This window comes from Camelus bactrianus, chromosome 11, assembly GCF_048773025.1.
Source record: "Camelus bactrianus isolate YW-2024 breed Bactrian camel chromosome 11, ASM4877302v1, whole genome shotgun sequence".
NCBI lineage: Eukaryota > Metazoa > Chordata > Mammalia > Artiodactyla > Camelidae > Camelus > Camelus bactrianus.
Window position 1 is genome coordinate 16,603,966 of NC_133549.1, and position 121,896 is coordinate 16,725,861.

At 58.4% G+C, this 121,896-nt stretch overlaps 1 protein-coding gene and 1 non-coding gene across 8 annotated transcripts; both read left to right on the forward strand.

The window, feature by feature from the left end:
• Positions 1-29,544: 29,544 nt before the first annotated feature.
• CFAP46 (cilia and flagella associated protein 46) lies at positions 29,545-121,222 on the forward strand. Of its 7 annotated transcripts, none has more exons than XM_074373332.1 (62): positions 29,545-29,749; positions 32,239-32,550; positions 33,395-33,454; positions 33,668-34,602; positions 35,238-35,362; positions 35,518-35,649; positions 36,266-36,330; positions 38,145-38,309; positions 39,277-39,400; positions 39,867-39,961; positions 43,555-43,665; positions 46,512-46,611; positions 52,397-52,495; positions 54,015-54,205; positions 59,356-59,584; positions 59,672-59,792; positions 61,076-61,199; positions 61,316-61,446; positions 61,874-62,001; positions 63,043-63,176; positions 63,771-63,983; positions 64,522-64,687; positions 65,491-65,640; positions 66,510-66,614; positions 67,304-67,470; positions 71,997-72,128; positions 72,458-72,620; positions 77,514-77,598; positions 78,818-78,956; positions 79,187-79,370; positions 81,736-81,895; positions 82,065-82,267; positions 82,967-83,185; positions 83,778-83,927; positions 87,983-88,131; positions 88,845-88,943; positions 89,581-89,713; positions 90,368-90,514; positions 92,132-92,332; positions 92,419-92,525; positions 93,576-93,752; positions 94,752-94,890; positions 99,528-99,710; positions 100,377-100,565; positions 102,088-102,222; positions 102,291-102,470; positions 102,883-103,053; positions 107,391-107,488; positions 107,917-107,993; positions 108,663-108,844; positions 109,279-109,403; positions 110,140-110,219; positions 111,280-111,441; positions 116,254-116,324; positions 116,427-116,487; positions 116,558-116,593; positions 117,004-117,106; positions 117,781-117,893; positions 118,931-119,012; positions 119,623-119,759; positions 119,841-119,921; positions 120,664-121,222. In XM_074373332.1, the coding sequence occupies exons 4-62, from the start codon at positions 34,554-34,556 to the stop codon at positions 120,786-120,788; spliced, it is 7,902 nt and encodes a 2,633-aa protein (XP_074229433.1). In that variant the 5' UTR covers positions 29,545-29,749; positions 32,239-32,550; positions 33,395-33,454; positions 33,668-34,553; the 3' UTR covers positions 120,789-121,222. The 7 variants fall into 7 exon arrangements, 6 of the variants coding, with proteins under 6 accessions (XP_074229433.1, XP_074229437.1, XP_074229435.1 ...); XM_074373334.1 differs by having other exon boundaries at positions 29,546-29,749; positions 108,714-108,844; XM_074373333.1 differs by lacking the exon at positions 29,545-29,749 and having other exon boundaries at positions 31,900-32,550.
• TRNAV-GAC (transfer RNA valine (anticodon GAC)) lies at positions 39,031-39,103 on the forward strand. The gene has a single exon. It is a non-coding gene; the product is annotated as a tRNA-Val (tRNA).
• Positions 121,223-121,896: the final 674 nt, after the last annotated feature.

A 121,896-nucleotide genomic window follows, 5' to 3' on the forward strand; every position in this document is an offset into this window, starting at 1 on the left:
GAGTTGAGCGGGCGGCGCTGAAACCCCCAGGACAGCTGCACACGGGGCTGACAGCGCCTGGGCTCGAGTGGACAGGTCCCAAGAACGACACAACCCTGGGCCTGACCAAGAAGAGAGGGACACCCAGACAGAACACAGCCTGCAAAGGGGCTGAGTCAGCGGCACGAAGACTCCCCCAGAGCAAGGCCCAGGCCTAGGGGGCAGCGCTGGCGACCCTGCCAGGCCGGCAAAGGGTCGGGAAACCAGAGCGACAGACAGGAAGCCAGCAAGGACGCAAGGCATGCCGCTGCCGTCCACCCGGGCCCGGGCGGGGACACACGCTCCTTTCAGGGGCTCCCAGAACATTCACGAGGCCGCGAGCTCTGTGTCACACAGCACCTCATTAGATCCGCGACGTGCAGGGTGCTCTTCAGTCACAGCGATGCCAAATCCGGGGTGAATAACAGAAAAGCTGCGGAAACCACGCGAGCATTTGGACGCTGTATAGCACACTTCTGAAACCTACGGGCCAAAGAAGAAATCAGGAATAAAATCAGGAAATTCTTGGAACTGAATGAAAGTTAAAGCCAATATGTCAAACTTTGTGCAATGCCGCTGCACTGGACCTGGATGCACGCTTGCCAGGAAATGCTGATCAGACGAGAAAAGCGTCTCAAACCAGTGAGCTCGGTTCCACCGTGAGACACAAGACGCGAATTATGTCCTAAGCAGCAGCAGCAGTAGACAGTAAAGGCCGCAGCAGAACTCAGCGAGGCGGAGAGCAGAAAGCCATAGAGGAATCACCAGGGCCAGAGCCTGGCCCTCCGAGCAAGGCCGAAGCACCGGCCAGCCGCCTGCTGGCTCCTCGGGGGGAAGAGGGCAGGGGATAGAACACGCAGGACCAGGAACGAGAGCGGTACTTCAAACGAGAGAGAACACTGAAAGTCAGACCTCACCACAACTGGACGGTCAGCTCTGTGACGGACTCGGCTGCAAGGATGCAAAGCGGGCCGGCAGGCGGAGGTGTCTGGGCAGGGCCGGCACCGGAGCCGACAGGAGCTCACCACCCAGTGGGAGGGCCACGCACACACGCTTGTCGCTGTCCTCCTTGCCCCGGCCAGACCCTCCCTCCCGGCCGCCCGGAGTGAGAGAGGGGTGGGTAGCTCCCCGACCCCGCTCATCCGTCACCTGCACAGCCTCGCCCAGGGCAGGGCCACGCCGACCCCCACGTGGGGGCAGGGCTGGCACTCCCAGCATTCTTAAGGCAGATTTACTTCCCGTGACACCGGCTTCCTTTCCCCAGGGTCACAGAGGCAGCTCAGTGAAGGTGACCACATCCCCCGCCTCCTTGGAGCTGCTCGGTGCCCGGCATTCATTCGTTTCCAAACCTCGTCTCCTGCGCAGTTTTTATCTGGCTCTAGTTAAATGTGCCTTTTGTTTATTGCATCTAGCTTGGCGACTTAATTAAAACATACCTTGGTGAACAACAGCTTTTCGAGTGGGATGCGAATCGTTGGATGGAAGATTCGGCATAAAGCATCCGAATCGTTCCCTGACTTGTTAGCTGCAGAAGCGCTGCGAGGTGGCCTGGCCCAGCTGGCCACCCGAAGGCTGAACGGAGGCGCACGGGGCTCAGAAGCAGGACAGAGCCCAGAGCCAGTCTCGTGGCCGAGGGCGAGTCTCTCGTCCCACGCGGGGCCCTTCCTGCCTCTCGGTGGCTCACCTACTTGGGACGGACGTTTTCTGAAGCTGAGAAGTTTGAGAGCCGCTGGCCCGCTCCTTCTGTGACCCCGAGACGCAAAGAACAGACGTTGCCTTACAGGCACGGAGACTGGACCACTGAGGGCCACACAGCTTCTCCAGAGCTGGTGATGGGCCTGTGACTGCTGTCACTTGTGACTTGTCGCTGTGTCTGCTCGGCCTGGGTGCTTGTGTCCCCAGATCCGTATGGTGAAGCCTCACCCAGAGTGAAGGTGTCCGAGGAGGGCCTGTGGGGGGCGACCAGGCCTGATGAGAGGCGAGGGTGGTCCCAAAGGTGCCCCCAGGGCCCCTCTCAGAAGAGACCCCAGAGGGCCATGGGCCGTGTGAGCACGCGGCCGGGAGGAGGGCCTCGGAGGGAGCCCACCTTGTCGGCACCGCGACCTCAGGTGTCCTCCTGCAGCCTCTGGAATCTTCCTCTGGATCCTTAAACACTTCACAGAGCTTCACTCACAGAGGCTGTGCTGCCTGTCACCTGGACCGTGGGGTCCCTGGGGCTGGCCTGCCTGAAAGTCTTCATTTCAAGACCCAGCAGCAGGCAGGCCTCGTTCCGATGGCACCCACACCCCTGGTCACCCTGCAGGAAGGACCAGCAGAGGGTGTGTCCCTCCCTACCATACCTGGCACCCTGTCCGGATCCTCCCCTGCCCGATATCGCCGACATCCAGGACTGTGTGCCAGCCTGAAGGTCACCTGTCCACAGGGACTGAGGCTATAGGGTCTCCCAGGGCCCCAAAAGCCTCTGAAGACTCCCCAGGGGCTGGAGCCCAGGCCTCCTGCAGCCTCAGCCATCCTCACCCACAGGCACGTGGCCCAGGCAGTGCCCCCCAGACCCTCAAGGTCAGAGCACCAGGCTGAGGCTTCACCCGCCTGGGGGTCTGCTGTGTCCACTCAGCTCCCCCAGGGAGCACCGGCCTCTGGACAGAGTTGGCTGGGGGCTGGCTCAACCTGCCTGGCAGCCTGGACTGGACGAGCAGCCCCGTCCACTGGCCCAGGCTCTGGGCTCAGAGGACCCTGTACAGCCTTGGCCAGTGGACACTCCTTCCAGGACACGGGGATTCAGGACCTCACTGTCCATACCTGCAGCCAGTGCCTGCCGTGAGGTGGGCCTCTCTGTGTGCCCCGGGTGTGGGGTCACCCAGAGGGTGCCCCGGACCACCCTGATGTCTCCTCCCCACCCCCATGGCCCTCTGCACCCCTCCCCCCATGTTCCCATCTGGAGCTCAGGGTGAGGTCTCAGCCACGTGGTGTCCTGAAGACCTCAGGTCAGACACGTGGCCACCAGCTCCTCAAGCACCAGCTTCCCTGTGGGTGAGTGTGGGTCTTGTGCACGCAGAACCCAAGTTGAGAGGACTCAGTCCCACCCCATGCTGACCCGTCCTGGCCCTCAGACACCTGGTGATGGCCGGGGAGCCGGGACACAGTTCCTCTGACAGATGACCAGCGCCCTGGCTTTCCACCCTGGCCTGATTCCCCTCCCCCATCACAGGCTCACAACCGGCCAGTTTAGAGGCCGGTCCCCAGAGGCCACCGGCTCGCCCTGCAGAGGCCCATGGCGGAGCCGAGGGCTTGCAGCAGCGCGCGGGAGCAGCCGGCAGATGCCCAGGCGTGGGAGCTCATGGTGCCAGCCCAGCCGGGCCCAGCCGGGACTGACCCACGGGCTTGGTTCCGGTCTCCTGGGTCAAAGGCGACCTGTGCTGACACTGCTGTTCTTCCACCTTGGCCATCGGGCCTCAGGCTCCACGCCAGCCTCGCGAGGTCCCCAGAACAGGGACGGGGATCTGCATCAGGGCAAGTCCCCTGGGACCCTCCCTCCGCCCGTCTGAGCCCCATGCACAGCCAGGACACTCCCTTGAGAGCCTCACTGCCTCTCGGTAACAGAGTCGGGCCGCACAAGGAGCCAGCGTGGCGTCCAGAAGGAGAAACAATCTGTGTCGGGATCCCAGACTCCGGACAGATGGAAACACTGCCCTCGGGGCCCGCGTCCCGGCCACAACCAGGGAAAGCGGGATCCTGGGGTCCGACCCCTTGGTTCCCTTGGGGACAAAAATGCAGAAAAAGCCCGTCTGGCAAGGAGGGAACATGCGCAATCCTATTTCTTTGAAACTGTCATCATCTAAGACCCTGTAGCAGCCGGGTCTGGCTGGAGGCAGGCGGTGGGTGGTCCCACAGCCTCCGTTCCCTGCGCTTCCCTCCCGCCAGCCCCCAGAGAACTTCTGCTGCAAGGATGACAGCCCTCCCCAAGACACATGGGTTTATTTTTATGCCCAAAAGGCTCTGAAAGAGGAGGTTTTATTATTTTGAGGATCTCACCTAATTGTGTTCATCTCAGCTGTAACACTTGTTCAGGTTTTTAATTTAAAAAACCGTGCAAGCCATTTATTTCATAAATACAAAACCACTCAAGCCCAAGATGTATTTAAATGAAAAAGCAACAGCTTTTCTGATTTACCTCATAATCCAGCACAACTTAGAAAGTTTTCAAATGGTGTGAGTTTTCACATCAAAGGACATTTGATAAACAGCTCACACAGGCCGCCCAGCGCGGAGCCCCGCGTGCTTGTTTTGAATATAAGGTGACGTGTGACTGGACTATGTCTGCTGCGAATTTAGAAGCCGTGTGCTTTGTTCAGACACCTGAGCACCTGCCGCCACTCTCCACTGAAAGAGAGAGATTTTCTCAGAAAGTTCAACCTAGAAACGCCACATGACCCAGCAGTTCCACTCCTGGGTACACACCCCAAGAACCAGAGACAGGAGTTCAAGCAAAACCCGGACAAGTGCCCGCAGTGGCCCGAAGGCAGGGACAGCCCACACGTCCATCCACAGAAGGAACAGGTAGAGGAGCATGTCCACACCCCAGCGGACCAGCATCGGCCCTGAAAACAGGGGGACGCGCCGGCACGAGGCACGACACAGCCGGACGGTGAAAGCCGGCGCTCTGTGAGCGAGGCCGGGCCAGAGGCCACGTGCCACACGACTCCGCTCAAATGAACCGGGCAGGAAAGGTAAGTCCAGGCAGACCGAAAGCGGGTTAGTGTTGCCAGGGGCTGGGGGAGGGGCGGGGTGATGGGCGCTGCCTCTCGGGGGTCGCAGGGTCCTGGAAGCAGAGAGCGTGTCCACGTGCTGAACGCCCGAGCTGCGCACCTCGAGGTGGATTCTGGAAATCTCCACCCTCCGCCAGCGGCCACACTCTTCTGATCACTGACAGGGCCTCCTGCAGAGGCTGTGAGTCAGAGTCTGAAAGGCGCTCTGTGGAACCGCTGGACGTAGCGTCAGACTTCAAACGAGTTTTTCGGAAAAGAAAACTGTCACGTGCGAGAGGGAGCAAGTGCAGAGGCCAGACCCCCGATCTGAAGGGGGGCCTGCACCAGGCGGCTGCGTCAGCGATGCCTCGGTCTCACAAGGCCGAGGGGCGCCCGGCTCAACCGCTGACCATGCAGAAAGCCGCGAGTCCCTCAGCTGGGCTCGTGGCCCTGAGCTGCTGCGTCTCCCCAGACGGCACTTCAGACATGCGATTCCCCACACTCCTGCCTTGAGGCCACAGCCCCTGCCGGACACGGAATGGACTGGCCTCCGAGGCCCCGAGGGCAGCGGCCTCTGTGCAGCGAGCGTGGGGCGTGAAGCCTCAGGGGAAGGATGTCACCCTGGCACTGCAGAGATGGGGACACCAGGGACCAAGGCCATGAGACGGGGGCCAGCAGCAGGACAGGACCCAGCACTGTCCCTCCTACCACCTGCCACCGCTCAACTACCCACCTGCCACCACTTAACTACCCATTTACCACCACTCGACTACCCATCTATCACCCCTTAACTACTCACCTGCCACCACTCAACTACCAGCCCACACCCCTTAACTACCCCTCACTGTGAGCAGGGGTAGCGTCACCCAGGCCCTGGAACCGACGGCCTGGACAGCGGCAGGAAAACCCTGTCAAGGCCTCCCGCACCTGCCCTGCTGCCCTAAACCCAGAGAACCTGGGCCAGAGAGGCTGGTGTCCGGTTTGCTCCCATTTGCCCCCTGCAGCCACTGAGCCCAGCGAGTGCACAGCGGCGTTGGGTCCCAGGACCCTCCCCTGGGAAGTCCACCCCTACTGAGGGCCCCGGCCTGAGACAGCGGGAAAGGCTCTTCCCGGGCCCGGGGCTCCGAGCTTCCCCGACTCGAGCAGACGGCTGGCATCTGAGGACCACGGAGCTGCCCCCTGGGGGCCACGCCTGGCTCTTCAGCACCAGCCCTCATCATGCCCTCCCCGCTTGTCCCACTCAGGTTTGAGGCCCGGGGTCTGGAGCAGACGAGGAGCTGCAGCCGTCAGTCTCTGGGGTGGGGGCTCATGGAGGGAGAGCAGGAACTGCGAGGCAGACACGCCGGGCCCGCTCCTCCGGCCCTGGCGCCCGCCGCTCACACTCCTCCATCCAGTCTTCACTGTCAGGACTCAGGCGCCGTGTTTACTTTCAGTCCTTAACATAACCTCTGCGACAAAGTATTTGGGCTCCCCAGAACATGCAGGATTTTGGGATACTGACAGCTGAGCGGCTTTGACAAGCACACAGTTTTCCTGTTTAAGCTTCAGTGTGACACGTTAACTCCATGGTGGCGTTTGGCTGAACAAATGACTGGCATTCCCTTTGTGCAAACGACAGATTAGAAAACTCTGCGGTGTTAATTGTGACACAGAGGGCCCTAGGCCGGGCCTTCTGTGCGAGGAGCGGGCCTCGCGCTCCACTCACGGCTGACCCTGCTGCGAAACACAGGGGCCCCGACTCTCACTTCAGCTGTGGACCCAGGGCCCCTGCCCGGGTGGACGTCCTCACGGGCTGGGCTGGCTCGGACCCCAGCCTCGGATGGGGTCCCTTCCCTGCCAGCCTGGGGGCTCTGGTCTCTGCGGTGCCCGCAGCGCCCTCTGCCCTCATCGCTGAGCCCCGGGCAGCCTGTGCAGGGGCCACGCAGGGAACCCCCACTGGACTCCCGGCAGCGAGTAGGCCCCCACCCCAAGGCCCGTGGCAGAAAGGACTATTTGTCGAGTATCAAAGAGGCTGTTAGGGTCGCACGCGGAGTCACCTCATCTTCTGGAATGCTGAAATCCACTTTTGGCCACAGAGCTAGCAATGCGGTGCAGGGCTTGGAATGAATATTAACACTAATTAACCCAAGTTGGCTGGGGAAATGGGGGTTATTGCCCTCAGTCTGGTCCCCGAAAGCAGCACAATTTGTCCCAATGTCACCGAGAACGTCCTCCCCACACGCAGGCTTCTCCCCTGAGAGCTCTGGGCGGGGCCTTTCACCCAGGGCCCTCAGACCAGGTGAAGTTGGAAGGACCAAAGGCTAGGGACAGCTGAGGACAGCTGAGAGGGCCGGGGGGGGGACAGACGTGACCACCAGGGCTGGATGGGCCAGCCTCCTTGGCAGAACGCAGCTGCGCAGGACGAGACAGCAGCAGGAGGACCGGGGACCACGGAAGGAGAGCCCACGCCCGGCTCCTTCTCACAGCCGCTTGCACCAAGAAGATGGTCAGCTGGGTCTCCCAGGTCCAGGGCTTGTTGGGAGGCTGGGCTGGCCAGGTAGGGGTGGGCACCCCAGCTCAGGACGGGCCCGAGGCCCAAGGACACTTACAAACCGAGTTCTGTGGGCGCAGACACACCATTGGCTGAGCAGCTGATGCAGTTACTGATCACGTAGCTAAGACACCACAGAATTAGTTCAGCAGCGTTTACACCGGCTTTCATCCCCCAGAGTGGCCGCGGGCCAGAGCGTGCTCCCACCCACTGTCCAAGGAGCCGCCACGTTCCAGACAGATGTCCGGGGACACGGAGCACACGGGATATCCTGCGGGCACCAGCACCAGCACCTCGGAGGGGCAAGGGGCTCCCGGATGGGTTGGAAGTGGGCGAGCTGCTCGTGGGAACGAAAGCGCGATTCCACGTGTCTGCCCTTCTCCTCAGACCTCTGCAAACGAAGACAGGTTTGACAGTAAAAACTATGTTTCTTCTTTTTACTTCCACTGAGTTCTCAGCACCAAAACACCAGTCTCTTTTCAGGAAGAACCCCTGCTGTTCACTGTCAGGGAGACGAGGTTGCGCGGGCAGGGTCAGGGAGGCTCGGTCCGTGGGGTGAGGAATCGTGCGAGAGGCACTGAGGACACTCAGGGATTGCTGGGGTCACACCTGGGATGAGGGGCTGTTCCCGTCTGTCTGCTCCCACCCAGAGATTAGAAGCAGGGAAATGGAGTTGTTAGGTCTGCCTCAAGTGCCTCATTCACAGAAGGAGACGAGCCTCTGGTCTTCAAGAGCATGTGGGGGACCCTGGGCGCCATCCCCCCCTCCATGCCCCTCCCAGCTGGCGTGTCTGCAGGGGCCGGGGCCCCGGAGGGTCACTCTCATCCAGCCGGGGTCGTCCCAGGAGCAGAGCCAGCACAGCTCAGAGAGGCAGGAGAATCGCTGCCCCGACCTGGGCCGGACGCCCCTCACAGTCGTGGACGTTGTGAACACTGGATGAGCCCCTCCCGCCCGGCCAGCTCCACGTGGGCTGAGCCCACGCCTGTGCTCGGAGCTCAGCCTGCTGTGGCCTCACGCCTGGGGCCAGCCGGCCACTGCCCAGGGATGCGGATCCTCTAGGCAAGAAGTACTGGCCACGGCCGCACGGGCCACCCTGCGGCCGATCCTCCCTGGTGACCAGAGGCACGGCTTACCTCTTGGATCTGAATCCCCTTGGGTGAGTCTTGGTTGCATTTCCTCCCATGGTCACTGGCGACCTGCAGAAGGCTTCTTGGCATCAGTGTCAGTGTTCAATGTCTAATAACAAAGAAGCAGGAAGTGCCCTCCTGTGTCCAGGGTGCCAGCCTTCCAGGCACTTCCCTGCACTTTGGAATCTGTCCTGTTGCTGGATCAGAAGACGGGCCCTGATGTGACCCTGGAGGAGGGGGAAGCAAGCTCTAGCCCACGACAAACGGAAGTCACGCCAGGCCAGAGGCGCCCAGGTCCCTGTGGGAGCCCGTCCTCCTGGTAAATGGGACACCCTTCCTTGCACCGAGGCACACGTGCCCTAGACAGCCTGGCGCGTCCCTCGTGAGGGTGGCAGGGGTCCAGCCAGGGAGGCCTCTACAGAGCCGCAGACAGACAGCAGGGTGTCTCGTGACAGGGGACTCTAAGCTGAGCAGAAGCCACCTCTTTCCTCTGGCCTCATCCTGCCCGTGACGGAGAAGCTCCATGTTGACCAGGGAAGACCCCCCTCCCATCCCTCCCACAGCCGCCAGGGCCTCGCCTGGGGACCCGTTCCAGGCCAGCCGCGTCCTGTGGCCGCCAGTTGCCAGGAGCCCATCACAAGCTGCTTCTGGACAAAGGAAATGCGTCCTGAGATTTCTAGGTCACTGCAGGGAGTGTTCCAGGCTATTTTCAACTAACTTGCTGGCACTTTTTATAGAAGGGACAGAGGTCGACTCTCTCTTCTCGCCCCATGCTTTCTGCCACTAATGGTGAAATCTGTCTTCGAAAATCTAAGAAAAAAAGGCCCCAACTCAGTAATAAAGCTTTGGTAAATTATGTATTTATACTTTCTGGGTTGGAATTCTTTTCAGAAGCTGACAGGTTGGGTTTTTTAGGATCTACACAGTGACCTTCCCCCAGTTGTCCTCATTCATGGGACAGGCCAGGCTCCCACGTGGTCCTGGACCCAGAGCTCTCCTCCCTGCCCCCACCAGGAACACCGCCCGGGGGGCAGAAGCTTCCCCGCCGTGAACACCCGGAGTCCTTCCCGGAAGCTTCTCACCTTCAGTCACCGGGCTCCCGGCTCTCAGAGCCGCAGGTGCTGCTCGTGCGAAGGGCAGCGGGGACCCGGCCGAAGCCCAGTGCCTGCGGCGAGGTGCCCCCTGCGCCTCACCTGCACCATCACCCTCAAGATCCCATCAGACGGCGGGTGAAACCGAGGCCTGGGAAGATTAAGTCAAAATAGCTCCACTCAGAGCCAGGAGCCAAGGCGGGACACTGCAAACCGAGGCCGGCGCCTTCGCCCCCTTGGTCCAGGAGGGCTATCAGCTGACACAACTCAGCCCCCGCCCTCTGCACAGGGGCTGCACACTGACCCGGAGCCCTCACCTGCCGCGGCAGGCTCCGAGCTGCAGGCGGAGCAGGGCTCCCCAGGGCCGGAGGGTCAGGATGGTGCAGAAACGGGGAGGGACCAGCGGGGAGCGGGCGGAGCGAGGCCCCCACCCCGCCACCCCCAGGAAGGGCAGACCACGCTGGTCTCAGGGAACACAGGCATCTGCCCCGGCTGCATGGGGTCCCTCAGCTCGGCCACAGCAGGGACCAGGGCCTGACCCCAAGACCAGGGATCTCAGGGTTGACAACAACCAGCCCCAGATAGCCATGGCCCAGCCAGGACCAGGGGCCTCAGCAGGGGTCCTTGTCTGGACACAAATCATAACAGGGCTGGGGGCCCAACAGACGCCAAGGGAGGCTCAGGGGCCACACCCCAGCAGAAGGTGTGTCCCCAGAGGCACTGAGACAGGAGGGAAGGGGCCGGGCACAAGCACTGGAGGAACGACACAGCACTGAGGACGCGACACACTGGTTACAACCAAGATGGCGGAAGGGTTGACGTCCGGGGACCTTGACCCCGTGGCACACCCACAGGCGCCATGACAGTTCCTAGGCTGACCACGAGCAGTCACAAAGTGGGCAGTGGCCCAGTTCCTGGAATGCCCGCCCCTCCCCAAAATAGTTAGACTCATGCTCCCGCTCACTGGCATGTGAAGTGACCGAGCCCGTGAGAACTGGTCACCGTGCACCTCCCGCCCTGTGGGCACCCGGGGCCTGGGGCTGTCCCCCCTGGCAGCTGGGCTGCGCAGGCGGCCCTGGGGCCCCAGTCAGGGAGGGCCCAGGTGCGTTAGCTCTCACGGGCCCTGGGGGCTGCGGATGCGTGTGCTGAGCGGGGGGCTTTTTCCTGGGAGCAGGTGCCACGTCCTGTCCCAAGCCTGGCTGAGAGGCTCAGAGGAGACCCTGCGTGACCTCCGACCTCTCTTCCTCCCACTTGCCCCCCCAGGAAGCCTGAGCCCTGGAGCCCAGAGACTCTACCACCGCTGGCCCGGGCCCGTCACACCCCGACGTGCTCTCCCCACGGCTGGGGAAGGGGGAGGGGATCCCGCACGGGGAGGAAATTTCCGGTTTGCAGTGTCCGGCTTTCCACCTGCAGGGCGTCCAGCAGCAGCCTCCCCTCATGGACTCTGCAGCTTCGACACCCGCCCACAATAATGAACCTGCTTTCTTCTAATTCTTCCTCCCTGCAGACATGAGATGAATTCACATGCAGAATGAAATATTCATGCAAAGCTTTTTATTGGGCTGGGAACCAGCAAGATGGAGAATGAAAATGTGCCTAAGGCCCCGCTGAGGCGAAGGCGCCCTGAGGCTGTGGGACCCATTGGAGGGTCTACACCTGGTGTGAGCCAGCCCACTGGGGCGTGCGGGGTGGCTGGCCCCTGGCGAGGGGACGGGGACCCAGCGTCAGGACACACAGCACATCTCACCCAACCCCGTGTGTCCTGTGGGCCTCCTGAGGCCTCCATGGCCCCAGGCTGACATCCCAGGAACCTGAGTTCCTCCCTGTCTCTGCAATGCTTGCCCCCTTTGGAACCAGACACCTGACTGAGCCTGAAAGACCAGGAGCCCAGAGCAGGTCCAGCAGACGGCCCCTTGGGCAGTCGTCCTAAAGGTCCTGCTGGTCACAACAGGGAAGAGCCAGACTGACCTCTCGCCCCCAAAGGGGTCCAGGAGCTCTCACTGCATGTGGCCTTCTCACTGCCTGGCCCCGCCAGGTGACCCGTCTGACCGCAGCAGGTTGGGCTGCACTCCTGCAGCCCGAGGAACGGGCTGACAGCTGCCCCTCCATGTGTCCTGGTCCCCCCAGGGGCGCAATCAGCCAGCAGAAGGCATGGCCGAGGAACCAGGTGCCCCACCCAGGCTGCAGGCGGGACCAGCGTACACTCCAAGCACTGTGCCTCCCCTCCTCCGGGCTGGACCCAGATGGCAATTGAAAGGGGCCGGGACCCCCCCAACACACACACACAAGACGGGGCTTGGTCACTACCAACACTGTGGATCCCCGACTCCAGCCTGGCCCACGCCCCCAGGCCCCCGCCTCCCAAAGGCTCACATTATCCGAGCAGTCGAAATCACCCAACTTGAATAACAGCAAGAAAAAGGAATTTTATTTATTTTTTAAACATTTTTTATTGATTTATAATCATTTACAATGTTGTGTCAAATTCCAGTGTAGAGCACAATTTTTCAGTTATACATGAACATATATATATTCATTGTCACATTTTTCTCTCTGTGAGCTACCATAAGATCTTGTATCTATTTCCCTGTGCTACACAGTATAATCTTGTTTACCTATTCTACAATTTTGAAATCCCGTCTATCCCTTCCCACCCCCCTGCCCCCTTGGTAACCACAAGTTTATATTCTATGCTTATGAGTCTGTTTCTGTTTTGTATTTATGTTCTTTTTTTTTTAATTCCACATATGAGCGATCTCATATGGTATTTTTCTTTCTCTTTCTGGCTCACTTCGCTTAGAATGACATTCTCCAGGAGCATCCATGTTGCTGCAAATGGTTTTATGTTGTCAGTTTTTATGGCTGAGTAGTATTCCATTGTATAAATATACCACCTCTTCTTTATCCAGTCATCTGTTGATGGACGTTTAGGCTGTCTCCATGTCTTGGCTATTGTAAATAGTGCTGCTATGAACATTGGGATGCAGGTGTCTTTTTGAAGTAGCGTTCCTTCTGGATACAAGCCCAGGAGCGGGATTCCTGGGTCATATGGTAAGTCTATTCCTAGTCTTTTGAGGACCCTCCATACTGTTTTCCACAGTGGCTGCACCAAGCTGCGTAAGAAAAAGGAGTTTTAGAGATGAACAGAGAGTAACAATATCAAGTGTCCTAACGCAGGTACTGGAGCCCAGAAGTCGAGGAGAAAGAGGTCGGGGCAGAAGAAGTTTTAAGAAATAATGGCCAGCATTTGCCTGCATTTGGTGAGAAACATAAATTCACAGACCCAAGAAGCATAACAAATCCAAAGCAAAGGAAACACAAGGAAGCCACGCGCAGCTGCGCTGGGAGCTCTTCAGAGGGCTTCTTAAAGCAGCGGAGTAAAACGTCGGTTCTTTAAAAAGAATGACACAGTCTCGCCACATCCCCGTGAGGCCGACTGGGGGAGGAACATAAATTACAGCTTCAGCTGCGGGAGAGGAGGCCACCCGACCCTTGTTGTTAAAAGGCACATCCGGGAATACGACAGGCAACTTACGCCAATAAATTTCATAACCAAGATGAAACAGACAAACTCCTTGAGAAACACAATTTACCAAAACTGTCCTAGAAGAAACCAGAAAACCTGGACGCCGCCCCAAATCGAGGGCGTTCTGCAGAAGAGCTGACTTGGGCTCTGCAGCAATTTTCAGGTTAAGAAACACAAAGATGGGCTTTAAGAAAACCATTGGAGGTTAAAGGAGAAAGAAAATTCAGGGAGCTTGACTTCATATGAGTCTTTCATCGAGCACCGAACACTTCCGAACCAAACCGGCCCCTTGGCCATCACGTCACCCTCCTTGGGCCTTCTCTGTGCTGAGCGGAGAGTGTGACCCGTTAGTCAGCGTTGTTCCTTCTCCCGTCTGAAGGTCGACCCTCCCTTGCTGAGCCAGCGGCCACCGAAGGCGCCTGAGAGTTTCGAGGGGGTGCGGCGCATGAGAGGCCGGGAGCACGGCCGTGGGAGGGCGACGCCCAGGCCACCTGCCCCACGTTAACCAGCGACTGCAATCACTCCGCCAAGTCCTTAAACTAACTGGTTAAATGATAATCAGGTTTGGGTTTGACTTTTCCAAGCCAGTCTGCATTTTTCTGGATAACATGTGACCGACCAGACTTTGATTTCTCCCGAGCTCTCTGCATACGTTCGACGTGAGGGAGTGACGCCTGCTCTTCCCTGCTCGCCTGGCGCGTCGTCTGTCTGAGGCTAAGCCGCCAGGACAGGCTGGCTGAAGAGTGTGCAGCCCTGGCTGTGACTGCAGAGATCTTGCTGGGGGCGGGTTCCCTCCGAGGAGGTTCAAGGACAGGTTCTCCCTGATGCCTTTTCCAGTAAGGTGTCTCCAGGTTCTCATACATGGGGCACCTCGTCTTCTGTTGGAAGCAGATGTGCGGAAAGCTACTTGGACCTGATGGAAATAAGCCTTTGAATTTTGCATTAGGGCCTTGCAGACTGAACGGTGCAGTGATCACACAGGACAAGGCAGACCTGAGTGTCTCGCTCAGGATGCAGAGATGCAGATGGGCCCTGGTTAGTGAGGCCAGACTCTGGCATCAGCAATCGGGTGCGTGCGTAGAGGCACACCTATGGGAACAAAAGAAAAACAAATGTTCATGACTAGAGCAAATTACAAACCCCATTTCCGAGCGTGGCGAGCAGCCAGTGGAGGGAGCTCCTGGGTTTGAGCGCAAAGCATCTTTACTTATTTATTTTAACACCCTTATTGTGGTGTGGTTCCTGTGCGGCAAACTACACGCATTTCAGATGTGCCATTGGGTGAACTTTGATAGCTGTGCGCATCCATAGAGCCAGCACCACAATCAGGACAGCTAGCATTTCCATCACTACCCAAGAGGGGCAATTTTCGAACTCTGAATTTATCCCTTCCCACCCTCTCCCCCCTGGCAATCATAAGTTTGTTTCTACGTCTGTGAGTCTGTGTCTGTTTCGAGATGAGTTCATTTGTGCCCTTTCTTTTAGTTTCCACGTGTGAGTGACCTCATATGGTGTTTTTCTTCCTCTTTCTGGCTCACTTCCCTTAGAATGACGACCTCCAGGGCCATCCATGTTGTTGCATCAGAGCATCTTCGGAGGGAGGAGGACGCGGCTTCAATCCACCAGGGTCTCCCGGTCTGCGATTTGGGCAGTGTTGGTGGTGTCATCGGGCATCCTGGCGACGGCTCTGAGTGGCCGGCACAGAGCAGGTGCTAAGGTCATCGGTCCATGAGCTGCTGTGTGACTTCTTCAAAGTTTGCATCACCCGGTCTGGCTTCAGCTTGTGAAAAGGGGCGGTTTTCGTTCTTAGTGAGTCCAAGTTGGAAAGGTGGGAGGGAAACTGGGACTAGGCAACCGCCCAGGACCAGAGGGTTGGAACTACAGCCCCACCCCCAGACCTCGGGAAGGGGAGAGGACCGCTCACCAACGGCCAACGGTTTCACCAACCACACCTGCAATGAAACCTCTATAAAAACCCAAAGGTCAGAGCCTGGAGCACTTCTGGGCTGGTGAACCACAGAGATTCGGGGAGAGTGGCGCCTGGAGAGGTGGGGGCCCGTCCCCACATCTCTTCCACCTGGCTGTCCTGGAGTCACATCCAAAGATGGCAGTGATCTCGTGAGTGAATGTTCCTCTGAGTTCTGTGAGCAGCTGTAGGAAATCAGTCCAGCCCAGGGAGGGGTCGTGGGAGCCCCCGATCTACAGCCAGTTGGTCAGAAGCCCAGGTGACAACTTGGACTTGGGACTGGCACCTGGAGGAGGGGCGGTGTTGGGGGCAGTCCTGCAGGACTGAGCCATGAACCTGAGGGATCTGACGCGTCCTCAGGCAGGTGGTGTCAGAACCCGGCTGAGCTGCAGGACACCCAGCAGGGCTGCCTGGTGATGGGGTGGGCGCCCCCCACCCCAACAACACTGGATCCTTGCAGGTCAGGGTCCCTTTTACTAAAATCGTGAGATAAACCTGGAGTAAGCCCTCAGCAACTCTAAAGCCCCCTCCTCCGGCGTGGGATCACCATGCAGTTGATTAAATGGTGTCCCTCAACATGTGTCCAAGTTGTGGCCCCTGGTCCCCATGAGTGTGACTGTATCTGGAAACAGGGTCTTTGCAGGTGCAATTCAGGGTCTGGAGATGAGATCACCCTGGATTTAGTGTGACCGGAAATCCAGCTCCCGGTGTCCTCACGAGAGGCAGGAGAGAGAGATTTGAGACAGAGACACGGGACATCAGGTGACAACGGGGCAGACTGCAGTCATGTGGTCACATGCCAAGGATGCCTGGGCCACCGGGAGCTGGAAGAGGCAGGAGGGGGCCCCCTGAGCCTCAGAGGGAGCAGAACATGGTTGCTCTCTGCCCCGAGGACACTTCTGGTGTTTGAGCCACTCCGTTTGTGCTGATTTGTGCTGCAGCCCGGGAGACCCATGCAGGGGCCCCGGCCCCCTGGCCCCCCGGCACCTCTCCCTCCTCCTGACCGCGGCTTTGGGGATGCTCTCAGAGAAGGGGCCCCAGGGCCACATCCTTCCAGAGGCAACTTCTCTCCTGGAAGTAAGGACCCTGGACACTCCACTGGCTGGGACAGTCTGGTGGACGGACGGCGGGAAGGCGGACTGGCCGACTCAGCAGGACGAGGTATCCGCCGTGCAGTGGAGAAGCAAACAGGGCTCTGAGCCACTCGGCAGAGTTACCTGAACAAAATCGACGTACGCAATCGAACAACAAAAAGCTCATACAGTTTTCATTTTCAGTCAATGTGCATTTATAAACACTTCATTCAGCTTCCACTTTGGGAGGGAGGCCATTTAAATTTTAATTTCAGTCGCTCAAAATAGAGGGCTGCTGCCCTGGCTGCCTTTTTTCTTGGAAAAGACGGGAAGCTCCGGGCCAGGAGAGCAGCCGCTTGCTTAATAAATAATGAAACGCAGGGCAAACTACTCATGCTTCACTTTCCAGACTTCCATGAATATTTCAGCAAATAATGGTGACGGGGCCGCCGGGGCCGGGCCGCCCTCTTCCCTGACCCTCTCCGTGTCACCTTTTTAAAAGTAAGACAGACGCCGGTTTCTCCCTCCAGTTCACTGAAGAAAGACGTGGATCTTGGCGGCGGCCCTGCTGGCTGTGTGGTGCGGCTCACACGTGGTCGTCCTCAGAATCGGGCAGAGGGCGCGGGGCTGGGGTCGGCGCCCAGCGGCCTTCCCTGGGGCCCCGGGCACAGGCGTCTGGCCAGGGTCTGGGTTTGCGCAGAAACGTTGACATCTGGGGTCGGCCGCGTCATGACCGTGGGCGCCTCATTCTTGCCCCAGCCTTGGGAGTTTAATTAAAGCCAAGCTCAGACCAGGCACCCCCGACTTCCCAGGACGTTTGCTGACATCGCTGACTGGTGACACCGCCTCCCACCTCCGCGCAGCTTAGACACCAAAGGCCCCTGGCAGGGGCAGGTCTGACTAGCACAGGTGAGGGTTGGCACGTTGGAGGGCCAGGCAGGTGTGCGCCAGCACGGGTGAGGCCACCGGCCACAGACAGTCTTTTCAAAATAGCGTTGATGTTCCGGAGCGGCCAGAGCGAGCAGGCGACAGCAGCCCCCCCCACCGGCCTCCCCGGGCGGCCCTCCCACCGTCCAGGAGAGCAGAGCACCTGCCCGCAGGGGGCTGACGCCCGGGCCCCCTCACTTGACCAGGCCGCAGGCAGGGCCGGGCTGCGCAGGGAGGCGGGCAGGGACAGGAGCCGGGCAGGGAGGCAGGGGCCAGGGCGGGCGGCCCCCCGAGCCGCAGGACTGTCGCTGACTCCGAGTCACGAAACCAACGGGTTAAGATGCAGTCTGGTTCTCTGGGCCGCCGCTCCGCCTGGGCGGGGGGTGGTTTCCCCACTGACTCGAGGGGTCAGAGGGAGCTGAGCCCTGTATCTGTGCTACGTACGCACTGAAGGGCTCCCCGGTTGTCCACGTGTATTTTCAGCTGTTTACGGGGAGACTTATCATCAGAAGCTTGCGTGTTGCACTTAATAACCTCTCCTTGATGGTCATTCTTAGCTGTTACCCAGACCAAGAACTTTTATAAATCTCTTGCTTTCTTCAGGAATTTTTGGCCTCATTTTATTTCCTATTTAGCTTGCTGATTCCTCTCGAACTATTTTGGTGTGAGAGGCGAGCAGGTGCCTGGGAGACGCCCGCGTCCTGAGGTGTGTGTGTGGGGGGTCCTCGCTGGCAGACACGGGGTCTGCCCTGAGGCGTCCGTGCCCGAGAGCAGCCTGCCACGTCCTGCCCGCCACACGCCGCACAGCTGCTCCAGCCACCAAGGAGAGGAGGCACCGGAGGGTCAGAGCGGAGTCACTGGGTTTCAGGCGTCCAGGTGGGGGCTGGGTGGACCTCGTGGATGTGGCTTTAGACACGTTCCCGCATCACCGAGAACTTGATTTTCTGAACTGTGCCAAACCAGCCGTTCTCAAAACAGCACCGCCAGCAGCTGCCACCTGCAGCCTCACAGTCTCAAGGCCCCCCTGCAACTGGGCAACCCCTTGGGACCCCCCAACCAGTCCTCGCCTCACAAGCACCTTCCTTCCTGCCAGCACCAGTCCTCAGTCCTGACAGAGCGCGCGGGTAGCTCTGCGGCTTTCGCCTTTTCAAGCCCCATCTTGACGTCTGGAGAACTGGCCTCAAGTGCTTTCTGAGTCTGTGTCTCCCGGGCTGCAGTCCTCATTTGGCCCAAATAACGCTTTTCTTTTCCTGTTACGGGTGGTTGTGGATTATTTGCATCCACAGAGCGTCCAGCTTCCCCGTGCTCTCACTCGCTGTCACTGCCTGCGGCCGCCACGTGGCGCTCTAGCCCGCTGTTTAATTATTAAGCCCTGTTTCCAGTGGTTTTCAGCCTGGTTCCAGGCACTCGGGCCGGCCACTGATCCTTGCTGCCCCGCCGGCGGTTCTCATTCCCCTGCCTTGATGAAACGTCTGTTTTCTGGTGGGACTGGTCCAACCCTGGTTTGCTACAGAGCTTTAAAAATTCATGTGCAGCTGATGCTTGAACAACACGCATTTGAACCTCAAGGGTCCACGTAAGTGGAGATTTTTCAGGGGACGTAGGACCTCCATTTTCATTCCACAGCTCTTTAACCAAGTGTGGGGAAAGTCTGTGATGGATTAGGATCAAAACACGTGGAATCAAAAGAATTAGGGTTGAGTCCTGACCGCTCGCGAGTCACGGATCGACCCCTTTGCTCCTGAGGCAGAGAGCAGGGCGAGGATTTCCTACTTCGAGGGCCACGGGTGCCCCTGACCTCTGAGCTGTCAAGGGTCAACCATACCTCTGTTTCTCAAAACAAGACTGAGAATGAGCTCGGCCAGTTCTTACACACACACCCCTCCCTTTGGGGTTATTACTGAGTCACCTGTAGCATCGAACCTAGATCTGTCGGTCAGCTTAGGGAGACAACGTCTTTGTAAAACTGAGTCTCTCCATCCAAGAGTATGCTAGTCCTTCTTGTTTTTCTGGCTTCTTGTCCACCTTTCAGCAAAGTCTGAAGTTTCCTTCAGGAGCATCTTGCCTATTTCCTGTTAGGGCTACTCCTGGGCATTTAATCTGCACGATTGTTGTCACTGTGGTCCCTGTAAATGCGGTCGTTGCCCCGGTTTCCTCCTAACTGGCCACTGCTTTTGTAGGAAGTCAATACAATAGTTTTGTTGTTTCAATAATTCTGCAGCTGCCCTTCTGGTACCCTCTCATTTGGAATGGTGTCTCTGGAGTGTCCAGGTCACAACCACACCACCCTGAAAGAACACCTCTGATTCCTTTCTTGCATCAAACTACATCAGAGTGATAGAGAACCTTTGTCCCGTTCTGACTTAATGGCTGTAACATGCCCTGTTTAGCAGGATCTTGGGAGATGCTCATGTCTTCCTAATGTATTTAGGGCTTTTAACCAAGAATGGATGCCGGATTTTACCAGATGTCTTCCCCACACCCGTGGAAATGGTCATGTGTTTCCTGTCGGAGCTTGTGACCTGCTGACTTAGGGGAGCAGGCTTCCCGGCGCGAACCCGTCGTCGAGTTCCTAGGACGATTCCACCTGCTCTCGACAGAGAGTCCTTCCTTACGGCACTACACTCTGCTGGCTAGTGTTTTGTTAGTTTAAGGTTTTCACGTTGACACTCACAAGCAAGACTGGTTTGTGGCTCCCACGTTTGTGTCACCTTTGTCAAAACCGAGCACCCGCGTTGTTCTGCCTTCACAAACGCCCTCGGTTGGGCTCCTGGGGACAGCGCAGGGACTGTTCACACAGCAGTAACTACTCACTGTGTTTAAAGGGCTTCATCTCTTGTAATGCCGAGTCCTCCCACCCAAGAACGTGGCAGTGCCCTGTCTTCTTTCCCGTCTTCTGCAAGCAGCATCCGAGCTCCCTTTTCCTGGAAGACTGCACGTTGTCCCGGTGACGTCTTCTGCTCTAATTTTCAGGGGTGGCAGCTCTTCAACAACGTTCACTGTTTCTCCTACGGTAACTGGTCCATCGAGAGGTTTTATCTCTTCTGGAGGGGGCTCTCATACTTCACATTTTCCTACAAAAGCACCCATGAAAGCAAAGCACTCGCTCAGGATTTAAAATTTTTAATCTCTGTGAGGTTTCTTCTTTATCACTTGTTATCTTGTGTACTCGGCTTCCTCATTTTTTTCTTACTTAGCGACAGGCTAACCAGGTGTTGGATTTAGTTATTTGTGCTTCGGTTCTTCTGTTTTCCAATTATTTTCTGTTATTATCTTTTAAATTCCTTCCTTGTGCTTTTCTTAGGTTAGTGTCAGTCGCTTCTAAAACGGGAGTTGCGTGGTGTAATATTACGTCTGGTTTATAATGAGATTATACACTTACTTTTCCTCCCAGCACCATGGCCGCAGTGATATACACTCCTTCCTCTCCGGGTCTTGTGAGGTACGCTGTTCCATGAACCTAAGTCCCGATTTCTTCTTGGATCGAGAGCCACGTGAGGCACAGACACTTCTTTCCAGGTAGCACGGCTAACTTCTAGCCGTGCTTCCGTTTTGTCCGGTGCTCACACTGCTGCTCCCGTCCCTACTTTGGGGGCTCTGCTGAGGGGTGTTGGTGACCTCGCTCATGATCAATAATTGAATGTTCCAGGGAATTTTCAGCAGGAGATAGATATATTTATCTCTCAATTGGAGGGCTTATTAATAAATGAAATCCGACATTTGTCCACTTGATCCATCCTTCACCGAGGCAGAATTAAAGTATTAATATTTTTCTACTTTTTTGGATTGATGCTTCTTGAACTTGGTGTTCGCCTTGTCTGACCCCAGGGCAGCCTCTGTCCCTCCGTCTCCTGCATCTCCTTTTAGGCCTTGGCTTCATCTTGGATGTTCGACCTTCCTGGCTCACTTAACCGCGTGTCTCTTCTAAGAGCAAATAACCAGGTTTGCTTTGGGCCCCAGTCGAGTCTTTTTCACTCAGTTTGCACTCTTTCCTCTTCGTGATATTAAATCAGTCACATTATAATTTACCTTCTGCTTTATTTTGCTTCTATTTTATATTTATATGTATTTTTTGTCTTTTTCTTTCTGCAGATCACCTGCGACTTCTCTGCTTTGGTTTGTTACATGTTCCTTCTGTGGAGGCTGCGCCTCTGTGGCAAGGTCTTCCCTGTGGTCTCTGTGTCACTGCAGTGTCACGGGAAGTATTCACTCGAAACCCCCAGCCCTCCTGTCCACCTGCCAATTTCATTGATTTGTCTGTACATTTAAATATTCTCCTATTTTTACTATCCGACGTATCAATTTTAGATGATCTTTTAAAGCTGTTTTCTGCCTTCTCTCCCCCTCCTTCCCCTCACAAGTATTGTCACTGAAATGATTTCTCTCTTCTCTCATTAACACTCACCCTGACCTGCCACCTAAGGCTCCACCGCGCCTGGGGTGCGATCCCCCGCCTCTGGTGATGCGGTCTGTCTTCTCCGCTTGTCTTCAGGAAGGGCTCTCGGGGACCATGTTTCCTGGGTTCCTGCAGGTTTGCTGGAAGGTAATTGGGCTGAATATAACATTCTCGGCTCAAAAAGTCTGGGTAGGGTTGCCAGATAGAATATAAGATGCCCCATTAATTTTGAATTTTAGGCAACAACAAATACTATTTTTTACTATATATATATGAGCCGTGCAATATTTGGTCAGTGCAGTATTTTATGGGACACATTTACACTAAAAATTAATTTTTTATTTACAATTCAAGTTTAACTGGATTTGTTTTTTGTATGTTTGTTTTTTGCTAAGTCTGCCCACCCCAGTTCTGGGTAAAGATGGAGGACTGGAAACACAAGCATCCCCTCACCCCTTACGCCTGCTCAGGCGACACCGAGGGCTGGTAACAGCAGAGCCCCATGAGGACAGAGCACGGGGGGAAGGCGAGGTGGTGGTCAGGCCAGATGCGAGCGCTGAAGTCTCTCCAGGAGGGACTCAGGGCTCCGCACCCCTCCCGGCCCAGCCAGATGGCCTGTTCTCAGGACAAGCCTGCAGGCACCTGGCCAACCAGGGGCTCCACGGTGGCCGCAGAGTCCTGCGCCCTCCCGGGCCTCACTGCACCTACAGCACGAGGCCCCAGCCTGTGGCCACACGGCTCCTAGTTTTGTGCAAGGCCTTCTGGTCCTGGTGTCTGGGGGTCAGGTGTGCTCCTTGCCTGGGAGCCAGGGCCACCTGGTCACCTGCATGTGACTCGTTGGTCGGGCTGTACACAGCTGTGCTGACCTGTAGCACGGAGGCTGACTGGGTCCCAGTGACAGGACAGGCACTGCCTGTCCTGGCTTCAGGGACACCAGGCAGCCCCGTGGACCCGAGGGCGCTGGTCCTTCCTGCCGGTCCTTCTCCTCCCACGATGAACCCTGACCCAGAAGTGACGGGGACAAGGCTGACATCCAGGAGCGGCTCCAGCTCCCAACGTTCGCAGGGCCTGGGCCCGTCCAGCGCCCCTTGACGAGACGGTGCTGGCCCCTCCGCCACACGGCACTTCTGTCCTCAAAGGGGGACACGGGACGGGGCTGAGCAGGGCCTGGGTCAGCTGGGCAGGAGGTTGCCCCCAAGTCACTTCCTGCAGATGTGCGTCCCAGGGGCCGTGCCTCTGGACGGGGACAGACACCGAGAGGCATCCCAAGGGAGGGAATCCAGGCCTCCACTCTGGACCCAGCCCCACCCCCTGGCCCTGGCACTGGCCCTGGCCGAGCCGCAACCCTGGCCAGTTCCTGGGCAGGACCAGGGGCCGGAACCATCAAACAGGAGCCCAACTCCAGAAAAATTGCATAACTGAAAATGATGGGCGGCCTGGTGCCCATGGGGCAGTGGAGTCAGGCCTCTGCCCTCCCCGTCGCCAGGCAGGGCCAGCGGGTGACGAGGGAGTGCTGCTGCGTCCGGTCTTCCACTTCACCCAGTGCCGGGGCGACCGACTCGGTGGCTCAAAGACATATCCAGGCCCTCGCGGGGGTCAGCCAGTCAGCCAACAGCCGGCGAAGACCAGGAACCCAGCAGTCTGACATCCGACCTGCCAACTTTGCTTGAGTCCAGAAGGGGGTCTGCGGTCCTGCGGGAACACCCTCTGACCCCCAGCCCTGGTGAGTCCTTTGTCGGTCGTGGACCTGGCACAGGCCCTGATCTGCAGGACACCAGTCGTCACACAGAGGCAGGGCCCCGGTCCTGGGTCTTTAACATGCTGTGGTTCTAAACGTGGTCAGGCTTTACACTAAGTCCAGGCAGGGGTCAGCCGTGCGGCTGCAGGGATGTCCAACGTCCAGCCCAGAGAAGACCCCCACCAGCACTGCCAGCCAGAAGGGTGGCATGGGCCTCCCGGAGGAGGCGGCTGGCCAGTCACCCCTGCACTGCGGGCGGAGCCTCTGGCCCAGGTGGTCACTGGGCCTTTGATGCTCAAGGAGAGAAATGTGTCCGCAGGGGGAAAAACTAGTCCCCAGAATGGAACAGAATGACCCCAGACTCCCACAAAGCAGACACAGAGCTGGGCCAGAGCCCCAGCTGCACAGCAGACACAAGCTTAACCCGGATGGAGTCGCCGGCGCCCGGCCCCCCAGCAGGCCAGCAAACGGCCTGGAAGCACACTGCTCCCCGGGCCACACTGCTGGTCTGAGCCCAGGGCTGCCCGGGCGCCTCCTCCAGGGCGGGCTGCTGGGCCCTGCGTCTCACAGCCACTGCGCCTTTCTGGTCAGTGGTCAGGACCAAGCTCCAGGGGACAGGGCTTGGTCAGTTGCCCCAATGTCCACTAGAGAAGGAGCAGCACCGAGGACCAGGCTCGGCCAGAAGCAGAGGGAATGCGGCCGGGTCACGGCACAGGAAGTCCAGGAGCCAGGCTCCAGGGGCGGCGGTGTGAGGGCACGCCAACGGGAGCCCAGGGCTCTGCACCTGAGGGGGGGATCTCAGGCGGGACCCTCAGAAACTCTGAGAGCCCAAACTTACCACAGAGGACAGCTGGATCCCACCTGACAACGGAACTCTGACCCACAGCCTGCAGCCATGGGGCCACCCCCACCAGGACACGGCCAGCAACTGTCTCTCTTCCAACTCAGGATCCACCGGAGAAGGTCATGACGCATCCCTAACCAGCCTCGAGGACCCCGCCTCCCGGAGGGGGGACCCCGAGCTCTCTTCCCACTAGGAAGCCCCTACTCCCTGGCCTGCCTTTGGGTCTCTGCCAGGCCCACGAAGCAGGTGGCCGTGCTGCAGCGCGCCCTGGGGAGCCAGCCTCCGCTGTGCCCATGGGGTGACGCCCACACCGGGGGGCAGAGAAGGGAGGCAGCCACGCCCGCACAGCTCCCGCACTGGGACCGCCCGTGCCCCTGGCCGGTGCTGAGGGAGGCCAGTCTCTCCCCACCCCCGGCCACCCTCAGGGGTGCAAGCGGCCACACGACGTCAGCGGTGTGAGCACGATCGGCCAGAGAAACAGGCGGGGAGCCTCACTGCGCCCGCTCTCTGAGCCTGGCCTTGTCCCCTGAACCCCATCTCCAGGGCGCCAGCCCCTTCCCTCTGACTGACGTCCAGTGGGTTGGGGAGTGCCCAAGGGCTGGGGTCTGCGAGGGCCCACAGACCTGCTGCTTCGCCATCTTGTCGGAGATCTTTTTAAAAAGGGAGGGAAGGGAGGGAGGGAGGGAAGAAGTGAGGGAGGGAGAAAGGGAGGGAGGGAGGGACGGAGGAAGCACAGTGAAATCCCTAAACCACCTGGTAACTGAATCGAGGGAAACAACAAATCAAAGGAAAAGCCAGCGTCCAGAATGGCTGCTGCAAAGGGGAGTCTAACCACGGGCCCGGGGAGCTGGCCCGCAGACTGTTTGGCACAATCCTGTGCTAATGATCTGAAACCCTGGACGCAACAGGCAGTTCTCGGGGAAACCAAGGTGACCTTGAACAGACACCTCACAAGATCAAAGCGTGTGAAAAGTGCCCGAGAGCGTTAGTCATTAAGGAAGTGCAAATTCAAATCACAAAATGCCATTTCACCCCAGGAGGACGGCTGAAATAAAAGACGGACGGGTGACACCAAATCTGACCAAATACCTGGGGCAACTGGAACATTCTGCGCTGTTGGTGGAAACGTCGAACGGTGCAGCCTTTTGTAAGATGGCTTGCAGTTTTCATGACACGAGCGAACACCCACGCCGTGACTCACATTCCACAGCTCAGCGTTTGCCCACAAGAAACGACAGCAAACATCCAAGGAAGAGGCGCACGCGGATCACGGTGACCTTGTTCATGACGCCCAGACCAACACCCCCAAGCCCCTGGACAGGGGGATGCTGCCCATCTCAGGTGCAAGCACACAGAGGACCACGCGGCTGCGTGCGCGAGATGCTGTCACCACAGGTGACCTCGTGGACGAGACCCAGGAACATAACGCTGAGGGAGAAAGAGCCAGATGGCTGATGGAGTCTGGAACCAGGCAAACGTGGGGCTGGACAGTGCAGTGGTGCTGTCCTGGGGGAGGATGGGATCTGCTGGGAAGGGACATCAGGGGCCTCGTGGGGGTGGGGTTACAGGGCTGTGTGCGCTTGTCAGAACCCACCTGAACGTGACGCTTGGAGCCTGCGCGTTTGACTGCAGGTAAATTGAACCACGAAGACACAAATCCCTGAGGGACAGCAAAGCCGTGATCCTCGTATCAGACCAGGCCAGACTCCAGGCAAAAGCCATGAGCAAAGGGATGGAGGTGAGCGCCCACAGCACGGACGGAACGGCCGCCGACACCCACGTGCCCCGTGGCGTGGGACCGGGGCGCTGAGAGCAGGGGAGCCTGAGGCCGGCAGGGAGGACCAGGCAGAGGCGCCCTCGCGGGCACGCCGTCCTCACAGCACACACACAGGCCTGAGCAGGCGGTCGGCACAGGTCTGACCCACACGTGTCAGGTGCTTCCCAAGCGCCCAGAACACAGTCACGAGAACTGGCCGCACATCCAGGCCCAAAGGCACCTCAGTAGATCCCAGAGCAGGTGCAGCCGGGCAGTGCTCTGTGCTCACAAGGCGACGCCACGCAAAGGTAAAACACCACCAGGAAACACAAAGCCTTCGAACCTCCGTACGAAACCACTGCGCCGAAGAGGGAAGAAGGGCTCTCCTTGCAGAGTTCTAGAAAGGGTGGCGGGGGCGGGGGCCCGCCACCCAGGGAGACACACGGGAAGCTGGAGATTAGGCGGCGGGAAGGCTGTGATTTCAGGGTCCGGCCGGCGCCCTCGTGGGCCCCACACGGGGCAGAGCTTGGGGGGCTCCTCTCGTGACCCTGGGAAGTCAGAGGTCACCTTGTGGAAAGGCAGAGAAGTGACCCAAGGCTGTGCCTGCATTGCCCCCGAGACACACACCAGGTTGGCTCTGACGCGGGGTGTTACTTCACTGACCCCTCCCCACTGACGGGGTCCCAGGTCCTCCCACCTCTGAGCCACGGCTTCCTCGTCAGTGGGGTGAAGGGCACTTTGCCGCACAGCTACCCACCCACAGCTATTTGTGTAAAAACACGTTTGAACATTTTGAGAATTAAACTTTTACACTACACATCTGCAACTAAAAGAATATTTGATGAAAATTCAGTCTTGTTTACTTGCAATAACAAGAAAAGACGAAAATAACAAACAAGCATCTAATTGAAGAAGAGCAACTTCAGGCAAGTTAAGCAGACAGAAGGGCAAGGAAAGAACTAAAGAAAAGAGGAAGGATTTAGAAAACAGAGAATGATAGAATCAATAAATAAATCCAAAAGCTGATTCTTTAAAAAAAAGGAAAACAACAAAATTTTTTAAAAACTAGTAAGTTGGCCAATCCAGTCAGGAAAACAAGAGAGATACAGAAACAGGAAGTAAGAAGAAAAGAGGCTTATCTGGAAAACGAAGGTAAAAGGCTGCTTTGCTCAGCTCCACCCATATTACAATTTGGATGAAACAAGGCTCTTCTACGAAAAACTTCATTATGCGACCGTTCGCTGCAGGAGCCCTCGGCGGCCCTCGCCCACCCTCGCGGACCACGCGGCCGGCCTGCGTGTGGGCACATGGCGGCCCAGGTGCTGCGCCGGCCGCAGGCAGGGCGCGCCAGGGCCTCCGGCTCCAGGTGGGCCCAGGTGGGTCTGGAAACCGACGGGGCGGGCGAGGTGCCAGGCCCTGCAGTGATGCCCCGCTGCGCAGCCGGCACACCCTAGCTGGGCGGGCGGGCGGGCGTCTGGCCTTCTCTCCCGGCTCCTCCTCACTCAGCAGGCTGTTTGGAGGGAGGGGAAGGAGAATTTCAGGGGGAAAACGCATGGCTCCCCACAACTTCCAACTTGATTCCTGGGCAAAACAAGCAAAGTGCAGGCTGGGCCCGACACAAACTGTCTTTGCCAAATGAAACAACATCCAGCAAAAAATAACTGTGTTTTCCACCCTTAATACTAAGGCTGCCATAGAACTGGGAATGCGAGTTTTCATATTTAATGCCCTAGGATTTAAAGTCTCTTACTGCACAATGTTGGCGAGATGCTTCCTTCGTGGGAATAAATATTTTATAACTTCTGTGTGCACGGTGCCACTGCCTTTCTGGATTAACAGAGACACGTTTGGGAGCCATCTGTGAGAGCTAAGAGTGGGCTGACCGGACACGGACTTGAGCTTCTCTTCAAGACGATGCAGATTCTGGACCCTGAGGGAAAGTGCAGTCCAGGTCCCACAACGATACCCGGGCAGAACACCTCTCATCACACACATACGTGTGTCCATGCTTCATCACACGCTGGGTGCTACATCTCACCTAAGAAAGCTCGGACACTCGTCAGACACTGGGCAGAGAACGTGTCAGACATCTGCCCCTCCCTCCCACTGCTTGTTTCTCTGCGTTTCCCTCTTGACCTTCAAAGCTAATGCCCTGGTGAGGACAGTGGTTGGGAGCGTCCCAGGAAACACAAAGCAGCTGTGTATTTAACAAGAGAGAAGTCTACTTCCTTCTCACATGAGGCCACCCAGGACCGAGCAGCTGCCCACACAAGGGGACCCAGGCTCCTTCATCCCAGCACAGAGGTTTCCTCCTCACAGCACAAAATGGCTGCTCAAGCTCCAGTCTTCATAGCCACTCTTCCACCAGCAGAGAAAAGGAAGGACTAAAGAAGGGGCTGCTCTTCCTTTGAGAACACTCCCCTAAGGCTGTTTTACAGTGACCAGAACTGTGTCACTTGGTCACACTGGCTACGACGGGGGTGGGAACTGGGGAAGTCTTGTACCTGCCAAAAATTGGGGTCTGTTCCTGAGGAAGCAGAGGAGAAGAGAGTAAGAAAAGATCACCCTAAAGCCTGGGAGGCAAGGTGAAGGAGAGATGCTTCTGCCGCCCCTCAGCTACCGACCTTAAAACCGCCCACACCAACAGCCTGCAGGGAAGCCTCAAGCCAAACAACATGCAGGGTGGAAACACAGCCCCACCCCTTAGCAGACTTCCTGAGCCACGAAGGCCTCTAGACAGGACCTACCCACCAGAGGCCCAGGACCAAACTTCACGCAGCAGTGGGCAGGCACTGGCTCCTCCTGCCAGGAACCCTGCATAAGCCTCTAGTCCAGCCTCATCCACCAGGGGCAGGTACCAGAAATAAGAAAACACCAGCCCACAAACACAGGCCAGACTGCATTAGGACCTGCTGGACCCTGGCCCTTGGGTGACAAGAGAGGAGTGCACTGCTGGGACACACAGGACGTCTCCCAGAGAGGGCCACCTCTCCAAGGTCGAGAAATGTAACTGACCTACCTAAAAATACAAATAGAAAGACAGGCAATATGAGGCCAAGGCACAAGATAAAGTCCCAGAAGAAGAGATAAGTGATGAGGAGATAGGCAGTTTATCTGAGAAAGAGTTTAAAGTAATATTGTCAAAGATGTTCAGAGAACTCAAGAGGACTATAGGTGCACAGAGTGAAGTTTTTAGCAAAGAGTTGGAAAAGGTAAAGAACACCCAAACAGAGTTGAAGAATAAAATCACTGAAATGAATAACACACTAGAAGGAACCAAGAACAGACTAAGTGAGGCAGGAGGAGGGATCAGATGAGTGGAAATCACTGCTGCAGAACAGAAAAAAGAAAGAAAAGAAACACGGATCGTTTAAGAGAACGCTGAGATATGAGGCGCACTAATATTCACATTATAGGGGTCCCAGAAAGAGAAGAGACAAGGGACCTGAGAAAATTTTTGGAGAGATAATCACTGAAAACGTCCCCAACATGGGAAAGGAAAGTCATCCAAGTCCAGGAAGCACAGAGTTCCACACAGGACCAACCCAGAGAGGAGCACACCAAGGTACACAGCCATCAAACTGACAACAATTAAGGATAAGGAGAAAATACTAAAATTAAAGAGAAAAGCAACAAATAACACACAAGGGAATTCCCGTAGGTTATCAGCTGATTTTTCAGCAGAACCGCTACAGGCCAGAAGGGGGTGGCAAGATATACTTCAAGTGATGAAAGGGAAAAACCTCCAGCCAAGAACACTCTGTCCCGCAAGGCTACTGGAGGGAGGAATCAAAAGCTTCACAGATAAACAAAAGCTAAACTATTTCAGCTCCACCAAGCCAGCTTTACAACAAATGTTAAAGGACCTTCTCTAGTCCTCAAACCATAAGAAAAGAACAAAAAGAAAAGAAAAAAAGAGAGAGACCTACAAAAGATTGCTTCGGCTGTTGGGGGTCTTTTGTGGTTCCTTATAAATTCTGGAATTGTTTGCTCTAGTTCTGTGAGGAATGTCGTGAGTATTTTGACGGGTTGTGTTGGGTCTGTGGATTGCTTTGGGGTGTGTGGCCGTTGTGATAGTGTTGATTCTTCCAGTCCAAGAGCACAAGAAATCTTTCCATTTCTTTCTGTCATTTCGGTTTTCAGAGTACAGGTAACCTCCTTGGTTAAGTTTATTTCTAGGCATTTTGTTTTTTTGATATAATGGAAATGTTTATGCCAGTTACAAAATTCTGGTTTTTGAAGTGAAAAAAAGTGAATGAAGGGCTGCAAATGGCAAAATATCCTTCCTTCTTATGGGTGAGCTCTATTCCATTACGTGTATATATGCTGCATCTCCATTATCTACTGCACCATTGATGCACACTTGGGGTGCTTCCATGTCTTGGCAATTATAAATAATGTTGCTGTTAATAGCAGGGTGTATGTATTTTCTGAATTAATTTTTAGTTTGTGGTTGGCTTTATTCCTTTGATAACTAGGTAAGTTTAAAAAGCTAAACCTCTAAACGTTCTTAGAAACAATGAACAGTACATATATGCAAATTTAAAAATATATGTGCAGTAAAAAAAAAAGATCTATCAAGCCATGAAAGACATGGAAGAGACTTAAAAGACACATTCCTAAACGAAAGGAGCCAGTCTGAAAAGGCTACAAACTGCACAATTCCAACCAAATGGCATTCTAGAAAAGGCACAGCTACAGGAACAATAAAAAGATTGTGGTTTCCAGGGGTTCGGGGGGGGGGAGGGAGGATGAACAGATGGAGCACGGGGATTTTTAGGGCGATGAAATTATTCTGTGTGATGCTGTAGTGGTGGCTGCATGTCAGTGTGCATTTGTCAAAGCCCACAGAACGCACAACATCTAGCGTGAACCCGCATTTAAACTGTGGACTGTGTTTGACAGTGATGTGTCCGTGTTGGTTCATCGATTGTACCACAGGCGCCACCCTGATGAGGGAGGCTGAGGGTAGGGGGGTATGTACTTGTGGGTGGGGAGGGCTATGGGCGAACTCTCTATTTTCTGCTCAATTCTGCTGTGAACCTGAAACTGCTCTAAAAAATAGAATCTATTAATAAAATAAATTAATTAATTAAAAGTTAAACCAAAAAAAAAAAAGAAAACTGCCCACGGGGCTCTCCTGCTCTCAGTCTGACCTACTGGGCTCTTCTGGCCACGCCCCCGAGCCCCCCAGCCCCCCCCACCACCACCTGGTGCTGTCTCACAGCTGTCCTGCCCTTGGGGCCCCTGGCTCAGTGCTCCTCATCACATCATGGGGGCCCGGCATGGCCCAGGGCAATGCAACGCCTGCTTTCTCCCTGCCCACCAGCTCTCCCTCCCGGTGACCTCCATGTCCAGTGTGCGGGCACTCTGCCCGAATCCTGCACTGACCTTACCCTGTTCCTTCAGCCTCCCACCCACAGGGGCCCCCAGGGGACCTTCTCTTATCCTGGACACAAGCAGCAGCGGCCTGCGGGAGCCTCTTTGGGACAGGGGTGCCACTCAGGGGTCGGTCACAGACCCCAACCCCAGGGCCTTGGCTCTGCCCACAGAGTCTCCTGTCACCCACTCCCCTCCTACACCCAATTCCCCGGAGACCACCTGGTCTCCCTCAGCTTCCTGGGCAAAGCGCCCGCCCCTGACCTCTGGTCCCCGTCCACCTGCGTGGCGCAGGACCCCCTGCTCTCTGAGTGGGAGCTCACGTCAGCCTATGGCTCCCGGCTGACCATTCAGTCTGGCTTGGCTGTCAGTGCAGTGAAAGATGCTTCCACTTTAAACGCCCACTTCACTGGGTTCTGAAAAATGTATACGCATGACCACGTGCCTGACACTCCAGTCAAGCCTGGACCTTGTCCATCACCTCTTCCGCGTGAGCTCCCGCCCCCCAGTGGCTGTCCTAGAATTGCCTGGAAACAGGGTCCCACGGGCGGCCTTTACACCTGGTTTTTTTGCTCACCGACGCTCCGAGCCACCCATCCTGGCGTCGTGTGGCTGGTTCACACTGCTTCGCTGCTGAGTCGTGGCCGTTGGGACCCAGCCACGCCTGTCCACTGCTGGGTGCCTGGGCTGCTTTCACTTGGGGCTGTTCAGAATAAAGCCGCTGAGAACACCCCCACACGAGTGCTTCTTCCTGCAACCTGGACGCGTGGCCTTTGTTGGACTATTTGCAACTGGTTGGCAGCTTGACTTTTCATTTTCTTAACAACAGCTTTCAAAGAGCAGAGGTTTCACTTTGACAAGGATAGCTTCATTTCTTCCCCCTTTATGCCACTTTTTATTCCCCACCCAAGAAAATTCCGTCTGCTCCAAGCTTCTGTCTGCTTGTCTGTCCAGTGAAATATTTTGTGACTCAAGAAGCTGCACATATTTAAATTTTACTTTTTAAGTCTACCATCCATCTCTGGTTAGTTCTGCACATGGTGTGACTGGGGCTCCAGGTTCTTCACTGTCCAGCTGTTCTGATATCACCTATTGAAAAGACTTTCCTTTTCTCCTTTGAAGTGATGCGTCTGTCAAAATCAGTGGACTGTACCCACGTGGACCCGGCTCTGAACTCTCTTCTGCCCGACTGGTCTGTTCATCCGTCTCTCACCACCGCCGCGCTGTCTGAAATTCTGCAGCAGTACAGCACGTCTCAACATCCAGCAGCGCGCGTCCTCCAACTTTGTTCTGCTTCCTTGAGATTATCTTGGCCGTTCTAGGCCCTTTGTGTTTCCATACAAATTTTAGAATTGGCCATTGATTTCCAGAAAAGTGCCGACTGAGGTTGCACGGAGTGGAAAGATGAAGCTGGGGAGAAAGGCCGTGTCACAGGTGAGTTCTAGTTTGTGGGCTCGGCACACCTTTCCCTTCACGTGGGTCTTCTGTCGTTTCTGCAGCGAAGTTTCGTAGTGTTCAGTGCAGCAGCACTGACACATCTTTTGTCAAACTCATCCCAAAGTAGTTTGGTTCTGATGCTATTTTAAATGGTGTGTCTCCGCCCTTCTCTGTGGCTGCCAGTATGAACCGACACAATTGATTTTCATGTGTTGATGTATCCCGCTCCTTGCTAAATTCACTTACTAGTAGTTGCAGAATTTTTGTAGACGCCACAGGGTTTGTTTTTACGAACAGGATCATTCCGTTTGCAAATAAAGACGCATCAGCATGAAAAGTGCTTGTCTCATACCTTTAAAAAGCCCCTCCCAGATACCAAAGACCTTAGGTTATTTACAACCCCCAACCCCCCACCCCCGCCAGTCTCTCTCCTCCCAATTAAGAGCCAGACTTCTTGAGTAACAGATCCAAGTCTTTCTCCCCACCTCCTCTCCCTCCCTCCCTCCCTCCACCTCCTCCAGCACCACCCCCACCCCCTGCCACTTAGAGAAGGTTACTCCTGAGTCACGATGCCTCCATGCCTCCCTGTGATTAGCCGACAGCGGTTTCTCAGTGCGCCCTCGCTGCCATCTGGGCCGCACCTGACCTGCTGCTGGTGCCTCTCTCCCCTTCCAAAGGCCCTTCCCTGGGCTTCTGGACGCAGCCCTGCACAGCTGCCGGCGGCCGTCTCCCCCATCCCCCTTCTGTCTCCCCAGCACTCTCCCTTCTGCCCTTGGCTCGGGTCTCAGAGGCTGTCTCTCCCCACACCCACACACCATCACTTCTGCACACCTGTTCACAGGCCTGCACCTCCAGCCCGGACCTTCTCTCTCATCTCAGACGCCGCCTACAAACATTAGCTGTAAGTACCGCAGGGCCCCGCGTGTCCCAGACAGGATGCCCGGTGTTCTCCTGAGCCCTCCACCGTGGTCCTCTCCCGGAGTTCCCATGTGGGTCACAGCCCAGCTATCCCTGTGGGTGTGGAGACCCTGTGCCACTCACCCCCTGGCCCTCCCTGGCCCCACACCCATCACCCAGACCCGCTCTCCCTTCCTGCCCTCACCATGTGAGCCAGCCGGTGGCCTCCCTGCTCGCTGACCCTGCGATGCTCGGCACCCTCAGCCTCTCCAAGCCAGTCTTCACCTGGTACCCACAGAACTGCTCAGACTCACCCACACCCACCGTTTAAAGCAGTAGGAAGGGGAACGCCTGCCTGCCCCCCAGCCGCAGCGCTCTGCCCCAGCTGACCCCTCCGGCCTTGGCAGACGTCTCTCTCTCCAGTCCTCTCCCCTACTTCTCTGTGCAGCCCCTCCCTTCTCTTTCGGACCTCAGTCCACCCGTCCTGCCCTTGGAGCCCTCTCCCCAACACCCCAGCTCGGGACCAGCCCCTGTACAAGCTGCCAGGCTCCCTGTGCTTCCCCCGGCGGCACCGCAGGCACACAGTGCTGTGTTTGTGTGACGTCCTCTCCCCGCGGGGGCGGCCCGGCCACGCCGCTGCCGGTCCCGCCCTGCTCGGCCCCGGCCAACGGCAGGGGGCGAATAGCGCGTGCAGGATAAATGAATGAGAGAGCCAAGGAACGCAGGACCGCTTCCTGGGAGACTGCGAGGGGCATCAGCCGAGGGCCAGGGCTGGCATGCGGGGGCATCCTGGACCCGCAGGGACCCAGGACCAGAGCTCAGTGCAGAACCCGGGGCAGCTCCGGTGTGCAGCCTCGTCGGGGGGTGGGCGGGGCGGGGGGCGGGGCAGAGGCCGCGCCGCCCGCCTGGTGGGCGTCCCCGCCCCATAGCCTCTCCGCGCGGAGGGCGCGCGGTGGGGCCCTTGGGGCGTTCGCCTCCCGACAAGTCTGGGCCCGCCGCCGACCCGTAGGGCCGGTCCGCGTCCTTCTCCGTCGCTAGGCAACCGCTGGTCCCAACGCCTGAAGGCCAACGGACGGTGGGCAGCGGGGACCTTGGACGGCGCCATGGACCTGGTCATCACGCAGGAGCTGGCCCGCGCCGAGAGCCAGCAGGGTGGGCGGAGGAGGCCGGGGACCGCCCGCCCCCCGCCCCTGGGGACCCCCGAGCCGGGCCACGACCCCAGCCCCTGGGGAGGCCCGGACCGGCCGTGACCCTCCCCCTCCACCCCCCCAGGCCCCGGGACCTCCGCTACCCTGTCCTCTAGGCCCGCGCACGTCCTGACCAGAGGAGGGCCCGAGCTGTCGGACCGTGATCCTGGGGAGGCCTTCAGACCCGCCAGGACCCCTCTGCCCCCTGCTGACCCCTGCCTGGCCTGATCCAGTGGCCCCTTGAAGCCAGCACTTCCTGGGTTTGCCTGACCAGGGCACACCAAGGCGCCTTTCTAAGAAGGCTTTTGTCATTCTAAACTGCTCCTCAAGAATTATTCACCTCCCACTTCTTCTAGAGCTTGACCCCAGTGCCCCGCAGGGCTGCAGGGTCCGCAGGGCTGTGCTGGGAGGCACCTTGGCCCTGGCTTCCCCGACCCCCGAAGGCCGGCGGGTGCTGGTGCTGGGCCACAGAAGAGGGCACAGCCGTGGGTGGGCCTGCCTGACCCCAGCCCCTCCTGGGCCCTTCTGATGTCCCGCTGTTGCCCAGTGGCACAGTGGGTGCTTTTTCTGACCAGATCTCCCTGGGTCTTGTCCTGACAGATGCCGCCTCCCTGAAGAGGGCTTATCAGTTGATTAAGTCCGCCAACCTGGGGAAATCAGAGTTTGACCCCACAGAAAGCTTCAGCCCCGACCTGTTTGTTTTGTGTGCTGAGCAGGCCCTGAAGGTAGTTGACTCCAGGGCCCTGGGAGTTCTTGGTTTACCCTAGAAGCAGAGGGTGGAGAGGGGTGGGGTGGTCCACGGCTGGGCGGTCGTCCCTGGGCGTGTGGGAAGGCAGGTGTCTCTCCGAGCCTCTCGGGTGGGCACTGTGCTCTCCTACAGATGGGGCAGCGGGAGGTGAGCGAGGACTGTGTCCAGATGTACTTCAAGGTGAAGGGGCCGGTCACCCAGTTTCTGGGCCGAGCGCACCTGTGCAGGGCCCAGCTGTGTGCCCCCACGTCCACCGAGAACATGGTGAGAGAGGCGCGCGCCCTTGTCCCGGCGGGCTGGTCCCCACGCTATGGTCCCGGTGGGCTCTGCCTTGTCTGGATGCCCCTCATTTGTCTGTCTGTCTCCCGACGGCTCCGTGTGCACAGCCTTGACTCTCTCGGAGGGGACGCAGGACCTTCGCTTGCTCACTGTCCTGAAGCGAATATCGAACTGACCTACTGTATTTTTCCCTGAAGTTGCTTTGCTTCTCCTCAAAATTTCACATCTTGTGCCACAGCTCTCAAAATGTCACCCAACTTTGAGATCGCGTCAGGCTAGACGAGACAAGACGTTTTCGTCGGGCGTCAGGCGCCCAGATTAGCTTTCAGTGAAGCGAGAGTCGCAGCGTCTCCCATCTGCGCTGCCCCCTGAGTGCGGGGGCCTGGCTGCATCCTTCTGACACCTGACCCTGGCATCCTAGTGCCCCGGACAAGCCTGCGGCCAGGAAGAGAGGCAGGCTCCTGGTCTCCACTCCCACTGCTCACACGCGGGGCCCGGGCCAGTCTTCAGGGCCACCTAACGTTCCCGAAAGTGACCATGAGCAGTGATTGGCATTTCAGTGGCAAATCTGATTCAACTGTGTGTTTTTATGTTGCCTTAGGAGGAATTTGAAAATTGCGTGACTCAGTACATGAAGGCGATCAACTTCGCAAAAGGAGAACCGAGGTAGGCGTAATGGAGTCGGCTGCTTCTGACTGACCGTGTGAAAGGTTTAGACCCAGAATTTACCACATGGCTCTGCCCATTTAGACGGTGGGGTTTCCTAGTCCTGTTGTGTGTGTGTGTGTGTGTGTGTGTGTGTGTGTGTGTGTTTTGAGTTATAGTCAGTTTACAATGTTGTGTCAGTTTTTGGTGTACAGCACAATGCTTCAGTCATACATGAATATACATATGTTCAGTCTCATATTCTTTTTCACTGTGAGCTACTACGAGATGTTGAGTACATTTCCCTGAGCTGTTGTTTGTGTTTTGACGCATTTATGGTTGTACACTGGTGTCTCTCACAACACATCCAACTGGGTTGTGCACACACCGTCCTTCAGCTGTGTCCTCTCTGTTAAAAGATTTCTGTGATCTGCAGGTGACCACTGTCTGCTTCCTCTGTGGGAGCCTCTCCTTTGACCACCCTCTGGGCCTCTCCAGGGGCTTGGTATCTGGGCCCCCTCCCTGTGCTGCAGCCCCCACCCCTGGCAGATCGCCGGGCCCAAGGCCTTCTGTCTGTGCAGGTGACCCCCCTGAAACTCCAGCACAGCGATCTACTTACTTACTGCTTCATCAGAAATAAATACTATTGGAAGTGATAAGTTTGCATACAAATTGGTGTTGATACAACCTATTTAGATGGGACACAACATTTAAAGGAGATTTATGTATAAACCCTAGGTTCATTCATTTGTTCTCCCAACACCCACTGTGATGGCCACCTCTGGTCGCCCCTGTCGTAGGTGCTGGGGATACAGAGCCCAGCCCACGTCCCTCCCTCAGCGGAGATGTCTGGATGGCAAGGATCAGCCTCGAGCAGAGGTTCTCAGGACACTGGGTGTTTCAGGGACACGGTCCCTGGAGCCCTGGAACATGAGTGGCAGGCACCCTTGGGGAGGAGCCTGGCCAATGCTGCACTCCAGGGGTCTTGGGACACCTGCAGACTGCCCGATGGGGGACCAGGGACCCCGGGGGCTGGCGGCAGATCAGAGGGGCTCTGAATAAAGCCCACAGAGGAGCTTGCAGCCTGTCTTTCCGCTGGGGCCCTGGGTCCTGCCTCCTCCCTGGGGAACAGCACTCATTAGCAGCACTCCTCTGTCAGATGCAGCACCCCACATGCCTGGGGCCCTGCAAGGGAGTTTGTTCCCTCCAGGGAGGCCCCTGTGAGTCCCTTACTCAGATTCTTCTGGTGGCTCCCTGCAGCTCTCAGGAGAAAGCCCGGCTTCTCAGGGTGCCCCTGCTCCCTCCCCAGCCCTCCCCCCATCACTTTGCACTTCATTTGCAGGCGCAGGGACCCTGCACAAACCTCTTTCCCCCTGAACTGCTCTCCTGGGGATTCCCAGTCACCTTGCAGGACTCAACAGGATGTCACCTCCTCCAGGAAGCCTTCCTTGATTTCCCCTGCACCTGCCCATTCTTGCCTATCGCATTGGAGCTGAAGTAGGCCTTGCTCATTGGCGTGCTTTTACGGGGAGCTGATCACTTTGTGGAATGACTGAATAGTGACAGTCTCTCTAGTCTGGACCCGGGAGCCTATGGCCTGGTCGTCATGTCTGGGGCTGAACTGGTGCCACCAACCCCAGCGGGGCAGGGTGCCGGGCTGCACTGGGAAGGGCTCTGCATCCCCCCTGCATCTGCACCTGGCCCCAAGGGCTGGAGCGTCGTGGGTGGGGCTGCTGCCATCTGCTGGGTGCAGAGGACCCCAGGTTCCCCTAGGAAGGGGCCCGGGACGGGCTGGCTTCTGAGCGAGTCTCGGGTGTCCTCCTCTCGTGCCGTAGGTATTACTTCCTGGTGTACAACGCATCGGTCCTCTACTGGCAGATGGTGAGGCCGTTTCTCAAGCCTGGGTATCATCACCATCTGATCCCCAGCCTGTCCCAGATTGTAAATGTGTTGAATCAGACTGAGGAGGAAGACAAGGACTGGCGGGCCGAGCTGATGCTGTGAGTCCCCGCGCCCCTTGCGGTCGCTGACCCACCCTCCCTGCTCCCCTGGGCTCGCGCCTTGCTTTTTGCTCTGGGCTTGGAATCAGGCTGTGTGCATCTTGTGCACAGATGTCTCTAAACTCTGCAGATGACATCACGGCACCCCCACGAGACAGGCCTTGGCACAGGACACACTTCTAATCAGAACATGGTGGGGATCCTGTGTTGTAGTCCTGGTTCTTGGTTTTGAAAATTTCATTAAATTGTCGAAGTCATAGACATTTTAGCAGCAGGTGTACGGCTTGGCCAGAAGGCGGGCATGTCCAGGTGGCCCAACTTCAGGCCTCACCCCAGGGACGGCCTGACCTGTGCAGCCACAGCGAGTGGTGGCAGCAGGGGTCCCCATGCCAGTGCGCTGATCAAAAGGCACCGGTCAGGCTTGCCCCATGTTTGGGCAGCGCTGTGTGTGGCCGGTAACCCCATGAACGCTGTGACGGGGACCTAGAACCTGCAGGCTTTCCTTACCTGCTTTCTGGCCACCTGGGAGACTTGAACAGAAAATAAGTAATATGATCTTTCTTTACAAGGTCGTTGTTTAATGTACTCGGTGAAGACCGTGCAGCCAGCCCCTTTCCCTTCTCTGGCAGGAGTGTGTCTCCCCCGGTCGCCACCTGCCTGACCCTGTGAGCCGATCCCTGCTGAAGATTCTAAAACATAAAAATAATGAAACTATGGAGGAGGAGGGTGGAGCTCAGTGGTGGAGCGCATGCTTGACATGCACGAGGTCCTGGGTTCAATCCCCAGCACCTCCATTAAAAAAGTAGTTAAATAAATAAACCTAATTACCCCCCCAAAAAAACCTAAAAATAAAAAAACTAAAAAATATCAAAACTTAAAAAAAAAGTATAATAACCTGGTTATTAGACATTTGCAGCAGAAGGTGATTTCATCAGGGTGGAATATGCACCATTTTTATATTATCCAGGGAGCTTCTGGAATGTTATCTAGAAGCTGGAAAAAAGGAGGAGGCCGCGAAGTTTTGTGCCGCAGCAGCGCCATTCATAAAGGTGAACGTGCCGCACAGATACTGCCAGATGTTCGCCCTCATGGTGAGTTGGAGTGCGGAATAGTGTAGGAAGAAAGAAGCCGTAAACTGCCATTGTTCAGAAAACTGTATGAACACAGCCGAGACCATCCACTGCGGGACAGAGAAACACGCACAGATGCGGACGTGCGTGAACGCATCCAAACCGAATCTTTTTCCTTGTTGTGACTCTCAATGTTCCCTTTTTAACAGCATCAAATTAAAAAAAGGAAGCAGATGATTTATAAAATAATCACAACAGCGTGTATGGAGAGCATTCATCATCTAGTAATTTTATGTTTAGGAAATCAACTAAGATTATATATGAAAAACTAAATGTGAAGCATAATCAATGAGAAGAAACTTGTTATTACAAGCGCTATTTCTAAAGGAGGAATATTTGTAAAATAGTAGCCAAAAAGTATCCAGTCTCTACCTAATTATTTGCTTAAATTAAATCTGAATTAATATTCTTTTCCATCTTACTCAAGGTCCGACATGAATTAATGGATGAACTTTGGTTACAGCAAGAAAAGAGGACGTCCGTCAGCCTGTCCGTCACTTTCCACATTAATATGCTAAAAGCGTGAGTGGCCCGGGAGGGGCGGGAGTTAGGTTACAGGTGCTGACTGAGTCTCCGTGTCCCCGGCGCCCTCTCCCGGTGCCCTGGTCATGGCCAGGCTGGCGCGGGCAATGGGTGCGTGTGCCGCCGCCGGGGGAGGCTGCGGGGTGGACTCGGCCGGCCCCCCTTTATAAGAAGCTCCAGGGAGACCGCCAACCAGGGAGCGCAGTTTCGAAGCCAGTGCGGAAAGTGGCTGCTAGGAGGGGAGAGACGGCCCTGCCAGACGCGGCATGGGATGTGACCACGAGATTAAGGGAAAAGAGAGTCATTTGTGGGTAAAACCCTGACAGGACGGGGTAAGAGTGAGCGGGAGAGAGGATTATACATAAGCAAAGACCAGCTGCAGCGGCAACAGGGAATTAGAATGGTGGAGATCCCGGTGTGTGTGAGGAGAAGCTGGTGTGTGCGTGAGGAGACCCCGGTGTGTGTGTGTGTGAGGAGACCCAGGTGTGTGTGTGAGGAGACCAGGTGTGTGTGTGAGGAGACCCCAGTGTGTGTGTGTGAGGAGACCCAGGTGTGTGTGTGTGTGAGGAGACCCAGGTGTGTGTGTGTGTGAGGAGACCCAGGTGTGTGTGTGTGAGGAGACCAGGTGTGTGTGTGAGGAGACCCCAGTGTGTGTGTGTGAGGAGACCCAGGTGTGTGTGTGTGAGGAGACCCAGGTCTGTGTGCGTGAGGAGACCCAGGTGTGTGTGTGAGGAGACCCAGGTGTGTGTGCGTGAAGAGACCCCGGTGTGTGTGTGTGAGGAGACCCAGGTGTGTGTGTGTGAGGAGACCAGGTGTGTGTGTGAGGAGACCCAGGTGTGTGTGTGTGTGAGGAGACCCAGGTGTGTGTGTGAGGAGACCAGGTGTGTGTGTGAGGAGACCCCAGTGTGTGTGTGTGAGGAGACCCCAGTGTGTGTGTGTGAGGAGACCCAGGTGTGTGTGTGAGGAGACCCAGGTGTGTGTGTGTGTGAGGAGACCCAGGTGTGTGTGTGAGGAGGCCAGGTGTGTGTGTGAGGAGACCCCAGTGTGTGTGTGTGAGGAGACCAGGTGTGTGTGTGAGGAGACCCAGGTGTGTGTGTGTGAGGAGACCCAGGTGTGTGTGTGAGGAGACCAGGTGTGTGTGTGAGGAGACCCAGGTGTGTGTGTGTGTGAGGACACCCAGGTGTGTGTGTGAGGAGACCAGGTGTGTGTGTGAGGAGACCCCAGTGTGTGTGTGTGAGGAGACCCAGGTGTGTGTGTGAGGAGACCAGGTGTGTGTGTGAGGAGACCCAGGTGTGTGTGTGTGTGAGGAGACCCAGGTGTGTGTGTGAGGAGACCCCGGTGTGTGTGTGAGGAGACCCCAGTGTGTGTGTGTGAGGAGACCCAGGTGTGTGTGTGTGAGGAGACCCCGGTGTGTGTGTGAGGAGACCCCGGTGTGTGTGTGTGTGAGGAGGCCAGGTGTGTGTGTGAGGAGACCCCAGTGTGTGTGTGTGAGGAGAGCCCGGTGTGTGTGTGTGTGAGGAGAGCCCGGTGTGTGTGTGTGTGAGGAGACCCAGGTGTGTGTGTGAGGAGACCAGGTGTGTGTGTGAGGAGACCCAGGTGTGTGTGTGTGTGAGGAGACCCAGGTGTGTGTGTGAGGAGACCAGGTGTGTGTGTGAGGAGACCCCAGTGTGTGTGTGTGAGGAGACCCAGGTGTGTGTGTGTGAGGAGACCCCGGTGTGTGTGTGAGGAGACCCCGGTGTGTGTGTGTGTGAGGAGACCCCGGTGTGTGTGTGTGAGGAGACCCCAGTGTGTGTGTGTGAGGAGAGCCCGGTGTGTGTGTGTGTGAGGAGAGCCCGGTGTGTGTGTGTGTGAGGAGACCCCGGTGTGTGTGTGTGAGGAGACCCCGGTATGTGTGTGTGTGAGGAGACCCCGGTGTGTGTGTGTGTGTGAGGAGACCCCGGTGTGTGTGTGTGAGGAGACCCCGGTGTGTGTGTGTGTGAGGAGACCCCGGTGTGTGTGTGTGAGGAGACCCAGGTGTGTGTGTGAGGAGACCAGGTGTGTGTGTGAGGAGACCCCAGTGTGTGTGTGTGAGGAGACCCCGGTGTGTGTGTGTGAGGAGACCCCGGTGTGTGTGTGTGTGAGGAGACCCCGGTGTGTGTGTGTGTGAGGACACCCAGGTGTGTGTGTGAGGAGACCAGGTGTGTGTGTGAGGAGACCCCAGTGTGTGTGTGTGAGGAGACCCAGGTGTGTGTGTGAGGAGACCAGGTGTGTGTGTGAGGAGAGCCCGGTGTGTGTGTGTGTGAGGACACCCAGGTGTGTGTGTGAGGAGACCAGGTGTGTGTGTGAGGAGACCCAGGTGTGTGTGTGTGTGAGGAGACCCAGGTGTGTGTGTGAGGAGACCAGGTGTGTGTGTGAGGAGACCCCAGTGTGTGTGTGTGAGGAGACCCAGGTGTGTGTGTGTGAGGAGACCCCGGTGTGTGTGTGTGAGGAGACCCCGGTGTGTGTGTGTGTGAGGAGACCCCGGTGTGTGTGTGTGTGAGGAGACCCCGGTGTGTGTGTGTGAGGAGAGCCCGGTGTGTGTGTGTGTGAGGAGAGCCCGGTGTGTGTGTGTGTGAGGAGACCCCGGTGTGTGTGTGTGTGAGGAGACCCCAGTGTGTGTGTGTGAGGAGACCCCGGTGTGTGTGTGTGTGAGGAGACCCCGGTGTGTGTGTGAGGAGACCCCAGTGTGTGTGTGTGAGGAGACCCCGGTGTGTGTGTGAGGAGACCAGGTGTGTGTGTGTGAGGAGACCCCGGTGTGTGTGTGTGTGAGGAGACCCCGGTGTGTGTGTGTGTGAGGAGACCCCGGTGTGTGTGTGTGTGAGGAGAGCCCGGTGTGTGTGTGTGTGAGGAGAGCCCGGTGTGTGTGTGTGTGAGGAGACCCCGGTGTGTGTGTGTGAGGAGACCCCGGTGTGTGTGTGTGTGAGGAGACCCCGGTGTGTGTGTGTGAGGAGACCCCGGTGTGTGTGTGTGAGGAGACCCCGGTGTGTGTGTGTGTGAGGAGACCCCAGTGTGTGTGTGTGAGGAGACCCCGGTGTGTGTGTGTGTGAGGAGACCCCGGTGTGTGTGTGTGAGGAGACCCAGGTGTGTGTGTGAGGAGACCAGGTGTGTGTGTGAGGAGACCCCAGTGTGTGTGTGTGAGGAGACCCCGGTGTGTGTGTGTGAGGAGACCCCGGTGTGTGTGTGTGTGAGGAGACCCCGGTGTGTGTGTGTGTGAGGAGACCCCGGTGTGTGTGTGATTGGGGCGGGAAGCTCCCCATAGGGAGACCGGAGCCTGTCTGGGGGCATCCGGGAGACGGGAAGGGCCCCGCCTCCCTTCCAGGTGGCTCTGGGTGTGGGACTGCTGGCCCAGGGACTGGTGCTCCTCTTTAGTGGCTGGGAGGAACGCGGCTGGCCTGGCTGAGGGAGCAGGGCAGGTGTGAGAAGGCATGTGGGAGAAGGGAGAAGAGGAGGGAGGAGGCACTTATTTCAGGCCTTCTGTTCAGAGCACACAGGTTCAGAGGCTTCCTTTTAGGATAGTTTGACTACGTCTGACAGGACTTTCTGGTTACGTCTGAGTAAACTAACTTATATCCTAGGAAACTGGAGAACAATGACCTACCTGAAGACAGCGCCACAATTCTGAGGGAGGCCTGTGCACGTTTACGTTGTTACAACCACCAGCGCTCTCCTTCGGTCAAAGAGGAAAAGTAAGTGTTCACGGTTTTCCAGTTTCATATTGTGTAATCAGTGCGCAAAATCTGGTAACTACAGGAGAATGCGACAGTGAATTAAGCAGCAGCCACAGTCACCCAGCCGAGGGGCGGCCGTCGTGGGGGTTTTGGTGTGTTTCCCTCTGGTCACTTTTGTGCTGAGGTTTGCACTGTCTGCAGCCCGTGGGAGGTCGGCTTCACGCCACACTCTGAGAAGTCAGATTTGACTTCTAACCACGAGCGCTTTTCTAGTTATTACGACATCTTACTGCTTTCGGGATAGATGCGTTTCCGCAGGTGTGAGAACAAACGTTCCCTGAGCGCTCAGTTTTCGGTTCTCTGCATCCCTGAATCCTCTGTCCTGGGTCAGATTCCCAGGCGCTGGTGGCTGAGCCAGAGGCACCAGAAAGATCCAGAATGTTCACCCCCACAAGGTGGCGGCTTTGCTTCCCAGCCAGCAGCTGTTTCTCCCTTTCTCATGAGCATTTATTCAAGAGAATGGAAGAAAAACCTGTTGCTGTGGTGGCTGAAATGGCCGCACTGCTTTGGTCTCATCTGCGAGCCTCCATCGCCAGTGAGCGTGCTGTTCAGCCCTGCCTGGAGCTGCTGAACCGCCTCCCTGGGACCTTGTTCCTCTGAGTTTGCAATGATTTCCTCATCGGCTTCTCCGCGCTCCTAACGAATGGAGCACCTCTGCCCTTTGCCTGTAACAATTGTTCTGGATATTTTTTCAGTTTGTCATTTGATAGTTGATTTGGGGGTATTGTGGGCTGGATTTGGTCCCCCAAAAGACGTGCTCAGCCTAACCCCCTGGTGCCTGTGAGCGTGGCCTTACTTGGAAACAGGGCCTGTGCCGATGCAGGTGTAACTAGTTAATGCAGTCAGACGAGATTCGGGGGGGCCCCTCTCCAGCGACTTCTGTCCTTAAAGGAAGGTGGGAATCTGGAACACAGAAACTCGCGGGGATGAAGACCACGTGGCGATGGAGGCAGAGACTGGAGGGCATAGCTGCCTGGCAGGGACTCAGGGACGCCGGCCACACCGGAAGCTGTATGAGACAGGCGTGTCCTCCTCTCCGCGCAGCCCTGCCCGCCCTGATTCAGGCTCCTGGCCTCTAGATCTGTCATTTGAGCCACCCGGTTTGCGGTCACTTGTCACAGCGGCCCCAGGACACCTGCACAGGGCGCGTGTTAATGATCTTCGCTGCGTGGGGGGTTTCCACAGACGGAGTGGCTTAAAGCAGCACGTGTCGATTATGTCGCTGTGTCCCTGGGGCAGGAATCTGGCACGGCGGCCACCAAGGTGTCACGGGCTGTGGTCTCTCCGAGGCTGGGCCAGGGTGGTATCAGCTTGCTTTCCCAAGCCCACAAGGCACTGGCTCGGGGGAGTCAGAGCTGTTTGTGGACCAATCAGGGGGGTGGCCTCCTGTTGGGTAGAGTGAGTCAGCAGAGGGGAGGCGTGGCATGGACTGTGACACCAGGACGCAAGGTCACGGGACTTGAGGTGGTGACAGGGATATGTGAAGACCTCTCACGTTTGACTGTCACGTCACCTGGGGTTCCTCCACGCGGATTTCGTGGACCAGGGGTTGCACGTATACATATTTTTTAAATGACTTTCATCATTTTTTTCTCCTTTCAAATGTAACATGTACTTATTGTAGAAAGTTTGAAAAATGACATCAACATGTATTTTCAAAATTATTATCACAGTTTTTAACCTGCTTTTTCCACAAACACTGTGGACGTCTTCCTGCATCATGAAATATCGTACAACTAGGCTCCTAACAGGGTTTCCAGGTGGTGGGGGAGGGGGGTCACGGGTGGGTCGCAGCACTCCGGGTGCAGGACGCGCACAGACGGCGGGTGTGGGCAGGTGTGCTGTCCTGGGCGGAGCCTCAGTTCTGCCTTCAGAGTCTCTGACCTGTTCTAACTGAGAGCAGGCCGCGCGAGCCTCCATCTCCAGCAGCCCCTGCTGGGGTTCCAGAAGTGACTCTGGGGACCGACCTGTGTGGCCTGAGCCAGCTAAGCACACAGCAGGCCGCCTGCCCCGCCGCCTCATTCTGCCAGAGTCCTCCGCCTGCAGGTGATGTGGAATGTTTTTTCGCAGTTTTGTTTCCTTCCATTAATTTCCCAGTCATTTCTTTTGCGGAGTTTTTAAACAACTCAGTCACCCAGAGGGGGCGGGGCAGGACTACATGCCTAAGAGGAGCTGACAACATGCGGTCAGTGCGGTTCTGCCCCAGTGAGACCAGACCCCCACCTGGGAAAGGGCAGGGAGGCGACAGCTTGCCCCCTGGAGAGGCTGGCGTGTCCGGGGCCACTGTTGGCGCTTCTGGGTCTGCCCACCCTGCGCAGAATGGCCTCCTCCAGATCGTCAGCGTGCCCAGGCTGAGGAGCCCGGTCAGCCTCCCATCAGGGCCTTGGGTTCTGTGGTTCTGTGTTAAGCCCTGGAGTCCGGTGGTTTGTGCTCCGACTCTGTTCTTCTGCAAAGTTCCTTTGGCGTCACGGGCCCTCTTACTTCTGAACGGGTGTTGGTGTCAGACTGTTGATTCCACTAAGGCCCGGCTGGTGACCGCGGTTGTCGTGGGGAAGGAGGCGCCGGTGTCGGGTCGCGAGATGCAGGGCTGGTCCCTCCATGCCGCTTCGGCTCCTGGCACCCACCCCTGCCCCTGCACCAGCCCGAGGTTGGGGCTTCCCCGCAGATCTGTGTCAGCTGGGGGTGGGGGGCGGCCTGGGGGCTCCTGCCTCTGCCCGAGGGGCGGCTGGACGCTTTTTCTGACCACAGGGAGATGCTTCTTATCACACCGTTGACCCAATGCTGTTTCGTTTCTTTGTTTCCAGAATTCTTTTGCTTTTTGAATTAGCTCATCTTTCCCTGATCTTGAAATGTGAGGAGGTCGCGTCTCACTGCCTCTCAGACTTGAAGAAAATGGACAGCAAAGTAAGTGGTCAGTGACTGTGGAGGCGCCTCGCCTGCTCGCTGCGGCCTGGGCCGAGGGGCAGGGCGCGGGGAGCCCTCACCGCGGGCCTGGCCCGTGCTGCTGCTGCTGGTAGCGCCCCTCCCCGCCTTTGCCCCTGCGGGGAGCTCACGGGCAGGATTCCTCGGGAATCCTCACTTCTAAGGTTTTCGGCACACGTTACAGTGCTGCCCTCCAAAGGAGACTTTGTATTCCCACCCAGAGTCTCCAGGAGCGCGTGCTTCGGTTTGGCTGTTAATCTAAGAGACTGAAAGGTTCTTCCGGAGAGCGCAGGCTGAGCGAGCGCGCGTGCGCGTTCGGGACGCGGGACACGGCGTGGGACGGACGCCGTGACCGGGGGGGCAGGCGGCGCGTTCGCCGCCCCTGCCGCTCCGGGGCCCACAGCGCGGCCCCGCGCAGCCGGCGGTGGTGGGGGGAGCGGCTGGCCGGGCCGTGGGCGGGCTGCTCCGGCAGGCTCTGGGCCCGGGCAGCCCTGCCCCGGGGAGCGGACGGCGCGCACGGGCTGGGGAGCGCTTCACGGAGCCCTTCCCCGCTTCCGGTTCCCTGGCCCCGCGGCCCAGACTTGCATGGGAGTCCCAGCTGCCTCCGCCGCTGCCCAGCTGAGCGATGGCCCTCGGGGCCCAGTTTTCCCTCTAAAAACCGCAGCGGTGATGAGACCTCCTCCCCTGGTCGCTGTAGGAGACGCAGCTTTGCGTGTTGCCTGGTGACCCCCCATCGCTGCCGCCTGCGGCCCCCCGAAGGAGGCTCGCGCAGAGGCCTGGGGCTCCCACCAGCCTGGTGTTAAGGACACCCCCCCCCCCCGGCTCTTCAGCACGCGGGTCCCTGCCCAGCCTCCGGCCCCAGCTCAGATGTCATCTCCCCTGGGGCCACCCGCAGGAAGTGACCTCCTACGGCTGGTGTCACGTCGCCCTGGCCTCGCCGCCCGCCCTGGTGTCATGGTCTGGCGCTGGGACAGCCTGCCTTTGGTGTCTGTGGAAGCAGCTAGCTCCAGTTGTTTTTCACTGAAGCTTTTTAAACTCGGATGCAGAGAGTTTGGTGAGCTGCACCTCTGAGCTCACCTCCCTCGCTGGGCCATCCTGATCCAGTCAGTGTTTATCGGTCTTAGATTCTGGAAACATTCTGCGCACACTTGGAGAGGACGGTTTTGGTTTTTGAGCGAAGGCTTCTGCTTGCATTCATTAAGTGGCACTTCCGTGTAGCTTGGCTCAGGTTTTACCTCCTCACTCAGTTTTGTGTCGCTCTGTTGGTTTCTGTGAGAAGTGCTCCCAGTCTCTCTCTACAGGCGTGGCTGTCCCAGGTCTTACTCCGCACATCTGCCATTTCTTCCCGTGCCTTGCTTCTTCTGGGTGTGGAATTGTTCCTGGTGAAATGGTATCTTCCTGGCCAGTTGCTAGTTAATGACCACGTCTTGACCCCCTTTATGGCCACGTCTTGACCCTCTTTCTTTACGGCTGATAATGTTGTTCTGCTTGTTTACTGTTGGTTCTCCAAGGAGAGACCCGTCTGGTCTGTCACTGTCATGGCCCCACTGCCTGGCACGGTGGCTGGCCCTGACGGGGTGCTCAGCAAGTATGTGTTGAACAGAATGGGCACGTTAAGGTCATCACAGTCCCTTCAAAGGGGCTGTGCCCAGGGGTTCAGGGTTTGCCAGCTGTCTCCTTGTCGAGTGTCCCTGCCTGATGGCCACATGGCGGGGAAGTCCAAGGGCCAGTCGCTCCCAGTGGATCAGTGTGGAGAGACATCAGCCCAGAAGGAAGAGGCGTAATCAGGAAAAAAATGACCGTGAGGCAGAGTTAGGTTTCCAACACTGACTTGGTAATATCTGGAATGTTGAACAAAAATAAAATAAAACAAAAGCAAACATGTAGTGATATATGCTCGTTCAGAAATAAGTGGCCCTTTTCTCAAAGGGGGGGTAATGTGAAAGTGGCACAGCGAGAAGGTAAACGGACGTCTGCTTCTGGCCGAGGGGGAGTAGGAGGGACCACGTTCACCCTCAGCCTGGCATGACTGGAAAACAAGCAAAATGCATGAAACGATACTTTTCAAGACACTGAGCAACAGATAGTGATGGAAAGTGAAAATCGAGAAATAGGGAGCAAGTCGGGTGCGAGCACCCAGCTTACTGCTGGGAGAGCATGCGGACTCAGCAGACAGGAGGGCACGGGGGGCCTGCTGCTCTGCCTGAACTCGGGGCAGAGCTGGGAGCCGGGCATGCAGGGCAGCCGCAGCTCACAGGGAGCTGAACTGCACCACGTGAGCAGAACCACCTGGACGAACACGAGGGACAACCTTCAGAGGTCGCACGGGGCTGAGATGGTCCCTGGATGGAATTTAAAGAAGAGCAGGCCTAGACCCTGCCCTTGTGTCCTCTTGGCATACACCTGTGTCACACTCTACATCCCACTGTGCCAGCCGGCGCCCAGGATCCCACAGCTGCTGTTGCTCTGCAAGCGCCCACACCCAGCTCCTCGGCCCTGCGGCTGCTCCATCACTGCCTGCGCTTCAGATGCCAGTGCTCAGGTGCCCGCAGGCTTGCTTGACGCCAGGAGAGATCCCCACGGCCGTGACATACCTGTGGGAGAGAGTGATCACGAGGCCCAGCAGCCTTCGTCTGGACCAGAGGTCCCAGCAGACCTTGCTACCACTACAGAAACCAGCCTTGGGTGTTGAGGAGCCCCACGATCTCTGCTAATGAAGACCTCCACTGATAGAGCTGAATGGAGGCTGACCCCGAACCCCTCCCTAGGGCCACAGCTGCCACACCCCACCCAGCTGGCACCCTGGCACCCACCCACAGGGGAAGGTCTTCCCCACTGAAACCAGACTGGAAGAGGTGGCTGCTTCATCAGATACACAGACATCAGCACAAGAAACACAAAAACTCGAGGAAACATGACACCACCAAAGGAGCACAAGTTTTAGTAAGCTACTCCAAAGGAATGGAGATCTTGCCAAAGAATTCCACGTAATTGCTTTAAGGAAGCTCAGTGAGCTACAAGATAACACAGATACACAGCTCTATGAAATCAGGAAACCAAACGTGAACAGAATGAGAAAGCTAACAGAGAAATAAATAATAAAAAAGAACCAAGTAGAAATTCTGGGGGTGAAGAATACAGTGAATAAAATGAAAAATGCAACAGAGCCTCAGTAGCCAACTTGACCAAGCAGAAGAAGGGATGCGTCTGGGAAGACTAACATCCATGTGCAGATGGATGAAACTGCACCCCTCCTCTGCACTACTCACAGACGTTGACTTGCAGTGGATTAAGACTCTAAGACCCGAAACCGCAAAACTCCTAGAAGAATACATAGGGGAAAATCTTACTGACAGTGGTCTGGGCAATGATTTCTTGAATATAACAACAAAAGCAAAAACAAACAAGTAGGACTACACCAAACTAGAAAGCTTCTGCCCAGCCAAGGAGACACTCACTGCTGCGAAAGGCAGTGGTGTTCATCCATGAGAAAGAGGGACACTCTGCTCTTGGCAACAACATGAATGAATATGGAAAGCATTATGCTCAGTGAAAGAAGCCAGAGAGAGAAACAGAGCAGAACAGTGGTGGCCGCCAGGGCCAGAGGGCGCAGGGAGTGGGGAGAGGTTGATCAGAAGTCATAAACTTTTGGTTTTAAGATGAGTAGGTTCTGAGGAGCTAATGTACAGTTTGGTGACTATGGTTAATAGCACTGGGTCATGTACTTGAAATTTGGTAAGACAGCAGATCTTAAACATTCTCACCAGAAGGAAGAAGCAGGCACAATGTGGGGTGATGGATGTATTAATGTGTTTGATTACGGGAACCGTTTCACGATGTGTATACTTTACACATTTAAACTTCAAATATACACTTTTTTGTCAATTATACCTCAATTAAAAGTTTTACATAAATACAAAGCAGAGTAGACATTTCAGAAAAAAATCAGCCATTTACAAACTCCAAAATTAGACAACGGAGAAACACTAGGAGTATACAGAGCTTCAGTGAGCTTGGGACAGCTTCAAGCAGACTAATATACGTGTCATTGGAGTCCCTGAAGGAGAGAGGAGAAAGGAGGGAGCAGAAAAAATATTTTAGGAAATAATGTCTCAAGGGAGCTCAGTGGTAGAGAGTATGTTTAGCGTACACAAGGTCCTGGGCTCAATCCCCAGTGGCTGCATGAGAAATAATAAATGTATAACTTAAAAAAAGGAAAAAATGTTTAAAAAAAAGAAAGAATGGCTCAAAATTCTAAATTTGGTGATCTTTAGAGGAGGGAGATTACATTACTGAGGAATAAAGAATGACAGCAGACTTTTTGTTGAAAACCATACAAACCAAAAGACATAAGATCAACATTCTTAAAATACTAATATTAAAAAACTGTCAACTTAGAAATATGCAGAGAAGATACCTTTCAAAAGCAGAGGCAAAATAAGTATTTATTAAAATGTACAAAATCTGAAAGAGTCTGACTCTACGAGAAACTCTAATGGGAGCCCTTCTGGCAGGAGGGGATGATGAGCAGATGGAACTCTGAGGCACACAGCGTGGTGCGGAGCGCCGGGGAGGGGCCGCGTAAGCGAACAGACTGAAAATCTGTAAATCCCTTGAAAGATGGCTGGTTATTTAAAGCAAAGATAATAACACGGATCAAAAGACTCAATATTATTAACATGCCAGTTTTCTCCAGACTGAACAATGGATTCGACGCGATCCCCATCAAAACCCCAGCAGGAATGTTTCAGAAATTGGCAAAATGAACATAAAATTTATATGGAAATGCAAAGGATCTAGAACAGCTAAAAGCAACTTTGAAAAAGCCGAACGACGTCAGAAGACGTGCACAACCTGAGCTGAGGGCCTGAAGGAAAGACCTTGGGGTTAGGACAGGGTGAAGGGTCGCAGGGGCCGAGGGGATGGAAGACAGTCCAGAAACAGACCTGCAAACATAGGGCCACTCTGTCTGTGATGGGTGCAGAGGCATTCAGTGAATGACAGAGCATCTTGTGAACGATGGTTCCAGACAGTGCAACAGCCACATGCAAAAAATGAACATTGGCCTGAACCTCACACCATAGACAGAAATGAACTCAAAATGTATCAGAGACCAAAGCGTTAGAGCTAAGACTATACAACTTCTGGGGGGAAAACGTCAAGAGGAGAAGCGTGAAAGAAATCCCTGCGACCTGTCGTCTCACAGCCACACGCCTGGTCGCGGCTCACCAAAGACCAACCATCCCAGACCCGGGCGGGGACCAGGGGGATGGGCACCCCACGCAGAGGGACGGAAACCACGGCCCCTGGGGAAAATGGACCAGCAGCTTCGTGAGAAGTCAAGCACAGCTCCCCCAGCGCCCACCCCTGCCCCAGACAGCAAGCCCCAGGCCCCCGCTACTCCGCGCCCACCGCCTCCAGCAGGGCCCCTGGCCTGACCCTGGCAGGGATGAAGGAACAGAAAGTCTTTGCCAAAATTCTTAACAGAACATTTATCTGAAGTTGGTCTAATTACTTAAAAATTCAATGTCCAGTGAAATTATCTTTCCCCTACTCCTCAAAAAGATTTTTAAAAATTGTTTTTAGCTCTCTCATTTAAATCTTTGCATCTTCTGGAAACATTTAAGTTTTTCATGTGTATTTGTATTGTATGTGTTGCTGAATCTCTGGCACGTTGATTATATTTGAAAGCAGTCTTTGAAGCTGACGCATGTGCATGGTTGCTTTCATTAAAACTCTGCACCTTCACGCCCGCTGTGTTCCGCAGGACCCTGGGAAGCTGATTGAAATGGAGTGTCTGGAGTATGAAATACAAGCCTTAAGACTTGAAAATAAAATTAAAGTCTACGCCCGAGAGGCTGTGGAGGTAAGTCCTTGAGCAGGAGCCACGGCAGACGCCGAGCTGCTGTGTGGGCACCCGGGAAGTTGGGAGAGTTGGGTCGGTGCCCAGTTTGAGGTTAGGGGGACAGGATGGGCCACGACCAGCCTCCTGGGCCACAGTTTCCCACAGTGACCGCGGCCTCTCTGGTGGGACCTCCAGGCCGGCTGCCGTCCGCCTCCACAGCACCGAGCCAGGTCCCCCGGGGCTCCCAGGGTGTGGGGCTGGGATGAGACGGTTCTCTGGCCAAGCCCTCCAGCAGCCTCCGCAGAGCTGCCCCCGCCCCCGCCCAGCACGCTGATAACAGCTGCCCTGGTGAACACTGAGCCCCCACCAGGGCTCTCTGGCACCCTGACTCGTGTCCCGGAAGTCAGAAGTCGCCTCTGCTGTAGCGCCCGGCTGTCCGCCTCTCTGGGCTTGGGAACCTCAGGGGCTCCGGGGAAGTGGTGAGGGCTTCACGAGGGATGGGGGCAGGTGAGGATCAGAGCGGGTGGAGAAGGGGACCTCCTAGGGATGTGGGGGGAGGCAGGTCCTGAGGACCCCTGGGAGTGTTACCCCCTTGGTGCCATTTGGAAAGCACAGACTTCCGGAGGCCCACTGGTAGGTGGAGAGGACAGCTGTCTTTCTGACGAGGCCGCGCACAGCAGCCTTGTGGACGGGATGGCAGAGCGGCAGACGCGAGCTCAGCACCGCCCCGTGTCTGTGTGATGCCGCCAGGTCTGGACCAGCCGCCACTGCCAGGGAGTCCAGCCATCATTTTAGACTGTTCTTTAATGAGAATTCTGCCATTGAAAAAAGGAGCCATGAGACACCGATACAGAGTAAAGGCAGCTAGCGTTGCTTTGGGGCCAAGGCGGGCAGCCCTGGGTCAGTCCTGGCCCCTAGCAGCCCTGCAGCTTGGCTGCCCTGCCCCATGTCGCCCCCTGGCCTGGGGGAGCCGGGCAGCATCTGCGCCGTCCACTCTGCCGGGAGACAAGCAGCGGGGCTCTGTCCCCCACCTCAGGGCTCTGTCGGCAGAGTTGGGCCCCCGGCATCCCTGCGGGGCCCTGACCACCTGCAGGCGCGGGGTCGTGAGCGCAACCAGAGCTGCCCCTGTGGCTCAGGAGCAGCGCGAGGGGAGGCCCCGTGGGCTCTGAGGGAGCGGAGCTGATGATGCCGTGCCACAGGCCCTGATGCCGCCCGCGCCCGTCTGCAGCCTGGAGACACTCTCTGGGTGGTAAACGCACCGGGGCCTGGCTCCATAAACATACAGGACTGAGAAACCAGCAGACTGGGTCAGGCCAGTTCCCAGGAGAGACACTCCCATAGAGGTGCAGAGCCTGTCCTCAGCCTGTGAAGGAAGTGTCTTGGGAAGAAGCAGCCCCTCCTGGAAAAGGTCACTCAGGCCGTTTCCACAGACAGACCCAGACTGTCCCCTCAGGCTTCCAAGGCTGGAGGTCAGCCCCGGCTGCTGGGCTCAGGAGGAGTGCATCCTCCGAGTCACACAGGGTTGATGTCCTCTGTGCAGAGACAGCTGAACATCATACAGAGACTAGACGTCGCACTCCAGCAAGCCATCCGCCTGGGCGACCCCCAGGTCATCCAAGTAGTGTGCGCCACCCAGTGGAACACCTGTCTCCCTCTGCTGCAGCACAACCTGCGGCACCACCTGCGGAAGCCGCTGACCAACATTGCGGAGATCCTGGAAAAGGTGGACAGGTAGCTGGTCCTCAGGATAGTGGGCAGGAGAGGGCCAGGTCAGGGCAAAACCAGCTCATTTTCCCAAAGTGATACAAGTCTTCACCAACATCTGCACTGATGCCTACGCCTACACCTATGCCTGAACCTACATCTACACTACACCTACATCTACACCAATATCTACACTACGCCTACGTCTATGCCTGAACCTACGTCTACACTACGCCTACATCTACACCAATATCTACACTACACCTACACCTACGCCTGAACCTACACCTGCACCAACATCTACACCTACACCTACACTATACCTACATCTACGCCTGAACCTACGTCTACACTACGCCTACATCTACACCAATATCTACACTACACCTACGTCTACGCCTGAACCTACACCTGCACCATCTACACCTACATCTACGCCTGAACCTCCATCTACACCAACATCTACACCGAATCTTCACTTACACCTACACTTATACCTGAACCTACACCTGCACCAACATCTACACCTGAACCTACACCTACACCAAATCTACATCTACACCTACATTTACACCTGAACCTATGCCTACATCAAATCTACACCTACACGGACATCTAAACCAACACCTCACGCTACACCTGCACCTGTCCATAATTCTCCATCCACACCTGCACCTGCGTCTTTGCTTGTACCTGCACCTGCACCTGTGTCTGCTGCCACGTGCCGTCCCCACTGCCCTGTGCTGGGCTGGCTGTGGCAAAGGCGGGAACAGTAAAGGGGGGGGGCGCATCCTCAGCACTGTTTACTTCCTGTGGGGCACTTGGGGGTCTCATCTGTGAAGAGTTGCACCTCTCTTCAAAGCTGGGATTTTTACCCCTCTTAAAAATAGCCCCTCCTCCTGGAACCCCACTGGGATGTGTGGGGGGTGTGAGGGAGCCCCGGCAACGCCCCTGGCCTCATGGCCCCCTCCCCCTTCACCCCGGGCACGTGCACGACGCTGCTCCTGACGCGTTTCCTCCAGGTGCTCTAGTTCGCCTCTCCTCAGCCTGTGTTTTTTAATTTTAATAACTTCCTCTTTCAAAAATATCCTTTTAGTTTATCTTCATATTTGCCCGATTCTTTAAAAATAGTGTCTTCTAGTTGCCCGTTTTTCTCTGACAGTTCTTTTTCTAATTAACTTTACTGAGCTATCATTGCATACAGTAGAACATACACATCTTGAATGTCCCTTTGCTGTGTTGCTTTTAAATTGTGGGTGGGTGTTGGCTGCTGTTAAAATGACCTGGGCGTTTTCTCGTTCGTTCTTTAACGTGGTGAACTATGCGGGTTGGTTTTCGGGTGGCGAACCAGCTTTGCGTTCTCCCCACGGTCCTGACACAGGCCCTTTGTGTGTTGCCAGGTTTGATCTCCTGGTTTGTTAAAGATGCTCACACGTACGCGCACGAGGACAGTGGCCTGTGGTTTTCTTCTTCTGTTGTGCTCCTGCCGGGTTTTGACATTAAGGTCGTGCTGACTTCATTAACTGAACTGGGAAGGTGGGAAGTACTCTTCCTCCTTTGCCTTCTGGAGGAGTTTGTGTAATACTGATATTCCCTTTCTTCAGTGTTCGCTAGAACCCAGTGGAACTGTCTGGGCCCGGGGACTATGCTGTGTGGCTGTTCCTGTGGGAGGATTCTGGGGCTGAAACGCCCTCTGTGGAGTGAAGGCCAAGGACCTCCTCTGCGGTTGAAGGCACCATCCTTCCTTTTGAAGGGATCTTGGCAGGTCACGCCACGCCCCTCGCGTCTGCTTATCCTGTGGCTCAGGTCTTCTGAGTCCTAGTTCCCCGTCTGCTTGTTCCAACAGTGGCTGAGAGAAGGGTGTGAACTCCAGCTCTGACCGTGGGCTTGTTTCCGCTCCCACAGCTCTCGGCTTTCCCATCAGAAACACCTGGGATCACTGCCTGCTGGGCCCTCCCTGTCTCCAGTGACGGCTTGTCCCAGGGCCCCTGTGTTTGTTGCTGAAACAGCCCCTCCATCCCCTGCTGCTGCTTTCTCTGCCCTTTCAGTTCTCACCCTCCATGGGTCTTGCACTTTACAGTGTGGAACACAGCCTTTCAGAGCATGTCCTGTCTCAGCATACAGCTCAGACTTGCTTTTTTAATCAGTGTGATAGTCTCTGCCTTTCATTTGGAGAGTTTAGTCCCTTTGCATTTGGAATTCTGACCTTGTCTCCAGTCTCACTGATTGTTTCCAGCTGTCCCTTCTGTTCTGCTACTGCCGTCTCCTGCTTCCCTGAGGTTAACTGGACTTTTCAGTTTCCTCTGTCGGCTGGCGTGTCCACCACACTCTTGGGGCGGCGTGGGAGGGAGCAGCTCTCGGGCTGGCAGTGCACGTGCCCCTTAGCAAAGCCTGTGTGAGGCGGTGCTTCCTGCTCCGCCCGCCCGGCACAGTGTGGTGTGGTTGTCTTGTTTTTACTTCTGTCTGTGTTGTTACAAACCTCACCCTACAGTGCTATTACTTTGCTTTAGCAGCCAGTGGAGTTTTTAAAGAAAATTAGGGAGAAAAACAGCAGTCCCCTGTGTTTGCCCCCTTCTTTCCAGTGCCACAGGCTGTTCTTTGTTCTCCTTGGACCCGAGCTTCCACCTGCTGCTGTTTCTGCCGCAAGAACGTCCTTCGTGTTTTCCTGTGATGCACAAACGCAGTGATGAGTTCTTTTAGGGTTTGTTGCTCTGAAAAGGACCTTACCTCCTGCTCATCTCTGAAGGGTGTTTTCACCAGTTGCTGGACTCTGGGTTTGCAGATGTCTTTTCTTCACACACTTGGACGAGGTTGCTTCCTTTCCTCCCGGCCTTCGTGGTGTCTGAGAGGCAGCTGAGCGATGGACCACACGTGCTTCCCCAGTGTGCAGTATCTTCTCCTCACTCCTGTTTCTCAAATTTTGACTATGGTTTTCCATGGAGCTTTTTTTTTTTTTTTAATCCTGCTTGGGGTTTGCTGAGGTACTCAGGTATGCAAGATGATATTTTCATCAAATTTTGGAAATTATTGGTTATTATTTCTTTAAAGGAATTTCTGCCTCATTCTTGCTCTTTTTTTATGTTAGAACATTGACTGTTGTCCCACAAGTCCCTAAGGCTCTGTTCATTTTTTAAAAATCTTTTTGAGTTTGTTCCTGTGATGGGATAATTTCTGTTGGCCTGTTTTCAGGTTCATGGACCCTTGTTTCCTACCGTCCGTCTCCAGTCTGCTGTTGAGCTCAGCCAGGAGCCTTTTCATTTCAGTCATTACAGCTTTGAGCTCTGGTGTGTCCGTATTTTCCTTACTGAGGTTCCCTGTCTGTTCTCTCGTTAGCAATATTCCTTCAATTTTTTGGAACATATTTATTCTTACAATATCTGCATTAAAGGGTTTACCTGTGAAGCCAGCATCGGGCCCACCTTGCGTCCTAACTGGGGGTCACATTTTCCTGTTTGCTTGTGTGTCTAATAGTGTTTATTGTGAACGGAACATCAGCTGGTGACCTGTGCAGCCCACGGGCTCTGTCTGTTCCTAGGGGAGCACTGTCTGTGCTCTCATCGGCACTTCAGTTACTGGCTGAGAAGCGGCTTGTCTTTCGGGGGTGTATGTGTCTCTGGAAGGTCATGCTCTTCCCCTGCCTGTCTGAGCAGGACTCAGCCTCTTCCCTGCACCCCCGCCGTCTCAGCAGACCCCGACTGCAGGTTTTCTCTGGGTGGGTCTGGAGCAGCAGGTGGCCCTTACTTCTGGGAAGACACCTGTGTGGTCTTGGCTGGACGCGCAGGATGTCAGGGAGGGCACCCAGCTCTCTTCTCTTGAGGGGCAGGCCTGCAGCAGCTGGTCTGACACCCGGTTCCACTTCCCCAGCCTGGAGCAGCCTTCAGGGGCCCTGCCAGCTGTGCCACAGGCGGCATCTCCAGGCAGGGCCAGCAAGCACGGGCTTGTTCCTAGGTTTCCTTCTCCAGGGGCGCACTGGCTGCCTCGTGTGTTTGGTCCAGCATCATGGGGATTACGCGTGACAGGGACTCGATACACTGGAAGCAGAAGTAACCGAAAATGGCTCACTTCTAAGTCCTTCCCAGCTGGTCCCATTCATCCTGCTTTGGCGGGATGGATTCTCTCGTTTGATCTACTCTGCTTACTCACTGTCACTGTGGCGGCCCCTCCAGCCAGCGGTGTTTGCCCAGTGTTCTCAACGCAGGCCATTCCGCTGTGTAGACCTCTGTCTGTCTAGGGTTGGCTTGCCTCCCATCATGGATTCAGGGTCAGGCTGCCCAGACCACACGATTCAGTGCTGGGCGGCTCCCATTTTATTGGCTTCCTCTGTCCCTGCCCCAGGCCAGAGAAAGTGGCCTGATCCTGGCTACAGCCTGGACTTCAGGCAGGGCCCGTGGAACCTGGTTCCCTGGTGGGAGTGCGGACCTCAGCCTTGGCAGCGCCCAGGGCCCCTTGGTGGGCATCGCTGGTGCTCTCTCCTGCCCACGCCTCCTGCTCCCTCGAGCAGGAAGCACCAGCCTCTGGGCGCCGCAGTCTGCCTGCCTCCTTGTCCCTGAACTTACAGGCTTATAATGTCATGCTTACGCCTCCGTCTTGGCCGAGACTCAGCTTGTGAGTCCTTAAATCTTTTATTTGACCAAATTTGTTGGACTTGCTGGTGTCTGTGTCCAGGGCTCAGGGTGCTGCTGGTGAAAGGGCAGACGGTCTTAGGCACGCACGTCTCCGGCCCCGCCCACCCATGGGGCCAGCAGAGGTGGCGGCGCCAGCCCATGGGGTGTGGAGGCCCTTCTGTGCAGGGGTGTGTGCCCCGGCCCATGAGACAGAGTGCGGGGCAGAGCAGAGAGAGCCCCACCTGTGGCCAGGCCTAGGCTGCAGGTTGTACTGAACTCACTTGTCAGCAATGCCAAGAATCTCCTGGAGGAGCGCCAGGCGAGGCACCGCCTGCCCCGTGCTCACCGAGCCCCCACCTCGTGCTGGTGCAGGTCTCTCTCGCTTCCCAGCCCCAGAGCACCAGCTGGGCTCTGAGGCCTCTTGTGGTCACTGCGGCTCCCTCTCTTGTCCCCTGTGGACCCTCCCGCTAAGGAGGGCAGGACCTGAAGGTGGCTGGACAGCTCGGTGCCGGGGTCCCCTGCGTGTGCCAGGGGTCCTGTTGGGCGCGGTGCCCTGACCTGTGCGGCCCCCAGCCTCGTGGTGACGCTTCGCTGCCATGTACACATGGAGGTGGCGCGCATCGAGGAGGATGAGGACCGGCTGGAGCCCGCCATGGCACACCTGCGGAAGGCCCTGCTCCTGGACAGCCTGGGCCACCACCAGGATGAGCTCCTCATGGCTCTCAACCGCCTGCACCTCTGCACCACGCTGTACCAGATCCCCGAGCGTGCTGAGGACAAGGCCACCATGGCCATCGAGCAGGTGCCAGCCCTGGGACCCCCGAGCCTCGGTGCCTGTGGGAGGCAGGTCGGGAATGCACCCCATGCAACACCCCGCTCTCCCTCGCAGGCCAAGAAGGCTATGCCCAAGGACAGCGTGCGGAAGAAGCGGGCTCTCCTGGTGAAGGCAGGCCTGGCCCTGGCCCCTGACGCCTTCCAGACTGTGCTGGACAGTGAGAACACGACCAAAGGTGGGAGCGCCCGCCCACACTACGCAGAGCAGACCACCCTCCGCTGCGGGCCAGACCCCTCCCCTGGCCTCCGCCCACACGGGCCCTGATGTGTGCTGGCCGGCCTCCGGAAGGCGGGGAGGGGTCTCCTCTCCCCGCCCTGTGTGACAGAGCCCCTCACACGGGGGTCACATGGCAGGATTCCCCATCGCACAGTCTGCGGCCAGCGTCTGAGACCACAGTGTCAGTAGGGCCGGTCTCCCAGGCCTACACCCAGCCATCTGTCCCCTGTGCCTGCTTTCCTGTGTCCAGTTTCCCCTTGGAGGACACCCACTGTAATATATCAGAGCCACCCTAATGACCTCATTGTAATTTGACTTTCCCTGTAAGACCCCATCTCCAAACCAGGTCACATTCTGAGGTTCTGGGGGTTAGGGCTTCCTCTCTTTTGGGGGCATGCTTCACCCCACTCCACTGTCCCGGGCATGAGGACAGGGCCCCTGGGCTTCTCTGCGTTACCCCACGTGTATGGACTCCTCACAGACAGCAGCTTTGCACCGTCTTCTCAGGGCCCCGCCTGAGATCACCCCACACAGGCAGCTTTGGGCCCAGGTGACCCCAGCCGTCCACCGGCAAGAGCAGCCAGAGGGAGCCCAAGGTCTCCATCTTGTGGACCTGGGACTGGGGGGAGAGGGGTCCCACCCCACAGTGGGAAGGAGATGGCTCTGGGACGTGACTCTCGGTGGGTGAGTGACTGTCTGTGGCTGTTGTGTGTCGCCAAGCCTGGGCCTCGGCGGTGCCGCCCTGTGCTTCCCTCTGGTCCTGACGGTGTGCGGGGCCGGGGCCTGTGGGCAGTTACCCTGGACACACTGAGCTTTTTTAGCGCATTTCCTTCAGCGAGGGGTCAGCCGGAGGACCTCGCCGGGCCTGGGGCTTCACGGCAGCCCCATGAGTCGGCTCCTGGAGGTGGAGGGCAGTGGGCCCAGGCCTGGGTCCCAGGGCCGCTGTGCTGGCCGCCCAGCGGGGGTGGGGGGGTGCGGCTGCGCTCTGGACAGGAGCGCGTCTGCCCGGAGAGGAGCCGCACGGCTACCGGAGCACTGCCCTGCGGGCGGGGGCAGCAGGTGTTGGACGGGGCTGGCCTGCTGGGTGGGGATGGGGTCCGTCTGTCCCAGTGTCAGTCCCCACAAAGTTAGTGCTCCCATCAAGAGACGAGGCACGTCTGGGACCCTGTGTGGTGTCCCAAGCTGGGGTTTCGGGAACCCTCCCCGACATGCCGTGTCAGGGCCCACGCCTCCTCCCCTCAGTCTCCATCGGGAAGAACAGGGGCCGATTCACCTACCTGTTCGCGAAGGCACGGCACCACTCCCTCAGCGTGGACAAGGCCACTGGGCACCTCCGGCGCCTGGGGAGCGAGAGCGCCAAGGAGAGGTGAGCGGGTGGGCGGGGCGCCTGGACCCAGGCTGGGGTGTCTGTCCGTCTCCAGGCCACTCCTCACAGAGGCTGGGTGTCCCAGATGGTTCTGACTGTGCTGCGCATCTGTGCAGAATTCAGATCTGGGCCGAGCTCACCAAGGTGGCCCGGAAGCAAGGGGTGTGGGACGTGTGCCGGGCGGCCAGCCGCTTCTGCCTGCTGTATGACAGTGCCAAGGCGAAGAAGCCGGCACGGGTGAGGAAAGGTGAGCCCCCCACCCGCGGAGAGCAAGGGGGCCCCGGGCAGAGGGCGGGGAGGGGGCGGGCGGCCGGCTCCCCCTTCAGCAACAGGTCTCGGGGGGAGTCCAGCATTCAGGTCCCTGGAAGTGATGGTCTCGTGGACGGTGAGGGCCCGGGGACGTGCCAGGGGTCCCAGAAGGCCCCGGGCAGTGGGTATCGTAGATGTGGCAGGGCCAGACTGCAAGGGCAAACCAAGAACCGAGTCATCGGGGATCAGCTGGAGACTGGCCGTGGCCAAGCTGGCTCTGGGGACACCCTGCCACCCTGCAGGGCCCAGCCTGCTTGGGGAGGTCTCCTCCAGCCCCTCCTGAGCAAAACACACCTCCCAGAGATGCCCACCCCCCACCCCCGGCTGGGGAGGGGCTCGGGCTCTGAGGCCCCGCCATCTCCTAGGGAAGAAGAGGAGGGGCAGAGCCGGCTCCAGGCAGGACTCCGAGGGTGCGTCGGATGCCCCCCTGCAGAGGCAGGTGTCCCCCAGCCTGCTGCGCGTGTTCGCAGAGGTGGGCTTCATCAGCGCAGAGGTGCGTTCCCGCACGTCCCTCAGTCCTCCGAGGTCGCTGGCGTCCATACCGCCCTGGCGTGGACCCGCTGAGGCCGTTCGTCCTCTTACTCCGCAGGCTGTCGATTAGGGACGCTTTCCTGGGTTCTTGGGAGATCTTCTGGGAGAAAAACAGACATCAGAAACGTATTGTGTTGTGTGTTGATATAAATTATCTTTGGAAACAGTTTCTGAGCTGTGACTCCAGTCACAGAGGTGCCGCAGGCTGGTGGTTACCAGGGTTGGGGTGTGGTTTGCGCGGGAATAGACTTCACAGCACTTCAGACCAGGCGTGTTTCTGATCTAATCCCCTGGGAGCCAGCTGAAGGCTTCTGGGGACCAGCCCCTCCCAGGGCCTTGGCCGGGGGTCCTGGCTGCCTCCCACAGGGAGCTGGTTCCCCGCAGGGGGCACGCGGAGACCTGGGGCCTGAGCTCCCAGCCGCGGCACCTGGCGTGGAGGTGGCCTTGGTGACATTTTGTAACCTCGGGGTTCTTGGAGCCACTTCAGGTTGTTTCCTTTGGGGGTTGGCGGGTCACAGTGGTTCAGTAAGGATCTGCTGAATGCCTCTCAGGTGCCAGGCCTGTGCTGTGAGTGGGGCCAGGGGACCGCAGAGCAGAGCCCTGAGCTCAGGGAGCCAGCAGCTGGGAACGGAGCCAGTGTCAACCCCGGGGGCAGGCAAGGCCACCCGCCACCTCTCCTTGGTCCATCAGCCTGTGACCAGTGGTCTCAGCAGAGCAGTGCTTCAGTGCTCCCCATGAAGCGACCAGGGCCCGGCACGTGGCTGGACACTTGCTTGTGTTGAGATGACGTTTGTGTCCCAGGTGGTAGCCTGGGCTGAGCTCCTGAGAAGAGCCCTTCTCTCTGGGACGTGGCATTTCTGGGAAAAATGACCCTTCTCCCGGGTGTGTTGGGGAAGGAGCAGGTGTCATCTGTAGGGAAGGTGCTTGGGTGCATCGCAGGGCCTCCCCGCCTGGTGTTGGTCCATGCTCCCTGTGACCTTTCTGCCACTCACCTCCCTTGCAGGCCACCGTCCACCTGCTGCAGGCAGAAGGCGTGCAGCTGAATGGCCGCCCCAGGCCCCCTGAGGGCCTGAGCCAGCACCCGATGGGCTACACGCCCGAGTCCCCCGAGGACAATGCGGAGTGGATCGTGTACCAGTAGGTGGCTGCCACGTGGCTGTCCCTGTGGCCCTGCTTGTGCGTGGCTGGGGGATGAGGCCAGGGTGGCGGGGCCACATGCAGACTGGAACGCGGTCCGGTCACTCCCACCCGTAGCTTTGCTGTAGCCCACGACCTCCGAGTGGTCTTGACATTTTCAAAGTTGTAAAATGAAATAGTGAAAAGCCTGCAGCGGAGACTTCATGTAGCTCACAGAGCCCGGGGTACTCACTGTCTGGCCCTGGTCTGAGGCCGGCAGACACCCCCGCATCCACACTGAGGAGGCTGGCCTGTGCGCAGCGGGGGCCGGGGAGACGGGACACGGGCCGGGGCAGAGGTGGGCGGGCAGCCTGCAGGAGTGCGTCCTCAGACGGCGGAGCCTGGGGAGGCGTGGGGCCAGGGGCAGGGCGAGAGGGGTGTCCGCTCTGGGGAAGGGCCAGATGGTCTGAGTCTCTCGGTGGGGGCACAGCGGGCAGCCCAGCAGGGGCGCCGTCCTGACGCCAGGCTCCACTGCCGGTGTCACATGCCTGTCTCTAGTGCCTGCTTGGTAAGGGCCTGCTTCCAACATGAGCGCTTGCCCCGTGACCCCTGCAGGACCTGGATAGAGGGCCTGTCGCAGCAGGCCATGAACAGCTGGCTGCGGTCCGCCGAGATCGGGCAGGAGATACAGGAGGCGTGGATCGTGCAGAACGCCGTGGTCTACGTCCTGAACCACAACCACCACCTCATCATGGCCGGGCGGCAGAAGGAGCTTGTGGACGCCCTGTACCACCTCCTGGGCATCGTCAAGGCCACGGGCCATGGCGGGTGGGTGAGGCGGGTGGGTTTCCTCCTGGGGGAGCCACTGGTCCCTCCCCATTTTTAGTGCTGTCCTCCCAGTGCCACGCCAGGCTGCCCTCGCCCAGCGCTCACTAGCTGTGCACCCCTGAGCCAGATACTCCCCTCCCTGAGCTGCAGGGCGGCCTGTGGGGACTGGCAAGGCTCTCAGGATCCCTCGCACCCACTCACGGCCGGCAGCATCCCCATCATGCAGACTCTCCGTCTGTCACACTCTGTTCCAGACAGATCCCAGGGAAGGCTGGCTGAGGCCCGGGTCCCACGGGAGCAGGGTGGAGGCCAGCCTCAGTCCGGTTTGGGGAGGGCTGAACACCAGTGTCTGAGTGTCTTCTCATCCAGACGCGTGTGAGCTTGGGGGAGACTGATGGTCGCAACCACTTGAAATGAGGAATGTGACAACGTCCAAGGTTTACCTGACTAGGATGCATTTTTCAAGTTTGAGTTTGTTAAGCTTTTAGCCTAAACAATCAGGTTTAAAACTTTTCACCCTCCTCTTCGTGTCTTCCAGAGACCCCCTGGTGCTGGTCACGCTCTGCAATACTCTGGCTCGCGGCTTGATCAGCAGCTGGATCCCAGCCCCGACACCAGAAAGGTCCAGAAGGCAAGTGCGCAGCAACCCACTGCACGCTCCGCTGGACGGGGAAGCCGCCTCTGAAGTCAGGACTGCGCTGGAGGTGCGCCCTGAGTGGGGGGCGGGCTGGGGGCAGGAGACCCAGGCTCCGGAGGGGCAGCTGAGGAAGGGAGCCGCGGGGCGCTGGGTGAGGAGGGGGTGGGGAATAGGCATTTTTCTAAAAACAAGGAGACCAGACAAGAAAACGTGAGTGGCAGCGCCAGGGGCACATCCCTCAAGGCCCAGAGCAGGGAAAACCCAGGCCAACAGCAGGGCAGGGACGCTGCCATGCCACGGTCAGGCCTAGGTGCCGACGGCCTCACGGTGACCCGTGGGGTCATCCATCCCGTGCCTGGACGCCCGGTGCCGTGGACTGTGTGCTGGTCATCTGCAGGAGAGAAGGGCTGTTGGGGGTATTGAAAGTGTCTGATGGCCCATCACCCAGCTCTAGTAAACGGAAAGGAAAGAAGTTCCTTAGTGCATCTGAGGGGTGCAGAGCCTCCAGCCGACCGAGTGTGGGCCAAGAGGAGCCCGGGCGAGAAAGGCCACCACCGCCCACAGCTGTTTAACCCATAAAACTGCGACCAGCCTGGCTGCAGGTCCTCGGGGACCCCGGGTGAGTGGGGGTTACAGCACAGCCTGGCTGAGCGCTCCTGCAGAGACGCCACGGTGCCAGACCCCCGAGGTCGCAGCCCCAGCCGGTGGGCCCTTGGCGCCGGGGCCTTCCCCGGTCCCAAGCTGGTGCCTGGTTAAACCTCCCTGCCATCTGGACCCAGAGCCACGTCCACTTATTTGTAAAGGTTTGGGTCTTGGCTCAGGCTTCCCTGTTTGGATTCAGGTGTTGGGAGCACGGCACGTTCGTTTCAGGTCTGCGAGTTTGCCCTGAACCTGGCCAGCGGGTTGGGGCCTGAGGAGGCCGTGCCCCTCTGTGCCTGGCAGCAGCTCGTTGCCACCTGGGTGAAGACCATGCAGCTGCTGCAGCAGCAGGTCTGGCCACGGCTGGGCGCCGACGAGCAGGTGGGTGCGCGCGGGCCGGGGGCAGGTCCAGGCTGGAGGCGCGTGCAGCAGGCATCGGGCCCCGTGCTGGTGTCCAGCATCCGGGAGCGCTGGGGAGGCTGGTCCCCACATACCAGGGCCTGCAGGGTGAGCAGAACAGACACCCCTCAGGCCCCAGCCTGGAGGACAGCACACAGTAGGGCTGCAAAAGTGTTTCCCTCCAGGAAGATCTGTCCCCTGAGAGATGGGGCATGAGGCCTCCTTTACCTGCCCAGGGCCGCAGCGTCCCCTCCTTCCTCCAGCCAACTGGCCACTGTTCGAAATGTCCACCAAGAGCCACTCTGCTTCTGGGGTGCTATCCACCCTCAGTGACATCTCAGTGGAGATGCAGCCAAGCCAGAGGGTCCCAGGGGCCCCCTGAGCAATGAACACAAGGCCGTGGAGGTGAGAGGCTGGGGCAGGAAGCAGGGACCCGAGGGGAGAGGGCGGGGCCAGCCCCGCCGCCTCTGCTCTTGAAGACACTGGCTCCCACTGGGCACCAGCTGGAGCACTGGTTCAGGTGAGAGGAGAGGCAAGGGAGGCAGGCAAAGTGGCGGGCAGTAGGGGGGTATCTGAGCCTCTAGGAGTGAGGGCCAGGTTGGAGCAGGGCTGGGGTGGCGGGCCTGCAGGCAGAGGGCCACCCACTGTGCCCTCCACCTGCCTCCACCTCTGGCTGGGTCAGCCAGCCACCCAACCTCTTTATTACACGGAGAGGTGACTGGAGATAAACATTTACACAAATAGCTCTGATTTTCGCCATAAAGTAATCATCACAGGGTCCAAGTCCCGAGAGGTGCAGACTCTCCCCAGCACCCTTGGCCTTTGGACCTTGTGCACTTCCTTCCCATCAGAGCACCGAGGACATCAGCTCGGTGACCAGAGTTCTCACGGCTCTGGAGATGTACTCCTGCAATGGCCTGGGCCTCATGGACTTCACGGTGCCCCCCTTGGCCGAGGTAGGTGTCCCCCCCATGTCACATTCCCTCAAATGTCACCTCCCCCCACAGCTGTCACTGTGCCCCCAGGTGTCACCTCCCCCCACAGATGTCACCTCCCCTTCAGGTGTCACCATCTCCCCCCGATGTCACCTCTCCCAGGTAACACCATCCTCCCCTTGGCCCAGGTAGGTGTCACCACATGTCCTGAGAGGCACACCAAGGGCTGTGCTCCGACATCGCCCCCAACCCGAGGTGCTTGTTTAAACCCTGCTGCTCAGACCGGGAGTGGGGTCGAGGGCCTCACCCGAGGGCCCAGAGTCCAACCCACATCGCAGCACTGCACCACCGCCTCCCCGCAGGACTGCACTGTCCCCTCAGGGCCCCGAGTCTCGTTTCTGGGGCTTTGTCCGTGCTTCTCTGCACTCAGCGCTCAGAGCAGGCAGGGCTGCCCTGCATGGCAGGAAGGCAGTGTGGACTCTGGGGCATTTGTCCCTGACCAGCCAGCCCCGCCCCAGACTTGGCTGCAGTTAATGCTGGTGACTCGGCCTGGAGAGCAGGCCCTCGTGAGTTGTGGTCTGTTTAGAGTAACGTCACTAGGTCACCTCATCAGGTGACGACCGAGCCACGTGTGAGGTCGGGCAGATCCAGCGGCGCCTGTGGTCAGACCCTCACTCCTCTAACCGACGCCCCGTTCTCCACCCGGGCAGCTGGTGAAGATGGCCTCCGAGTGCAGCTGGTCAGACCCCCTGGTGGAGCTGCAGACCCTGACGCGACTGACTCACTTCACCTACATGGCCCGGGACCACGAGGCCACCATGGCGTGCTCAGAGAGGGCCATCCAGATGGGCATCCGGTGGCTGCGGGCCCGCAGTCCGTAAGTGACCCTGGCCCCGTGCTGGGGGGGTAGGCTGCCCCGGGGACCATGAGGGAGCGGGCTGACTGGCCTGGAGACACAGAAGTTAGGGTACCTGGTCCCCCGCTATTTCTGAGCACGAGGCTGGTTCCAGTTTGCTGCTTTCACAAGTATTTCTGCAGTAAAGGTTGTTTTCCGGGGGGCTCTTCTTCTTGGCTCATTTCCCGAGTCTGCTTCCTGAAAGACAGACTCCCGGGCCCAAGGCCCAGAAGACTCCCACTGTGACCAGACAGCCAGGCTGGTGGCCGAGGCCAGAGCCAAGGAGTGCTGCCCAGCCCCGCGTCCCCAGCCTCGGGCCTCGTCCTGGCCTTGCGGGTGTGAGGCCGCTGGCTACGTACGCGTGACTGGGAGGGGGCCTAGCTCCCACTCGGTCAGCATCCCAGCAGCAGCGTCCCGGGGACACCCACCTCATCACAGTGGCAGCTCTGGGACTTGCGTGGGATGCACCTGGGGGTGCTTGGGGGCTGACAAGGACCTCTCTGTCGTCACCGCTGCCTGCATGGGGCCGGGGCCACAGGCTGCATCAGTGCCCAAATAGGGCCAGGTGCATGACAGCCCCCAGGAGCCCTGCCCACCCCTCACTGTTCCCGCAGCAGCTCCCAGGCAGGTCCCACTGTTCCCACGTTGCAGACCAGCAGGCAGAGGCAGGCAGAGGCTGCGGCACTCGCCCGAGGGTGGTGGGAGGATTGGAGCCAGGCATCTGGCTAAGTCGGGAAGCTCCCAGTGAAAGCCAGCGTAACTGAAGCACGACCACTGTAGGGCCTCAGGCCCGACCCTCCCTCCAAAAATAGTTGTTTTTGCTCAACATTCCACAATGAGAAGGACTTTGCTCCCAAAAGGAAAAGCTTCCAACCTTTTTGACATCCGGCCCCAGCCTTGCTATGGGGGCCGAGGGCCAAGTCCCCAGCTGTGCAGCCCCACGACAGCAAGGGGAGGCCGGCTGCAGCCCCGGCCCCTCAGGGGCCCAGCATTTGGAGACGGGGAAGGCGGAGCCACAGTGCACAGAAGCCTGGCTGCCTGGTAGGACCCCTGGCACTGGGCAGGGAGGCCACAGGGTTCTCACTGGGCACCGGCCTCCAGCGAGCTCTGCAGAGCTCTGCCTGACGGCCAGCAGAGGAGCCTTCCCAAAGTTCCACTCTTACATGTAAACTGAGAGCCCACAGGCTTTTGAGAAGGCCCCCAGCTTTAAAGAGAAAACCAACTTGAAGAAATAGGGAAAATTACTCTGGATGGAACTGTCGACTTTAATAACGTGACCAGTTATTTCACCAGCAAAGCAGAGAAGCTGCAGCTAGGGAAATGCAAACTTCAGTGACCACAGGCAAATCCAGAACACAAGGAGGGGAGCTCGCTTTTACAGGGGGCAGGGGAGTCATGAGGGGCTGTGATAACCAGGGTCTGCTGGAGGGGCCGGGGTCCGCAGGATGGAGGCTTCCCGTGGGCTGTGAGGGTCTCTGATTAGCCAGGCCGCACGTGATGCCGCTGGACAGCGAGCGGAGGTGGAGGAGGCGGCCTCTCCTGTCGGGGCAGCTGACCTGCCTGGAGGGCGCGAGGCCTCCCCATCCCGACTCCGACTTTAGCTGAGGTTTCTGTAATTAATTCCACTAGACAGATTACACGATGATCAGAAGAAGCATTAGAAAAAAATGTATTGTTGTGGGAAAGGAATAAGGATCAAAAAGAAAAGAACTGAAGATCTCTTGAAACTTAAAGAGTTAATTTCTGAAGATGAAAATAAATTCAGGGAAGAGTTAAAAGATACAGTGTGAGAATGTCTCAGAAAAACGTGGAGGAGGACAGAAAATGTGACAGAGAAGCCAGAAGATACACAGAAACAGTCCTGGAGCCCAGCATCCAAAGCCTGCAAATCCAGAAAGAAAGAAGAAAGGGGGGTCCCAGAGTGAAGGGCGCCGTCTGCTGACCGGCCCCCGCCAATGACCCACAGGGACAGTGAGGAGACTCACCCCACACGCGCCAGGTCGCGGCCGGCGAGGACGGCAACCCACAGCTTTCAGAAGAAGGCCGTCGCCTGCGCTGTGGAAACACGAGTCTTCTCAGGAACCATCACCGGAAGCTGGAAGAAAGCGGAGCATTCTAAGGAGAAGTAATTTTCGGCGTATGATTCTAACTCAGCCAAGCTTTCCAGTATCCAGGTAAAGAAAGCTATCATTAAACAGAGATGGGGGCCGACAGAATGTATTTGCCACACATCTGTTCTTAGGAAGTTATCTGAGGTTAGGCTCCAGAGAAACAAAGAAGTAAAGCGGGAGAGGGAAACGTTGGCTGCTGCGAACAGTGGAGGGGGTCAGAGAAGCGCCGCCGCGGCGGGGTGGGGGGGGGTGGGCAGGGACGGAGGAGGACCTGCTGTTGGGAAGAGTCTGCGGGCAGGTGCGGTTACGGGAAGGAGCACACGGGAGGGAACGCGGACTAGAGATTCCAGGAAACAAAAGTGACACACGGTTGCCGCAGGGAGGGCGCTCCCATGAGCACGGCGTTTGCCGATGTCCGGCGTCAGGGTCAGGGTCTGACGAGGCTGATCTGTGCTCACTTAAACAGATATAAACGGTACCAGTTCTGATGCTTTAGTAGTGGGATGTGGAGAGAGGCAAAAGAGAAGAGGGTGGGGTCCTAACACCTCCCCTGGGAGGGCGAGTCATCGGTGTGACAGGCTCAGGGCCCACAAGACATTTGGAGGCACAGAGAGAACGCACCGTGACATTAGCAGTGCTGTCGGGGGCCATGTTAGTAAGTGGGGGGAAGGGCAGGGGGGTGTCTGAGGAAGCTGAGCTCCCGCCTGTCACTGTGAGGATCCTGCAGGTGACGTTTACAGTTCAGGAGCTGGGAAGTCAAGGTAGAAGCCCGTTTTCTTTAGGTGAGCATGCGTCTGCTGGAGACAGGCTGGATGTTCCTGGCAGCAGGGCTGCGAGGGGAGTTAGTCTTAACCACAGTTACTCTTAATCACCTTGATAAAAATGCAAAAGTTAGTTTTAAAAGAAAGGAACTACGTTCCTACCGGAGGCTTCAGTGCAGAGTGTGGCTGTGCCAGCCTCCCATAACTGGGTGAAAACTGGTTTCACGGCCTGTTGAGGCGCCGCCGAGCTCATCAGGCCAGGGCGACACGGGCCCTGGCCCAGCGTCCTTTCATCAGTGATTCTTAAGTTGACTTTCATTTCAACACAGCAATTCTTGCAATAAAATCGGCTAAACATGTAAATGCTGACATCTGGTAACGGAGAGGGAAGGTCATCCAAGACTGTAAAATTTGATTTTCCTTGGTAGACCACTGTCGCCCTCCCCTGGTGGTCAGTGTCAGTGTGCTCAGCAGGTCATCCCTCTGCCGTGGGTTTGGCTGTGGATTTGACCTTTTGTTCACCCACACTGAGCCCCTGTGTCCAGGCACGGTGCTGGGTGCCAGGACACTGGAGGGACAGAGCCGAGGGGTATTTCTCCTGCTGGCCACCCAGAGCCCTGGCCCTGGCCACCGACAAGCAGGACACATGCTCAGATTCCGCCACGTGGCATGTACTGCAGGCAAGTCACCCTTTCTGTTGTAATTGCACACGCTTCAAGTTTTTATGCTGATTTTTTTCTATTTTGCAAGTTATGTAAAGAACCTTAGTGTGGAATTGGGCACAAAGAACTTTCATGATGGCATCTCACAATAACGGGAAGTTTTTTCAGATCTTGGGAAAATAGTGCAGTTATCAGGCAATTAGTATGCTCAGCTCTGGGTGCTCAATTACCAGAACATTTCCGATTCTACACTATTCACATGAAGGAATATACGTCAGTAAGGAAGTTCCTGTAGACCCCTCCAACAGACAAAGTAGACTGAGAGTCTGACAGTACTGGGGCCCGCCTACTCTGTTCAGCGTTGTTCGTTAACATAACCTGCCCCAGTGTGGGGTCCTCATATGAATTTAAAAGTCACTTTTCCTGCCAGTTCCGGCCGTGACGCACAGCGGATCTCAGACTTGCACCGTAAAAACTGAAATTTGACCAGACATGCGGAGCAGTTGTCCTCTGGCGCGGCCGGCAGAGGGCGCAAGGCGGCGGTTCCGGGAGGTCCGGGCGGGCGGGGCCTCGGGGGGCATCCCGGGCCCCTGGAGGGGTCCCCCCAGCGACCGCCGCGTTTGTCTTAGCTTAAGTCTGGCCCGGAGCTGAGCTTCAAGGACATTCGTGTGGCTCGGGGGGGAAGAGGTGGGGCGGCGCCCCCGACGTGGCTCTGGGTCGGGTCCGGAGGGGGCGCCGTCGCTCCGGGGCTCGGTCGGTTCACTGGCGGCTGCGCAAGACACGTTGCACAGTCATGTAGGATCCGTCGTTCAAAGCATCAGTTTATGATTCGTCTCACGGTTCTGCGGGGCGACTGGACTCAGCCAGTTCGGTCTGGTTTGGGGACTTCCCGGCGGTCCCCAGGGCTCGCCCATCTCTCTGAGCAGCACCCCCGCCCCCAGACCCCCCTGGAGCTGACGCGCTTCTCTGCCCAGGGTGCAGACCCAGCTGCTGGCGGAGATGCTGAGCACGGCCGCCTGCATCCAGGGCCGGAGCATCATGGAGAACCTCAAGGGGAGGAAGCAGCTGCGCCTGGCGGCCGCCAAGGCCTTCATCGAGAGTGCCAGGTGCGCGCGGCCGGTGCGCGCGGCGGCGGGAGTGACGGCCCCTGCGGCGCGCGACGCTCACGGCCGCGGCCACCCAGGCCCGCGCGCCCTCGGTGACCCTCTGACCGGGCTCGGCACCTGCCCAGGGCGAGGAACCCCGGGCGGCCGCGACGGGGTCCGGAGCAGCTCTGGGCGGTCGAGCCGGGGCGGGCGTGGGGCTGGGTGGGGCTGGGGCAGGGTGCGCCCCGGGAGCTGGCTCGTGAGCGCGGCCCAGCGGGGACCTGCCCGGGGAGGAGCCCTCACCCCTCCCCTCCGCGTCTGCGCTGGCTAGGTCAGGAATTCCCTTCCAGGTTTGGGGGCCTCGCGGGGAGCAGCGCCTTGGTGATGCTGGCCGCGCGGCACTACTGGAACGCCTGGCTCCCGCTGCTGTCCTCCGCTGTCAACAGGAAAAAATGTAAGAGCGCCACCCAGCGGATCATCAGCATCATCAACCGGACGGAGGCCAGAAAGCAGGTGCGCGGGGCCGCGGGGGATCGAGCCTGCGTCCTACCGCCGCCTCGAAGCTTCTTCCTCCAGAAAGGGTGGGCAAGAGCCTCAAGGAAAGGCAGACCCCGTGGAGCTGCTCAGACAAGGCACGGATGGCCGGCGTTGGCGGGGGGAGGGGGGGCTGGTCCCTGAAATCCCAGTGGGGCAGGTGGGCGGGCCATCTCTGACCTCCCTCCCCTTCCCTCCTCTTTCCCCCTCCTTGCTCTCTCCCCACCCCCAGAGGACCCTGACCCCTACCTGGGAAGTTCCATAAGAAAGGCGAGAAGAGGGAGGACGGGGGCAGAACAGGAGAGGCAGACGCACAGGAAAACCCACCAGAGGTGGCGGGCAGACCCACACCCAGGGTCCCAGGGGTCTGACTGGAAGGGGGTATGGCGGGTCCACCCGTCCTCCATTACCAAGGATTGTGGTCCTGGCAGACAGAACTTCCCTGCCTGGCCCCTCCCAACACCTGGCCCCTGAGGCAGACAGGGTCCGGCCCAGGCAAAGGAAAGGTTGTCCGGCCTGCGTCCAGCACCCTTCCTGTCTGTCCGGAAGGCCAGACTCCAGGCCGACAGAGATGGCCATGGCAGACAGATGTCCAAGGTCAGAGTGCCCAGGACACAGCCCACAGGGGAAGCCTTCGGTCCAGGGCCCAGGGAAACCATCGCTGTCAGCAGGCAGAGGGGCCCTGGGGGTTTGGCCTGGCACACGAGGTGGGGGAGCTGCCCTCTGGGCCGATCTGGAGCTGGTCAGTGCTGGGGCCACAACCTCCGCGTGTCTGTGCCTGGCTGGGAGCCTGCTGTTCCAGACGGGACCTCCGGTAGTCTCTGCTGGTGGGCAAACTGCTGCCGGGGGGCAACTCCAGCCCCTGTTTCGTAAATACAGGTTCACTGGGGCAGGGCCACGGCTTCTCACACACGCAGTCTGAGCTCCCCGACTGCAGAGGCAGCACCGTGACCAGAAGCACTTACTCCTGCACCTCGCAGAGAAAACACGCGCGGCCCTGGTCTAGGCCTTCATACCCGAAGCCCAGTTCTTTCTAATGTGCTTCTTCAAACGTGCAGTAAAACAGACATTGTATAATTTTCATCATTTTAGCCGTTCATTAAGTGTACAATTCAGTGACATTAATTGTATGCACACTATTGTGTGACCATCACCACAGTTATACCTAAAGCTTTTCCATCACCCCAACAAAACTCTACCCACTAAACACCTGCTCCCCTCCCCCACCTCTGGTGACATCCATTGTCCTTTGTGTCCCTGGATTTGCCTCCTCTAGGACCTCATGTAAGTGGAATCACACAGTGCTTGTCCTCTGTGACTGGCTTGTTTCACTGAGCACAGTGTCCTCGAGGTTGATCCAGGCTGTGTCAGCACTCCTGTCCTCTTCACAACCGGACACCACTCCATCGTGTGGATGGATCGCATGCTGCAGTGGGGATGGGTGGGTTGTCTCCGCCTTTGACAGTTGCCAGTGGCGCTGCTGTGAACGTCAGTGTGCAGGTGTCTCTGTGTCCCGCCTGTGGGGCGTGAGCTCGGAGTGGAATTGCCGGCAGTTCTCTGTTTGGCCTTTCGAGGAGCTGCCAGCCTGTTGTCCCCAACAGCTGCACCGCTGTTCACTCTCCCCAGCCGCACACGAGGGTTACAGTTTCTACACATCCCATCAACACTTATTTTCCATTAAAAAGAATCATAGCCATCCTAGTGGGTGAGGTACCTCACTGTGGTTTTGATTTGCAGTGCCCTGATGGCTGGTGGCACTGAGCATCGTCGCGTGTGCTCATTAACCATCTATGTGTTATATTTGGTGAAATGTCTGTTCAAGGCTTTTGGCCGGGTTTGAACTGGTTTGTTTGGTTTTTGTTGTTGGATTGTAAGAACTCTCTGTATATTTTGAATATTAATTTCTTATCAGATGTATAACTTACATGGTTTTTTTCCTTCATTCATTTGGTCGCCTTTTCACTCCCTTGATAGTGTTCCTTGATGCGCCAAAGTTCTTAATTTTGATGACGTTCAAACGTTTTTCCTTCTGTTGCCTGTGTTTTTGCTGTCATATCCATAAAGTCCTTGCCAAAGACAGTGTCATAAAGATTTTTTCCAGTGTTTTCTTCTTTTTTTTTCATTCTTTTTTTTAACATTTTTATTGATTTATAATCATTTTACAATGTTGTGTCAAATTCCAGTGTTCAGCACAATTTTCAGTCATTCATGGACATATACACACTCATTGTCACATTTTTTTCTCTGTGAGTTATCATAAGATTTTGTGTATATTTCCCTGTGCTACAGTGTTTTCTTCTAAGAGTTCTACAGCTTTAGTTCTTATGTTTAGGCCTTTTTTCCATTTTGAGGGAATCTTAGTAGGTGGTACAAGGTAAGGGCTCCGCCGCTTTTGCACGTGGAGATCCAGGTTTCCCAGCACCACCTGCTGGAAGGACTGTCCTTTCCCCATCGGATGGTCTTGTGTTCTTGTCAAAAGCCACTCCCACACCCATGCAGGGCTCATTCTGGGCTCTTTTGCTGCACTGGTCTGTGTGTCTGTCCTTGTGTCAGCACCACACTGGGAGTCACAGGTCCTTGGCAGTGATTTTCAGAGCAGGAATTGTGAGTCCTTCAACTTTGCTCTTCTTTCCAAGATCGTTTTGACCACTTGGGGCGCCTTGTGACTTCTTGTGGATCTGAGGGCTGTTGGAGTTCTGGGAGGGCTGTGCTGGATCTGTGGGTCACCCAGTAGTGTTACGTCTGAGCAATAGCAGGTCTTCCTGTCCGTGAGCGTGGAATAGCTCTCACGTGTTTCAGCATTCCTCGGTTTCTTTCAGGAACATTCTGCGTTTTCAGCTCATAGGCCTTTCACCTCTTTGAGTGTGTTTATTTCTTCTAGGTGCTGTTGTAAACGGAATTGCTTCCCGTCTTAGTCATTTCATGCTGTCATAACAAAATGCCACAGACTGGGGGGCTTAAACATCAAAAATTTATTTTTCACAGTTCTGGAGGCTAGGAGTCCAAGATGAGGCAGCCTGCACGGCCGGCTTCTGATAAAGGCCCTCTTCCTGGCTTGCAGAGAGCTGCCTTCTTGCTCTGTCCTCGTGGTGGGTGGGGGGCAGAGCAAGGTCTCTGGTGTCCTTTATTACAAGGACATCGCATGATGAGTACCCAACCCTCATGGCCTCATCTGACCCTAATTCCTTCCCAAAGACCCAGTCTCCAGTCACCGCCACGCTGAGGGTAGGGCTTCTGCACGTGAGGCAGTGCACTCCGTCAGCACTTCCCAGGCTCCCTTTTGGGCTGCTTGTTCCTGGCACGTCAGAACACCACCGACTGTCGCATGCTGACCTTGGGTCTTGCGGCTCTGCAGAGTCCGTTCACTAGCTGCAGTAGTTTTCTCGTGGCTTCTTGGAGATTTTCATCTGTGATCAGAGACAGGTTCCCCTCTTCCTCTCCAGTCTGGATACCTTCTCTTCCTTATTCTGTCCGCTGGCCTGGCTAGAACTCCCCATGCGGTGACGCGCAGCGGCGCTGAGTGGGCGTCCTTGCCTGTTGCTTGATCTCAGAGGGAAGCCTGTCTTCGCCGTTGAGCGTCGTGGCAGCCGTGAGATTTCACAGCTTTGTTGTGCTGAGGGGTCTCCCGCCACTCCTAGTTTTCAGAGCAGTTTTACGGTGAGCAGTTGTTGGATTCTGTCAAATGCCTTTTCTCAGTCAGTTGAGACGATCAGTGGCTTTCCTCCTTTCTGTTGTGCGATGTATCGCGCTGAGCGGTATTCTTGCGTTGAGCCACCCTTGTGTTCCTGGGATAAATTTCACTTGGCCACGGTGAATGGTAGTTTTACTTTGTTGTTAGATTTGATTTGCAGTCTAGCAACGTATTTTATTGAGGATTTTTGCATCTATACTCATGAAGGGTGTCATCGGTACTTTTCCTTTCTTGTGATGTCTTTGTCTGGACCTCCCATCAGCATGTGCTGGCCTCGCAGGGTGAGAAGGGGTGGGTTTTCCGTCTCTTCTCGGTAACCGATTTGTCGGCGTACAGTCGCTCACGGGATTTTCTCGCAGCCCTTTTTATTTCTGCAGGGTTGGCAGTAGTGTTTCCACTTTAGTTTTGGATTTTAGTTATTTGTCTGCTTTCTTTTTTTCTTTGTCAGTGTAGCTGAAGGTTTGTCAGTTTTGTTACTATTTCAGAAAACAACTTTGTGTTTCATTGATTTTTGTCTCTTGTATTTCTACTCTATATTTTATTTTTCTCTGCTCTTCTCTTTAATTTTTCCCCCTCCTTCTGCTAACTTTGGATTTAGTTTGTTCTTTTTCAAGTTCCTTAAGGTGCAAAATTAGGCTGTTGACTTGAGACCTTTCTTCCATTTCGGTGCTGGTGTCTGTAGCTGTAAACCTCCCGCTGAGCCTGCTTTTGCTGTGTTTCATGTGCTTCTGATCCCATTGATTTAAGGGCTGTAAGACTGACTTGGAGGCTTCATGTCATTAAAAAGCTGTAGGCTACTGGGGGTAGTCTGTGCATGTGCGTGCGCATGTGTGTACGTGTCTGCGTGTGCGCACGCACATGTGCGTGTCTGTACGTGTGTCTGCATGTGGGTGTGTCTGTGCGTGCACGGGTCTGCGTGCACATGTGCGTGTCTGTGTGCACACGTGTGCGTGTCTGCATGCATGTGCGCGTGTCTGTGCATATGCGCGTGTGTTCTGATGCTATCAGCCTTGAACTGGAGTGCCTTCTTTCATGGGTGAAATGTGATTCCATTTTTTGTGACTTAATATTTCAAAAAATTAGCTGGAATTTCTGTAATTAGACATTGAGCCAAATGAAAAGCAAACTGGTGAAAGAATAAACTAGCTTTCCAGTATCTGTCTTATTTGTTTTCACTCCAGGAAAAAGGAAAAACGCTGCTTCTGCACCAGTGGCCTACAGCAGATTTCCAAAGTGGAGGGACGACTGACGACCATTTTCTCTCAGGTTTGTGGACGCGGGACGCCAGAGCTGCAGGCGCGAGCCGGGGGCGGGCTGGTGCTTTTAGATCCCCACACCTGGTGCAGAGCAGCCACAGGTGATATGAGCAAAAGATGTCACCATGTGTAATCAAATATTAAGCTGAACCCTAAGCTCTACCAGTTAAGAGTGTTTGCTGGTGCTGCCAAGACGACACAGATGCAGACGGCAGCCAGGACCACACAGGACCCCCCGGCCTGGTCAAGGGCCAGGTGCTGCATGGAGCGGGGTACTGCCGGGGAAACGTGGGCCATGCCTGCACTTGGCTCCATGTGCTGAAAGAAACATCAAATAAATAAATGGTCTAGCAGCTTTAAAATATAAATTATACAAAAAATGAGAAAATAGAATTGAGCGTAGCAGGTATTTTGAGGAAAGATTACTTCCTAAAGTTTAGAGTGATCGTAGAGGCACACATTCAAATACACGAAAATTTAAATAATGCGAAAATTAAAAAGTAAACACTGGGAAAGTGTTTGTATTGACTGGCGGCTAAATGATTTGTTTCTATATAACACGTATGAAGTCCTGTTAGTCAGCGTGGGGGATGCCCCGCCGCAGTAACGAAGGACCCGACGGCTGAGCAGCTGAGCTCGCAGGGCGGCCCCTCCCCTCTGTGCTAGGCCCCGTCAGAATGTCCGGCTGGCAGGGTCTCTGCCAGCTCAGGAAGGAAGGGCTCCTCGGCGCTGGGCAGGGAAATGCAGAGCACTGACTGCAGGAAGCCCTTGAGCCCAGGCATGCGCTTCCCACACTGCGGGACCTGTGTGCTTCCCATGGCTCAGACGTGACCAGAAGTCTGGCTGTGGACAGCAGGGCACCCGTTATTTCCCACGGTCCCGAACGCGGCACCCCGAGCAGCGCAGGGCTGGCCCAGGTGGCTCCCGGGAGTCTCTGCTGCTCCCGGCCGGCCCGCATGGGCAGCTGCGTGTGTGTCTAAGGGACGCGGTGCACACACGTCCTGGAGTGTCCGCCGCTGGGTCAACCTTGTGGTCACACCTCACTGTCCAGCTCTGCAGCAGGTGGCCCCAGGCTTCCCAGATGCCGGCACTGTGTCCTGGGTGCTTCCTGGAACACCGCTGGTCCTGTGGCCTCAGGCCCTCGAGCTGCTAGCCTGGGCGCCCCCCACTCGGGGACTCTCCCCAGGGGCCTCCACTGCCGCCGCCCTGAGCCCCTCCTCCCGCCGCAGGGGCGGAAGATGACCTGACGCTGCGGGCCGCGCTCTACGGGCTGCTCTTCCACAGCCACGCGGACCGGGATGACTGGGAGGGCGGCCTCAAGGTGCTGGACGAGGCGGTGCAGGTGCTGCCGCGGACGGCCCACCGCCTGTGAGTGCCTGTGCCCCGCGCACCCCCATGACCATGTTTCCCAGCAGAGACTTCAGCACCAGCAGGGTGGGGAGTTAGAGGAATAAAGTCCCCAAACCCCAAGACACTCAAGCTCTACTTTGTCTCTGTAAGTGGAAGACAGACAGAGGCTTCAGTTTCGGATGCACTATGGACGCTTAAAGGTTGATCGCTCAGTTCAAGCCTCAGCTTTCCCTTTTACTTTTCTTTAGCTTGATTTTCAAACATGTGGTCATCGTGAAGGCCAAACTGGGGCAGAACTTTACAATGGAAATTCAGAAATTCAAGGACGAGAGTGAGGACTACCTGGCGCACATGTGGCACCGCCTGGCCTTGAACTCAAAGAGCATCCACGGGGAGCTGACCTGCTACCACAACGCCATCCACGCCTTGCAGGTCCGTCCGGGCTGACGCAGGGCCTGCACATGACCCCTGGGGGCAGAGGCCACCCCACGGAGGGGAGGGGGGCCTCAAAGGAAGAGCAGGGCAGCGGGGCACCAGTTGAGGTGGGGACGGAGTGTGTCCGCCGCCCCCCTTCCCGGCTGCGAGCAGGGAGGGGCCCGAGGCCCTGCGGGGTGCTGGAGGCAGCAGGGCTCTGCGGCCTCTGGGCCAGTCCCCGCCGTGAGAAGCTGTGCACTTGGAGATTTGGGGGGAGGTATGGGCACCTCGATTTGATGCAAGAGTTTGTGGGACTTGCCTAAGGATGAAGAAGGCCCCTGACCGTGGGACTAAAGTCGCCTCAAAGACGTGCATGGGTCGCAGGCAGCTGAACGGGCTTTTCCCCCTGGAGGTTGTCAGAGTCCTCCAAGGACTGGGGTGCCCCTTGGGAAAGGCAGGGGTTAACCTGGGACTGGTTGGGAGGCCGCTCTGGGCCCAAACGCAGGCTCTACCACGGGCTCTGTGGTCAGTCAACACCAAGCGGTCTTCGCAGAGGCCTGGGTCCCCGACAGGTGGCCGCGGGGCGCCCCTGCCCTCCCCCCAGGCCCAGGGAGCCACACGTCACACGAGTGGAACCAGACGAGGCGCGTCCTCCGCCCTCCACCCTCCGCTCCTCTCCTTGAGCGTCTCGTGGCGCGTGTCCCCACCTCACTGCCTGCGGCTGAACAGTCTTCGGCAGGTGGGCGGGCTGTGCCAGTGGGCCTCTGGTCATCTCCGTCTGCAGCTCTGGTGACCGGGCCGCTGGTGACGTTCGTGCACAGGTGTCCACACGGACGCGGTCACGGCTCTCTGGGCGCGTATCTGCTGCTCACGTGGGGACTCTGCTTTGCTGTTTGAATCGTGATCTGACTTCGTTTCCCTTGTCACTGACGATGTGCACCCTTCTCGGGCGCTTACGGGTGTCTGCACGTCTTCTGCAGACAAATAGCCATTGAGATCCTTACCCTATTTCTCAGTTTGGCTGTTTGTTTACTATTGAGTCATAGGAGTTCTTTATGTGTTCTGGACGCAAGTCCTCACCAGATACGTGATCCGGAAATATTTTCTCATTCTGTGGGTGCTCTTCTCAGCTCCCTTCTCACTTCCTTGATGAAGTCATTTGAGCACAAAAGGGTAAGATTTTGATGCAGCCCGACGTACCTGCTGCTTCTGGAGTGTCTGAGACACCGCCGTGTGATCCAAGGGCGCAGGGGTTACTCCTGCGTCTTCTTCCAGGAGCTTCGTAGTGGTAGCTCTTAGGTTGAAGCCTCTGATCTGTCCTGAGTTCAGCTTTGTGTTTGGGGTGAGGTGGGGGTCCGGCCCCCCACCTCAGCACCACTCGTGGAAAAGATGGTCATTCTCCCCTCGGCTCCTCTAAGGAGCCCCGTCCCCACCCCCCTGCACAGCTCAGGTCAAAGCCACCAGGGGCCAGCATGGTCCTTCTGAGGGCCCTTCTGACCCCTCCTCCTCCATACTGATGGCCATGGGACACCTGGCTCCCTGGTGCCCCCTCTCAGGGCTACCTCTCCGCCCCTCTGCCCTCCCCTTACCAGGGAGGAGGACCCCACTCAGGGCTTGGTCCTCGGCCCAGGCCCCGCTCCCTGGTGGTCTCAGCCAGTGTCTTGGGCTGACTCCACCCTCAGCTTGCACGTTCTACTGCCTCCGGCCCCCTTCCATCTTCTCGACCAGAAATGACATTGCTGCCCCCTCTTTCATCAGCACCTCCTCCTCCTTCCTCGCCCCGTGGTGCCAGCTGTGCCGTCCCCTTCCCAGGCAATGAGGCGCGAGGTGTGGGATGCATGCAGCGTGGGCTGGAGCCGCCAAGTGGAGGGCAGGCCGGCTTGACTCTGGGAGGGCGGGGGTGGGGGTCATGCAGCGATGACTGGTGTTTGATACCGAGTCTGTGCACCAGCCAGGCCTTGGGCTGGACTCTGGGGCCGCACATGGGACAAGGCGGCATCCTCTCTGCCCCCCGGGGCCCAGTGAGCCATGGAACTGTCCGATTCCCTCGTGTGCCCGAGGAGACCGGGCTGAGGATGGGGTGACGACTGGGAGCTCCTTGGCTGGGCCGACGTGGTTGCGGGGACTGTGAGGTGGGGGGGCTGGGGGCCGGGGGCAGGCAGCAGGGCGTCTGCCAAGGGAGCAGACCCCAGGAGGACCCCCGAGCTCTGGTGCTGCTGCACACTGCACACGAAGACCCACACCTGCAGCCACGCCTGACGGCGAGGCCCGGAGGAGGGCCCCTGAGCCTCTGGAAGGCGGAGAAGTGCGAAGTTCCGGTGCTGGCTCTCGGTGCTGCCTGCTGCCTGCGGGGCTCACTGTCCTTTCCTGTTTAATCCCAAAGAAGCCAGAGAGTGACTGGCAAAAGGTTGACTATATCGTGGAATTCAGCGAGTGGCTGTATCACAGACAGTTTCCTATTGAGGACGTGATTTTCCACCTGAAGTGGGCGATTGACATCCTGCTGAGGATGCAGCCAGACAGTGACACACCCGAGCCTGCAGGTGAGGGGCCCGCGGGTGAGGGGCCCGCGGGTGAGGGGCTGGCGGTGGGCCCTGAAGGGATGGCTGCCTGCTGTGGGGGACCAGGGCCGGGCCTGGGTCGGGGATGGGAGGAAGCCTTGAGGCCCCGGACGCAGAGCCCAGCGCCCCGGCGGTTCGCCCTGTCTCACAGATGAACGCCCAGCCACACAGGCGGCCCTGGGGAGCCTGCGGGCGGGGGCCACGGGGGCCGCATCCTTGGAGGCGCTGTGGAACGTGCGGCAGCTAGAGCGGCTGGCACGCACCCACACGCTGCTGGCCCTGGTGGCCCCGCACGCGGCCGGCTGCCGGGACTACTGCCTCATGGCCTACGCGTTCCTCCACCGCATCTGGCAGGTGAGGCCTGCGCTGCCCCCGCCCCCGCCCCCGCCCCCGGTCCTGGGCCACTTCCTTCCGGGACAGCGGTCCCCTCCGCTCACCCCCATAGCACCGACACCCCATGCCTGCCCCGGGGCCCCTGCTCCCACCGCCCTCCCTGCTGTCTACCCCTCCTAAGAGAGGCCTCACTGCCCCCTCCAAACCCACTCCCTCCACAGCTCTCCCCAGAGCCCGAGCCCCCCCCCCCCCCACCGAATCGTGTCTTCCCGACTCCCTGCCACTGGGCTTCCAGAACCTTCCCTGTGCCTCACCAGCCTCCTCGCGGCCCTGCAGGGACCCCCAGCAGGACAGACCTTTCCCCTGGGGCAGGCTTGCCACCCCCACCCCCTGTGACTTGCTGGGGACAGCAGGGCCATCGCCCCGCCCTCCAGGCAGAGACTCTTTGCAGTTCTTTTAAAAGAACTGCCAGAAGTCGCTCAAGTGTGCTCTTCGTCAGAGACACTGCACTGTTCACTTTGCGGAGCTGACGAGCCCTTCCTGACAGTCCGCGGTCTGCCCCCAGCCGTGTGTCCCCCGGGCCCTGAGCTCACGCTGGGCGGGCTCCCGGCTTGGCCGCTCCCACGCTTCGGTCACCCGCACCTCAGGTCCAAGGGCACGGGAGGAGGGTGGGGCCCCCTTTCTGTTCCTAACGTTGCAAATTTGGATTTCATTTCCCAGGTTTCCTTATCAACAGCAGGAAAGTCAATTTCAGAAAGTAAAATTCTAGCAGCAGCAAGTTCACATTTGTTGTTGCCTAAAAAAGAGAAGGAGAAGAGCAAAGACAAAGACAAGGAGAAGGACAAGGACAGGGGCAGAGACCCGAAGCAGAGACCCGGGCGGGCGCGGGGCCCAGGCAGCCCTGAAGGCTCCCAGCCCCAGCACCCGGCACCCTCTCCCGTAACGTGGGGGCCGCGGTCTCACCCCCCCCCCCAGCCCGGGAACTTCAGGCTCCTCCCTGGCGGCCATTTGTGTTGCGGGGGCAAGCCCCTCCACCCGGGCACGTCTGGGTCCTGGCTGTGCGGGGCGGGACAGGCGCCCGAGCTGCACGTCCCCCTGTCACCCTGTCCACAGGCTGTGCTCGCGGCAGCCCACCTGACGCTGTCCTGCAGCTCGGCCCCCCAGGGCTACCACCCAGCCTGGGCCCCCGGCGTCCCTGCCTCACTCACCCTGTGCGCCGAGCTGGGGCGCGCGCCCGGGGAGACCCCTGCTGCGCAGGGGCGGAAAGCCTCCGTGTGCGCTCTCCGGGAAGTGGGGTCAGAGTGTGTCTTGCCCCAAAGTCGTGTGTGTGTCTGCGTGGCACATGGTTGGGCTTGGATCCCAGGGAGGGTGGCAGGTGCCCTGGGCTCAGGTGCAGCGGCAGATCTGGGCCACCCTGTCTCCAGAGGCACCACCTTCTCTGGGCTCATGACCCACCTTTTGGATTAGGGCCACCTGGCTGCACGTCTCCAACTCCACTTCTTACAGCAAAGTCTGCCTTCCTGCCTTTCAGTGTCAACCCCCCACTCCTCGCAGACGGCTTGAGGATTTACCAGCAAGTGTGGACGAGTGGGCTTCCTACTCCTGCCCTGAGGAAGTGATATCTGTGTTCAAACAGGACCAGAGCAACTTTACTGTTAACTCTTCAAGTATCCAGAAGCCAGTAAGTTTATTTACCTAAAGGCACAGTCCCAGGACTTGGTCACCCCCCCGGCCAGCCTGCGTCCAGGGTCGGGCCTCTCTGCTGCGAAGGAGGACCCGGTTTAGCTTAGTGGGTTATCAGAAAGGGGCTCCTGTGTGAAGGCCCCAGGCCCTCCCCACAAGCGCCTTCCCCCACCGCTGCCGCTCCCCGAGCAACTGCTGTCTCTGGGGCCCACGTGCTTTTCCTCAGCCACTCACCACGCAGGTGCCACCCCTAACCGTGAGCGTTTAGCTGTGCCCACCAGTGGCCTGTGGCTGCTGTGACAGGCCACACAGACAGGGTGTTTTCCCTTCCCCGTTCTGGGGGCCGCAAGTTCCAAGTCAGTATCCCCGGGCAGGGCTCAGATGGTCAGCATGGCCCGCTCCCTCTGGAGAATCCGAGGGGTCCTCTGGCCTCTCAGCTGCTGGCGGTCAGGGCATCCCTGGGCTGGTGGCCTCGTCACCCCAAACTGTGCCTCCGTCTTTGTCAGTGTCTCCTCTCCCGCTTGTCGGGCCATCTGGATAGTCTAGAAGAACCACCCTGCCTAGGGTCCTCGTCTTAGTCACGCCCACGGAGGCTTCTGTTCGGGTCCATGGGCGAGGCGCACGCCCAGCGCAGCGCACCTTCCACTGCAGGGACACTGACAGACGGCCTTCGTGGGGGCTGTGCCGGTTGGATCTCCCCTCGGGGCAGGAGCTCCCGCCCCCATCCTCCCAGCCCCGCTGCCCCGCCTTCCTAACTCTGGGCGGGGGGTGGGACACCCCGATTACGGGGAGGCCAGACACTCTTCAGTGCCTTTTGGCGCTTGAATGTCCTCTTCGGTGACGTGCCTGTGAGCCCACCGCCCAGTTTGTGAAGCTCCCCGCCTTTTCCTGGCTGAGCTGGAAGAGTCCCGTACCTGTCCTGGAAAGCACTTGGACAGGTTTGAACAGCGGGTCACCTTTCACTCTGAACTTCGAGTTTCTTGAGGTCTCGTGAATACAGATCCCTGATTTTAATGGAATGAAGATTATTAATCTTTCCCATCACGACTAGTGCTTTTGTGTCCTGTTCAAAAAGTTCTCCTTCTAAAGGTCATGAAAATAGTCTCTTCCAGGATTTCCCCCAAAGCTTTATAGTTTTGTCAGATTTAGATCTGAAACTGGTTTGTATGTGGTGTGTGGTGCAAGGCGCCGAGCCGGTTTCGAGCTTTTAAACCCGGACATGTGGGTGTTCTAGCGCCGCTGACTGGAAAACCCACTTCTGTCGTGAGTCAGGCGTTCGTCCTCACACCATGTCTGTCTCAACTCCTGGACTTCGTAGCCTGGAATGTCTGGGAGGGAACTTCCTCTGACTTGTTCTTCAAGAAGGTCTTGGGTGTCCTTCCATTTTCCGTTGTGTTTCACGTGTATTTTAGAACCAGCCTGTCAGCTTCCGTTTAAACCCTGGTGGAGTTCCGGTTGTGACTGGATCTCAAGGTCAGTTTCAGACTCGGGAGAATGGGCGTCTCCACGTGGAGTCTCCTGGCCCGTGGGCATGTCTGGTTCCCACTGACAGGGTCTCCCCGACCCCTCCCGGTGACGGGCTTGGGTTTTCTGCGTGGAGGTGATGCGCGTGTTGGAGTTGTTTCTGCGTCTTTGGTATTTTGGATGTTGTTATAAATATTCCTCTTTTGTTTCTTTTTTAACTCCAGATGAAACTTAGAAATGGAATTGTTTTCATCTTGGCCTTGCATCCATTGATCTGGTTGACCTGTTAATAATTTTGGTAACTTATATGCAGATTCTTGTGGATTTTGTGTGTGCACAGAATCTGCATTTCACCTGCAAACATTTTCTCCTAGTTCTAACCATCCCGCCTGTTACCTCTTTGCCTTGCCGTGTTCTGTGGGCCGCCGCCAGCACGGTGTGCAGCGAGAATGGTCACGGCCCCGCCCTTGTCTTGCTCTCTGTCTCAGCCTTTCACTGAGCGTAGCTGACATTTGTTGTGGCTGTTGGTACGTGTTCTTTATTGATTAAAGGAGTTCCTTTATTTGCTAAGAGTTTTAATCATGAATTGCTGTGGATTCTTATCAAATATCTTGTTTCTCTATTCAAATGATGTTTTTGTCTTCCCTTCCTTAAATTAATTACCTGGATTTCCCCTAATGTTTTACCAGAATCAAGTCGGCCTAGATGGGAAGCATCGTCTGCTTTGTACGTCATCAGATTTAACTGGCTGATACTTTGCTGGGGTGTTTGCCTCTGTGTTCATGAGAAAAACTGGCTTTTAACTTTGCTTTCAGACTACACCCTTGTTAGGATTTGGTGAAAACTTACACTGACTCTGAACTGTTTCCTAGCCCCAGACATGCGGGTTTTCCACACCAGCAGCCAGCTCTCCAGTTCCCTGTGGACGCCCAGTTCTGACACTTAACTCCCCAGGTCAGCGCAGGCCCCACAGGTTGAGGGCTCGGTCCCCCGGACTGCCCCCACTGCAGACGCCGGTCACAAGTATCGGGTCCCAGGCCGCCGGCACTTCTGTCCAGCATGGGCCCAAGTGGGGTTCCCGGGACCCCTCCGCAGGCCCGGTGTTTGCTGTGACGACCCCCAGAACTCAGGGAGGCGCTGCGCTCACCAGACGCCTGCTTTACCACGAAGGACACCGTAAGGGGCACAGGTGAAGAGCCCACGGAGAGGCCCCCCGGCGACACCTGGGAGCCCGAGCCCAGGCGCTTCTGTCCCCGCGGAGCCGGGGCCCGGCCCTGCCCCACTGGCAGGCGCCTGTGGTCACCAGCCCAGAGGCCCCCCAGACCCCTTCCCGGAGGTGTTCGTGGAGGTTGCCTTTCAGAGGTGTGGCTGGTTGAGCAGCTCTTGGCCGTTAGTGCTAATTCAGTCCCCAGCCCCTCCCCCTCCCCAGATGTCAGGGTGGGGCTAAGAGTTTCAACTCTCCAGTCGCAGGGCTGGCTCCTCTGGCCGCCAGCACCCCACCACCACCCCGAAGCTCTCTGGGGACTGGAGCAGTCACCCTGTCAGCGTGGGCAAAGGTGTGCTTGAAAGGAGCTTGTGAGTGACACAGGCCGGGGTTAAGGGCTGGGGGCCGGGGGCCAGGGGCCAGCAGCAAAGAGCAGATGTGTGTTCCTTGTTAGCTCACGATGCCACACTGGCCTTTCAGTCAGCTAGAAACTGCTCCTTTCTTTTCCTTAACTGTTCTTGGGGAGAATGTGTGTAAAATTAGTTATTTCTTTCTTAAGTGTTTTGAAGAATTCCCTGGTGCAGACTTCTGGGCCCAGATCTTTGGGGAAGATTTTTAATTATGGACCCAATTTATTTAATAGTCACAGAACCCTTCAGGTTTTATATTTCTTTTTGTAATAATTTTGCTAGGTTGTACTTTTCCGGGATGTTTCCATGTAATGTACAATTTTAAATGTATTGTCAGAATGTCATTCTCAGTATCCTTTTCCTGTCTTTCAGGGTCTGTAGGACCTGTCAGGATTTCCGTGTCTCCCCCACCCTCTGTCTTTATCGGCCTCACCAGGAATTATCAATTAATAGTCTCTCAAAAAGCCACACACTTCCCAGGCCACCAAATGCTACTGGGCTTGGATGGAGTCCCCGCCGGGGCCACTTTGCCTTTTTGCCCCTGAGCCTCAGGTGCAGGCTTTCAGGATGCAGCCGGAGCATTTAGCTTTCGGTGGGCCCTCAACTCCACCGCCTGAAAAATCAGAAGTACCACTGACAACCACTAGTTTGTTCTCCGTATTAAATTTTAAAGCAATTGTATGTGTACGTAAAGAAATGAAACAAAAACATTCATTTGAAAGAAAACAAATGGTTTTTTCTTGTGAGGGCCTCTAACCATTCTTGGGCGCTGAGATTATAGGCAAATGCGCATAAAAAGATGAAGGCTTGAGTGGACGGGAGCAGGCAGGGGGCACATCCCTCATCACTCAGCAAACACGTGTCGACACCCCGTGTGCGCGTCCTGGGAGGACAGAGCCCTGGGAGGAGGGCCCTCTGCGCGGGAGGCCCGCCCTCCCGCTCCTCTCCAACCTTCCGTGTTTGCTGTTGGTGTAGACGCACAGTTTGTATTATCTGGATCACCTGGTGGAGGCCCTGAAGACGCTGTTCCTCCACGAGCTCACGGTCCCCGTCCTGCAGCTGGGCGCACTGATTGCAGCCTCCGTGGTGGGAAGCAAAGGCCTGGAAGACCTCTACCACCTGCGGTGGGTGAGCATGTTCTGTGGTCGGGGGGCCGGGACTCACTTGGCCGCTGAAGTGAACATTTAGCCAAAACAATATAAAAGCAAATCACATTTTAAGTATTAATAATGTAGTGGGCCATTTATTTAAATAATAAAATCCCTAAGATTTGTAAAGCCAAATAAATGAAAATACTTACACACAAAAATAGGGTTTTTATTTTAAAACTTCTACTCAGTCTTTAAGGGAATATCATTGCTCCAAGGAAACGCACGGTGAAGTGTTAGAACGAAGGGGCACCGCGTCTTCACCCGACTCAAAGCTGTTCAGAAAACGGTGTGCACGCCGAGCAGGGGGAGGGGTCTGGCTGAAGGGCTGCGGCGATGCTTTGCATGTTTGTGTAACTTTTCTGTAAGCTTGAAATCATTTCAAAGTAAAACTGTTTTGCGCAAGAGATCAAAGCAGAATTTGTTTGGGCGCCACGTACTGCGCTTTATCGGCGCTGCTCAAGGTGACCCTGAGACTGAACATGTGTTGAGTAACATGCGTGAATGAAGGCGACAACATTTTCTACCTGCAATTTGATAGAGCTACCGTTATTTCCGTAGTAATTCTGCTCAGCTTGAACAATTACTGAAAATGCCCTCAAGCTCCGTCCTGTCCCATCCGCGCTCCGGGCTGGGCCCCTGGGCGCAGGGCAGCCTGACTTAGCGCGATGCCCCCACTCCCCCTGCAGACTGGCCCTGGTCTGTTCCGAGTTGAAGCTGAGGGACGCGGCGGCGTTCCACGAAGACCTGGCCGGGCAGACGCACGTGGAGGATGTGGAGCAGGCGAGGTGCGTCCAGCGGGGCCGGGAGCTTCCTCCTGCTCGGGGGCTCCTGTCTCCCAGCTTTCCTGCGTCCCCGCCAAGCCCCAGGCCCCATCTCCCACGCCGGCCGGGCCCTGGGACAGTGCTTGAGGGGCAGTTATTACTGACTCACCCCTCCTGTGGGGGCGTCTCCCGGGTGGGGGAGTGGAGGGGGACGGAGGACCGAGCATTTGCAGGCGTCCAGGCGGGGATGCAGAAGTGGGGAGGCACCCTGAAGGCATGCGGGGAAGGCAGGTCCCACGGGAAGCAGGGTATGCAGGGGCCTCCAAGGTTGGCACCGCCTCCTGTCTCGACGGACCAGGTGGAGTCTGGTCTGCTTGTGAGTTTGAGGTTCGTGTTGAACTTTCAGATCGTGGTGTCAGATGAGCTTAGTGCTTGAGCCTGGAGTTTGGAGAAGAGACTGGGCTGAAAGCGCAAATTTGGGAGCCGTATTTGCTGTTGAATCATAGGAATTTTAAAAATCTTTGTAAACATGTGAATGAATAGTGGCTCCCTTGGCTAATTTAGTTTGCATTTCTGTGACTAGCACTGGAATGGGACGTGCTCAGAGCTCTCCGGCCGTTGTGTTTCCCCTTTGGCTCACTGCCTGTGTTACTTATGTCAGCTGCAGAAAAGAAATTGCCTTGAGAAAGGAGAAAAATAAGGAACCACTGTTGGAAGAAAGTCTGCCGACACTGACCGAGCGCCCCCCGGCAGCCCAGCAGACAGAGACGAAGCCCCTTGTGGCGAGGGATCAGGTGCTGCCACTTCGCAGAAGCGCCTCCGCTCCAGCCTGGTGGGGCCGGGCCAGGCCGGCACGAGCCAGTGAGCCCGGATTGGTCCTGCTGGTGCTGTGCCCACACCCTTGTGCAGGCTTCCTGGGAAGTCCAGGGGCTGCTGGGACGCGTCCCCGCCCCGTGTGGCCCTGGGAGTCCCTGGGGGAGGACGACGAGACGGCAGGGCCCCAGTGGCGAATCAGCAGAGGGGGTCCAGGGGAGCCGCCAGGCCCCCAGGTAGGGCGAGGCCCTCGCAGCCGGAGCAGGCCCAGGAGGTGTGAGCGGGGCCGGCTCTCACCCACGCGGCGGGCGCTCCTCCTAGGGGCCTGGCCCTGCAGGAGGGTGACCATCCCCACCACATGCTGTGGCCTACCCTGGCCAGGGTGCTGCCTGGTGCAGGGGGAGGGCAGGGAGGGAGCAGGCCAGCCGAAACCAGCTCCCGCCAGCTGCTGGTGGGTGCGGCTGGGTGTGAGGTGAGAGGAGACAGGCGTCCCCGGAGAAGACCCAGGCCCAGCACTCGAGCGAAGCGCGCTCGGAGGTGCAGGACCTGACGTGAAGCTTGCACCACAGCTCGATGCAGCCTCCTCTGCACAAGGAGCCCCTGGCGCCGATGCCCGCGGCCTGTGTGTCTTACAGATTTTGCAGGTAAACAGAGAGACCGGGAGGGGCCTGGAAGGAACATCCTTCCCTCTGTTGTGGACCCTCAAGGCAGAGGTTCTGCTTGCGATGGACCTGTACCAGCCTGCGAGGCTGCTCTTGTCAGAGGCGCACCTGGCCTTCCAGGTGAGGGCCACACCCGCCCAGTCACGCTCAGAAGCAGCCCCACACCCCAGCCCGCAGTGGGGCTGCTGCTTTCCAGGAAACGGGCCTGTCTGCCCTGACGGCTGCCCCAGGGCACCCCGGCTCCTGTTTGCAGAGCCACCCTCGCGTGTCCCCAGCCCGGAGCTCATTCCTCAGAGTTAGAGCCCCTGGTTCCTGCAGCTTCCCTGGGTCTGTATTGTGGCCTCTGTTTTCTTGGTCCTGAGGGGTTTTCTGTTTCTGAGCAGGCCATTCGGTATTGTGTGTGGACGATGAGACCCCGGAGAGGCCAAGAGCGTCGGTTTTGTTCTAAGAGGCAGAGTTTGGTCCCTACTCCTCCGTGTGGGCCTGGCAGGTGTCTGTGGCCTCTCTGGGGTTACATTGGAAGCCTGCGGTTCACCCAGACCCCTGAGAAAGGCTTGGTTCCAGCCTGGACTCTCAGATCACAGCTCAGCCCCTTGGCCCCGCTCCTACTGTCTCCTGCTCTGCCCCTGAGCACAGATCTTCTGCCTCCCCTGTCCCCCATCCCTGGGACTGGCCCTTCTGGGGTCAACTCCAGGAACCCCCAGCTCCAGCCTCCTCCCCTCAGCTAGCTGTGGCTCCCTTCCTGGGCTCTGTCCCCATGAGGACGTGTGCCCTCAGGAAGAACCTGGGACAGGGCGGAGCTGCCCGTGCACCCCCCCCTCCTCCCAGAGACCACGGCTCTCACCTCCCGCAGCGTCAGACCTCCCAGGGCCTCACACAGGGCTTTGTCTTGTCCAGCGTTCAGAACTGTTCACTGGGAGGGCGAGGGAAAGCTGCAGAGCAGGCAGGCTGTCACTTGTTTGGGAAAAGAAGTCCAGAGAGAGAAGCATCCCGAAGAAAGGTACAAAATTCAAAGCCCTGGGAGGTTCAGACCTCTGTTTCAGGCAGGGAGACAGACTCGAGTGAGCGTGGCCGGTGATGGGACGGCGGTCAGGGTGGGCCCCGGGGGTGCAGCACTCTGCGGACGCTGGCTCTCCTGACACCAGAGGGAAGAGGGCTCCAGGGGCAGGAACCAGGATCCGAGGGGGTGGGAGGACCCAGTGTTCTCACTGCTGGAGGCCAAGGAGGTGGAGGCAGTGGGCCGACACTGATACATCACGGGTGCTGGTAACAAGTTGGCTTGTTCAAGGCCACCACATCGCCATGATTGTGGCTCCCATCCTGTGCCCGAGCATGCCTGACCTTCCCCTCAGCCTCCCCAGACCCACGAAAGGGTCGTCCACCCTGTCGTCACCTCTACCTGGCTGCCATCCTGACCCTCCCGAGACTTCTCTTGCAAGGCCAGGAGGACGTGCGTCCCACACGCACAGACGGTGCTCTGCCCCGTCTCCTTGGCAGCAGCCTAAGGCACATTCCTTCCCAGCTGTCTGCCCGCCGGAGTCCCCACCCCATGTCCTGAGTCTCAGTTCCGCCCCCTCTCGGCTCGTCCTACAATGAGCCGTCAGAGAGGAGCTCAGATGGCGGGTGTGCAGAGGCCTGGTGCCACCGTCTCCCCGTCTCTGTCACTGTCTCTCTGTGTCTCTCCTGCGCGCCTCCCCCCATGCTCCCTTCCTGTCCCCGTGTTTGCCTCTTTCTCAGGAGCTTGACGATCCGTGTGCAGAATCGAAGTGCTTGCACCTTTTAGCCCAGTTGGCAAATAAGGAGAAGAACTACAGACTAGCCCAGAAGATGATTGAGAGGGCCCAGCGCCTGGGGGGTGGCGAGCAGTTCTGGTACAGCTCCACCCTGACTCTGGTGGACGCGCTGCTGGCCACGGAGGACGACAGGAGGGACGCACTGGTGAGGAGGTGGCCGTGTGCCCTGCGGGGCGGCGGGGGGGCCGGGCCGGGCCGGGCCACAGTCAGGCCCATGCACCGCCGCCTCAGGGCTGCCAAGTGCTGCAGAAGCTCGTGGACACCTTCAACGTTCTCAAGAGAGAAAGACCCAACCGAGTGCCCGTCCTGGAATTCATGACCACAGATCTAGAAGCCAGGTAACTTTTTGTAAGAAAAATGTGAACTGACATGAAAGTCGGCGTTTACTTTTTTCTGTGTACTGATTTTCATGCCACATTCCAAACCCACGAAGCTGAGAGAATCGCATGACAAGGCCCTGTCCCCGCTGCTCCAGGGACCCTCAGACCAGCCGCCACGTCCGGCCCCGCTTGGGTCCCTTCCTCTTGGCGCGGGGCAGGTGGCCTTGTTTGTCCCTGAGTACTTGGTGACCCGTCTCAAGGCCCTGGAGCGTGGCTTGGTTTCCTGGGGGCCTCTAGGGTTGGGGGACGGGCAGGCCCGCGCTCCCCTCTCTCTCCCCGGGCGGCGCTGGACGTTCCCTGCCCCACTGGCTTTCCAGGCCGCATGTCCGGAGACCACCTCAGGGCCTCTCCCGCTGCCCGGGCCGGGCGGGCGGCGTGGGGACAGAACCCCAGGCAGGAGCGCCGTGTCTGCGGTGGCTGCCGGCTTTCAGCTTGTCCTTGAGCCGTCCTTCCAGTAATTTTTCCTAGAAAATGGTTTCCCAGCTCCTTCCTCGTAACTGTGCGAAGTCTGTCTCGAGGTCAGTTCTCAGGTCCCAGCTTACCCCGCCGCCTCAGAGCGGCTCCCACCTCCCCGACCGGGGTCTTGTCTGGTTTTGGTTTCCTCTGTTTTCCCTTCATCTCTGTCGAGCTCTTCTTTCTGTGCGGGCGAGAGGGTGCTCGTGGCCGCTCCGTCTCCGCCTCTGGGCCCCGCCGCAGCGCCTGCAGGTGGACGTGTGAACAGGCGGTTTCCCCTGGGTTTTCTTTTGTGCCCCTGAGCCCTTCAGGAGCGAGGCTTTGAACTCCCCAGGGGCTGTAAAGCACCTGGGGTGGGGAGGTGCTTCTTTCTGATTTTATCGCAAGGTGAGCAGAGACCGTGGTTTGTAGGATTTCGGGTTTTCGAGGAACACTCTGACAGCGTTTCTTCCAGCATCTGGGATGGAAGCCAGGCGTGGGTGGTGGATGTGACGACAGTCATGGGGAAGGAGCGTGTGTTTAGTGGGACCTGAAGAGGAACCCCCGCCCCCGCAGGTGTGTGCGCCTCCAGATCCAGGCCTCCCAGGAGCCGGCTGAGGGCGAGTCCCCCGTGTGCTCGTCTCTGCTGATGGAAATGGACGACCACTTGCTGGGAATCGAGGAGAAGTTTATCAGCTGCGGCTGCCAGGAGAAGTGTGTGGAGATAAAGCTGGAGCGGGCCAAACTCAAGAGGTGGGCAGGCCTGCCTGGGCTCCCCGAGACCTGCCCTCACCAGCTCCCTGCAGCCCCCGCCCAGGCCCACACCCCCACCTGGCCGGGCACTCCCACGTTCTGCCCACCTCTGGCTTTCCTCCCAGGGCCAGTTCCCTCGACCCCCAGTGGGGCCTCCTCCCTATCTGCACGCACCTCCTGCGGGGAGTTCGCCCCGGGTCTGCAGCCTCCCACGTGGCTCGTCTCGGGTGTCCTCACCCCCGAGCACCCACCCGGGTGTCACAAACACTCAGCCCCACCTCTCAGCCCCCTCCTGCCTCGCCCCTCCCAGCACAGCCACTGCCCAGCCCGGGCACACGTGCACACGTCACCCCACACCTCCCCGTGGGCGGGCGCCTCACACCCGCATGTCCCACTACCCTGACCACTCACACGTGCTCACACACAGCGGGCACACCTCCAGGCGCAGTCCTCGCAGGGCAGACTCCCATTCTTACGTGGCCCGCAGAGCCCGCCCAACACGAGGGGCGGGGGGCAAAGCCTCACTGAACGCCCCTCTCGCCCCTGCCCCCTCCGATGGCCACCACTGGCTGGGCGCACAGCGAGCAAACGAGTGCAAGGTCTGAGGAGGAAAAGCACCTGGGCACGTGTGGAGTCTGCCTGGCTGACGCTGTCGGGGCGGGAGCGGTGCGCGGTCACTGTGGAGCTTTCGAAAAAGCAGAGAAACGCAGATGGGAAAATTGGGTGATTAAGCCGGCACGGCTGACACTGGGGCCTCGCTTCATCGCTCTTAATTTTTGTAAACACAGCATCACCCTGTGCAGACTGCGTTGTTCCAGGTCTTTTCTTCATTTTTGTTTTAAGATTCATTGAGAATATCGTTCCAGGTGAAACATCTAATCATAAAACTTCAGGCACTAATAAACCCCACAGGACAATTACATGAAACTTCCACGCGCATTTTGTTAGGAGTGATGCTTTGGTACTTCTGTGCTGAACCCACTCTTCCACCTCGTAAAGGTTGCGTGCCCGGGGCGAGAAGGATGCGGAGCGGAAGACTGCGTGCCTCCTGGAAGCCTACGACCTGGTCCAGAGCGCCGCAGCGGACGAGGAGGCGGTATTTCACGGGGTTCGGGGCCTGCTGTCCTCCACGCAGGGTGTAAGTGTGCATCCTGTGTCCGTGGGCAGTCTGGGTCCCCTTCTGGTCCTGGCTCGTTCCCATCCGACATGATACACACTGCTGAACGTAAACTCCTGCTTCTGGCCGAGGTGGGGTGACAGCGCCAAGACTTACCCTTGCATCCAGAACAACCAAAAGACAGACGGAAACAGCAAGCAAAGATTTCTCAAAACACTGGACGTCAGCAGTCATCCCTGAGTAGAGGCGGCCCCCCACTGTCCACGCTCACCCCGGCCACGGAGGGAGGAGGACTCGGGCAGAGTCTGGCCGACTGCCCGAGTCCAGGGGCCGGAGCTGGGAGTCAGGCAGAGCGAGGCAGCTGGACTTCTCAGGATAGGGGACCAGAGAGGCAAACGCTGTGCAGAAGGAAAGGTCGGAGATGGTCGGGGCGTCCCCAGAGTGTCCACCTGCGGACCAGTGCATACGTCCCTGGGAGAACACTTTTCCCAGACCAGGAAGGAACCACCTGAAATGGTCACGAGAAACAGCAGCTGGGGCTCACTCAGGGTAGGGTGGGAGCAGCACCGGTGCCCCCTGCCAGCCTGGACGCCCTCACGATGTGTGGGGCGTTGGACAGAGTGGCCTCAGCCAGGAGTAGTTACCCCTGGGCGGGCGCCGCTCCGGGTCTGCCTGGGAAGCCCTGCAGGGAAGGCCTGAAAGGGCCAGGCTGATGGTAAATGACTCAGCCGCCCTGGAGCAAATTCAGACACATTTACAGGACCACAGAATGTCCACGCACAGGACCGGTGAAACACACGATGCGGCAGCCAATCGAAAAGCACCACAGAAAAGAGCAGAGGCCACGACTCCTGATGAGAGAGGAGGGCCGGGGCAGCGGGGCCGGCCGGGCCGACGCCGGGCCGGTATGCGGGACGGGGAACTCGACACGCTCGCTGTGACTGTGTGCTGTGCGCTCAGAAGATTAAGCAGACACACTGAAGACAAAGAAAAGACTGAAATTAAATTAAAGATGAAAGCCGCAGGTGTGAGGTCAGGTGCACACTGAAAGCAGTGAGTGGCAGACACCGCGGAAGACTGGAGAGCTTGGAGACGTAGCAATAGAAACTACTTAAAATGAAAGAAAGGAAAAAATGAAAGAGAAAAGAGGGGAGAAGATGTGGTTAACGGCACCAGTGATTAAGGAACAATCCCGAGTGTGGGCGTGGGCATGACGGGAACCTCGCACGGGGAGAGGAAACGGGAGGGGACGGAAAAAGCATTTGGAGAAATAATGGCTGAAAAATTTCCAAGTTTAACAAAAGTAACTATAAACCCACAGGCCCAAAAAAAGTTCACTGAAACCCAAGCACAAGAACTACGAAGAGGAATAAAACTATGTGAAGACACACCATAGCCACCTTGCTTAAAACCCGTGATTCAAAGAACTTCTTAAAATCAGCATCAGAAAAAGGCACACGTTCTGCGCAGGGGCAGCGCCTGTAAAGTGGCAGGAGATGGAAGAGCTGGCAGGCTAGCATTCTGTACCCGGAGAAACAGCTTTCAGAAGTGAAGGGGAGGTCAAGGCGTCCCCCCAGCCACTCAGCAGCGAGAAGAAAGCGTCCGCAGCAGGCTCGCACCACAGGGCGGTTACGCCAGGCCCAGAGGCAGAAGGCAAGTGACGCGGACGGCCGGACGGAGGGCCGCACGAGGGAGTGAGGAGCACCCAAGTGCCGACCCCCGGGGAGGGGGCACACGGGCGTGTCTCTTACTATTTGAGTCTCTTTGAAGGATGATTGGCTATTTAAACAAAAGTAGCCGAGAGTTTGTAACATATGTAAAGACAAAACGTGTGACGCGGTAGCATAAAGGGTTTTTAATGCCCTGCACGATGTGGGGTCACGTACCGTAAACCCTGAAGCGACTACAGAAATTACAGAGCAAAGAGGTACACCTAATGAGCTGACAAAGGAGATGGAAAGAAACCATAGGAAGCGTTCACTTGCTCCACACGAAAGCAGAGGAAGGAAGGAGCATGACGAACGGGCGGGCGGGCAGGAAACGGGCAGGAGGAGGACCACCCCCAGCTGACGGCATTAACGGTCACATGGGATCGAAAAGTTCTCAGCGCCCCCATTAGAAGACGGCGTTTGTCACACGAACAGCAAAACCCGAATATATGCTGCCTGCAAGCAAACAGAAAGGCACACACAGGTCGAAGATAAGAGGATGGAAAAGATACGCTCATCGAAAGACAGCTGAACGGTCAAAGGTCAGCAAGAGCTGACGGCACGTCAACGCCTTGTCGACAGATCTGCCGGCACAGGCGGAGATTCCCGCAGCCGTCTGTCAGGTGTTCGCGGAACCAGCTGTTAGAAAGTAAGCAAAGGGTGAGAAGACGCGAAGCCCAGCGTCAGCCATTTGGCCCGATAGCTGTTCTGCGCTTTCCGCCCCGACAGCAGCAGAGTCGCGTTGTGTGTGCGTGTGGAGCACTTCCTACGGCAGAGCGTGTTCTGGGTCATCAGCATAAACAAGTAAATATAAAGCGTGTAGTGAGACCACAGGGAAATAACGGAGAAGGCGGAGGCAGCAGACGAAACAGGCAGGTCCTCACAGACAGAGACAGGGTGGTGGCCGCGGGCGGCGGGGTGGGGGCGGGGCGGGGCTGGGGCGGGGGTGACTGCTGCATGGGAAAGGGTAAGGGTCCTTTCTGGGATGATGAAGCACCCTGGAAATAGACAGAAGTGAAGGTTGCACAAGTTGGTGAACACACGCACGTACCACCGAATTGTACAATTTAAAATGGTTCATTTTGTGTTATGTGAATTTTACCTAAGTTTAAAAAAAACCAGAAAGCTACAGGGGAAGTGCCCAAATCCTGGCAAGTAAAGGGCGTCATCAGAGTAACTATGGGCCAGAGGAGACGTCACGAGGGAAGCTGTTCTGAAATGCAGTCGGAGGGGGACACACACACCAAAGTGTTGGAGATGCAGCACTTGGGGGAGGTCCTGCCCCTCTGAGCACCTGCGTGAGAGGAGGAAGGTGATTCCAAGCCAGCGGCCTCAGCCTCTGCCGTAGGAAAGCAGACAAAGACCAAACTAGACCCAAAACGAGTGGGAGAAAGGAACGCGACGACCACAGTGTGAATCAATGAAACAGAAAACAGAAAAATTACAAAGAAAACCAGTAGAACCCAAAGCTGGTTCTCTAAGAAGATCCCGAGTGGATACACTTCTAGCCAGACTGATCAGGGCGGGGGGCAGGGGGGACGTAAGCAGCCAAACCAGACGCGAGGGCTTGGCAGCGCCGGAGACGCCACACGTGTTAAAGCAGGACTCGGGGACGTTGTGACAGCTTCATGCCAATTTAACAACTTAGGGGAAGTGGAAGCACTCCTTGCAAGATGCGAACTACCAAAACTCACCCAAAAAGAAGTCATCTGAAGAGCTGCCTTTCTGTTAAGGAATTGTAGTTAAAAGCTTTTCCACAAAGAAAATTCCAGAGCCGTATGGCCTCACTGTGAATCCTGCCAAACGTTTAGGAAAAAATAATACCAATTCTGCAGACTCGTTAAGAAAAGTGAAAGGGAGGGGCTGCATCCCAGCCCTTCTGTGAGGCCAGTGTCACTGCGACACCAAAGCAAACAGATAAACCCTGCACGGGTCATCGTTCTCCATGAGCACAGACGCAGAAATTCTAAACAAAGCTTTAGAAATTAAATCCAGGGCATCTGAAAAGGATGGCATATCGATACCAGCCGAGGTTGTCCCAGGGCGGCACCGCCCACAAATCAGGCCCTTCTGTTCATCGTGTTAAAAGAACCCATAACAGACGCAGGAAAAGCGTTTGGCAAAACCCAGCACCCGCTTCTGACTGCAGAGTAAACCCTTAGCAAACCGTAGGAGGCGGGGTCTCCCCCAGCCCAACAGTGGGCACCCCTGAGAAGAGCTGGCGCTCATGCACCCTCACCGCTGACGGGGCGTGCGGGCCGGGCCTGCGGTGTGTCCTCGGCACCATTGTCCAGAATCGTGCTAGAGTTCTAGCCGATTCCGTAGGGCCAGAGAAAGAAATGAAAGGCAGCCGGATCAGAGAGGAGGGAGCGAACCCGTGTTTGTTCACAGCTAACACGGACGCTCAGGTAGAGGGCACTGCGTGGTCTGCAAGATGGTACCACAGAGCCGCTGGTACTACGGGGTGAACTTGGCAAGGCTGCAGGACCTGAGAACACAAATATTAATTGTGTGTTTCCACATATGAGGGACGGTGAACCGGGTACTAAGAGTTTAAAAACAACACCCTTTGTGGCAGCATAAACACGGGCCTGTGCACTCGCAGCAGCGTGTCTGTGAGAGCCCGGACCGGAGGCCGACCCGCGACAGAGTGCTGGCCAGCCCTGCCGAGGGGCTTGGGCCCCCGCGGCAGCCGTGCCGAGTGCGTTGGCCAGGCGCAGGGAGCACACCGTGGGACTCCACTCATGGAAAATCCTAGAAAACACCAACGAATTCACAGTGCCAGGGCACCCAAGCGTCTGCCTAGGAAGGGGGAGGGGAAGTGGTGGGGGAGGGCTGCAGGGACCTGAGACCCCTCCCCATGCTCCCGGGGCAGTGGTGTGTAGGTGTCAGACGGGGCAGACGCCGTCGGGGCCGCTGTGTCTGAGCGTCCGCCCGTCTCGGTTGCAGAGCGTCAGCTCGCCTCTGATGAGGAGGCTGGCCCACCTCAAGCTCGGCCTGGCGGAGCTCTGTCTGGACACCCTCCAGCTGACAGGGGAGGAGACCCTGGAGCGGCAGCTGGAGCAGGGCTCCAAGGACAAGCTGCTGGCCGACTACCTGCAGAGCCTGCTTGACTGCACGCCCATTGGCCTGGTAACTGTCCTGGACACACCCTGGGCCCCGACCTCGGCCAGGCCAGGGCCCCCACCCATGGGGGCCGTCGTGCTATGCGGGTCTCCAGCCCAGGTGCCAGTGGGAGCCTGGGAGGCCGGACTTCACAAGCCCCTCCCCCCCGAGATCTCTGACCACAAGGCCCCGAAGCCTGGAGGCCTGTCCGACAGCCTGAGGGGCTTGACCGGCTAATGAAACCTGGGTCCTCGTGGGGGTGCTCCCTGTGTACGGCCAGCCCTCCTTCCCGAGGCCCGAGTTTGCTCCGACTGGTCGCGTCAGTGTGGTAAGGGGTCCACAGAGATGAGCCACAGTCTGTGAAAAAAACATTTTGCAAAATATTTGGTATGAGGAAACATGTTCTGCCATTTGGACGTTTTCTTCGATGTCATGATCCAATCAAATTAATCTGACGTAACTCCAGATGGACCAGCGTGGTCCTGAAAGGGGGCCTGGTACCAGCGCGTGCACGTGTCAGTCAGCACAGGTGAAGGTCGTGTCAACAGATGCCAGACCCACCCCCGCACCTGGGCCTGGAGACCCTCCCCACGGCGCAGGGGGCTTGGGCGGCTCCCAGGCCGTAGTGGGTGGGCCCGTGGCGTTCCCCGGGCAGCCTCGGGTAACCGTGCGGCACTCTCTGTGTCCCTGAAGAGATGGTGCACCCTGAAACGGACGCTGGCCCACACGGTGCTGGCCCAGCTGGGGAGCCTGCAGCCGCTGTGCACCGGCTGTGTGGAGCTCCGCGCCCGGCTCCTGGGCCTGGCCGGGAAGGCGCTGCACCTGCTGGCCGTGCGCGTGGACCCCCTGCGCCCCGCCATCTACTGGGAGGAGAGCCTCTTGGTACGTGCTCCCGCTTCTGGCTGGTTCACAGACCTCCCGCCCACGGTCAAAAAACAACAACAAAATATCGAGAACTCACTTGATCCCAGGAGAACTGGTGTGTGAAACGGGCCTCGAATTGTCCCGGGTTACGAAGGGCAGGTGGCCTGAGGGAGGGAGAAGACAGAGAGCAGCGCCGCCTGTGGGACCCCCAGGAAGGAGAGAAACAGACCCCCGGAGGGAACGCTGCCCTTTGCAGTGAATAGTTGGGACAGGAGGTGGGGCAGGCACGTAGCTGGGCCAAGGGCAGGAGGGAGCCCCTTCGTAACCCGACACCCCACCCCGAATGTGGTGTCCCCAGGCCGTGGCTCCCAGCAGCTCCCCCACCTGAGCAGCTCAGCACCCTGGGTCTGGGCTGCGTCTGAGCACTGGATCTTAAGGCCCCATCCCGCGGTGCAGCCCTGCCCTCCCACACTCACTCAGCCTGCCCAGGAAGCCCCCCACCTGGCAACGGTGGCAGTGCGTGCCGGCCTGCAGCCCCACAAGGCTGCCCAGCAGGCCCAGTGCCCCTGGGGGCCCCCACCCCTCGGAAGGAACTCTGGTGACCACCACTGCCACTGTCGGCCGTGGAAGCTCCAGGTCACCGTCCTAAACAGATGCCAGCTCCTCCAAGGGGATGGCACCTGCCCATCCGTGAAGCCAGGCTCGTCCCCCCAGCCCCAAGGAGCATCTAGGCGCCACACCCCCTGCAATCCGGGGCCGGGGCCCCGGCTTCCCCAACCACACTGGGCGTGTGGGCCCAGGTCAGCCCGCTGGGCTGTCTGTCCTGCGTCTCCTGGCCTGGAATGTGACTCGCATTTGCACGAGTTGATGGAGTTTGGGCCCCTTGTTCAACCAGTGTTGGCTGAGCACCTGCGCAGGTAGCCCTGAGTCCGTGGACGTGGACCAGAGACGCGGCTGCGCCCTGTGCCGGCCTCCCGCCCGGGAAACGGCACTGCCACACCCCTCCTCGCAGGGCCGCCCGGGAAACACACCCCCCAGTCCCGTTCCCGGGTCCGGCCGCCTCCTGCCGCTCCCTGTGGTGACCCCGCAGACCCAGGCACAGCCTGCCTGGCCGGGCCTCCAGCAGAGGGCACACCAGGGTCTCCTGGGTCTGCTGCTCTCAGGAGGGGCCCCTCAGTGTCCCATCAGAGTGGCTTGTCCTGCAGACAGGCTGGCCAGGTCCCTGAGGGGCCATGCTTGTGGCTTTGTCCCCTGGGCCCCTGGGGCCGGCAGGTACCTGGCTCACTGGGTCCAGGCTGCCCTGATGCCCAGGGGTGTGATTCTGAATGGCTGAGAGGGTGGACAACGAGGCCCCAACCCTGCTGAGCCCTGGGTTCATTTCTCAGAGCCCCTGCCCACCGCTGGGCTCTCGGGGCAGGGTCCCCCCAGTCACCGAAGTCAGCGAGAGGCCAGACTGGCCCACAGTGCCCCTCGCCCAGGGGTCCTGCAGAGACGCCCGGCCACGGCAGGCACCCCGCTGACTAGAGCCACGTGTTCCTAGCCGGGCACTGAGCTGAACAACCTCAAGTGTCCAGAGACAGTCCAGGAGGACAGGGACCGCAAGGGGCCCTACAGCGACCTGCCGGCCTTCAGGGCAGCCCCTGAGGAGCACAGCGGGAAAGGGTCGGAGCTGAAGGTACGCCTGTGCCCCCTGCCCTGCGCGCCCTGCCCGCCAGCCAGCCTGAGCCTGACTCTGCCCCGCAGAGGAGGCTGGCGCGGGCCCGGAGGTACCTGGCCCAGGCGTCCGAGGTGCTGCTGCAGTGTCTGCAGGTGGCCCTGGGCAGCGGCCTCTTGGACGTCGCTGGCGCCGCCAGCCTGGAGATGGTGGAGTGCTTCGGCTGCCTGGACCCCGCGGCCGCCTGCCAGTTCCTGGCGCTGTCGCAGGTGTGCTTTCGCTCCGCGCTCCTTCCTCAAGGCCCTCCTTGGCCACTGCGAAGAGGGAGGTCCCCCAACACCCTGGTGTGCCCTCTACTGGCGGCCTGGCCAGGCAGGCTGTGCCTGGGGCTCCGCTTTGAGGACGTGCTCATTAGAGGAGGGGCGGGAGGTGGTCCTGAGCCCTGCCCTGTCCCTCCTGTCGGGTGTCTGGGGGTCCACAGCAGCAGCAGGCCTCCAGGCCGCATGGTCCTGAGGCTCAGAGCGAGAGAGCAGCACGCACCCCTCCCTGCACCCGGAGGGGCAGGCCTAAGGGCTGGCCTGGCCCTGCCCCATGACCCTGCTGGCCCCCGGGGGAGGCACAAGGGCCCCCACCCGCCCTGGACGGGCTCAGGCCCCCGGCACCTCCCACGGTCTGTTCCAGAGCTGCTCAGCCTCAGAGATGATGCGGGACATCCTGCTCACGGCCACCGCCAACACCAGCAGCTCGCAGCTGGCGGCCCTGCTGCAGCTCCAGCACAGGCTGAGGCTCCAGGAGAGGACGTCCACCAGCCTCTTTGCCAGCGTGGAGCAGAGACTGGCTGTCATATCCAAGGTGACCACGCTCGGGTCGCCCTCCCGGGCCACCCGGCCCCGCGGCTCTGCAGACACACTGGGACTGGGTCCAGATCCAGGCTTTGCCTCCTGCTTTCTGTGTGGTTCTGGGAGGGTCACTCGGCGTCTCTGAGCTGCAGCTTCCTCGTGGGCTGCGAGGGTCCGCGAGCTCACGAGTACAGTTGCCCAGGGCCTGCGGCAGGCGTCGAGGGGACGGGCCCCGGGGCCTCGGTAGGGCCGGGTGCTGCTTTGCCCTCTCGCTGCATTTGATGAAACGTTTATACTCAGTCCCATCTTAGAGCTTTTTTTGAGAGACATCTGCTGAGCACGGTGGCTGAAGGCGCCCCCCCTTTACCTGGCCCAGCAGGTGTGGGCTGGAGGTTTAAATAGACTTGATGAGACTTAACAAAGCAGAGAAAGCAGGCCGAGGCACTCTGGTCAGGCCCACCCCTCCTCCACGGTGGCGTCCACGGTCCCGCCCTTGGCCCAGGCTGCTCTTCTCCTCTGGCCTTTGGGGTGGGGTCATGCTCTGTGGCGGGGCTGCCCTGGGCGCCGTGGGATGTTTGGTGGCACTGCTGGCCTCCCCACATGTGACAACCAAAAACGTCTCCAGGCCGAGAACCAGTGCCTTGACCCAGGGCCGGAAGCCCTCCCTGAACTGCGGAGGTGAGACGGGTGCAGGCTGCTCTGGGCCAGGCCAGCCTGGAGGGGGCAGGCCAGTGGGGGTGACACAGGCCGCCCCACCAGGCGCTGCCGGACACACTTACGAGCGAACCAGCGTGAGACGGCCGCCGTGCACACGGCCCCAGCTCTCCTGCAAAGGAGCGGACGCCTGGGCCACCACACCTCCCTCTGCCTCCATTCCTCCCTGCCGACAGGGGGCAACACCCCCCTCCATGGGACGCTGAGGGTTGGATAGCTCAGTGCCCACCAAGCACTGGGAACAGGTCTGGGCTCGGCCACAGGGGCCGGCACCAGCCCTGGTGTTACGACCCCTCCTCCCACTCCTGCTTCAGGAATCCTTGTGGAAGACTTGCACTGACCCGGGCAGGTGCACACCCCGGTCCAGACGCAGGCGCCAGGGGTGGGGGCCTGGACAAGAGCCCTCGTGCAGGGGATGCGGCACCCCCGCAGCCACCACACGCACTGGCCCGCGGCTGGGACCCGGAGCTGAGCCCTGGGCCGCGTGGAGGGGCAGCCTTGAAGCGGCTGGCCTCCCCCAAGACGCTCTCCTGAAGAGGGCACTGCATGGTTTGGAGAAGAGTGAACACCGCCTGAGGCGGGGTCAGTGAGCCTGGGGAACACGGGCTAGCAGAATCCACCCCCCCGCACCCCCCCCCGCCCCCGTGAGGAAGAACGGGGCTGGAAACGTCGGAACGGGATCAGAGCCACGTGAGAAACTAAAAGGCCAGACACACACGTAACCTGCATCTTGAGGAGGGAAAACATGGGACAGAGGTGTTTTTGAAAAGAGGTGATGGCTGAGAATTTCCCGAGCAGGAAACCCACAGGCTCAGGGATTCCAGCGACTCTCAGGCTGGAGAGACGCAGCGAGCGCACGCCTGCACGGAAGACCCGGGGCCGGAGAAACACTCTTCAGAAGGCAACGGGGTAAAGACCCTTTCAGGCAAACAGAAACTGAGGGGCTTTGGCCAGGTAGCCTGTGCTGGGAGGAAAACCAAACAGCGGCCTGCGGCAGGAGAGGAGCAGGGACGTTTCCCCCAGAGTTGAGATGACACAGGGAGGCTCACTCGCCCCACTCTACTCGCCACAGTGCAATTCGACCAGGAAAGGGGGCAAACGGGAGCAGGACTGAAAGGGGCGGAGTGAGCCTGACTGCCCACGATCGGCACAGCTGGCAGGCCCCGCTGACGGCGGTGAAGGCGCGTCGTGCCTCCAGGTACGCACAGGCAGGTGGTGAAAATGGCTGAATGGTTTGTTTTCAGCAACATCAAAACCCATCAAATCCCTAAGGAAAATCGAATAGAACATGCCTGACCTCCACCCTGAAGCCCACAAGCCTTCCTGGGAAGAGAGACCTGGACAAGCAGTGAGGTGGCGTGTTTGTGGGGTGAAGGCGCCACGTTAAGACGTCCATTTTCCCTGTGGACAGGAGGGCGAGTGAGAGCTCTGCCCGCCTTCAGTTGACACCCCAGCCCTGCTGCCCTGGTTCCCAGTTGGTCTCGTTTCTGGGATTGTCTCTGTGGTTCTGGGATCAGCAACGCGCCGAACTCCTGGAGGGTGATCTGTGGGGCGCGGAGCCCTTGTCATGGGGGAGGGGGTCCCGTGGGCCCCAGAGCCAGGGCGGCTCCGCACCTGCCAACGTGCAGCTCACCCCATCGCACGGGTCTGTCGCCGGCTGACGGGAGTCGCTGGGGTCGGCTGGCGCCTGGGCAAGGACTGACTGTAGGGGTGCTGGGCACTGCCCTGCTGGCCCCTGTGGCTCCTATTACCCTCCTAAGTGGCCTCCTGAGTCTAAACTCGGAGTCAAACCAGGAAGACCTCCTCTTGGTCATTAATCTGTATCCAACACAGGCCAAGTCAGATTCTCAGCAGCTTTTTTTTTTTTTTAAAGAATTGACAATCCCATTCTAGAATGTGTACGGAACTGCCAACTTACTAGACAAGACATCAAGGCCTGTTTAAAGCTATGGAAGTGAAGACAGCGTGGTACTGGCAGACGGTAGAGAAATGGGACCAACGAGTCAGAAGAAAAAGTCCAGAAACAGACCATCTACACACCCGGACGTCGTCACCGATGACACCGAGGGGGGAGGGACATGACGGCTGCTTTAATGAGTGGTGCGGCCCCCACAGACTGGAGGTCCACCTGGGGAAGTGGAGCAATTGTGCTTTCAGAGGAAGAAAGTGTAATAGGACCTCCTCATCACTTTGTGGCGGGGGAACGACTCCTCAGAGACGTGAGAGGGAAGGTGATAAGCCATGCTGCCCTGACACTAAGACGGTCCCCCGTCCAGAGTCAAAGGCAAAGCCAGAGATGCTCCCTGCGGACACGAGTGCCGAAGGGCTGTGTCCTTTGTGCAGAAAGCATGTGTCCGCCTTTCTGTAAAAGGACTGACTATCCGACAGAGAAAACTCCGCAGGCAGGAATTTCACAAAAGATACCCAAACTGGCAATAGGCTTGTTAAATGACGCCCAAGTTCATTGGCCATCAGGGAAATACAAAAATTAAAACCACATCCAGGTTCTACAAAACGTTCTGCAGGACGGCTGAAACGAAGCAGGTGCGAACCAGCAAATGGGGAATTCGAAGGGGCGTAGCTGAAATCTGGGGCCCTGGGGTGGGGGGTGGTCCACCAGCACAGGAGCCCCTTTGTAAGCATCTTCAACTCAGCAGCTCTCCCCTGGGGCCCATGCCCAGCAGAAACATGTCCACGTTGTCCCCGAAGAACATATGTCACAGCAGCATCCGAGGTCCAAAAAGGAAGGCTGCCCCGATGCCCACTGGCCACAGAGGGGTGAGCAGTCGTGTCTTCACCGATGGGACGCTCCGCACGTAGCAAAGGGCAGGTGGGTCTCCACCACGTGCGCCGGCGGGCGTGGCCCAGGATGCACTGCGGGCTGGAGGAGCCAGATGCTGGACGGGAGGCCAGCCGGAGCTGCTGGAGGTCTGCGTGGCCCCCTCAGGCGGCCGGCAGTGCCTGTCCCCTCACCTGGGTGCACGCCTGGCTGCAGCCCACTGTGACACCCACCCAGCTTCCCGAGCGTGGGTCACACGGCTTCTCGCAGTCTACTCCGCTCGGACGCGTGTTCAGCAAGCAGCCCGGGGGACGTGAGTGTGGACACCAGTCAGCTTTGGCAGACCCGGAGCTCGTTTGATCGGAACGTCGGGGGTGGGCTTCTGAGCAGCCGCAGCTCTTTGGGGAGGGTGTCTGCAGCGTGGTGTGTGCACCACAGGAGCCTGAGCCTCCTTCCACAAGACAGGGGAGCCGGGGCCTGGGGGCCGGCCGAGTGCTGGCCGACCCCCGCTCCCTGGGCAGCCGGCAGGCCCAGGAAGAGTGTGACTCCCTGCCCGTGTGCTGCCTGTGCCCGCACGTGTGGCGTGTAGGAGACCTGGGTTGGGAGAGGGCCGCGACTGCTGGTGGAGGGTTTTCCGCTTGTGGCTTTGGTTTTGGTGCTGGAGCCTAGGTTTCTGACTCCTAATTGCCAAGCGAGTGTTACTGAGCCGCGGGTGGATCCCACGTGCATCTGCTGCCCCCTTGTGGTGGCTGTGGGTCCTGCAGGGTCCCCACACACCCCACCCCCACCCCCACCCCCACCCCTGCCGGGGCCCTGCAGCTGTGGTCCCCGCACTGATTTCTGAGTGTCGCCCACAGGCTTGGCAAAATCTCAGGGTCACTGAACAGCACTTTAACCACTTGAATGAAGTTCCTCCCACTTTCCGGATCCTCTTTCTGCACCATTCGCGGGACAGGTAAGGCCCCCTCTCTGTTCCTGCACCTTCTCCCAGGCTTCCTCCCGTTAAGAGGCCCAGCAGGGCCATGGGGACACAGCATGCGGGCTGCCAAGTCAGGGGCAGACAGACGGCCAGGCCGGTATGACTGGGGGCTGCGGTGCCACCTCCCCAGCACAGGGTGCAGTGCGTCTGGTCTGAAGGTCACCATCAAAGTGGACAGGACCCCGCTTGTCTGGAGAGGAGCCAGCCCGCCTAGCCTCTGGCAGCGACCGTGGCTGCATCACCGTCAGTGGCCGTGCCCAGAGGGGCCTGTTTTAATGCGTTTCCTGACTTGACAGAGGCGCTCGTAGGGTGGGGCTGGTGTTGGGGGAGGTTCACAGAGTCGGCCTGTTCAGGGCCCCTCTGGGACCCCACGCTGACCACCACCCCCTGCGTCCTGCCAACAGGACCCGTCTGTACGGCGCTGCCTACGAGAAGCCCCGGCTCACCCCTGCAGCCAAAGGCAAAATGCTGCAGGTTGGGGGTGAGTTCTGCTGGAGCAGACATTTGTCCAGCACCACCCTCGGCGCTGGGCACACTAGCGACAGAGACACACGAGTCCCTCCCCTTCAGGCAGGGGCCAGGTGGAGACCTGGGGCCGTGGCCACCCCAGCCCTCCGTCCATGCATCTCCCACCCCAGGCGGGGAGTCAAGGTCAGGCTGCAGCAGAGTTGAGGGGAGCCCCGGCCACCCTCCCCCCTGGAGCTCACGCTCCCTCTCCCCTCCTCAGGCCCCAGGGGCTTCATTCCACCTGCCATTCATTCAAAACCCAGGGAGGCCTAGACCATCGCTGTTTCCTCAGGGCCCCTCTGGCTGTCTGCACACACCCTGAGGGCGGGCCCCCACCTCTGAAAGCGACCACCAGCCAGCTCTGTCCCCTCCCCCCTGCAGTGCCTGCAGGGCGGCCTCGGTGCACTTGAAACACTGAGTTCTGCTCACCTTCTTTCCCGCGCTCCGCCATCCTCTCATCCTGGCGGGGCCGTTTGTGGGGCTGTAGTGGTGATGACACCTGACTCCACGTGGGCCCACTGGGCCTTCCGTCTGGGGAGTGGCCCCCCGCGGGCGCCCACATGGGGAAGCTCTGCCCAGTTTGCCCCCCCTCGTAAATTCCACGTGGGCCCACGTTCCCAGCTTGGTCCTCTCTGCCCCAAAGGACGGCCTGCAAGGCCGTGTGTGGAGACAGCAGCGGTGTCTGCCTCCTCAGGCTCCTGCAAGGTGGCGCGGACGGCTGTGAGCCCGGCCGCCCTCTCCTGCCTGCTGGCCAGCGCCCAGCAGTTCCGAGAGCAGACCCAGGCTGAGGCGTCCAGTGAGGACGTGGCCCTGAGCTCAGGCTTGGTGAGGCCCTGAGCCTGGTGCCGGGGCTGCTCCCACCCTGCCGGGGAGCGGGACCCCAGCCTGGCTGTGGGACGGGGCGGGGTGGGGAGAGCTAGGTGAGGCCCACCACCCCGGGTGGCCTTCTGGCCCCCAGGCATGCTGGGCAGCCAGGCCGTGCTCCCAGCTCTTCCTGGAATCCTCGAGCCGGGTCTGGTGCAGAGCCTCTGTGATGCCAGCAGAGGGGTGCAGTGGGGTGGGGGTGCGGGGCCTCTCAGGGCCGTGGGCAGGTGAAAGGGAGGAGAGCGATCCACAGGGGCCTTGGGAGCCCCGTGCTGCCAAGCGGGGCCTTCCCTGGGGGCCAGGCCTGCAGGGCCTTGTCCATTCCCCCTGCCGCCTGAGGATTCTCCGTGGGCCCCAGACACCTTCTGATCGGGGTTGTCATTTTGGCTGAGAAGGACCCAGAAAGCGTGCACCTTGAGAAGGAAGGACGCTCACTGCAGAGATTCGCCGAGGTCGTGAAGGCCATGGAGGAGTACCTGAAGCCGCTGCTCCCACTGCTCAGCTGCCCCCCAGAAGCCCGGTACCTGCCGAGGGGCTGGTTCCTGAAGTGATTAGGGAGGGGGAGCCCCCTGCACTGGGGGTGCAGTGAGGGCGGGTGCTAACCATTGCCCACGTCTCAGGGTGGGGGTGCCCCCTCAGAGCAGACGGGGGGGCTACGTCGCCTCGCTGGCCAGCAGGTGCCACAGCTGCAGGGAGTGGCTGGCGTTGTGGTGCACAGAGATGGGGGGCGAGCAGGGGGCTCGGCCTGAATGCCGACTCTGACCCCTGGAGGCCCGGGCCAGCCGAGTGACCGGCTGTGAGCGTGTGAAGGTCAGAGCTGTTTCCTCCGATGCTGCTCTTGCCTGGAAACCTGCATCTCAGACGCCGGCGCCGTGTGCTGAATGAGCTCCTGTCTGGGCTGAACCGCACGGTTCACGGGACGGGAGACGTGCACAGGCCCTTGGGGAACAGAAGCCCGGGCTCCGTCCCATCTGCCTCTGCTGAAAACCTTTCCTGGAGGCGTCCCCACCGGCCTCTGAGCCGCTGGTCCGGGTGTGGGTGGGAGAGAACAGGGCCGAGGGGCTTCGATCTGGCCCCTCTGACCTGTTTCCGACGGGAAAGAAGGCAGAGCGGACAGACACACGGAGTTCCCAGGTTTGCCCTTGGGTCAGAGCAGCCTGACTCTGTGCGTCCACATCCGTGCCGGGCCTCTGCCCCCGTCCCGGCAAGACAGCCCCCAGCAGTGAGCCGTGGATTTTGGCGCCTTTGCCTTTCAGAGCACACATCCCTGCAGCTGTGGCAGATCCAGGAAAACCCAAGGGCAAAGACAAGGAGAGGAAGGCGTCCCTGCCCCAGGGTGAGTGGGGCCCAGGCCTGCTGACCACAGAGCCATCTGCCCTGCACTTGTGGCTGGGCTTCCCCCCGGCGCAGGGACCGCGGCCACTGACCAGCGCCCTGGGTGGGCTGCAAGCCACTCCAACTCAGATGCCCTGCCCTTCCGGGCACCCGGGCGGCCCCACGTGGACAGAAACCATGGTGACATGACCATCACCACCCTGAGCGCACATCAGATGACAGGAGGGCCAGGGGGCCTCCCAGATTAGCACTTTGTTGATTCCCAAATAAAAGATGAAATGCTACTGTTCTGGCCGCCCTGGGCAGAAGCGCCCCCTACAGGGCTGAGCTGCCGCTGTCTCCAAGGTGCCCGCAAATCTCAGAGCTGGCGCGTGGATCCCAGCAGAACGTGGGTCCCGGTGGAGCGTGTGGATCCCGGGGAAGCGTGGGTCCCAGTGGAGCGTGGCACGCGGGTCCCAGCGGCCTCTGGGTCCCTCAGAGCTGGGCTTGTGCAGCTGTCACGAACCTGACAACCTGGGGCCACTTTTGTGACCTGAGATTATGCCCCCAAAACTCCCCAGATGAAGACCCATGCTGGGTTTTAGGTAACTTGTGTTTTCAAATTCCACTGAAGTGTCTGGTGGCCTCGCCCTGTGCACGGGTTTCACCCATCACCAGAGCAGGGCTTCTCTGTGGTCACGGGAGAAGCTGCCACTGCCCTTCCTCTGAAGGAGCTGCCCCGTCAGAGGCCACGGCCCCTCTGGACCCTCAGGGAGGGGATTTGGCACAGATCTTTGTCCTTTGAAAGGGCTCCCTGGTCAGGAGGCGCAATGGCACCTCCAGGACCTGCCTCAGGAAGCACCCAGGACCCGACGTCCTTGTGACCGGGCTCTGTCCAGGTCCATGCTGTGACCTGGCCGCACCACCAGAACAAGCACCTGCCCCCCAGGAGGCTTGGCCATGTCTGGGAGCCATGCTGAGTACAGACTCCGTCAGCCAGACGGCCTTGGCAGTGCCGGGCAGACCCTGGGCCGTCAGCCCGTCCCCGTCCCGGTGACCTCAGCCACGTGCTCCGCCCACAGCGCAGCCCGAGGTCGTGGACAGCATCGTGCTGGCCGTGGACCGGCCCCTCCTGGAGCTGCCGCTAGAAGGGCTCCCCGTGTTCGGTGAAGGGATGATCTCCTCCGTGTCTCGAGAATTTTCTCTCCAGATGCTGTGGACGCGGCTCCGCACGGAGGAGACAGGTGAGCGCCACACTGACGCTTGGTTCTCACGTGGGAATATTTAAATGATGTTCACCATAAAAGAATGTGATTCTTGTCAAAAAACAGTTATCAGATTCGCCACATCTTTCGAGGTGCTGGTCATTCAGAGACACCTCGGGAGCACCTGCTGTGTGCCGCGTGTCCCGTGGGTGCCGAGCACACCCTGGAAAGAAGCTTAACGTCCTCTCAGCCTCACAAACTCCTGTTTCAAAGGAGGGGTGACAGTAAACTGGCAGCTGCCCAGTGAGTCGGCCATTACGTGGTGAGGGCCTGACTCGGCCTGGGGGCACTGGGGACCTGGGGTCACATCCTGTGACACAGATGTGCCCGGAGTGTGAAAACACTCCTGGCTCTGCCCTCGACCTACCTGCAGTTTCCTTCATGCTTGTGGCCCTACTAAGTATCAACTTAAATAAAAGACAAATGGATCAGACTGTTTTCATCCAAGGTGAGCTGACAGGGACCAAGTCTGCCCTTCCAGCTGGAACAACCACAATCCAGACAAAACACAGGGAACAACAGCCTTCACATCCTGGAGCCCAGGCAGCGGGGGACAGCGGCCCCCGAGAGAGGGGAGAAAGCCGTGGGCCCCAGCTCTCCACCTGGAAGGAGTCTGCGGGCCACAGCGTGTGCTGGGAGGGGACCAGGCAGAGCCCGGGGGTCTCCCCAAGGTGAGGAGGTGGGGGTCTGGGGGCCCAGGTGACTGGAGTTTGCAGGGCGGGTTCTGGGCGGGGAGGCTGCAGATGGTCCCCTCGGGTCTTCAGTGGACAGCCGGTCAGCGCAGGTGTGTGCAGAGACCACTCCCGGGTGCCGGGTCCAGGGACCAGAGGGTGCTTCCTCTGCACCAGGGAGACTGGCTTTAGTCCCAATGAACAGAACTTAAAAATAAGCCCCAAGGCATCAAATTATTTCCAGGCAACTTAACTGCATCTCAAAACAAAGCTCAGGGTACAGAAATAACACAATGTCCAGGACCCAACAAGGTGAACTCAAAGTGTCTGACATCCAGTCAAAAATCACTGGCGTGCGAGGACCCGAGAGTGACACAGGTGACAGTCAATGGCATTGAGACCGTCCCCGTGACTGTGTCCCACGGCTCCAGGAGGTGGAGGAGAGAGGGGACAGAGACGTAGGAGGCACAAAACAGGCCCAGCTGGACCTCTGCTCGTGAGAGACGTGCCCTGGCAGCGTTAACCGCAGCTCAGCACCGCAGGAGAGGGGGCCGGGGGGCTTGGAGAAGTAACAGCAGGAGAAACTGGAGGCAAGGACGGAGCCCCAGGGAGCGCTGACTCGGCAAAGCAGCGTAGCACGCCTGAGACTGGCGTCTTCGCCGGTGGGGCGTGTGCCTGAGTTCTCACTGGCCAGGTTTCTCCCCAGCTTTGATGGACACGCAAACCCTACAGATCGAGTTCAGTGAACCCCGAACGCAAGAAACAGAACTACTCCAGGGACCGCTGCAGTCGGATGGATTAAAACGAGGGATTATTTTTAAAGCCGCCGGAGAGAAGAGGCGCAGTTTGTGCCCAGAAACAAGCACGAGGCTGATGCAGACCTCTCGGCCGACGCAGCGCGGGCGGACGGCGAGCGCCGCCTTCGAAGCTTTGGAGAAGCTGTCTGCCAGTGTGGGAATTCTGAAAGAGACTCTCAAAGCAGCAGCGAAACGCTTCCTCAGAAGCAGAGAAGCCGAAAGCAGTCGCGCCCAGAAGTGCTGCAGAGCGTCCTCCAGGCAGAAAACAGAGGAGGCCCACGTCGACACGGAGAGAGAAGCACCACCAGACACTGGAAGTCCGGGTCAATACAACGCTTTTTTCTTAATCTGAGACCTCTTCAGGAGCTTCTGACAGCTCAGAGCTGAACCAGGCCAGCGGGGTGCTGCGGGGCCTCACAAGGCGTGAACGGAAGCCACAGGGCAGCGAAGGCCGAGGGACAATGGAGCCGCCAGCCCCATGCGCAGGGGGCCTGGTGCCGGAGCGCAGGCCTGATGGCCTAACGATGTGGCCAGCGCAGCCCCTGAAAAGCGAGACGGGCGCGGCCGCCGATGCCCGCACGGAGATCGTGAAGTGGAATCGTGAACAGCACTCGGCTGATCACAAAAAGGCAGAAGAAGAGGGGCCGCGGAACAGAGAACGGGTGGGACGAACAGAGACAAGCAGCCAGGAGGGCTGTCTCACCCACCCCGCCGACAGCCACATCTCTGCCAGGGGTCAGAACGGCCCGGTTAGAAGGCAGAGGTCACCTTCGAGAGTGCAAGCGCAGGCTCCGAGACGAGCTTCCCCAGGAAACCCCGCTGCCGTGGAAGGAGCTGTCAGGGACGGGGCAGGAAGGGGCCGGGCCCACCCCGCCGTGGCCGGGCGGGCGGGGGCCGCAGGCACCCCTGCCCTGTGAGGCGGAGCCCCTTCCGCGTTTTGCGGCCCCTCTGATGTCCTCGTCTGCTCCAGTCTTCTGCCAGTTTTTCTGTCGGGTTCTCTGGGCCTTGTTCTTCAGGTTCGCAGGGTCTCCAAACGTACTTCGGAGTAACTTCCGATCGTTAGCACGAGCTGCGGCCGTGCCCTCCACGCAGCAGCTTGTCTTTCCACCCTCCTAAGCGGTGCCTCTGGATGAGCCAAGTATCCTGACGCAGTCCTGTGTGTCCTCCTCCTTCTGGCACTTTGGGGGTCTTAAAAACTTTTTTTTCTTATCTGAAGATGATGAAGATATTCTGTGATATCTTCTAAACATCTTTTTTTGCCTTTCATGTTTTTATCTACCTTCCCTCTGAAATTGATTTTTGCGAACAGCCTGAGGTGAGGTCTAAGTCCCTTTTTCCCGCGTGAGCACACAGCCGTCCACACACCGTTACCAGGAGGGCCTTCCTTGCTCTGCTGCTCTGTGTCACCAGCGTTGTCTGGAAGGACGCAGCATCGTCCCATGCGGTCAGCAGAGTAACGGCCCCAAAGACGCCCACGGCCTGGTCCCCAGACCCTGAGAGTGTGTGACCTGACAGGACAAAAGGGACCGCTCGGTGAGGGGTCCTGGATGGGGAGCTGGTCCTGGACTGTCTGGGTGACCCAGTGTCCTCTCAAGGTCCTGGAAGGGGAGGAAGAGGACCCTCGAGAGACTGAAGGTGCTGACGGGGTGGGCTGTCCTCCAGCCTCTGCAAGCGACCGGCGCTGCCCACGCCTCCAGTTTTAGAACACACTTCTAAATCTCTCATGGGACACAGAAGAAATGACCTCAGGAAGGTCGAAGGCTGACTGTTACTACAGCAGAATCAAGAAGGACCTTTTAGCTTTTAACGTTCACATTAGGAGAAAGGTTGGAGACTTTACGCTAAGGCCTTAATTCAAGAAGTTAGAGCAAGAATAGGAAAAATACCTCAAGGAAAGCAGAGGAAAGGCTCCCAAATGCACACGAGCAGACAGTGCGACGCAGAAAGCACTGGGCACTCGGCAGGGAGGACGCGGCGCGGGCAGAGCGTGCACGGGGCCCTGGGCTCAGCCCGGCACCTCCCTTAAAAGATAGGTAAAAATAAATAAACCTAAGTACCCCCCTCCTCCTCCCACCAAAAAGAGAAACAAAATTGGTTGTTTGGGAGAAAAAAAACCTCAAAAAGCCTCACACATCCCTGTGAGGAGGATCAAGACAAAAGCAGCGAAGGCGCAGATGAGAAAATAGACATGAACTGGAGGCGCGTCAGTGACTTGCAGACCATAGGAGGATACTATGGACACTCTCGTGGCCATATACTCAAAAGTTCAGGCAGAGTGGACGAAGTCCCGGGAGCAGAGCTCAGGGACCCACGAAGGAAAGCAAAGCAGCAGCCGCTCCGCCAGGAAGAGCGGGGGGTCCACGTCCCCACAGACAGCGTTTCGGTTTCGCCATGTCTTTTGTTGCATTTTTTAAGAAACCGTTTGCATCGGTCTGTACAAATCTCCCCAAGTAGAAAAAATGAGAGAAAAAGCCGCCTCCCCCGGTCCTTCCACTGGCCGGTCCATGCCGTGCCCCCAGGCTGCTCAGGAACAGCAGGTGAAGAAAGAGGAATGGGACATTTCTTCAGCCCGTCTGACCGAAAACCTACAAATGTCACAGGTGAACAGATCGAAGTAAAAACAAACTTACACGCATCTCAGATGATGTGGGGGAGAAGCATTTGCTAAAATGCACGGATTCATAACGGAAATGCTTAGCAAACTAGGAACACAAAAAGGTACCTCATCCTGACGGAGGAATCCATCCAAATCTCAGTCAGGCTGCCTCCTCCCAGGGCCCCCGGAAGCATCTCTGTAAAGGTGGGGCTCAGCCAGAGCCCCACTCAGCTCCCATTCTGTTTCCTGCTGGAGGCCCCAACAGAAATGAAGGAAACTCATTATTTTTACTTACCTCCACCGGAACAGTGAGGTGTAGCAAGGGGACAGCTTGTATGTGCAGGAGGCAAAGGAGCCAGCAGCCCAGCCCCCTGTGGCTGGGCCACTGCAGCAGACACACTGTGGAGTGCCCAGCGTGGTGTGTGAATGGTCAGTTGAGTGGGCCTGGGAACCTCTGGCAACCGTTCCTTTCTTGAGGTCTCCTGGCCTGGGCCTTCCCAGCCCTGTAAGCCTTTACGTTTGAGAGATTACTGCCATTTCAACTTTACAAAAATTAAAATCAACTGTTCACAATATTTCTTGTTTTTTTTAATGGAGATGAAATTCACATAATGTAAAATTGACCATCCTAAAGTGAAGAATTCAGTGGCATTTGGAGCATTCACATGTGTACCACCACCTCTGTCTGGTTCCAAGACATCACCACTTCTCATTACTGTCTTAACAGAGGGGAACACGAAAAAAGAGGCCAGAGGCAAAGACCACAAGAAGAGAGGCCTGGCAAAGAAGGGCCCGAAGGTAGGTGGTGGCGGCCCCGTGGGGAGCCTGGGGCCCCACTGCCAGCTCTGGGCCTGAGGCTGTCCTGGGACGCGTCCCTGAGGACCCCATCTGTCCTCGCAGGGCAGCGTGCCCCGGATCATCCCCACAAACTGCATCACCATCGACTCGGACAACTTCAGATGTATCCTTTGACGGCTTGGCCACCCAAACCCCTGAGCCCGTGGCCCTGTGTCTCCTTAACCAAGGCCCAGTCATGGTGGACCCCTACGAGGAGGCCCAGGGCACAGGTGAGAGCTCCCGCAACACGCCACACGCCACACGCCACCCACGGCCTGGACTGGCCTGGCCCGCGCCCAGGCAGCATGGACTGGGTGCCTGGGCCTCTGTCCCACGGAGGTCACCTCCTGCTACGCTGACCGTGGGGGGACGGACACTCGTGTGCCCGACACCCGGCCCTCACCGTCTGCAGCCGGGTCAGGACATGAGTGAGATGAACCCCTGAGGACGGGCACCGGGGGAGCCACTGCGGCTCGAGAACGGCGTCCTTTGGCTCCTCTCTTGAGAGTTGGGCTGTAAAGCCCTCCACGAGGAGGGAAGGGGCTCTGCCTGTGAGGGGCCATGGCCCGCGGCGCCCTACCCCGCCGAGGACGCACACCCCTCAGTGCTCCCGTATCTCATGGGCCAGTTCTGGTTGCAGAAATGCTGACTCCTGTCTCCGTAACCCGGGAGATTTTGGAAAGATTCCGTGATACCTTCACTGCGAGATGGGCGGGCCATCTGGGAAAGAAGAACTTCCCAAGGTCCGTATCTGGGTTCCCAGGGCGCCGGCCTGCAGAGTGGGGCTGTGCCGCACCGGCCGGAGGGGGCTCTGCACACGGGCCCCTCCCCCTCCCCCAAGGCTCCCTTCTGCCCTGATTCCCTCATTCTGTCCTGTCAACGCCCTCCAGTGCCTCGGTCCTCGCAGTGCCTGGCTGAGGACCTGGGCCCCCAGGGGTGTGTGTGACCCTGCACGAGGGCCCGCGGCCAGTGCAGCGCAGTGTGTGTGTCCTGACTCCCAGGTGGGGCCTCCAGGAGCGGGTTGGGCTCTGGGGGCTGAGCTCCGGGAGGAGTGGGGCCGAGCCTGCAGGGGGGCAGGGCGGTGAGCTCCCCCCACCCGGCAGGGACACGGCCCCAGTGGGTGCCCTGGGGGCCTGGGCTCCGCGGCTGGTGGGCAGGCCCTTCTAGCCCCTCTCAGGTTCGCTGCCCGGGAGATGGGGCTCATTCCCGAGCCCCGAGGTCCATTCTCAGGAGAATCCCCCGAACCAGCCGCCTGGGGACCCCGCAGGCACTGGGAGGGTGAACGTGGCTCTGTGTCCACAAAGAGTGCAGAGGAGGCCGCACCGCGGGTGCTGTCTGCTTGGCCAGCGTGTCGGGCAGCTGTGGGGCCTGTTCCTGCCGCCTCCTGCCCACCAGGTCCTCTCTCTGGCCCCTGCAGCCAGGCCGAGTGGGAGCAGCTCCTGGGCAGCTGCCAAGGCTTCTTCTTCTACGGGATGGAGACCTTCCTGTCCCACGTGATGGTGGAGAGGCTGGCCGCCATGAATTTGCAAGGTGACCCCGGGAGCCTGAGTCTGCCAGACCCGCAGGCACAGGTGGGGTCCGCGCAGGACAGAGCGGGGCCCCTGTGTCTCCTCTCGGGTCTCATCAGGTGTCTCCCCGTCCTCTGATGAAGGCTGGGGGCCACTTCAGGAAGGCACAGGGGGCCTCTGCTCAGGCCCCTTCCTCCATTTCTCCGAGAGGCAGGGCCAGGGTCCGGAGCTGGGGGTCAGCTCTCCAGGGGTTGGGAAAGCTGGGCCCAGCCGCCCCTCGCCTGTCCTTCTAGGTGGAATACGGGCCCCCAGTGCCGTCGTCCCATCTGCTGGAGGCAGTGCCCCCAGCGCCCCCCACCCCCCACCCCATGAGGCCTGCCCGTGCTTGACCTTCTCCTGGGGAGATTGCTGGGTGGGTGGCCACTGTGCACAGTTGGGGAGCCTTTTCAGGGGCCCCTCACAGCTGGCCCCTACCCATGAGCGTGGCTCCACTAAGGGTGGCACCACGGGCACGTGGACACTTGTCCTGTGGTCAGGACGCCTGACCCGCCCCTGTCACCTGGCTCCCCACAAGCTGTCCGCTGGGGGGACCCATATACTCCAGGGGAGGTAGAAACAGGCCTCTTTGAAACTTTAATTCCCACCTTCTCGAATGAGATGGCGAATGAAATAGAAGCACTCACAGGCTCATAGCCCTGCAGGGCTGACAGCGTCACCAACCAAAGCCTGTCCTCCCCGGAGGCGGACCTGCACACCACAGCCCAGCGCTGCGTCCCGACACTGGCCCTCCTGGGTGGAGGCTGGGAGCCGAGGCCCCTGTGCGGGGCAGGGAGGGCTGCCTGCCCCTCCCGTTGCCTGGCCTGGTCGCCTAGGGGAGTGTGGAGGGGGTGGGGCCCTGAGGCAAATAATGCCCGTGCGGCCAGTGCAGCCCAGAAAAGGGACGTCAAGTCCAAGTCCCAGGCAGGTGGGGTGGGTTTCTGTGGTCCACCCGCACCACGGGCGACACCACCCGCCTGCAAGGACCCCCAGGGCGCTGAGCCGCCCTCCTGTGACCCACAGACTGCCAGATGATGGTCCTGCTGGACCTGACGCGGTCCCACACGAGCATGCGGCGGCGCCTGGAGTCCTCGGAGAACAGGAGGTGCCTGGCGTCCCCTCTGCACAGGCTGCACCTCGCAGCCCGGCCCCCGGGCAGCTGGGGCAGGCAACAGGGCATGGGGTGGGGAATCTGAGCCATGGGTGTGCCGCTGGGGAGCACGGGGGACACGGCTGTCTCTGCACCGTGACTGTGTGGGGGCTCCATGCTCTGCCCCAGACCCTTCCATGGCAAAGCCCCCTGGGGGTGGGGGTGGGGAAAGGGCGGCTCCAGCAGCAGACCACAGGCCGGCTGGGACTGAGCCCGGAGACAGAGGACACCCTGGCTTCAGAGCTCACATGTCACATGCCACCCCAGGGCCTCTGTGGGCTGCGGGCTGAGCAGGGACCACCCGTGCCTGGGGGCGCTTCCCTCCTGGCTCCACCCCATGGCTGGGGGCCGTCCGGAGGGACTTGGCTGGACTCAGAAATGACCTTTCTTGTTAAATGTTGCTTAATGGTGTGTGGGGAGGATGGGCAGGATTCTTGATGCTGTCAAGAACCTTAAGAGCTATCAGCCTAGATACATGTCCCCACGTGGGGTGCTCGGGCTGTGGGTGGGGGAGGGCTCGGGCTGAGCCCCTGGGCGCCACCCACGGGAGCCCGGTCCCCTGCAGTGCACTCCAGCTGTCCCTGGAGGAGCCCGTCCAGACTGCCATCCTTCTGAGTCTAGTGGGGGTCCGCAGCATCGTGGCGAACCAGTGGCCGACGGTCCTGCAGGACAATGCGATGCGGGCCAGCGTCCTGTGGGAGAGTGAGTCGTGAGGGGACCCCGGTCCAGCCTGGTTCCCTCTGGGCCTCCCAGAGGCCCGTCTGAGGGACTTCTCTTCCCCAGATCTGCTGGCAGTTGGCAAGTCCATCGGGAGAACGACCCACCTCCTTCAGAAGATGGGAGCCGGTGAAGCGGCTGACCGTGGTAACCAGAGGCCACCCTCCTCACTTGTCCATCAGGCTGTGTGGCTGCCACCTCCCAACCGCTGCCCCTGCAGCCCTGCAGCCCTGCAGGGCGGGGAGCCTCCGAAGGCCAGCACGCGCTGACAGCGTCAGCCTCCCACGGGTCCTGGCCGTAGCGAGGTCTGGCGTCAAAGGTCGTTAGGGGGAAGCACACAGCACACGGGTCAGGAGAGCTGCTAATTTATCTTCAGAACAGTTCAGGCCCCACAAATTCTAAGCCCTGGTGTGCTTTCTGGATGTGAGGGAACCACCCACCGCTCCTCCAGGGCAAAGGCAGCCCTGATCCCACAGGGGGCAGCAGCGTCACGCACAGGTCCTGCTGTAAAACCTTGCATGCTGCCTGAGCAGGAGCTCCAGCCGCAGGTTGAAGGGCCGGTCTGAGGGAGGTGTGTCCCAGCATGATCCAGAGTCATGGCGTCTTCGGGACACAGGGCGCAAAGGGCGCTTCAGACTCAGAGTCACAAGGTCCACGGTGGTGGGGGCGGGCTGCAGGGGACCAGAGAGAAATGCTTGTTGAGTGGCTGAGCAAGCGATGGAGAGAGTGGGCGGGTGGCCTTGGGGCCCCCGCCTGGAAGGACGGGCAGCGGGTCCTCGCCTCTGGAGGGAGGCAGAGCCAGCAGCGCCCTCCCCTCCCTCCCACTCCCCCTACGCGCCCTGAGCCCGGGGATCCCGCGTCTCACAAGCCCCGTCCATGCTCCCCACAGACGAGCCTCTACAGACCTGGAAGGACAAGCTGGCGCTGCTCCGGCCACAGCTGCAGGGCGCAGAGCGGCTCCCCATCGCCCTCAACATGGTCCTCTATGGGCTGCCGCACCAGGCCATCGTGTGACGGGGCCGCCTTCTCCCCCAGCCCCTCCCCGCAGGCTCAGCATTTCCCTCCTGGACCAGTGCTTCCCCTTTCTGGGGTCTCCCCAGTGGAGCCCCTCCTTCAGTGACCTCCTGCCAGGCTGTCAGGCAGGGACTCCACCCCTCCTTCTGCACAGCACGGGCACCTGCGAGTCTCCACCCTGAAGCCAGGGGGCCCAGGGAAGGGGCTGGGCGGTGTGGGCGAGGGGGAGGAGTGTGTCCCGCTGACCCTAGAGCTGCCTGGACCTTCAGGCCTTCGGCTGCTCCAGGCTCTCCCTGTGCGGGTGCTGGGTGGAGGACCCGCCTCCCGCAGGCCGCAGCAGGACGAGGCTGGTTGTTGCCCCCCCCCCCCCAGCCTTGCGCACCCTGGCTCTGAGTTGTTGAAGTGCTTCAGTAAACAGCTAAGTCAGCCTCTGAGCTGTGTTTCTGTGACCCCGGAAGCAGTGGCCAGCCGTGGCTCTGTGCCCCTCGCCCCATGCACCCTACCCCGCCGCCAACGCCGGCGCCTTCCCACCCTCAAACCTCAGAGGGAAGGAACTGGCTGTGCAGCACGCGCCCCCAGGCCTGCGGCCCAGCTTCCTGCACAGCGGCGGGGGCTCACATCCTGGGCAGGGCTCCGAGGGAAGGACACAGTCATGCGTGTCACTCGGCCCATGGGGCTGTTGCCATCGATCTGTGACCAGGAGGGACGGCCGACCAGGTCTAGGTGCCACGCTCCAAACAGCTCTTGGTGGAGTGGCCGGCACTGGACTTGCGGACCTGATGTCCCGGCCCGTGGCAGGTTCCAGCTCCGCCTGTGCTGTAGAGCCAGCCGCCTCCCGCGGGCATGGGGGCCGGGAGCCGTCAGGCTGGGCCCCAGGGGCAGCAGTGGCCTCGTTTCCCCCACGCTGAGGGACCAGAAGTGGCAAAGTGCACACGCGGGGAGTCCTCTGGGCGGTCCTGCTGCGCCACCCACGTTTGTCCTGCCCTCACCGACCGCTCCTGGGTGCTTCACCGTCTGTGGTCACCTCTGATGGCTGGGCTGGGGACCCCTCGAGAGAGCAGCCTTTGTCCAATGCCAGGACACAGTGGGGATCAGTGATGTCTGCTGA

Excerpts from the sequence above, each read along its gene's own strand:
- CFAP46 (XM_074373332.1), top strand. The coding sequence starts at position 34,554 with ATGGACCTGGTCATCACGCAGGAGCTGGCCCGCGCCGAGAGCCAGCAG. Across the intron at positions 35,363-35,517 it reads GTGCTGAGCAGGCCCTGAAG|ATGGGGCAGCGGGAGGTGAG; the intron begins GTAGTTGACTCC and ends GCTCTCCTACAG. Across the intron at positions 103,054-107,390 it reads GACTGGCTGTCATATCCAAG|GCTTGGCAAAATCTCAGGGT; the intron begins GTGACCACGCTC and ends TGTCGCCCACAG.